Here is a 144,179-nt window from a genome sequence, read left to right on the forward strand (position 1 = left end):
ATATGGTAACACTAATCCCCACTGAAATCTCTCCCGTACAGCACGTTCATACTCACCTGACCCCCTCGGCAATCCCTGCCTCTGTCCAAACTGTCTCATCACCCTCCCTGGCACCTGTCTCTCTACAAGGTAGGATGTGTGACCAATCAAAAACTGTGTCATAAATACATATGGAAGGGCCTCTGCATCATCATCCTAGGGCTCACACTCAATATATGACCTCCATATCACTGTATCTAAATCATTTAAAGCCCGTCGCTAGAACTCTAACTTCCCCAGGTGGGGTTGGCTCATCATCCCTCCATACATGCATACATAGGCCTGATCTATCGCCTTGAATCTCAAGCAGACTGGCCGAGTGACTGGCAGGTGCTCCCACGCCTAGACATGTAGCAATGTGATCCCTACTCCTAGTGATCCCGCCTCCCGATACGCCACCTCATGTAGCTCCCTATAAATATGTGCTAGCACACATGGTCTCCAAGCATAGCAGGTTCCCTCAATCATCATTTGCTCAATCACCTGGCCCCAACCAACGGCCAGTCATGTGAACGTCAATCAGGGCACAGTAACCCTCTGACAATCCCTGATAACACTGTTGGTAAAGGCTCATATAGTGTTGCTATGTCCTCCCAGACTATCAAACCATCCTCAATATATACATCATCCATAAAAATCCTTTGCACTATTGTCATCTGTAGTCCTCGATCATAGGTCACCAGCTCCCCTTAGATCGGGATATGCAATATCCGCCACACATCCTCTAGGGTAACCGTCATCTCTCCCATCACCAGGTGGAAGGTACATGTCTCGTTGTGCCACCGCTCGGCTAGTGTTGTCAGCAGTCTATGATTCATCTGAATCATGAGTAGATGCATCATATCGAACAACCCAGTCTGCAACATAATCTATCTCGACCTCCGTCAACTGCTCTCGCAGCTGCTGTGTGGCAAGATGCCGCTCTCGCATCTATAAAATGGGCAGGTCCTCCTACACACATCAACGTCACCATTAGTTGTTTTGTTTCAAACTTTCTTAAGTTTCAATCTAGACTATCAATAGATACTTTGATCAAGTATCTTCGGGTCTCAATAGGTAATCAATCATGGCAAACCTAGACTACAACAGGCATTTATCATAATGACCTAGTCTCGACGGGGTTGCTATGATTCAAGAGATATTTTTTTCCTAACACTAGGGCATCTTTTTCTAACAATCGCGTTATTCTGCTGACAAAAGCGCTTATACAACTATACAATCGCGCTAAAACCCAAATGCCCTAAAACCACTAAACAACGCTATTCCAAAACAAACGGGCTAGAACACACACATAATCACGCTAAAACTACAATAGCACTATTACTACTACACAAATGCGCTAAACCTGGCCATGGTGCTAAAACTACTAGACAATAGCGTCATTGCGGCACAATAGTATTATTTTAGGTGACAAAAGCACTAAAACAACTATTGTCTTGATTGGACTTTGACGCTTGAAAAAACATGCTAAAAATGCACAACACACAAAATTCAAAATTTGTGTATCGTTGGTTCGTAGTCATCTGGTTGTTGGAATCGACGGATCTGCTCTAGTCGGTGATCTGCTATAGGCACAGGCACGATGATTGTTGCTCACTCCTTCACCAAAAGTCACTCTCACAACTCCAAACTGTGAGGGAGATAGATGCAAATGAGCTTGTTTTTATCCCTTCCCCCCATATATACCCTCCAGCCCTAACCCTAATTCACCCCGCTCACTGTCGTGTTCCCTTTGAGATTCCAACGCCTCTCATTTCTCCGTTTTATCCCCGTTTTCTCCCATTCTTTCACCATTATTGCTAATTTCTTCTATTCTACCACTTCTCCACTTCTCGTTCTTTTTCGAGAGATCGCCTAATTTTTTGAAAAAATTTCAGCCCATCTCTCGAGGGGGCATATCACCCATTAATTTAACATTTATGGAGCATATTGCTTCATGCCTATTTTTTTCTTTGAAACGATGTGATAAACCGCACTGTCTCAAAGAGGGGCAAATGTAGTCACATAAATCTGTCCACTTAATTAAATGAACATTTATTATTTATTTGATTATTTAACCATCAATAAACAGTTAATTAAATTAATATTTAATTAATTCATCCTCAACCCCTTCTATTAATTAAATAAATTATTCAATTTATTTAAAATTAATTCATTAAGTCAAACTCAAAATCAATTAAATAAATAAAGCACATATTTATTTAATTTAACCCCTTTTCCTCTTTTAAATAAATAATAAAATATGTATTTCAATCCCTAAGCTACAACCCCCCCTGCCCCCCCCCCACCCCCGCAACTTGCATTCTCCTACAAATGCAAGTTGCAACCACAATTGAAATAAATTAATTTTATTTTAATTAAAATCCTATTTTCCCTCACCCACCAAACCCACTTGCATTCCTAAATCCCCTTCTAGACTCTTCTAACCACTTTCTAAATTCTTCTAACCATTCCTAATTAGCCTAATCACCCTCCCTAATTATTGTCACATCCCTAAGCAATTTGAAGTCACTTCTCAAAGCCTCCAAAATCTTTGAAAATCATTTAATGCTTTATGTCTCCAACAAGTTAACCCCTAAAGTCTTCCAAATCGTAAAAGGTTCTTACATAGCCATTAATGGCTCTTACATAACCATTTATGGTTAATTCCACTTGCCCACATTATTAGAGGATTTACCTCTAACTCAACCTCCATTTAACTCATGTGTCTCCTCAATCATTCATTGCTTTGACCATGGTTATCCCCACTAACACTTGCACAAGAGTTTATCCCTTGGATAAAGGCATTATTCATTGGATAATGGCTTTATTCATTCAACTCAAGCCTAACCTTACCTCTCAAGCTAACCTTCATGTCTTCTCAAGCATTTAATTCTTCTTCCCTCTCCTCTCAATCCATCTCATGTTGACATTTGTCATCCTGGGATTGGGTTGAAAGCCTTCACATGGATCATAAATCTTTCAATCTTGACCCTTGTTGAGATTAGTCAATCTCAACCATCCATTTCTCTATTTTTCTGATAAAAAGAGCTCATTCCTTCATAAACCAGATCCAGAAATCTTGTATGCATCTAAGTTATAGTGAATTTAAGAGAGAACATTTAGGAACATAGTTACTTTGTTCTTCTTTTGGTTAAAATTAACATAGCTCAAATTAACTCATTTCTTTCATATTAAGCTTGTATTTGCATAATCTCATAATCATTTTCAATCTTGAATCTCTATAAGACTTCCATAGTAGTGCAAAGCTGAGAGCTACACTCATGTGGAACTTGGAGAGGAGAGGAACAAGGGAGGAGTAGCTATGAACATATTGGCTAGCATTTGGAAGAATGTAGTCTATCTCTTTGTTCTTTGTATGCTTTTCATTACATGTTTAATATATCTCTTGATATGCTTTCTTAGGATAGTCTTTCGTTTCTGACACTAACATTAACATTTGAATTGCTTCTTATGGTGTGTTTCCTAACATCTATCCTATTTTGCAGTGCATCACAATCAATTACAAATCAATGACATTCGTTGAATGATCACCGCACCTCGATCTGATACTCTATCAAACCCTTAGCTTATTTCGTTAAGCACTTTACACATTCCCAATAAATTCGCTCTTGATCGCACCAAAACATCATTCAAACACTACACGCGGTTCCATCCACGTCATCACCAATATTTGAACTTGATGTAGATCACCGCCAAACCAAAAATCATTACCGGTTAAGAGAATTATTTACCAGTCCTTAAACCCTAGCAAAAATACAACATAAATCATAAACATGACTTTTGGTAACCAAAACATGATGTGATTTCGATCAGATACATATTTCAATGATACAAACTGACATTCCAAACCGCAATACTTCAATCATCACCAATCGCCAGATCTAATCAAAACATTTCCTCATTTACCAGTTAAGGTCCTAATTCCTAGTTCCTATTTCTTTACCGATAAGCTCTTTCTGGTAGACCAAAAAAGACTAAGATGACAAAATACAACATAGTAAACATCAGTTGCCATCAATGACAACACAAATAACTAATCAAAGTCATCCAATCATGCAATCTCAATCTCTTCATCACAATGTCATCACAAACAGTCCTTTATCGATTCAATCATCATTCTTCATCTGCATCAGTTATGCCAACCATGCCAACATTCTCCCCCTTTGGCATTGATGGCAACACCAATAAACACCAACATATTCAACTAAAATCATGTTGCTCAGTTCTAGAACTTCTCTGTTGCACTTCACTCTTCTGTCAATTCTTCTCTTCTCCACCTGATATTAAATCTTCATTTCTTCTCCCTAATCATATTTCTTATTCTCCCCCTTTGACAACAATGCCAAAGGTGCATATGCATCGCCGGTCATTAAATCCATTGTTGTTGTCTTCAACATCTCTGCAATTCTCATCTAAGTTGCTCCCCCTGCGGAGAAGCCATCATTTCATCAATCCATAGTGAAAAGTGTTCAATAAGCATATTGGATTGATGCATTTCCTGCATCCTAATTTTTCTTGTATAGGGGTCTGACCCCTAATTTACCTCTGAGGTACTCAAAGGTAGTCTTCGGCAATGGTTTTGTGAAAATGTCTGCTAGCTGCTCTTTGCTTGTCACATACTCCATTCTGACTTCTTTTTCCTGTACTCTCTCCCTCAGAAAGTGATATTTCAATTCTGTGTTTAGTTCTTGCATGTAATACATGATTTTTTGAAATATTAATTGCACTTGTATTGTCACAATAAATAATCATTGTTTAAAACATATCTTTCTTAAAACCTTCCAACACATGTCTCATCCATGTTGCAACATATTTCGCTTCGGTTGTTGACTGTGATACACATGTTTGCTTCTTACTTGTCCAAGCAACCAATCTACCTCCAAGAAGAAAATCTCCACCAGTAGTGCTTTTTCGATCATCAACATTGCTTGCCCAATCTGCATCAGTAAACACTTCCAAAGAAAAATCATTTTTATAAGGATACCATAAACCATAATCTATTGTACCTTTAAAATATATGAATATCCTTTTCACCGCTACCAAGTGAGTCTCCTTGGGATCCTTTTGAAATCTAGCAACCAAACCAACGACATGTGCAATGTTAGGCCTACTGTGAACAACATAATGCAACTTACCAATCATGGACTTGTATTCTTTTTCATCAACATAGGGTGAATCATCATGTTTAGACAATTTACAACCTATCACCATCGGAGTACCAACCGGTTAACAATCCTCCATGCCAAATGTTTTCAACACTTCATTTGCATACTTACTCTGACAGATAAATATTCCACCATCCAATTCTTGGACTTGCAACCTAATGAAAAACTTATCTCACCAATAAGAGACATCTCAAATTCTTTCTTCATCTCCTCAGCAAAATCCATACATAAATCATCATCACCTCCAAAAATTATATCATCTACAAATACTTCACCTATCAACACTCTGTCTCCATAAGTCTTAAGATATATGTTATTGTCCTCACTGATATGCTGGAATCCTATCTTGATCAGGTGTGCATGCAATCTTTCATACCATGCTCTCAATGCCTACTTCAATCCATACAGTGCCTTATGTAACTTGCAAACCATATCTTTCTCCTCAGACAAAGCAAATCCATCTGGTTGTTCTATGTACACTTCTTCCTCAAGAATGCCATTAAGAAAAGCAGATTTAACATCCCTCTAGTAGACCTTAAAGCCATTAAATGCAGCATAAGCAAGTAACATTCTTACTCCTTCCAATCTTTCCACCGATGCAAAGGCTTCTCCATAATCTTCTCCTTCTTCTTGTGCATAGCCTTTGCATACCAACCTTGCTTTATTCCTCACAACCTTGCCTTCTTCATTCAGCTTGTTTCTAAAGACCCATTTAGTGTCAATCACATTCTTGTCTTCCGGTCTGGGAACAAGTGTCCATGTCTTGTTCTTCTCTATCTGATTCAATTCCTCATTCATAGCATTAATCCAATCATCATCCTTCAATGCCTCTCTTACTATTTTAGGCTCAATAGTAGAAATCAGACAGGAGTTTTCTCTAATTTTTCTTCTTGTTTGTACACTAGAATTTTTATCTCCTATAATTTGTTCTTCTGGATGATTTAATCTAACATACCTCGGTATTACCGGTTCCAGTGCCATTCCTTCTGCTTCATGTTCTTCATCTCTTTCTTCATTTACCGGTTGAGCACCTATTTTTGCATCTTCCTGCTCATCATTCTTTTGTACTTGCGGTTCAATAAACACAAATTTTTCTTCATCTTTCTCAGGTTTAGATCTACTAGTCTCATCAAATTTCTCAGAGAGTTCATCTACCTTCACATTTGAACTCTCAATGATCCATTTTGTTCTCTTGTTATAACATTTGAAAGCCTTACTCTTTGTAGAGTAACCAAGAAAAATACCTTCATCACACTTTGCATCAAACTTTCTAGTGAAATCATCATGTTTAATGAAACATTTAATCCTAAAAATTTTAAAGTAACTTACATTAGGAGTCTGCCATGCCATAATTCATAAGTTGTTTTGTTGTTGCCTCTCTTGACAAGTACCCGGTTCAAAGTGTAAACAACAGTGCTAACTGCTTCTCTCCAAAACATTTTCGATACTTCACCTTGAATCAACATGGTTCTAGCAGCTTCAACAATTGTTCTATTCATTCTCTCTGCTATCACATTCTGTTGTGGAGTTCTAGGAGCTGACATTGTGGAAACCCAATGAACTTCTTGTTTTTCACGTGGAAACCCAAATAGGGAAAAACCATTGTCAAAGTTGTTTATGGAAATACTATTATCAAAGTGGTTTAATAAAAAAAAATCACCATATGAACACAATGTTTTTCACGTGGAAACCCAAATAGGGAAAAACCATGGTGGGAATTGGTACCCACAAAAATTGTGCACTCTTTTGGAATGCGCCTTGTTAGGAGCCTAGCTCGGTTAGGAGGTTACAAAGATGCCCTGTTAGGAGCAGACCCTATGAGGAGTCACTCGGTTAAGGGATTTAGATGATGAGCCCTATTAGGAGCTTTCACCTGTTAGGATCAACCTCGCAAGAGGATTTAGAACTCAGAAGTTGAGCCACCCTATTAGGGGATTTACAATGTAAGGTTTGTTAGGACCTACCCGGTTAAGGGATTTTAACTATTGCAACTGTTAGGGAGCAACAATGAATGATCTGGGTATAGCACTTAACTGCTTGCTTGATCAGATCCAATTCTGCTCCAAATCTGCTACACTTTGGCAGATCTCTCACACTCTGGTTCGGCTTCACACTCTTCTCAAAACCACCGACACAACAAACATCAACTAAACCGACATAAATAACCTTTACAACTTAGCCGATTACAAACTCTAAGACTTACAACATAGATCATCACAGATCTTTACAACTCATTATAGATCATCATATGGATCGTTACAATCAATTACAAATCAATTACATTTATTGAATGATCACTGCACCTCGATCTGATACTCTTTCAAACCCTTAGCTCATTTTGTTAAGCACTTTGCACATTCCCAAGAAATTCGCTCTTGATCGCGCCAAAACATCATTCAAACACTTCATGCAGTTCTAGCTACGTCATCACCAACATTTGAACTTGATGTAGATCACCACCAAACCAAAAATCATTACCGGTTAAGAGAATTCTTTACCGGTCCTTAAACCTTAGCAAAAATACAACAAAAACCATAAACATGACTTCCGATAACCAAAACATGATGCGATTTCGGTCAGATACATATTACAATGATACAAACTCACATTCCAAGCCGCAACACTTCAATCATCACCAATTGCTAGATGTAATCAAAACATTTCCTTGTTTACCGGTTAAGGTCCTAATTCTCAGTTTCCTATTTCTTTACTGGTAAGCTCTTTCCGGTAGACCAAAAAAGACTAAGATGACAAAATACAACATAGTAAACATCAATTTCCATCAATGACAACACAAATAACTAGTCAAAGTCATCCAATCATGCAATCCCAATCTCTTCATCACAAACAGTCCTTTACCAGTTCAGTCATCATTCTTCATGTGCATCTGTTATGCCACTCATGCCAACACATCCTTAGGTTCTCAAGCCTTCTAGATGTAATGGAAAAGTTAGAATTGGCTCAAAGTATCCCAAATTTTCAGCCAGACCCCTTGGATTCAGCAACTAAAACCCTACTTGAAACCCCTTAAAGCTGAAAGAAAACATAGCAAAATTTAATGAAACAAAAGACAAACTCAAATTCTTTTGACATCATGGATTCAACCGTGAGGTCAATGAAACACCAATATGCGCCTAGCAAATTCTTCAAGCCATATAATAACTCTCATTCGAAAAGATGTTTGCAACAATGGAGTTCTAATACCATGTAGGAGTAGATATGTGACTCCTTAACATCCCCAAAATCCTTGGAAAACAAAAATAACTTCCACAAAAGAGAATGACAAGAATAACTTGCATAATAAGGATGATTGATTAGTATAATTTGAATATAAAATATACAAATGAGATGTCTTGGTTATAAATGCAATGTGTCATGTAATATCAGTAACTAATATGACACTAGCATTAAATGCCTAACACAAATATTAAATGCCTAAGAAACTAAAAGTAAATGAAATAAACATAACCCCATTATAACTAACTTCTAAAATGCCACCTAGGAACTAGATTAACATGTGAATAGTTACCCACTAATGACTAGTTATGTACATAACCTTTTTCCCACTAACAATGACACTTTTTTATTTTAAATTCATATATGGGTTCCTAAAACACTACTTCAAAATTAAATGATCACTTTTAGTAAAAACAATTAAATAACCAAAATTATCTGTAAAATAAAAATTTAGTAAAATTTAAATTTATTAATTAAATTATTCCCTCTCAACCCCAAATTGGCCTACAAAAATGGAATAGACTAAAGGGTTCTATCCAAACACTTAAGTCAAAGGAATAGACATTACATAAGAGCCAAAGATCTTCATGGGAGTTGCATTTTATTTCAAGAAGAATTATTAGTCTTGAAGTGGGTTGGATCAAGATGGACCATCTTGAACTAATTGGACGAAAGCTTAGCTCATGGTTTTGGAAATTCATTGGTGGTTTCTTGGATCTTGGAATGAAGATTAGATTGATTTTATTATAGGTACACATTATCGAATTCTCTCAAAAAGACTAAGTTGGATCTCAATTGATACCACAAATATTATACTCTTTTATAGTAACATTTTATAATAGATCAATACATTTGAATATGTTATTGTCATCGGTATATCTTGCAATGGTTTTCCCAAGGTAAATATTGTGTTGTATATGCCATTATATTGCTAAATTTTCTTCAGTTCTATAACTTATTGAATTGTATTTTTTCTTTTTCTTTTTTTTTGGGGGGGCGAGGGAGGGGGTCAATATAGTGTGCAATTGCATCACATGCCCTTTTATATTATATAAATAATATGATTTAAAATTAACATTTCACTATAGGACGGTTGACCAATATGCCATTTTCCAACTAGAAAACTCTACAACCCAAGAGACAAACTAGCTGCCAAATCAAGGAGTTTAAACAAAGATTTTGAACTAGAGCTGGGAAACCCAGCTAGACAAAATATCACTCACTACATCAATCAAGTCAGTGTTTGTAATGTCCCCTACTTATAGTTTGCCAATTATCAAAGCAAAATCTATGTTGCCACCTTAATTAAGCATAGCTAACTAAACCTTGTAGTATAACTTCTTAAAATTATCCCTAATCTCCAACTATTTCGTCCCTTTTCCTAGAAGAGGGCTTGGCTGGCTAGGGCGCTTGACACCAACTCTCAAGTTAGCCCAGATTACTGAACTTAGTCCATTCACCCTTGAGGCATGCAACCCAGATTTTAAGAGGAGTCTTTCACCCTTGGGGCATCCTATCGAGTGGATTTAATCCACCCCTACCTAGCAGTACCCATCTCCCTTGAGGAATAGGAGAAGTGTTGAGCTTATCAGAGATTAGGTTAGTTCTAAGGAATATTGTTGTTGTTGTTGTTGTTGTTGTTGTTGTTGTTCTTATTGTTATGTCGAAAGTGTGTCTTTCTATGAAATGGACAAGCTCTAAAAGTACATCGACGGTTGACGAGACATCTCTACCACTGCAAGACGATTGACAAAACTAGAATTGTCAATCACTTTCACTGTTTCTAGTGTTGTTTTTACTACTGCCAGTTTGTTTCTCATTGTCGATTCGTTTCCATTGCAAGTTTTTCCTCTTGCCCCTATGATTCGTGATTCATAATAATTGCATTTAATGGAAATAGTACAATGGCATCTTTGGAAGTTAAATTTAAATCAATGACAGGTATTTTCAAGGTTGCTTCGTTCTTTCCAAGTTTCACATCATGTTTGACTCATTCTTTTTCTAACCGCGGATGACCTACTTTTCCATTACAAGTTTGTAAAAATCATTATTTAGTCCAGAATATATACATGACTTTAGCCAACTATTTATTACTTTAGTTTGCCCTTCTATTAACAAGTAAACTTGGTCTCCATTTATTAGAATCATATCAGAATTCAGGTTTAAATTTTAAATCCTAATTTATATTAATTTTTTATATAATTAGAAATATAATTAATTAAATATTTATAAAAAATATTAAAATAAAATAAATAATAATTATGTATATTATTATAATTTTTCTATTTTAAACAATAAATTTAATTGTAAGTTTAAAATAATATTATATTTAAGAATTAGATTTAAAATTAAATTTAATATTACATTTACAATAAATTAATTGGTGACTTATACTTAATATCATATAAATTTAAATAAAATAATCTAATTTAAAAATAATAATAAATAATTAGATTTAAAATTATTTTTTATTACATTTTATTACTAAAATTTTAATTATGTGGATTAAGTTATAATTATATAAAATTTTAGTTAGATTAGAATTAAAATTAGAACTAACTAGAATATATATAATTACTTAAAGCAAGATTTAGTTTTAAAAATTAGAGTTAAAATTAATATTATATGAATTATTTATATTATTTAATTATTTAATTTTAAACTTTTAATATATATAAATATATTTTTTCTCTGTTATAATAATAAAGAATTAGATTTTCTTATGTTCATTTTACACTATAAAAATATAATAAATATAAAGAAATATGAAAACCGCGAATACATCTGTGAAAGGCAAAAACCCTTCTGCAAAACCCCAGCGATTTTTACCCAGGTCTAAGAGGCATCTCGGGCAATGGAAGAACAATTTTTCTCCTCTGGAGGATCAAAATGGTGCTACCCGCCTGGAGAATTGTCTGAATGCCCTCACCCCTAGAGTTACAGGGGCTAATTTAACAACTTTAAAGCTCAATAAAATTAGCAGAAGAGCCCTGGGGGCTTTGTCCGGTCGTCTTCCTCTTTCAGAAGTTCCCTCTGCTTCTCTGGCAGTGAATACCCAGCAACAAACTATAAGAATGGTAGAGTCTCCCTGTAAAATTCAGAAAACCACTTTATTTCAGAAGGAGGAGGCGCCCCTCAATTACTCAAGAGATATATTATCATCTGGATGCCCTAACAAAACAAGATCTCCTATCTTGCAGACAGAGACTCTCTCAAGGATCCATGTAAATGTGGCTTCTGGAGCAAACAAAACCAAACTTGGGGTTAGAAAACCCTCATCATATAACCCAAATTTTTTCACCAGAAGAAGGGAGGATGTCTACCCTAAGCAAGGTCCTTTAAACTTTCAGAAGTTGTCCGGCTTCAATACAGATAATATTATGATTATAAGTAATAATCATACCGATGAATTGTGGGAATGTTACAATGCTCGTGGGCTCTTTGGCAAATGGTTCGGTTTTGGCGCTTCGTCCTCGGAGATTCAGCAATGACTGAAATCCTTCACAGGAAACCAGATAAGTATCATGAGCTTAGAGAACGATTTTTTATTTATCAATTGCAATACTGCGGATCTTAAAGATAATTTACTTAAAAATAATCATAGGTTTTTTAAGGGCTACTGCTTCAAATTTTTCAATTGGAAACCTAATTTTTCCCCTAAAGATGTTGAGAAAATTAGGGTTCCAAGGTGGATTCAATTTCCTAATATGCCGGTCGAATTAATCTATTATGATGTCCTTAAAAAATTAGGAGATTTTATAGGAGGTTTTGAGGGTTTGGAGGATAACTATCTGGAATCCTCTGATATCAAAATTTTAGCCAACATTGAGATAGGTAAATCAACATTTGATCCCATCAAAATTATCACAAACCACTCAATTTATGAAATCAAACCAGAGATCCTCGAGAAAGACTTCACTCCAAGGATTGGAATCTCCCCTTATCAGAGGTCAAAAAAAACATGCATTAAGGCTTCTATGGGGGTGGATCTGAACATTAAATTCAACCCTATGGGAGGTTTTATGTGTTTTATGTTTAATAAACAATATCTTGGGTCTTTGGAATCAAATAACACACACAGGATATCAGAACGCAAGGAAAATGAAATTTCACTTGCAGCTCCAGTAGAGGAACAGAGGAGGATAGCTCCTGCGAACAAACAGAATTTATCGCCGATTTCCACACCAGCAGCCAACATAGCTCTTATTGATTTAAACATTGTAGATGAAACTAATGGCTCCCTTATCTTTGAAACCACCCCCATTCACCAAGAAGCTTTATCAGTTCAAAATAAGATCACATTGGAGGAAAACAACACACTAAGCAATCTGGCTCTAAGTATGGAAGATAGGGATAAAAATAAAAATAAAAAAGAAAAGAAAAAGAATAAGAACAAAAAAAGCAAAGGGATAAACAAAAAATGAAAGAACAAAAAGGGAAAAAATCACTCAACAGATAAGAGTTCCATGATGATGAGTGTAGATGAAAGGAGAGCCCTTGAAGATAAATGCATACTTGAGTATGTGGGTAACTTTGTTACAGATGACCTTATTGAGTTATTTATTAATGAGATAGCTGATGAGGAAGAACTTGCACTGCAGAAATCACTGTTAGCCAGGGAGTTGTGCAAACCCATCTCTGAGGATATGGCCACTCCCCCTTTTGTGATGTGGCAAGCGAAAATGTGGAATGCCTGGGGATCGCTAACACTATGGAGCACTGCTCCCCCCCAGACTTTGCCGTTGACCAAAAAAAGCGTGGTAGGAAATCCATTTCTGAATTACTCACCAGGGCTGGCAGTGCGGTGGGTCAGACTAAAATCACTAATCTTTTTGAGGTAGGGAAGGGGAAGATCCTTCCCAATGAACTATGAAACTCCTTACATGGAATGTTAGGGGCATGAATGCTCCTAACAAACAGTGTATCGTAAAATGATGCATTGCCAAATACAACCCGGAATTATTCTTAATACAAGAGACCAAACTAAATAACAATGAATTAACAAACTTAAAGAAAAAAATACGTATCAAAGAACTTGAAGGGCAAACTGCCTCTGGAGCATCTGGTGGACTGGCCATCATATGGGACACGAGGCAAGTTTCCTTCAAACTTATAAGGAAGACCCCAAATTGGATGTGTGGAAGGGTTGTAAGCATCAAAAGCAACTTAAATTTCACATTAATTAATGTTTATGGCCCCACACAAACACATGCAAAAAAACAAGTCTGGGATGAAATTGAGAATTTCCTTCTAAACGAAACTGAACAAACCTGTCTAATTGGTGGAGACTTCAATGCAATTCTAGATCCGAAGGAAAAGTTGGGTGGTAATAACAAAATGACTCAATCATGCTTAGATTTCAGGAATTGGATGCATAAATGTAACTTGCTGGAATTAACAGCCAGGAGCGAAGCCTTTACCTGGAATAACAGAAGACTAGGCTTTTGCAACATTGCAAAAAAATTGGACAAATTTTTCCTATTTGGTAATCTATCTCAGTCCTCTGAAACCTCTGTCCTCCCCCTCTCCAGATCAGATCATTTCCCGTTCCAATTAATAATAACAGAAGCTCTAAAACCGACAAAAACCCCCTTTCGCTTTGAAAAAATGTGGTTCAGAGATGAAAATCTATTACAACTTATTGAAAATTGGTGGAATGACACTAAAGTCTTAGGTTCCAAGACTTTTAGAGTAGTAACCAAACTTAAAAAGATTAAGCAACAATTAACAATGTGGAATAAAGAACACTTTGGAAATATCTTTTCACAAAAAACAGAGTTTGAAAAGGAGATGGAGATTATCAATGAAGAGGTGATCAAGTATGGGATGAACAACTTCTTATATCAAAGGGAAAAAAGCAATTTGGCTCATTATGAAGAAATTTTAGCTCGTGAAGAAATGTATTGGAAACAGAAATCGAGGGACAACTGGCTTGAAGCCGGTGACAGAAATACGAGTTTCTTTCACAATAGCACTAAACATCGCAGAACTATAAACAGAATCAACAAGATCAAATTGGCATCGAGGGATTTTACTGATAACCCTGAACTTATTGCTAAAGCTGTTGTGGGGTATTTTGAGACTATCCTTAATAATAGGGAGGGCTCTAAATGGACTAAGGAGAGTGACTTCTTAAAAAATATCCCAAAATTAATATCAAAAGAACACAACTTAATGCTTAACAAAAAATTAACAACAGAAGAAGTAGAATCAGCCTTATTCCAAATGGGTCCAGATAAGGCTCCTGGTCCTGATGGGTTCCCGGCTCACTTCTATCAAAAATGTTGGGGCTTCATGGGTGTGGAAATTACTGAGGCCTTAGAGGGGATGAGAAACTCTGGGAAAATTCTCAGAGAACTGAACAATACATTTATCACCCTAATCCCAAAGAAGGAGGTCGTAGAAAGTTTTGAGGACTATCGCCCAATAGCTTTATGTAACACCCTATATAAATTACTCACTAAAACAATGGCAAAGAGATTACTGACCCTCCCCCCAATAATTATCAGTGAGGAACAGACAGGTTTTGTGCCTAATAGATCCATTTATGATGGTATAATCATTGCTCAAGAAGCTATTCACACAGTACAAAACAACAAAGTACCAAGTATGTTGATTAAATTGGACATCAAGAAAGCATATGATAAAGTGGATTGGCACTTTCTTTGCAAATGTCTGGATGTTTTTTGGTTTAATAAGCAATGGATTAATTTGGTATTTGAATGTATCGCTACTCCGAAGATCTCAATCCTTGTCAATGGGGCCTCAGAGGGCTTCTTTGAAATTTCTAGAGGCCTCGGACAAGGGGATCCCCTCTACCCCTTCCTCTTCATTATAATGGTTGAATCTCTAGGGAGAATGATTAATTGGGCTAGAGAAAAGGCTCAGCTTTTTGGTATCAAAATCACCTCTAACATGGAGCCTATTACCCATCAACAATTTGTGGATGATACCATGTTGTTTGGATCAAGCAGCCATATGGAGGCTAAAACAATTAAAAAAATCTTGAATAACTACACTAGCATCTCTAGTCAAGAAATTAACACTATGAAGTCTAATATAACCTTCTTTAACACAAATAACGAACTTCGAACAAAAATTCTAAAAATCCTTAAATATAAAGCAGGAGAATTGCCATGTAAATACTTGGGTCTCCCCATAGACAAAGGCACTAGATCATCCAATCTCTGGAATCAGGTTGTGACCAAGATTACAAACAAAATATCCTCTTGGAAAGGTAAATGGCTTTCCTCTGCAAGGAAGGCCACTATGATCAAGGCAGTCCTCTCAGCCATGCCTATTTACCAACTCTCATGTATGGATCTTCCTGCTTCCAAGAGGAAGGAGATTACTAAACATATAAGGACTTTTTTCTAGCAAGGTTCTGAAGACAAGGTTAGACATCTGCTGATTGCTTGGGACAAGATTTGCTTACCCAAGGAAATGGGAGGTTTGGGTATCAAAGATCTTCTCATCCAGAGCAAAGCGTTGGGGGCCAAGTTAGTATGGCGGATGTATTCTAACCCCAACGCTAAATCGGCCAACACCCTTTTTAACAAATATCTGCACAACCTAGATCCTATAAGCATCTTTAGGACTGCTCACCCTCCTAAGGGCTCTAGAATCTGGAACTTCATGCTAGAATGTAGAAGCATCATATCTGACAAGTTAACTTGGTGCATTGGCAATGGGCAAGATGCCATGTTTTGGAGAGACTCCTGGGGAGCCTTCCCCCCCCCTCAACACTCTTCCTAATTTCAACTCAATCATTCCCACCCTTGAAGGACTCTAGGGTACTCATGTAAAAGATTACATTGAAGAATTTAGCATAGGGCGTCTGAAAAAATGGAGATGGAAATCAATGAAGCATCTTGATATTCCGGCCCAGGAGAGATCCTTCCTATCTCAGATCCTGGCCTCAAGAAATATTGCCCTAACTCCTGATTCTGACAAATTGATATGGGTTGGCTCTAAAAAGGGAAGATATGAAACAAAGGAGGGCTACAAACACATGCTAAATAAAAATCATATCCCTCGCTCCAATCTACCCTTATCTTTGTGTTGGGATAAAAGGTGCCTTCCGAAAGCAGGTCTATTTGCATAGTTGGCTATTCAAAACCGAATCCTCACTTCTGATACTTTTCGGAAACTTGGATATGAAGGACCGAGTAGGTGCCCTTTATGTGAAAAGGATGAAGAGACTTCTAATCACCTTTTGGTGACATGCGATTACGCTCATAATTGATGGGGCTGGTTAAGAAAGCAATTGATCTGGTATTCCCCCATTCCTAATAATATTTTGGATCTTTTCCACGCATGGCCAATCCGGAACATTGGCTGCATGTTTGAACATTTATGGATCATTGCCCCATCTATTATGATTTGGAAAATTTGGAAGGAGGAGAGAAATAGGAGGATTTTCAAAGACAGCAAAATGCAATGGTATCAACTAATCAATAAAATTGAAGCCACCATAGTTGAAATAATAAATAACCAAAACCTAAATCATCAGAGAGACATCAATATGTCATACTGGGATGAAAAAATGAGACTAAGATGGAAAGGTCTAAAGATTCCCCCCTTCATTGGTAAAGGTCCCCTAGCAAATGAGCTATCTCACAAAGAATGTAAATGGATCCCTCCTATCAGTGGTTGGTTTAAATTAAACTTTGATGGTGCCTCGCGGGGTAACCCTGGAAAGGCAGGTCTGGGCTGCTGCCTCCACAATTCAAATGGGGATGAGGTGGCCTTTATGGCTCTTCCCTGCGGATCAAGTACAAATAATGTTGCAGAAATGCAAGCACTTGATGCAGGAATAAACTTAGGCATTATGCTTAATATTAAGAGGATTGTCATTGAAGGAGATTCGGCTATTATCATCAATGCCCTTAGAAAAGGGTTTATGCCTGATTGGAGACTAAATGCTTCCCTGGCAAAAATTTTGACAAACATAAAAACATTTGATAGGGTCATCCTTAACCACATTTACAGGGAAGGCAATAGGAGAGCTGACTCCCTCGCCAATATGGGAGCTGATGGCAAGACAATAATTCATGTAGCTCCCAACATCAACCCTTAACTAGTGGCTATTATATTAGCAGAAGCTGATTATAAGCCTCTATGACTAAGACGAGTCATCAAACACAGCTATCAATCCCTGTATATATATACAGTTCCATTTATATATATAATTATTAATATATATAGACATATAATTAAAATCATATATTCTCATATCCACATACTAACATCATCTTATTCATGCTTATATATATATATATATATATATATATATATATATATATATATATATATATATATATATATATATATTATAACAAACAATTTTTAAAAAAATCACTCATTTGAACTATATAGATACCTGTATGTATATATATGGGGAGGGATATATATATATATATATATATATATATATATATATATATATATATATATATATATATATATATATATATATATATATATATATATATATATATAAGTATTTATATAATCCATTTATAAATAAGTATATTTACCATATATATTAACTTGGATATCCATATTACCCGAAACTCACAATTATAGCAAAATAAATAACAAAACTTACCCTTGTTAACTGTAAACATTCTTTTAAATATCTTTAGATACTTATATAATAATAAATAGATTTTACACACTTTTTAAAAAAAAGAGAAGAAAAAATAGAAAAAATAAAACTCTTATTTAGATAATAGTGTATCTAATTTATAAACCCGAAGTAAATAGCACTAATTAATAAACACTTTCCTGCTAGAAATGTACTCTATCTCAACCAAAAAACAAATATAGAAATTTTCAGTTAATACAAATGATTAAGCTCTGCATTTAAAATCTCGAGTATCTCTATCAGTGGCCTATACGTCCTTTTACTCATAAAACAGAGGCCGATCATTAATTGTGCAATCCGTGACACCCAAATTATGGATTAGATAACCCATAGTTATGGATTAGATAACCCATAGTTATGGATTAATTAACATTATAAAATGGCAAGATCCCCATGTAGTCTTAATAATTATGATATGTCAGAGCTCCAGTATGAAGCGTACGCGCTTGCTCTTCTGTCAAAATTATTTCGAGCTCCTCCACTCGATTTCACCTCAGTCGGCGCATCATTCAAGGATATGTGTTATTTGGTAACCAATGAAATCCTTCCAAAGTGGAGTTTTGGCGTCAATGTTTTCAGAATGAGCTAACTCAGCTCTTTTAAATCATTCGGCTACCAACCTTAGCTTCAGTTCTTACAAGTTGATACTCTGCAGTTTTCCTAAGACCCCGTGTTGTGAATTTTAGGCGATGGATGCCCTGATTAAACTCTGTAGTTCAAAGAGACAAATGGCCTTTGAAGGGGCCATCACTCGTGACCGCCTCAAGCGCATTATGCGTCTCCCTCACACCTTGGTGATTGATGCAGTTGAGAACATCCTGGGCCCGGATTTCCTCACAAATTCGGACAGAACCAGGGCCAACACGGACGTGGCCACCATGTTTCTCGTTGTGACTATGAGTTCCACCAAAAATCATGAAGATACTAGTGCTCTGTGCAGGGAGGTCTTCACTGCCTCTATTTTGGGCGATCTTGAGCGGGTTTTAGTCAATATTGACAATGAAGGGACTATTTCGCGGCCGAGGAATTATGACATTCTCATTCGGAATAATAGGTCGGTGCCTCGATTCCCTATCATCTCCATGGATGGTGAGCCTGTATCCGCGGAAAGGATCGAGGTAATCAACAGAAATGTTAACTTTCTGCTTTTCTTATTCCATGTGAGACCCCCTCCTAAACCTACATGGTTTGAGGACTTCCTCAACGCCGAGGGTCTGGTTCTGGAGGAGGAAATGGCTTCTTCTTCGTCCTTTGGGGCGGAATGATGTGGCTCTATTTTCTGGGGGAGCCCGGTTCCATTTTTTATATTAATACAGAGTTATAGGACTTGGCTTAAATTGTAACCTAAGTATCTGATCACAAGGGTGATCTTAGCAGACTTCTAAGTAAAACAGGGTACAATTTACAGTTAACAGAAACCAGGGCTAAGATAGCAAATAGTATCGAAGCTTTAAAAACAAACTTAAGTAACATATAAGACACTAAATTAGTATGATATTAATCCTTCAAATTACTGTGACTTAATGGGCATGAAGGAATATCTACTATATAGATATACATCAGCATTTTGCTATTAAAACAGTTATACTCTAGATAGTTACAAGCATCTGGATGTATAATACTAGTGGTATTTACTTTGATTTATTTCAAAGGACACCTGCTGAAGTTTTAATGCCATCTGCCGATGTTTTCTATATTTTGATATCTCCATGTCATTTTTTAAGTCGGTGAACTTTATGTGGCTAACATGCAAATTGTGAATAGCCATCCATTCAGTCATCTCCTTTTGCTATAAAACTACCAGGTAAGGTAGGCTGGATTGACTGAATCTCCTTTTTCCTACTCTTGTTGTTGTAGCCTGGATTTTACCCTTATTAAGGACAACATCCAAGAGCATAAACAAGAGTTGGAAAACTGAGGATTTTTTGGTTGGTAGGATCTCTGGGCAATCTTGTTCTATCCTAGTCGTAATCAGTACTTCAATTCTATCTCTTAAATTTTATTATTTTATAATCTTAGTGGATATGTTTGCTTTGGAAATAACTTGAGGGTTTGTATCTAGCAATAAATTGTCAAATAATATAAATGTCCGGATGACACTAACAAAATTGCCAAGTGTTGAGTAACTGACAATGCAGGCCTAACAGGTTATCATGGGCAATTAAGGAGCGACTCTAAATAACTAAAGAACAACTCCAAAATCAAAGAGGAATATGATTATATGGCTACTGAAAACATTACTTTTGGGCTTGTAAGGGAAGGAAAAAAAAAAACCTTCCCACCTGATCACCCTGGCCCGAGGTTTTCATGTATCAATACTATAACTTTTTTAAGAGATTTGTTGGACTATGGTCTCAGGCAAGGCCGGAGGTTTTCTCGACTCCACTCTTTCCTACCAGCACCTGCATGAGTGGAGTTATGTATAATTTCAAAAATGAATAATAAAATTTTTTGGCCTCGGCCTCTTACCGATTAAAAAAATAAAAATAAAAATTAGATTTAAAATTACACTTTTTATTATTAATATTACTAAAAAATTTAATTATGTAGATTAGGTTATAATTATATAAATTTGTAATTAGATTAGAATTAATTAGAATATGTTTACTTACTTAAAGAGTGGAATCCAAAAAACCTCCGGCCTTGGCCGAGACTAGAGTCCAACAACAACATCACACCAAGATGCAGTACACAAATGTATGCAAAAAATAGACCCAAAAAATTTCTTATTCATCTTTCATGCCTCATCGATGTACCCATTGCACACCAAGATGCAATTGCTAATTGTTATTCTTCTTATTATTGTTATTCTTTTTATTGTTATTATTATTATCATTATTATTATTGTTGTTGTTGTTGTTATTCTTATTGGTGTTCTTATTGTTATTATTATCATTGTTGTTATTATTGTTGTTATTATTATTAAGTCTGCAAAAATGAATTGTACTGTACAGAGTGATAGAACAGAAATAAAATTACTAGTTGCATACACATCAGTGAGGAAGGGAATCATAGTTACCAAGGAATCGCCCAGTTATGCCAATGCACCGTGACCTATACAGCGATCCTCTTCCTTCGATATATTTCCACCATGTCTGTGGTAGAAGCTTGCCCGTCTACATATACCTTCGGTATGTCTGCTCAGAGAGACACGTCTACTTGGCCAAGGGACATCTCTGTCCTTGTTGACCGGTAGACTTGGGAACTTTGGTCCTTAAGCACTGATTCCCATTTTAATTCGATTATGTTATTAATATACAATGTTATTAATATGTATGTTTTTAATATATATGTTATTAACGTAAATATTTTAATATTATTTCAGAATACAATGTTATTAATGTTAAATGGTAAATATTTTTAATATTATTTCGTAGTACAATATATACCTAATTTTAATATTAATAATTGATCTACAAATTATTGTTCCATCATTAATACATATGTTAAGTGCAAAGAAAAGAATGGTAATAATGATGTTTATGAAACATTAATGTAGGGACATTACAGAGTTGATGGATTGATTAGCCAAGAAATTTCACTCCGTTAGCTCTTCTCAAGCAGGGATTTGAAGAAAAAATCCAAAGACTAATAGAGCAAGCTAAACATTGTATATTTTCAGTTTTCCAACTAGTAGTATTCTCTCTACAAAAAATTTAGGATAACATTGAATCATCTTCTATTAGCAAATTCTTGTCACCAAAATGATGATGATGATGAGCCTACCAAAGTGCATTAGCTTGTACTTCAGTATTTGCTACCGTGTGTAGCTTCCAGGATACACCACAAATAAAACTTCCATTCAGATATTATATGATGCAGTCTACTCCAAAAAGAACTTAATTTTCACAAGAAACGCCATCTAAATTTAGTTTCAAAAGACCTGTGAGAGTTCATTTGGTTTACTCCATAGAGATAGATGATTAAACCCATTGAGCATCAATGGGGTAAGTAGTGCGAGTTTTCTTTCAAACTAATCGAAACGAAAACAAGACGTGTGGAGCCTTCTCTAAGAAGCCCATGATTAAACTTCATCTGACTGGGCATCATTCCCATGTTACTTAAATATAAAGATGGTACAAATATGGCAGCTAATACTACTCTTGTAACTCTGAAGGATCCACCTAAAGTGGTGAAGTTTTTCAATCCTTTCCTTGGTACCAGTCTCTTTGAGAACCTCCCACCATTACAATAATAATAGTAGTTAAAATGGAATAGCATTCATATGATTCCGTCCTCTCATATTGAACATCAGCCAGACACCAACTGCTGAAATAAGATACAATGAAATGAGACACTAGATTTCAAAACCATAACAAAATTCAGTGTCTTGCAAGTAGACTGGACTTTACAAGATTCCACCACTTGCTAATAATTAATAGAAATTGTTTTCTGAAAGCTTGTTCATAGCAGAGTTATTAACGACCCTAACAATATAAGATCCTATGCAGGCTTATGTTTTAACTTCACCCTAATGACGAGCTTTAAATTTAAGCTTATAAATTACCAACTTCAAGCGCCATGCACCTCAAGGGGCACTCAACCAATAGGAGAGGAGGATGAGGTTCTCAACCATTGTGGCACTTATGCTCTCAATTGGTAGGCTGGAGAGGACCTACCCCTATCTTTAGAGGCAGAGAAGCAAAACAGATGCCCCCTTCCTCTATATATAGGCCAGCCCTATCTATGGCATGATAGCTTTCGAATTCCTAACCATCAAAAATGTAGGTCTAAGTAATTGTGAAGCAGAATATACCACTTCCATAAATTGAATATTTCCTCCGAAACTAGAGTAAATATGTAACCCAAAAGTTTAATAATATTTATCTTGGCAACCTTCTAAAGATGCCCCAACCAATTAGATAGAGCAAAAATGTTGTTAGAAGTATCACGACAATCAAGGGTAACTAGGCCCAAAATTTATTAATAGCATGAAATAGAATATGCCAACAGCCGTACAGCCCAAAACATCTGCAGATACAGACCAACATCATTTATCGTCCAAACTTTAACATATTAAGAGCATGCCTGTCTGCATAAAATCCATGTAACTGCATGATACGAGACATGGGATGGCAATGGTTTTCCCTTAGCTGAATTCATGAAATCAGAAAGTACTAGCAAACACTGAACAAACCGAAGATATTTTTTAAAATTACTGGTTTTGACAATTCAATGGAATGAATCAGTGCATGTGCGTCTCTTTACAAGATTAGAAAATAAACAAACATTTCCTTAAAATATATAATTTGGCTCTCATTCTACTCCAACTCCTTGAATTCATTACTATGTTAACACATTATTGTACAAAATTTGCTTTATCAAATGTTATATTTTACAGAGTACAATTGGTACAGGAGGCTGGCACTTTAGTGGCCAAGATGGAAAGAATCCGATAGCTTTTCAAAGTTTGAAGCTGCAGATGAATGCATCCAAGGTTGACAAAGGCTGACAAAGGAACTGGAAGCATCCACCCCTTTGCCTCCATAAATGGCAGACTTGAGGACATTGTAATGCATGACAACTGTATCATATATAGCTTTTGAGAAATCTTCCTTTACCTGAAACAAGAAATCAAAAAATCTTCAGTATCACTAAGGTTTTCTAATAGCTAACAAATACAGTTTCAAACATACATCAAACATTAAATATCAGAACAAAATTTAAAGCTTGAAAGCAGTTGATTTGTACAATTCTCTCTTTACATTATAAAGAGGTAGACAATTTGCTTCCAACGGAGTGTATGAACTATGGAGTGCATGGATAATTCATTCTAACCTCAAAACAAATGGAAAACCTCTGACTATGTTTGACAGGATGTCTTCAATTTTTTTTTATATGACTATTCTATGGCATCAACATCTGTGAAATCACAGAGAACAGAGATTCAGGAGAGATAATAGAACTAACAGAAAGAGGTGACTTGGTGAACAGTATTGGCAAATAAAAAAAGGGTGAAGCAGTGCAAGTATGGATAAGCAGTGCTACATTTTCTTGGTGCACTACATTCCCAGAGTTGTAAGCACTAAAATGTTTCTCAATTTATCATTTCTCATTTACTTGGCTCTCATCTTTGATGATGGAACAAGCAAATAAGCCTTGCAAAATAGGGATTATAAGCCTTTCTATAAATCTGATAACTCTGCTTACGGGAATGACTAGTCTGAGAACATGCTACAAGTTAATCTATGAAAACAACTTGATAGTATAAGTTCCGGCTTCACCCATCCAATAAATCTGATGGATGCTATTTCAAACAAGATAACTCCGTTATTTCACTCTCTTTGGGAAAAGTTGTACAAAAGGTTTCTCAAAGAAAGGGACCTCAATTAGAAGTTCATGGGGGATTTGCGTTCACCCTTGGTCAAATTATCAGAAACTGGTAGTTTATGAGGCATTATTGAATCCAAAGTTTTGCCAACTTGGAAGCAAGCTTGGGATGCAAGTGCCAAGGCTGATCTTTGCATCACCTATCTCTCAACTATAAACATTACTAGTGCTTTCTGTGGAGACTTGGGTGATAATCACCTACAATAAGTCCTTGAAGAGTTTATATACAGAATACTTTGCAGTGGACTGTGGTGAGTTTTCAAATATTGCAGTACAGCAGAATTTGCTATTTACATGCAATATGATGTTGCAGGTTTTACGGTACATTATATATGTTGATTCACATGCAGCAGCGTTGTGGCAGCAACCACAAGGTGTTTGGAAGAACTAACAACTACATGTGTTAAATGTTTCTAGAGCATGACTAGTGATGCAAAACAAATGCATGGGATTCATGCAGTATGATTTGAGGGCAGGATAATGTACTTCAAGATATACAGAATACTTTGCAGTGGGCTGTGGTGAGTTTTCAGATATTGCAGTACAGCAGAATTTGCTATTTACATGCAATGATGATGTTGCAGGTTTTACGGTACAATATATATGTTGATTCACATGCAGCAGCGTTGTGGCAGCAACCACAAGGTGTTTGGAAGAACTAACAACTACATGTGTTTAATGTTTCTAGAGCATGACTAGTGATGCAAAAACAAATGCATGGGATTCATGCAGTATGATTTGAGGGCAGGATAATGTACTTCAAGATGGCATTAGATATTGCAAGTAGTTCAAAGAAGTTAGGGTGAGCTACCACAAGCGAGGAGCTAGTAGTGTTGGCTTGTAATGTCCACTTGCTATGGCTTTTCCAGTATCTTCAAGAACTCCAACTTTCTTGGAGAGCACCAATCTTTTCGAGAAAGGAATTCTGACAGTGACAGTGAGTTCAGGAGATCAAGATGAAACCAAAGGTACTTTCTGGATGCAGTTTTGACCAGAGCAGCCGGATACACCTCTGCCCCTCCCTGGACACACATGTATCCCCATATCCATATCCAATACGGCCCGGATACATGTCAGATACCATACCAACATGTGCCCCAAAAACCTTGATATTCCAACCGTGTGTGGTAGTGTGATTTGATTTTTTTAAAATTTGACATAAATCATCCTTAACTTATTTAAAAAAACTTCAATCATGCAATTTTTTAATTTCTTAACCTGCACCAAATAAGGAAGACAAATGAAATGTTTTTTTTTATTTCAGTGACCCATTATTTTGGGTTCCTTCCAATGCAACTCAGCTATTTTTTGCATATTGTAAATTTTTTAATCAACTTATAATTATGTATGTAGCAATTATGTGTCTACATTGCGATTAAACTAATGAAAAACCCCTCTAATAACTTAGAAAGTTGTGTTAAATATATGTGTATGGGTTTTTTATGAATGAAATATCCAACCGTATCCATATTGGGGGTCTTAAAAAATGGCCGTATCTGTATCCGATAACGTATCCATGTCCATGCAACTTTGGTTTTGACATTCTGAGATCTCTCCACATTTCTTAGATAAGTTTGCTATTTTTGGAAAGCACCAATTTTCATAAGATTTGATTTCCTAAGAGTTCAATAATATTTTGGCATGGTTGAAATTCATATTTGGTCCATTTTAATATTTTCCGAAACTTTGGCTAGATGTGTGGATAAGAAGTAAATAATTAAATAGTTAAATATTGAGTTGTCAAAACAGTAAAATTAAAAGTCAACCTATATAATTATATTGAATTATTTAAAAAAGGACTTTTTCGAGAGAAAATAAGAGAGCAAAAATAATAATATTTTATTATTCCAAAAAATGCTTATAAAAGGGGATTTACAAGAAAGAAAGCTCATTCTGAACATTTTATGAAACCTTGTTTATTTGGGAGATTGAACCAGGTTCATTCTTCAACTAAAGCACACAAATCATCTTGTTCATCAATTTTGTGGATGGAAACCCACCTAGCTGATCGACGAGATTTATACAGAGTTCACTGTTATACTAAGCGTTTGTGCCATTTGTTTCTGTAGGGTTTGGTAATGAGTTTGTGTTGGTTGTGCTCAAGTAGAGAAATATATTTCCAGTTGAGATTGTGCTGAGGTAAATTTATTAATAATTTGTAAATAAATAATAAATTTGTGAAGCTTGAATATCATTGCATATTTTACAAGTTAATGAAATTGTTATTACTATGGGAAATATTTTATTTTAATCCCAAACATTGTCATACCAATTTGGGGTTAATTGAAATTATCATACCATATTACTCAAGGCAGCAATTATTTTCCCTAAAGGGGGACTGTGCTAAAACCTTCTGGATTGTACATAACCCTTTGCTCGTCATAATATCATACATTTTACATATCCAGTCAACTACAGAAGGTTATTATCCTGCATAATTAATTCATATTCAAGCATGTCAATTGTTTTGACTATGGAGTGCTGTAGCAGTTTGTGACATCTTCATATGCATGAGAAGTTGTTAAAGGGACTCAGCTGCCAATATACTCATTAGTCATTTACACTTTGTAAGTCAAATAAATAGAGTGGTATCCATTTGTTTGACAAATTGCCTGTGAAGGAGGTTGCATGCAATTATTTGACAAAAATGTCCATGAATAATTGAATGTCTACAAATGTTTGTGACAATGTCCTTTAGCATTCAATATAGTTGAAGCTGATTCTAGTCCATTAACACAATCATTATTAATTGGCACCATGTTCCCTAACTGTTTGATGAAATGTCCTTGAACTTACATTGAGAAATATGCAAGTTTATAGCAGAATTTTGATAGACACGTTATATCAATATTAGTCTGCGCATGATTGTTTATGATAATTGCAAACATTCAAGAACATTTCAGTGCAGTAATTAAATGGCTATACTGGAAACAAGTATTCATCCCCACAATGTTAAGGTTGTAACTAATAATTCATAGAGTGGAGCAGAGGTAGAATGTTTAAGGTGATTATCCATGTGGAGATGTCATACTTAGTGTTATTTTACAAATGATGATGTTATGTATGGCCAAAATATGCTTGCATGAGTTTTGGTATTCAACAAGTTGGTTAAACAGTAAGGTAGGTAGTATTCCCATGAATATAATTGTGTATTAGACATTGAGGACATTTGCACATTGTTGGTGTGTGATAATTAGAGCGATTGTAGAAGGAGGGTATGCTACAGATTAAGACTCTATAAAAGTTTCCAAAGATGTTGTATTGAATTGGTATTGATTCTGAATAATATAAATTGTAAAAAACTCTTAGTAGTGGGTGTTGGTAATATGTGTTGTCATTGATGTCAACCTAACATCTGACAATATATGTTGTCCTGGATTATTGTGGTCATTGATGAGATGATTGGTTGAGTAAAGTATTGTTGCTGTTGTTGAGGAAGTGTTTGTTGGCATTAGTGTTGTGACTGACATGAGTATCTCATAGCAGCAAAAATCATTTGGGGAAAAAATCGGCAAACCAAAAGTATAAGTTCTTTTTGAAAAAATCGGAAAAAAAACCAGCAAAAAATCGGATTTCTTAAAAAACGTAAAAAATTGTAGAGAAATAGTCAAAAACTACCTTTTTTTTTCAAATTAAGGACATTTCCATAGCACAGAGATATTGAGAGCAAATATTATAGATAGTTTATCGGAGTTTATCCCATGAATTGTCGAAAATACATTTTTATTCATATCATTGATTACATTGCAAAAAACATACCACAATAGCATAAATAATAACTAGATGGTGACAATTGACCAAATGTCAATTACAATGTAGTCTGTAACTCTGTACAAATTCAGCCTATAATCTAAGTACAAAGTTCCAAAAAATCAACTGTAGCCAATGACATATTAGAGAGTAGGAGGTCTTGATGTTGAAGCTCCTGAGTAAAAGCCTCTCCTTATTTGTTCAATATCACAAGGATTCAAGTTGGCATCCGTTCGAATCTCAAAATCCTCAGGCTCAAGAGATTCATCATCATTAGCTATCCACTTAGACTCTAGATCGATCTCATCAAGGTCAATTGGCTTGTCGTCCTCAATAGTACCTGTTTTTGTCCATTTATGAATTAGACTTTTTCTTATAAGTGAAATACATAATGAATACAATTTCAACTACTTCCTAGTATATTGAAAGTCTAACCTTGAGCTCTCTTTAGCTCAAGCAAAGATTGTGGTGAGCAAACACCAAGTTATTCATCTGTTGTGTTAGGTGGTTGCATTTCTTGGAATGTATGTGTTCAAAACACTCCAAGCATGCTCACAAGCGAATGAGCTACATGGCTGGCTCAAAATGTGTTTTTGCCATCCATCTAAGATTTTTGGTTTCATGACCAAAAAACTCCCACTATTGCGCTGAAAAACACATTAATTGGAGATGATATCATGTAAGAATATCTTAAAATCTTAACACATTTAATGGTCATGTTTACAAAAATAGAGAAACTGTTAAAGGTTTATAACTTTATAGAAGCTAACTAGTTGGAAGATCTTCTTGCCTTCCACATCAACCTTAGAGGAAAGAAACCCCCTTGCTTGCTTGTACATTGGCAACTTTGCCATAGCTGCATGCAATTGTTCTAGGTTTGAAAACGTTTTCTCCATGCATATGAACAAGTCCTATGTGACCTCAACATCATCATGTCTGAATGAGGAGTTATAGAATATAGGACAATGTTGGATTGAGATGGTATCCCGCAACATGGAGAGGAGTGCATCTGTCGATCCCATCTTCTATCAATTATGTCCCATAATAGCATGTATCTACCTTTGTTGTTTTCCATCCTACTCCCCATCACCTCCTTGGCCTCCTTGGCCCTATCCATGGCCTCATACAAATAACCTAAGTTACCGGTTCGGGTTCGAAGAACCCAGTACGCCGTTACGGCAAAATTTTGAAAAGGGGTTTGGGTTCGTTTGGGTTTGTTAGTACAAAAACATGTAAATTATATATATATATATATATTTGTGATATAAGCATGAATTAAAATTTGCATGTCACATAGCATCATATAAACAACAAAACAAACATAAGCTTGTAATCATAGCAACATATACATCAAGTTTAATATCAAAATGACAAAATATTCAAGTATCATTGTTTCAACTTTCAATAATCTAAAGTTTAATCATCAAATGAATCATCTAATTCAGCCTCCTCCTCCTCCTCCTCCTCCTCATTGACATTGACATTAGATGAGCCAATGCCACTTGCACTTGCACTATAAGTTGGCTCGATTTCCAAGTCATCAAGTGTCAATGCAAGAAGCTGAGAAGCGGGAGCATCCAAATCAGTATGCTCTGGCTCTATATCCCACATCTTCGTTTCCCCTTGTGTATAGTCACGTTGTTTGTGTGAAAGAAGACGTAGGTTGGAATGCACATATACTAAATTCTCCGCTCTTTTTGATAACAGCCTATTGCGCTTTACTGAGTGGATGAAAGAGTATGTGCTCCAATTTAATTCTGAAGCAGATGAACTAGCAACCTATGAAGACAAAGTAAACAATTAAAGTTATACATTAATAAAAATAAAATTACTAGCAACCTATGATGACAAAGTAAACTATAAATAAACTAAAACTTGTAAATTTAAAATTTTAATTAATTAAACTTACTTGTGATAAAACTTTTATAGCGAGGGGTTGTAGGTGTTGGAAGCATGTGCCATTGAAGTACCACCAGCTATGAGCATCCTTCTTGGATCTATGACGAAGTGCATCAACACTCAAACCATTCCCATTTGTGAATTCTATGAACACATTTGTAACAACAATCTCACAAATCATCATCAAGATATAGTCTAAGAAGTGTTGCCTTGTACCCATCAGATACTTCTAGATCTCTCCATGGTGGAATCCTTCCTGGTTTATCAAGAAACTGATTGCTATAGTACTTAGGTGTCAAGCCATAGGCAAGAAGATGGAAAGGAGTGGTCATCTTATTCCACCTTTCTACAATAATTACTTCCAGTTCTTTGAAGAATTTCTCCCGGGGGTCATTCTCTTTTTCATTTATAATGACCTTTATTTTTTCAATCATTGAGTCAATGCCATCATAAATCTCACCTATGCAAGGCCTATCCATGTCTGTATAGCGAATCATGTTCATGATGGGCTCAGTGATAGTTAGGAGATATGTAACAAGATCCCACCATTTCTCATTCAATATTCTCTCCCTAATTTTTTTTGCCCTCTCAATGCTACTTTGCTTCCATACAGTCCAATTGGTGCTGATCACCATATTGCATAGTGCCACTCTAACTTTCACAACTCATCTTAAGACGATTGTGTTTGATGCAAAACAGGTCTCAGCAACCTATAACACAAATTAATGCCAAATGATTTTAAAAAAGCCAAACTTTAAAGAAGAATACACAATATAGCTTACACAATGATATTATGAACATTGAAAATTAAAAAAATCAGAAAATGTAAAATTAAATTACTATTTCACTTACCTTCAATAGCTCCAAATTCGAATAGGTTCTAAAAACCCCTTGAGACATGTGGTGGTTTGTGATAAACATCTGGATGTCCTCAGCCTCTGCATACACATCTCTGATCCATTTTATTTTTTGCCCAATCCTTTGTAGCATAAGATTGAGTGAATGTACCGCACAAGGTGTCCAAAAGATGTGATCATAGCGTTGTTCAACCAACAAACCAGCAGCTCTACAATTTTTTGCATTGTCCATTATGACTTGGACAACATTGCGGGGTCCCACTGACTCAATGGCAGAGATGAGAATTTCTGCAATAAATTGGCCATCTTTTATTTGGCCCTCACAATCCATAGCTTTCAAAAACATTGCCCCTTTAGGGAACAGCACTATGACATTGATCAAGGGACGGTTTTTAGCATCTTTCCACCCATCTGAAACAATTGTTACACCTGACTCAACCCATGAATCCCTTATGGGTTTCAATGCATCTTCAACCCTCTTCACCTCTTTCTCCAATAATGTTCCACGTACCTTCTCATAACTGGAGCCCTTATACCCTCTTGGAGCCTCATTAACACTTTTTATCATTTGCTTCCAATATGGGGAGCGAACAACATTGAAAGACAACCCATTTGCATAAATGCACCTTACTATATCTTCGTCAACATTGTCTCTACTCTCATTTTGGAATGCGGTTTCTAAAGGCCCCTTTGTTCTTTTACGTGTCAAGGGTGGTTCACTTTGAGGTTCATTTGTGGCAAAGAAGGGATGGTCTTCTACTACAATATTGGGATTAGAAGGGGCTTGCATTCCCCTTGTTTTCTTTGATGCGGTTTGGTTCAATCTACGGGCTTCTCTCTCTTCTGCCGCCTCATGCTCCCTAATATATTTCATCACTGTCTCATCTGGTATAGGTTTACCATCTTTTCCAGGGCATTTTTTGATGCCTCTTCCTTTTATTCCACACAAATGGCCTACCACCCGATAATATGAACTATTACGTTCAATACCACATCCTTGGCATCTCCAACAGAATCCCCGACCTCCTGGAAGTAGTTTTACAATTTCAACATACTTCCATAAGCAAGAATTTGGATCATTTCTTTGTTTTGCAATTATTTGTTCATTGCCAATGGAGGAAGATGTAGATGCCATTCTAGTTCATATGGCAAGAAATAATATAAACATATTCAAAAACAAAAACTAAATAATGAAAAAAAAATCAAGTTTCATGTTTGACAATTTGTGAAACAAAAATTGTTGGAAAAAAATGTTAAAAAACCTACCTCTTGCAGCCAATGGAAGCTTGAAAATGTATGGAAATGATGCTGCAACACTTGTTGAAGCTTCAAAACTCAGTCTTCAACTCCTCCTCTTTGATCTTGGAAGCCAATTTTGTTCACCCTTTCTTCAACCTGCTCTCATAAAACTTTTGTTTGCAACACAAATGAGGTGAAATGAGTGAATATAATGTTTTAGAAGTCACTTTTAGGGTATAAGTTTCACTTTTTAGAAGGCGGAATTCAAAAAAAAATTAAACTTTGCATATATTTTGCTTTTTTGGGTCGCCCGGGTTCGACCTAGGTCCACCCGAGTTCGACTGGGTTCAACCCGGTTTCGACCAGGTTCGAACCACCTCTAGGTTTTTCGAACCCTCGTCTAGCCTAGTTCGAACCGGACCCGAACCAGGGACCCATTCGAACCAAGACCAGTACCAGGGGGGTCCAAGGGCGAACCCGGTAACTTAGCAAATAACCCATGGAGGATTTATCTCCATCCACTAGTCTCAAGACTTTTACTAGAGGCTCTAAAAAGTCTACAACTTGCTCGACTACCTCCCAAAAACTAGTAGAGTACATGTACTCTGCCACTGCTATGCCATCTGCTTGGTTTGTGAACCCAGACTTCATCCACTCATTTGAAACAAAGATTCGTTTTGAGTTCATTTTTTGATGGCAAAGAATCTGTAGTGCAAAGAAATGTGTTGCAAATCTTGTCACACCTGGTCGAACTAGCTCCTTGCCCTCTGTGAAAGAGCACATCATACACAAAACCCTCATGTGATTATAGATGAATTTTGTGACTATGCGATCCTTTTGCAATACCTCCTTAACCCATTCAAATTTTCCAATATCCTCTAGGGTTAGATCAAGGCAGTGTGTTGCACATGGGGTAAAAAACATAGAGGGGTATTTATTTGTCAAGAGTCTCCCAGAAGCAACAGAAGTAGCAGCATTGTCTGTAATAAACTAAACCACATTTTGTGGCCCTACACCTTTGACCACTAGGTCATACATCTCAAATAATGCAACTGTTGATTTCATTGTATCAGTTGCATCCATCGATTTCAAAAATATCGTGCCAATATCACAAGACACAAGAAAGTTGACAAGGATTTGGTTCCTTCTATCTATCCACCCATCTGACATAATGGTGCAACCATTATTTGCCCACTCTAATTGATGCTCATGAATAACATCGTTAACATCTTGTGTTGCGTCAATGAGCATGGTAAACCTTAATGTCTTGTAAGATGGGGCTTGAAACCCAAGACTTGCACCCGAAATAGCATCCACCATACCTTGCCAATATGGAATGGCAAGCTAGAGTAATACAAAAAGTCTGCAATCGCCTTTCTTACTTGTTCATGGAGATTCTTTCTCCATCCTATACTCTCCAAAGAAGTTTGTGGTCTTGGTGTAGTATGAGGTGCAAAGAAAGAATTAATGTTTCCTCCACCCATGTTTGGGCCACGTGCTTTAGTAGGAGGTGTTGACCCAAATTCCCTAAAATACTGTTGTGCACCACCTTCCTCACCCAAACAATTGCTCCTTACATCATTAGAATTAGAAACTACTTCTACCCCAACTCTTGCCCTTTTTGCCTTACCCTTAGAAATCCCAAGAAGAGCTTGTTTTCCCTGAAAGGTGACATCTACAGGGCATTTAGTGCACTTAGTGGTATCAAGTCCTACTTCCTTCGCCAAATGCCATTTGAAGCGAAAAATGCCACCAATTATTTCTTTCAAACACCAATTGCATTTAACCTTCGTTGTACCTGAAACTAGTGTGCATTGTGTCCATGCAAAGTCTTTTTGACATGGCATTATGATCAAATCAACAGATTTGTCAAAGCATTTCAATTTAGTTTTTCATGGTTTGAGCTATCAGCTAGCAACAAGGATGTGCTTTTGTCCACTTCAATGAGTATGAATCTATAACCCTATATTATTTCATAGCTTCCACTATTGCATGTTAAAAAAAAATTGATTATGAATTGCTAAAAAATTGATCATGGATTACTAAAATCGATTAAGAAGAGAAGGATTCTCAAAAGCACTACTAGTTCTATCATCTATTTTTGTGAAAAAATTGATTACCAACTTTAAGCTCAACCGTTATTGCATTAATTGTAAGAAAAATTAATACAATAATAAATATCCAACCCTAGATTAAAATATCTCATTCAAGACAATTAATTAATAAGTATAATTTGTAACCATTCTAAGTATAATTATTATAGATTTGTTTTAAAAAATACTTAAAAATTTCAAACTATTTTATTTATTAAAGATTTTATTTTTATTTTTTTTATTTAAAAACAAAAGAACTTTTATATAAATGAAAAAAAAAATACATCAATTATTTTATTTATGTAAAAGTTATTTACTTTTACATAAATAAAATTATTAATAAATAAAATGTTTAAATTATTTATTTATATAAAAGTTATTTTGTTTTTAAATAATAAATAATTATAAAATAAAATAGCTTTTACATAAATAAAATAATTAGTATAGAAATTTAATACTAATTATTTTATTTTTAAATTAATAAAAAATTATAAATAAAATAAATTTGAAACAAAACTTTTAACACCAATAAAATAAATATGGGTTGGAATTTTTACCGCATGTAGGCAAAAACTCACTATAATTTTTCATTAATTTAAAAAATAAAATAATTAGAGTAAAATTTCTATAGTAACTATTTTATTCATGTAAAAGTTATTTTATTTTATAATTTTTTATTATTTAAAAACAAAATAGATTTTACATAAATAAATAATTTACATACTAATTAATTACTAAAAATTTATAGATAAACTAAATTTAAAAATTAAATTTTAACATTAAAAAAATAATACTAGGTTGGAATTTTTATCGTACGCAAGTAGAAAACTCTCACAAGATGCATATAAAAAAATTAATAGAAAATTATAAATAAAATAAATTATAAATATAAGTTTAACATTAGTAGAATAAATACTAGGTCGAGATTTTTATCGCACAAAATAGAAAACTCTCATGGAGATGCATATAAACTTTTAATAGTTAGAATTTTTTACTGTATAATATATAATTTCATTTTACGGCAAACATTTGAAAGACAGATACAATGAAAAAAATTACAAATAAAATGTGTACCGCACACACACAGAAAACACTCACGGCATGCAGGTAGAAAACTCACGACACAGATGTAGAGAGCTCGCTCACTTGCTCCTTCAGATGATTTCCCAACTCCCACGTTCACAGATGGAAGTATTATTGTCAAGGCACATCTATAAATAATTTTTTCCCTAAGTTTCTAGGGATGGTTCGTGGGAATACTTGTGTGCCATTAAATTTGTTTAATTGCACGCCATTTCGCTTGTGAAATCGCAATTTCTAGCGCAATTTAAATGCATTTTCTGCAGTTTTAATCAGAAAAAAACATTGACTGCATGTCAACAATTTTAGCTTCCTTTTTTGGAGAATAAATCGACATTCTCTGCGATTTTCATGAGTTTTTGCCATTTATTGCTTCTATGGAGTATTTGTATGTATGGTTGAGTAGATCATTAAGGATGAGATGATGAGAGTGCATTGGCTATTGTTTGTATGTTGTCATTATGATTCGCTTAACTAGTATGAAGAGGCTCATGAGAGCAACCAATGGATATTGGCTGCAAATGGTCTATGGATGTCCACCTCCTTGGTGTTTGAAGTCTACACTGAGTTCTTCACTCTATTGAGATTGTTGGCAATATTGATGGCAATAATGGTTTGTTGATTAAAATATTAAGATGAGGATTAGATGCATCACAATATAATGAAAATGATGTATTATATGAGAAGGTGTTGTTTCCAGAACAGTTTGGTCCCTGGAAACCTGATGGAGCAAGTTGGTATAATAAGTATGTATTGATGTGTGCCCAGAAGAATGCTCTACATTCCTATGCATTTGTAGATATGGTCTTGCGGATTTGGACATAATGTGTATGCTCTATGGACATTGCACTCCTATCTTTTCAAGTTCTTGGTGTTGCAGCTAGTCAGGTCAGTAATTGTTGTTGGCTAACAGTCTGGTTCTCTGTGAGAAGTGATCCGAGAAATGCTCCCCATTTCTCTGCATTGATGTTTCTGGTGTTGCAGCTTGGAGGACATGTTTACGTTTGTTGATGTGTCTTAGTTCAATTATCAGATGGTGTTATGGTCTGTGAGTAATGATATTGTATTTTGTGTTTATTTGGCTCTTTGAAATGAAGTATTTAGTATCAGTTATGTTGTGCCAATATGATCTTGATATGAAGAAGTGAAGGAAGGATTTGAGAGTGTTGTTGGATGTTCATCTTGGCATTCTTATATTTCTAGATCTATTTGATGACGCATGGTGATTGGAATTTGTATTTCAAGGTAATTGCTTTGGTTTGGTCAACTAGTGTGGTTCCTTGGCATGCGATGACTCCTTGGATGTCTCTGTTTGCTTAGAAGTTTATGTTGCATTGATTTTGGGTCCTACCTTGGCGTGTTCGGATCCTCATTGATCTCATTCATCTGGAAGATATGTTTTGGGCCAGCATGTGGTATGTTGTTTGGTATTTCTACATATTACCTTGTTGCCCAACATTGGAGGATGAATGATAGCGTCTAAATTGTTCCTACCTACTTAGAAGTGTTAAGATGTTTTAGGTCCTCTCTATCTCCTAGATTGAAACACTTTCATCACAATAAAGTTTTGGTAGTCGATTTGATAGGACCTATGCTTGTCCTTTGTTCTAGCCAACCTAGTTAATGTTTGCAATGAAGAAGACGATATATATAGAAGATCAAGTTGATGTTGAATGTGTGAATGAGTGTGGATGTGTTAGTGTGTGTAAGGAAAAAGTAGTATGTTGCAACTACATGATTATGCCATTTGTAAAAGTCAGTTGTCACAAATTCAGTGCGTGGTGATTGTTGTGGAGTAGTCATTTAAGACAAATTCAAGGACAGCTTCATGTTTGAAGATTGTCGAAGGCAGTATTGTTGAAGGCCTACTTCTTGTTAATTCATATAGCCTACTTCTTGTTGATTCATATATTCATTGTATCTTGCTCTGGAGAAGTGATCTTTAGATTGCAAGCTTTGAATCTTTGCCTAGGGTTGTGCATTCTAGCTTGCAGGCCCTTCAAGAACAGTGCACTTTCTTGGCAATGAGCTCAAAACTACTATATTGTAATCATTTCATATATTGTGAGTTGACTCTCACTGTGGTTTTTTTTCTTGTTTGGGTTTTTCACGTAAATTTTCATTGCTGATGATAAAATCAAGGTTAAAGAGTTTGTGGATTAAGTAATTAAGTTGAAATATTAGGTCTGGACGATTCACCCCTCCCCCCCTCCCTCCCAGTTCTTGAGGTGTATTCAACAATTGGTATCAGAGCCAAGTTCCTCTAGAAGAAGCTTAACTTGAGGCAAATCCAGATCAAGGATGGCACAAGATGGATCCTACAAGACTCCCAAGTTTGATGGCACAAACTACTACTTTTGAACTCACTGCCATTTGGGGTTTGTAACTCTGTGGTAGATGGTTATACTCCTCCCTCTACACCACCTACTACTCTGGATGAAATCCATATGCGTGAGAACAATGGAAAGGCAAGGAATGCAATCATATGTGGATTGTCTAATATAGAACTCTTGAAGGTAATGGACTACAAATGTGCCAAATATGTCTAGGAGAAGCTCAGCAGCATATATGAAGGAGACAAGGAGACAAAGCAAGTAAAGTTGCAAAAATCTCAAAAGAAAATTTGAGAGCCTAAAGATGACTAAAGATGAGAATATTGATAGCTACATACATTGGGTAACTAAAGTGGTAAGTGGGATTAGAGGAGTTGGTGGCAAACTCGAAGAAGATGAGGTAGTAAAACTGCTTCACAAACTATTGCACATGCTGCATGATATTCTACTTTTGTTGAAGAATGAGCAACTATGTCTTGCTTCTTACTTACCCAATAAATGGGGGACCTAAACCCAAAAAGAAAACAAATCCAGATGAGGATTTCCTATCAGCAACAAAACTTGCATAATTTGCATTTGTATATCATGTCAAGAAGAATTGGTCATTCCTTTTAGATTCCAAACCATGATTATATACCATGTAAATACCTTAGGACCCTTTTTGCTGCTTTCCAATAATACATCTTTTGTTCTTTCATGAATCATGAAAGATAATTAACAGCAAAACGGATATCTTCTTTAGTATAAGTCAAATAATTCAAACCTCCAATCATTTGTTGATAAAGAGTTGCATTCACCTAAGGAGATGGATCAAAATAAGATAATTGCAATCCTGATTCCATAGGTGTAGACATGGGTTTGAAATCCATCATTCTAAACTTCTCAAATAATTTCTTGGCATTTTTTTTTTAGATACAAAAATATGGTGATTAGTTTGTCATACCTCTAAGCCTAGACAATAGTGCAAAAGCTCAAGATCTTCATATCAAATACCTTATTGAGATTATTCTTGGTGTAATCAATGAGATTTACACTCTGCTAAACTTAGAATTCAGCAATCTATTGAAACATAGAAACACTACAAGACCTACAGGCTGCCCAAAACTTGGAGTGAATCTCCAGAGAAAGCTGGTTCTTCTTGGAACTATCACCTAGACTACTTGTTTGCTGGGAAAAGGGAAGAGAAATTGCATAAAATGAAACCTACAACTAGTGGTGATGCACCAAATTAGTTTTCATACCTATACATTCTATTTTAACACAATTTGTCTCAAAAACAAATTTTTTCTCACACAACTCAAGCTCCACATGATTATACATCATTGTTTCATAGTAAGGTTAATATTTTAGACTTCATAGAAGGAAAAGATTGAATTTTCAAAACTAAGAAATGATGAAAGCCATAACACAAACTATAACCTGTATAAAACATGTTATTTTTGCATGAAGGTACTATAAGGACATATTGAAGGATTGGCATACGAATCACTAGAAAAACATCATTCATCCATGTGGCACACAAAACAAGATTAGAGAAAGTAAACGCTTGCTTTATTAATCAAAAAGGTGCTTACAACAGTTGTACATATCTGAATATGAGTTACAATACACAATAAGCAAGAAAGAACCTGTTTCAAGTTACAATACCAGCCTAAAGCAGCAAGAACTAACTTAAAAATGAAGCAAAGGTTGAGCTTTATAGCTGCAACAACTTGCTCCAACAAAGGAACATATGCTGAGAAATAAATGACAAGAAAGACGTGTTACATTGATTTTGCTTGGTCAATCCTCCTTGGGCGTCCAAGTTGTTTGTTGCTATGTTTTAGCCTTCAAATCAGCTCCAAAAAGTAGTTTGTATGAAGAAAAGTCTTCCCAACTGTTACCCTATTGATTAGGCTCTTTAATCAACTCCTAGATTCTTGGAAATGCCTTGGAAAAAGTCTCAAACCACCCCCTAAATTTTCTCAAATATTTGAAGAAGTCTTCAACCTCCTCCTAGATGCTCTCAACCACTTGAAAAAGTCTTCAGACTGCCCTACTAAATTTTCTCAATTGTTTGAAGAAACCTTCAACCTTCTCCTAGATCTACTCAACCAACTAGTCAAGTCATCGAATTGTCCTATATTCTCTCCTCATGTTACCAAGCTGCTCTTTACCTCTTCCAGCCATAGCAACTTCCTTCCATGTTTATAGGACATATGAGAAAACAATCCTTAAATTTTAGGACTCAAAACGTGACATACTTAGGACCCTTAGGAAAGCTAGAAAGAAAAATCTGAACCTTGCGCATTTTTCCAGCCTTATGCTTGATCTTTTGAATCTTGTCGTAGGTGACCAACTATCTCAATAGTTCTAACAATACCATTTTGTCCATGGGATACTGTGGAAGCTTGTATAGTGGAGATGAGCATCCCTCAACCCTTATGTAGGTGAACTTGGGGTATTGAATGAACCAAGCTCCATATTTCTCTACTAATTCCTTTGCTTGTAGGGAGAGCCTCTGATGGATGCCACCTTGCACTGTTCTTATTATGTGCATGGAGAAAGCATCATTCACCCTCCTAAAGTGTGCCTTGTTGTGGAAGTACAATTGTGTGTAGCTTTCACACACCCTTGTCTCTCCTCCTAGGCCTCTATATGTCAATCGTTTATATTCATAAACCCTTGCAAGTGAGTAGATGATGTAGGAGCTCATGTAGAATTGTTTAGTGGGTTCTAGTCTCCTCAATTACAGATCAATGTTATTGCTTATAATCCTCGTCCAATTGATCTTTCTCCACCTACTGTTTGATGATGATAAATTCACATGGACTGAAGAAGAAAGTCGCCTTTCGCTGGTGAAAATCACTGCTAATGAGGAAGGAAATCGCTTGTGCCGATGATCAAATGAAATGATCATCAGCATCTCCTTATAGGAGACTCATGACTCTAGTATTTCAACTCCTTAGGAGGCCGACCTTTCATTTTGTGTCTTTTCATTTAATTATTTGCAACGCAATTTCTATCCTTAGCCGATTTGCTTTTTCAAATTCAAAATTAAAACGGCTATCTTTACAAGTTGATTTACCTTGTCTTGGCGCCATCTCCTTGTCACCTACCTCATCGCCACCTCACCCTTTCGTCGTGGATTTAGGCAATTCATGGATCTTTCATAGGTGTGGATTTAGGTAGATCATGGATTTTGGCACTCCATGGATAAATCTTTTTTCAAGTTCATGGACCTTCACTGATTAATCTCCTTCATTGTCATGTTGTTGATTCAGCTAAGGTAAAACAAGGTTGACTTTTGCTTCCCAAAGTAAAGGATTAATCCTTGTCTTCCACCTTCATGTCATGGATTCTTCATTCAACTCCCTTCAAGTCAAGCTTAAAATTGTTCATCAAAGCTTAAAGATAGCGCAACTCGCATTCTTTATCTCCTCCAAAGACCCTTAAGTCATGGATTTTCTTAGTTCATGGATTTTGGAGAGTGAGGGATAATCTTGTTCAATGTCCAAACTCGCCAACTTCAAGCACTTAGTTGATCCATTCACTTCACCTTCAATGTGTTGTTGATTTCCTTAACTCAAATCAAGGTACTCTCTTTATCGCCCATCAAGAAACTTGGATAGTATCACTTACTTTCACCATTGCCAACCATGACCCCAAAGTCGTGGATTTAGGTGAGTAGTGGATTTCCACAGGTTGTGGATCTTTATGACCCAAGGATAAACTTATTGACCTTCACTCCAAGTTGGCTGCTTCATCACTCAACTAAGTTGATCATTTCATTGTCTTTGTTTTCAACTTGATGGATTCAAAGGGGGGTAAATTCATTCGTTATTGCTTCCATTTAACATCTTCACTAAGTCCCTCAAGATCATGGACTCTGGTGAGTCAAAGATAAATCACCTTGACCACCCTTGCTTGTTGATTTCGCCTAGTGTTGGATAACTTATTTGTGAGGTTGACTTGGTGCATTCGCTCTCTTCATCATCACTTAACCTTGAACCAGCTTGATTAATCTCCTCTTCTTAGAATGATCATCACCTCTGCGTTCCAAACTAAGGGTGTCAAACTGCTTGCTTGACTAAGGCTCATATCTAAGACCTAACTTGAAGGTTGCACTCTGAAGCATCACTTGGTGACCATCTTGTCCTCCTCTTACCACTTAAGCATTCAGAATCACAATGACCTCAATCTATCCAAAAGAGAGACCTGATTGCTGCTAACCTGCCTAAGGCCTAAACTACAAACAAAAAGGGGGGGTCCCCATTTGCAATGGGGTGATGTGTGAAAAGCTCACAATAGGCTCCATTTAGCTTTGCATAACATATGGTACTAGTATACCACTTACGCATAAGTCTTGTGAGATTTATGTTGTATTAGATTGACTATCACCATTCTCATCCATTTAGACTTATCTGAGATGAGACATGCATTTTTATCAAATTCAATCTTTAACTCATGATCAAGAAATTGATTAACGGATAGGAGATTTCTGGTAAGTCCTTTCACATACAAAATGTCAATGAGACATCAACGATAAATGCCAAACTATAAGGAGATTTCACCAATACCTTGAATGTCGTAGGTTGTGTAATCTCCGAGAGAGACTTACAATGGTGAGCTTTCAATGTGAGAAATCACTCCCTTTATCCAATCATGTGCTTTGTAGCACCTCAATCCAAATACAAAATTGAGGTTGATTACAAACTATCTTTTGAAGTGTGGACTAAAAGCACATATTCCTCTTTTGGAGACTCTTCCTCTTCAGCAACATTGCCATGCCGTTTCTCTTTGTTCTTTTGCTCCCATTGTGTATTCCCACTTTGAATGGCTTCTTTGGATGTGATTTATTACATGATACTTTGGCCAAAGAGATGTAACAACAATTTTTCACATCTTGTCCAATTCTATTACATATTGGACTGGTTTGGTGTGGTCCATTAAACTGCTTCATAGGCTTCTTGCCTCTATAACATGGGGTCATTGCATGATCATTCTCACCATGATCCTAGCTTATAGATTCTTCTTTCAAAAGTAGATTCACCAGCTTCCCAAAAGTGGGTGCTTGTTTTATAGCATCGAAAGTTGTCACAAACACTTTGTATTTGGAAGGAAGTGCACATTCAACAATAGGCACTAGGACCACATCTTCAACTGTTTCTCCCAACACTTGTAGATAAGCTCTCAATTCAGCAATCCTTTTGAGAAACAATTCTAATTGTTCTCCATTCTTTAACTCAAGTTGTAAAGCTGACTATTCAAATTCAAGACCAAATTTTGGTCCTTTGTCTCATATACTATCCGTAGCTTGTCCCATGCATCTTTGGCTATGGACAAGTCTCAAATAAAGAGTTGATCTTCATCAGACATGCTGAGCATGATGATCAATTGTGCCTTTATGTCGGCTTGATCAAATTTCTTTTTCTCATCAACATCAATCTCATGTCGTGAGTAGTACCATCAAACACATGCCAAACTTCCTTAAACTCCAGTTGAGTTTTAAGTTTGGTCTTCCATGTTGAATAGTTATTTCTGCACAACATCTAAGAATCTAGAGGCAAAAATTTTGGAGAACGCTGTGCTATTGTGTTAATGAGTTATTTTATCCTATTTCTCGTCACTCAGATTCAGCAATATGTTGCAAAGGAGAGGATACTTCAGAAATAAAATTATCATTGAGATTTATGCACATCATCTCAAAGCACAATCTTACAATAATGTATTGACATGAAAAAGAAAGTGTTGCCGAGAATAATCATTATGTTATGTTGTCATATTATGTTTATGTTGTTGTCGGTAATAATGAGTTACGGCAGTCAGTTAGTTAGTTGTCCCGAAGGGCAGTCGGACGCGACGGTTGGTTGCACCCCTTCGGGTATTATATATTGCATACCTTTCCTTCGAAGTAGCATCATGATAGTCGTATCTGGGTGTAATGTTATAAGCACTCGATGTACATGGACTGTTGAATTAATACAAAGACTGGTTATTTAATATATTTCCATTATGTTCTGTGCAATTATTTTCTGTATTTAATCGTTTACCCGTATGTGGCAAACATTTGGCGTCGTTGCCTAGACATACTCGGGAAAGGAAGGAGCGGATGGCGTATGAACACGATGGGCCTACCCGTCAGTGAGATTAACCCAGAGGCCGACGACGCGCAAATGGAACAATCTTCGTGGGACGCAGAGCGTGATGGCAAGAGGCGAAGGGGAAATTGAACCCTGTAATAATCCCGGCACACTATTGATATAAATCGTGGCCGAAAGGCGAAATTAAAAAAAAAAGTTTTTTTTTGTGTACATGGTGTGTGCTTGCTATGTACGGAAGTGATTTATGCCAAATATACTAAATAAGAACAAAAATAAAAAGATACAAAGTGACGAATGGGAAGTGGCACAAAGAGCGTTGAATCTCAGACAACAAATAGAACGAAGGCGTAGGCTAAGGCAGCTTGCCGAGGGACGACCAGCCGAGGGGTTGCTCGAAGGAAACCCAGGAGGTGTCACGGAGCTTGCGGAGGCAAAGATAGACGGAGAGAATTACACTCTCTACGCTGTCGTAGGGTTGCCCGAAGGGAACCTAGGAGTCACGAAGGGTGCCGAAGGAGAACTCTACAGTTCGCCAGAATACCACCGTAGGGTAAGAAGTCGCGAAGAATGGTGGAACAAACAAGGCGAAATCTAAACTTGATTGACGCTACCAGAGACCTACTAAAGAACTTGTCCATTTCGGAGGACAACCGGAGGAAGATGACCGAAGGTAACGGTACGACCGACGATGCCGAGGGAGCACAAGGGTACCGTACGGGAGGCAATTTGTTCGGTTCGGGGTCAACAACCTTCTCCGGAGGACCCACGAGTGGAGGGTCAGATACACCAGGTACAAGCACACAAGGCACCAGAGGAGCGAGACCCAGCGGTGGGATGGCCAGTAAACAGAAGCTACTGAAGTTCAACGGCGAGGGGAAGGAAGATCGCGTCTGCCATTGCCGCACTTGCGAAACCATATGGTCAGCGAACGGTGTTACCAACCACGACGAATGGGTAACACAATTTCCAACAACCTTAAGGGGAGTGGCCATCAACTGGTACTCCGATACGGATAAGACCAAAGTCAGCACATGGCCCGACCTGAAGGAGTTCGGGATAGAGTTTCGCCTCCTCAGAGACGACAATGAAATAGTCGCCGAAATCTATGGCACAAAGCAGAACAAGAATGAGACAGTTCGAGCCTATAGTCGACGGCTCAAGGAATTGTTGGGGAAAATGGAGAGTCAACCAACGAATGGGTTGAAAAAGAGATGGTTCGTGGAGGGACTGAAACACTCCATCCAGAAGAAGATGAAAATTGTTCCACCAACCTCGTACGAAGATGCATATAATAGAGCGATGGATCTTGAGAGTGAGACCAAGACATCCAAGAAGAAAAAGAAGAAGGATAGCTCGTCCGAGGATGACGACTCTTTCGAGGGAAGCAGCAGCGATGGCGAGTCCGACAAAAAGGTGCAAGCCCTGCAGAAGGACATGTTGAGGATGATGAAAGAGTTGAAGGTTATGAAGGGAGGTCCGAGCAAGACCGACGAAGGGGAGCTTTGGTGCACGGAATGTAAGACGGACGGCCACACGAAAGGCTCCTGCCAAAAGAAGGCCTATTGTGATATATGCCAGTTGATGGGGCATCCCACCAGGGAATGCCCCTACAAAATGAAAACACGAAACCAACAAGTATTGCTTACGCAGGAACAACCAACTACATCGGGCAGTACCAGCAGCTCCCAAGCGAACAACAATGCAACATCAGGAGGCTACCGAGATAACCAGTGGGGAGGACGAAACAACAATAACAATACAAGGAGCCGGATCCAATACATCTCCAAAGGTCGATCGATGGTACAATGCAAAGCGTGCAACCAGTGGGGGCACTTCGCCCGAGACTGCCTGAAGGGAGAGGCCAAACAATATTTGTGCAAATGGTGCGGACCGGGAGACCACGAAGACGCCACCTGCCCGAAGTCCGACGTCAACTTGCTCAATATCAAGGAAACCAAAGAAGAGGAAGTGCTGGCCGTAACCCACGACCAAGCCAGACACGCAATGTGCCCAGACCCGGAGACAGAGAAGCGAAGGGTACGAGAAACACGGGAAGAAATTGAGAAAGAGATACAAGAAAGGGCGAAGGCGAATGGTACGGCGGGTACTTCCAGCCTACCGGAGGCGGAGGAGGCTATACTAAATCAAATTTTAAAACTAGAGGTGCCTGTGAAGGTACACGACCTCCTCCAGACGATGCCTCAATTACGGATGGTGTTGTTGAATAATCTCTCCCAACCACGCACCAATACCAACCACCGCACAGATGTTCCTGGGGGGTCTACAATAGACCCCATGCTGCTGGCAGTTAACACTAGAAGGAACCCGGCCATTGTGGAGATGGGTATCCTTGGCACCATTCTAACCAATACCATCGTCGATGGTGGATCAAGAGTGAATGTTCTTCCAAAAGAAACCCGGCGGAAGCTAGGGAAGCCAACGCTGTGGCCATCTACATTCAATCTGCTGGGAGCAGATCAGCATGGAATCAAACCCATCGGGACACTAATGGGCCAACAAGTTACCATCGGGGCGCAGCCCTTCACACTAGGCTTCGTGGTAATCCCACTAAAGAAAAAAGGGTACGATGCGATCTTAGGCAAAGGGTGGCTGGTGGCAGCCAAGGCCACCCACAACTGGAAGAAGAACACTCTGTCTATGGAGAATGGAGGAAGGAAGTTTATCATAGACCTCGGGACACAGTTGGTTAGTGAGGAACTGGCATCCTCTTCGGAATCAGAGGGTGAAGGATAAGGCGACCTGAGGAACGAAGGACGGGGCTGCAGGGAGCCCAATGACGAAGGGATCCTCAAACTGGGAGAGTGCTCCGAGGATGAGACGGGGTCATTGAACGGGCTCTTCCACTGGCAAATGGAGGATTATGAAATGTTCCAGAGCTACAGGCTCAAAGTAGAGGAACCAGAGCAAGCAACAGAGGAGGTGTACCTGCCGGAATACAGAGAATATTGGAAGGGAGACACCCCAAACCTCGGTGACGTAGATAATCCCAAGATCATTTGTGTCGGCAACAATTGGAACCCTGTGTGGAAGGCCATAGCCTTCAAAATCTTTGTTATTCTTCTTCTTCTTATGAACGGGAAGGAGACGGTGGTTCTTGTAGAATTTATGGTTCCAGGTCTTCGGATGGCCATTGAAAATAGACTTGCCATCAATGGGTCCAAATTGAAACCCTACCACGAGAAGTGCGCAGGGGACCCGAGAGGCCGGAAGGACACCGAAGAGTCCGAAGGGGGACCCGAGAGGATGGAAGGGGACTTGAGAGGCCGGCCAGGTGACTCGAGAGGCACGGGACCAAAGCGGGAGACTCTCGAGCGAGGAAAACCGAGAAGGATGAAGGGCGATCCCAAAGACACGGGACCCGAGCCGAAGACTCTCTGGACAATTAAATTAGGAAACTAAAAAAAAAGGCGCACGTACGGCGACAACATCGTACGGGGGCACGTGCCGTACGGTGGGACCACACAGGTGCCACCAAGCACCCACCAAACGGTGGCACCACGAGGGTCACCAAACAGTGGCACCGCGGGGTCACCGTGCAGTGGCACCACAGGGTCACCATGCGGTGGCGCCACGAGGTCACCGTGTGGTGGCACCACGGGGTCACCGAACGGTGGCGCCGCATGTCACCGTGCGGTAGCACCATGGGGATCACCGAACGGTGGCATCGCGTGGCACCGCGGGGTTACCATGCGGTGACCTTATAACTCGGGCAGCATTCTTCATTTATAACCGCACAGGAAGAGTAGTAAACCGTACGGTGCACCACCGTCGACGAAGGTCGCCGGCATAGGGCGGAACTCGGCAGGTATTCATCACCGTACAACACCAAGCTTCGGGTGACCCCAGTCGCCGTACGGGTTCACTCCATCGTCCAGTAGATAACCTGTGTACGGGCTCAGGACGTTGCAGTCTGTAGGCCTGAAGGAGCACGACGACGACAGTTTAAAAGAGGGTGAAAGGGAATAAACGGTGGTGATGGTTTTTTCTTTTAAAAAAAAAAACGACGACCAGATTTAAAATCATTCGATGGAGTCTGGAGCCAGGACACTGAAAATTTAGAGTGGAGAAGAAGGGTTTTTCCATCTTAAAATATCACAGAAATGATGTGCGTTGCCCCCGGACCCCGCGAGGGGCGCTGCCCCTCGACCCCCAGTTTATTTTTGAGCTACAATACACTTTTTGAGTTGGGTGAAGGGCATCAGAGAAGGCACGGTAAGTGTTGGGTTGTCCTGTACTATGAGAAAGAAGCCTGAAGCTAAGCATTGGTTGCCATAAGCCGTAGAGGGAGACGGATTTCGAGGTACAAACAGAGTCTGAGGGAAAGCATTACAAAGTCATACAGCACCAGAGAGTTATTCAGTTCAGTTATCAGCCTTTGGGGAGTGTGATGGAGGATTCGAGGCGTCTCCTAGCCTTTGTGCCAGAAGGTTGTGGCCACTTCTAGGCATGAATGGTACGCTTTGAGGAACTCGGAGTATGTCTCGGCTGGACGTGAGGTTGCCTTGGTGGATGCACAGAGGGCTCGGGAGGAGCTGACCACCAGGCTGGAGGCAGTAGTAGCGTGAGACTTAGCTCAACGTACCCAGGAGTTGGATGCCGAGAGGGCAGCGCGGGTGGCTATCAAGGACAAATTGGCTAGGGAGACAGTATCATTTGAGTAGCAGTTGGTGGAGGCTGAGACTGAAAAGCGTGTTTTGCAGACAAGTTTGGTTTAGGCACAGGAGGACTATGATGTCAAAGGAAGCGCTAATGGTGAAATCCGCACTTGAGCATCGGATGGTAGCAGAAAAGGGTTTTCAGGCGAGGACGTAGCAGGTGTATGAGTTCCACGCTCAACTAGTGTTCGCAATTCCTGCAGTTCTCTACCTTGGTTTTGTTTAATGTCATCTCTATTTTGTATTAAGTCGTCTGGAGATGACTTCTTTTCTTGGGGGGGATGATGTTGCCGGGAATAATCATTATGTTATGTTGTCATATTATGTTTATGTTGTCGTCGGTAATAATGAGTTACGGCAGTCAGTTAGTTAGTTGTCCCGAAGGGCAGTTGGACGCGACGGTTGGTCGCACCCCTTCGGGTATTATATATTGCATACCTTTCCTTTGAAGTAGCATCATGATAGTCGTATCTGGGTGTAATGTTATAAGCACTCGATGTACATGGACTGTTGAATTAATACAGAGACTGGTTATTTAATATATAACCATTATGTTCTGTGCATTTACTTTCTGCATTTAATCGTTTACCCGTATGTGGCAAACAGAAAGAGCAGCTGATTTACAATTTTAATCATCTAGGTGGTTTTTTGCATGGTTGGCCAGTGAGAGCATCAAAAGAAACAAAAATTAAAATCAATAATTCAATAACGATTGTGTGGCAGACGTTCTATAGGACTAAAAGGTTAAAAACAATAATTAGAAGAAAGCAGTGTATGTAACAAGGCTTCTACTTTTAACCTGCATTGCATTCTTCTTTTGTAAGGCCCCTGGGAGAATCAAAACACGACCTTTACAACAATCTTCCCACTTTCTAGGCTTCACAAAAGAGTCATACCACAATTTTACGATCTGTCAAGCATACCAACTCATCCTTCTATCAGCCTCGTCCATTGGTTACAGGCCACAAATTGAGCTCCAGCAAGAGCACAGTGGAACAGTGTATGAAGAAAATTGAGTGATTGAATCTGCACTGACAGAAATGAACTCGGCTGCTTATCTGTGCCCTCCAGCCACATTCTCAGACCCAAACTTAGGTGTGGAGTCAAGGAATAAAAAGGGTGATTGATGGAAAAGCGTGATTTTTGCTGGATCTGTGAATAATACCCAAGGCAGCAAAGATTGGATCAATAATATCTGGCTTCACACGTTATTAGCCATGACTGGCAAGCAATTTAATGAGATTAATAATAAGATCGGCTCTAGCAGATCCATATCAACTCCAAACCTTCATGCACAAAGATGAATATTTAGCAAGGATAGAGGCTCCCTAGACATGTATACTCTAAAGCTTGGATCGCTCATTCAGATAAATCCATCAACAATCAAGTATTAACAAAAAAATGAACCAATTGTCGAATGCCAATATTGCTCTGTACCTGTATATTGAAGGAGAAAAATGGACCGATTCTAGTCAATGCAAAGGGTTCTCTCAAATGAATTCACACCCTGCAGATATGACTGAACAAACAATGACCAGATTCTATCTATATTCCCTTGTAGACTCGACTTTCCTTACAGATAAGAAAACCAGTCACTGCCATGCGAAGCACATAAATTGTTCCTTTAATAGCAGCCTTGTGGCAAAAAGCTTAAGGCAGCTCCGCTTGGCCATAGACTAGATATAAAAATGCTCCAGATGCATTAACAAATCTGCCAATCGATGAGAGATAGAGAACTAAACGTTCACTGCCACCTTCTGTTCTTAGTACAGTGCTTTGCCCCTGAGACTCACCAAAAATGGGATGGCAGTTCCAAAGTCAGCGCACCTTACATGCTGCCTAGCTTGAGTGATAGAAATAAATAAATCTTTAAAGATCCTACAATCCTTTTGTCGTGCCAAGCTCTAATACCATAATAGCAAATTGAACCCCAAAGGAATACCTCAATATTGCATTATGAGGGAAATTTATACATGAGAATGATTGCAACCGTGTGCTTTATCTGGCACTTACGGGTTTAACAATACTAACATACTAATCAAATATACTAAGTTTACAAACAAATAATAACAAATGTAAAACAAACACTAAACAAGACAAACCATACGGGTAATGATGAAATATCCAATACTGGATTCTATCATACGTAAGGCATTGTGGCTAAACTAAATTTTGGACAAAATTTCTCAAAGGAGATTGTACAGCTTTTGACATGACTGGCCTTCGATTCTTACATATTTCCTAGGAAGGGATCTACCAAAAAAGAGAAGTATAATTTCATGTCCAAAGAAACTATTCATTAGAATCACTGAAGAAATTGAAGATGAAAAATAGTCAATTGTCAATGAAACCTATGGAAAATAGACTCAAATTAGTAGTGGATGAAAATTCAAAAAGACAAAACATTATACAGGCAATCAGTTGGTACCCTCGTTTATTTAATTACAACTTGACCAGCTCTCAGTTTTTCTTTTTGAGATACATGATTCCACAAAGAGTTGAGAGTTAAGTAGCAGCAAAAGGGATACTTCAATAAGTGCAGGTAACCTTAGATTTTTATTTGCAATTTGAACAGATCAATGACTTCAGGTTGTTTGATTAAGGTAGACAGGGATCGTAGTCTTGAGGGCATGGGACAAATTTAAAAAAATGATTAATATCATTTATTGTTGAAGTTTGTGGAACAGCGGAAATAAGCATTTCATATATTCAGAAAAAGTACATAAAAATAATGATATACTTATCAAATACAGTTAAAAATAGAACATAGAAGTTACAAAAAATATGGTGCATTTATAACCTTTTCTTGGTTTTCAAGGCCAGCAGAAAAGCCAGTGAACCTTATCTCAGGAGCTGCAGATATCCCAACTCCATGAAACCCAATCTTTCTCTTTTCACCTATTTCCTTTTCAACCTGCCAAACAGAAAATATTAACAGCATTTGTCAGAAAAATAATTCTAAGAACAAAAACAAGGTTCTTTCACAACTATAGTTCAATTTATTCTGTTACAAACCTCGAGTGGGGGTGGCATGATGTCATGGGAAAGCAATGCTAAAGGATATATGTGTCCAGGAACACCAGAATTCTCTAAAAGCCTTCTCATATTATCTGCAGATGAATCATCAAAAGGAGCCTGCAAACATTCGAATCAAAATGAGGGGCAGACTGAGAAAAGAGGACCAATAAGTAATATGTTCTAAAGAGAATTGATTCTATAAATTAATAATCAATAAAAGAAATGAAAATACAAAAAGAGACATTTTGAAGCATTTTTGGGTCTCAGGTCTTTGTAATTATATCATAACAGCCAAGCCAAGCTAGACAGCATGCCATATATTATAATTTGTAATACATAATGGTGAATTCGACCAGCAAATGTATTACAAGGTTGCAGTCTTTGAAATGTAAAAGAAAGCTGAGAACAATCTACTAAATAATATCATCAGCAAGGATGTACAAGGAAAAGTTGGATTCATATGATGAAAAAACATTTAATGCTTCCCTCTTATAACTCAACAATATTTTTTAAAGCCATTAAGGCCTATATCTAGAAATGCAAATAAGACCAAATATTGAGATGTAGAAAACTGTTTCTGCAAAGGTGATTACATTTAGAAGCTAGAAACACCTAAAACTATATCAGGGAAATTCCATATGTAGAAAATGCTCATATTGAATTAAATTTTCAATAAAACTAATCTAGCTGATCTAATCTAATAGGAGCATACATCATGATGACTTGGAATTAACACTACCAAACTCACCCACCTTGTTTATATGGCCTAGAAATCAAGGGTTCAAAGATACAAGAAAACTCAACCCTTTATAACATTGAAATTATCTATTCTAAAAGTTAAAATATTAAACCCCAGCAAGTGCCTTTAAATTTAAAGCCTAATGAAGCTTTACCTAAATAAAAGAAGGCTGGGTCTAAATTAGGGGTCTAAATTAGTGGTCTAAATTTACACGTCCAATGGGTGCCGTGTGCTTGATTACTTGGTGACTTCCTAGTCTACTGTCCCTTTGAGCGGTGTGATCAACGTTATTGACTCTAGGTAATCTTCTTCTGCAACGGATTCACTTTGGGTTGGAAGTGACATTACTGCTAAAATCTCTTCCTCGGCACTTGCAGAAATATCAAAATCCTCTATTACACAAATGTAAAAATCACATATAAAATAGCATATAGGAAGCAAACAAATTAAAATTTAAAGAATACTGCAAGACATATTCTTATTCCAACTTCTGTTGCAATCTAGGATTTAACTGAAAATGCACACAGACATAGAGTGATCATTAAATCTTTCCTATCCTAGCAATCCCTGATTACAATTTGAAAAAAAAACAATACATGGGAAATAATAAAATCATATAAGAAAGATTTCACACATCAGGGCATCCATCCTAATAAAAAATGTCCGTCATACTGACAAACAAGAAGAACTAGGCATCATATTGTTAAAGTTACCGGAAACCAATCCTTTGAAACTGGATGCGGACGGTCTCTACCACCACTCGGAGCAATCCAGATCAGTTGGCTACCCTTCCTGCATGCTTTCAATTTGGATCTCGTTAAAAAAATCCAATCAAAGGCATTCTACTATGAAAACCATGCATTAAACACATAATTTAAATTATTACCTGTTTCAGTGATACTCAAAATCATGCCGTTGCAATATGATCAATTAGTTAAAGCAAGTTAAGCAGCATATGTAATTGAATGTTTCAGAGTATTCAAATAGTCCCTAGAGGTAACCCAATGTCTCATAGAGTTTTACGATGGTGTAAAATCAATGAAAGTTGAAGAAAATAGACAGTTGAGTGCATCTTACTATGAAAACTGAAGAAGATGTTGTATGAGAAAATTAAAGTCATCCCCACCTCTATTGATCTTGTCATTATGTATTCACTTTTAACAGCTTCAGTTGAGAAGTAGTTCATAATTAGCTTCATTTAGTTAATCTATGTGAAAAGCAGTTAAAAAGCATGTCATATGCAGGTGTGAAAAATGAGAAATTAAAAAATTGGCAAATCTTATGTCCTTTTCCCAGAAAAGAATATCTTCATAATTTGGCACTCAACACCATGGGGATGTATACAGTCTGGGTAAGTATCTCTACATGGGAACTATGTCAGGACCTAGAGAATATTATCTAAGAGTTTTGAAAGATTTCTGAAAATATCTTTCAAGATGAGCAAGAGTAGAACATTAATATGATCGTGATTGTGTTATAGGTGTTATGTAAAGTCATATAGTCTTACATTCCACGAGTTCTGTAATAAAAATCAATTGGGGACTTCATTAGGTATGAGTTAGCTTTAAGGAGTGAGCTCGCATTATATCTTGTACCTTGGAGAAGAATAGTTATTAATTTTTCTCTCATTCTATTGTTTCAAGCAATTTACAATATAACCATTGGTAAGGGGTGAGTCCTTGGACTTGAAGGTTCATGGAGCACTAAAATCGAAAAGAAATGCAAAAATTTATTTTAACAAATAAATTCCACGGAGTAATGATCTTGGGAAAATGTTGTGATAAAAGGGTTATATTAAAAATCACTCTAGGAGGGGCAAAAGATAATGACGGTTACTTTGGACATGCAAATTCTAGGATTTTAGGCTGCAATTGATCAACACTATTATGCGTTCATGGCCTTGATGTGCTCTAAGCTAAGCTAACCCGAGTTTCCAGGACAAGGGGATGCATTTCAGGGACTGCAATTTTTTTTTTGCCAATTTTGGGGACAAGAAGGGGACAGCAAAGGGGACGGCTATATTAAAAAATATATATATAGGGAAATTTAAAATATACATATGAAAATATGGATAAACCATGCACATATACATTATAGAACCTTAACATATAAGAACTAGCAGAATTCTTATGCCAAGTTTGTGTTAAAATGAGAGTCAAAGTCAAATTTCGTATAGAATTCATTGTCAATATTCACTGTCAATATGCAGAATTTATAGGGATGTCACCTAGGCATCCCCTGTCTCCGAGATATTCCCAGGATAGGGACGCCTGAAAAAAAACTCAAGGATGCGTGCCCACATAACATATGCTCTAAAGGAGGACACTCCTTGGCCCCGTTCCTTTGTCCTTCAAAGTTGTGGCCTGTGTTAGGAATTATAATACATGACATAGAATAATGTAAAAAATTAATAAATTAAAATGCTTTTTTTATTTAAATTGGCACTAAGGTGGCTATACCCAAAACAAAGATTCAAACATCAACAACCAAACTAAGCCAAAATACAAAAAACTAAAGGACTACTAGTCTTCTCAACTATTTCTAAACCACATCTTCTTCCTCACACTCCTGCTCAATGTCCATCAAGGGAGGCCTAGAGTGCCAAAATCAAAGGTCTTCCCACCACCTAGACCTAAGTCACCGCGTTCGTGTTCTTGTTCGAATTTGCCAACAATGAAATTCGGGAGGAGGAAAAAATTCGAAAAAAAAATTCGCCATTAAATTCGCTTTATATAAATTTGATTTTTAAAAAAATATAATAATATATCCAAAAAATATCATAATAAACAATATTAAATTTGTTTAATTATATTTATATATTTTAATTTTAATTTGTCAAATTTTAAATATAAATAATTAAAAATTTGAATTAAATAATTAAAAATATTTAATTTATAATATATTAATGTTAAATCGGAAAACTTTATAAGAAATGTTAATATATTAGTTAACATTTATGTTATATCGGGCAACAACATTATACTAAAATGTTTTCGTTATGGGTCAATCTTATCGGGCATTTTAGTTCGCATTGTATCGGGCAAGATTACAAAATTATATCCTGTCTTCAGCCGCTACAAACCCTACCGACGGCCGGGCATACTGTCGACCTGTGGCCCTTTCGCGGCCCCAATACTTGCCGACTGCATTAGTGAAGTGGTCATCCGCCGACGGTAAAAACCTCTGCCTTATCCAGCGAATTTTTAACGAATTTTAGCGAATTTCATACAGTTTTTACAAGTTCATCGGATATCGAATTCGAAGCCGAAAATTCGGCGAATACGGTGACTTTGACCTAGACCATGCCCATGAGCTCTTACAGAAATTTGATGTCCCTGCAGACCTAGAGATGTTGAGCCTCCTCATTATCCTCTGTCAACCAAATCAGAAAGGTAATCCACGGGCCACACTCGTAGAGGGTGAGTTGTGGTCATGTCCCCACAACGAATCAAAGTCCAAAACCATAGACCGCCATGTGCAAATATTACTGCATATCGACCCTCCACAGCCCCTTAACTAGATTTTGCATAAGGAATTTCACCATGCTTTTTTATTCCAGGTTGAGAACGAAAACTCTCACCCTTATTCTGTGTGTGAACGAAAACCCATTCACCTTTGCATTGAAGGAATCCTCTTTCAGGTCATTTGGGGCCAATATCTGGAAGAAAATTCATACTTTCAGCAAGAATAAATCAACTACAGCACATTTGAGCAGATTGGAACAGATTGGGGAACATTTTCCAGCAGTTATTGTGCTTTTAATTCTGGCCATACCATTCCCAAGCTGGTTGTACCCTCTTTGCTTCTCCTGTGAAGCCAATAAAATAAATTAGAGGGTTTTGATTCAGAAATTTGTGTGTAAATTCATTATTGGCAGCAAATAAAGACAGATCAGTGGTTCTTTCAGGGAAATTTTAACACATTTGGGCTACATCAACATTTTAGCGGGGAAAAGGGGTCAATTCAGGAGGTTTCTCTTGGCGAGAATTTGGAATAAGCACCTGACCTGCTATTTCTTCCTTAAATTGTTTTTGATAATTATTTATAAGGAGAATAAAACACATTGGAACAATTTGCAGTACTTCGAGGCTCCTGTATTGCTTTTTGCACCACCTCTAGCATCAAAATAAACTCATCTAGGCAGGGCGTTGGACACCTGGTAGGCCATTTTGGTTCTAGTTGTCTTAAATAATCATTTCCTTGAATTTTATAATTTGCTGCAATAAAATCAGAGATCTGATTTTCTATTTTCAGAATTAGTTTAGTATCCTATTTGTATTGTCTCTACTGTGCAACTTTCAAAAAGTCAATAACCCACAAGTTATCCTAAAATCTCTTCAAAAACCAAAATAATTATATGTTGGCCAAAGAATTGAATCAAACAAACAAATCAGCTGTCAAAATCAGCAGTTGGCATCTTTCGTCTAGGAAGACTTCTCCAAGGATACCTTTAATGGCATCCATCCCTACTAGTTCTAGCATGTAGAAGGTTTTCTTTAGCCACAACTCAATTACCTTCTTGTGGAAGGCCATTTGTCTCTCTGAGGCGCTAAGGCAGATTGTCGTATCCATCCTAAATGATGGATACCTATAGAGCTTCATGGCTAATAACGCCATTTGCCGCCCTTTTTCTCCTAGCTATTTGATTCTCCTCTGCCTTTGGCATAAATTTGATGTCGTCAAGTGTCCCTTCTGCTAGAGTGAGCTTTCTGTTTTCAAGTTCCAGTCTGTCAAATCTATGCTAGTACCATTGGCATTCAAATCCACTACCACCTTTAACAACCTATCTACCTCAACATTGCCCTCTCAATAGGTGTGGGAGATTTTAAAGTCTTCCAATCAAGCCAAATGCAAGGAAGAAGCTTTGTAGCTTCCAATTCGGTGTATCATGGCACCAAATTACATTTATAATTTTATCACAATCAACGAGTCCCCTTCCAAGTAGACTTTCTGGAACCCCAATCTATTACATTATAGAACCCCAACCCAAGTCGCCATAAAAGGATGATGGATTTGTTTTAATATTTTGAATATTTGTGGGAAAACTATTTATTAAAATCAATTAAATAATAAAAATTATTTAATCAATTTAATTTTAATAAAGTGGATAAACTAGTGTAAGATGGGTTATTTTAATGAATGGATTTTGTTAGGTGTCAAGATGGGGGCAATGGTATGGAAATGACCATATGCAAGATTTCAATGTCTAGAGCACCAAACCAAGAGGGTGCTTCCCATGGTCAGCCGTTTATTCTCTGCTAGTAGATCCAGAATTAGCAAAGGTATTGTAAGCTCTGTCAAAATTAACCTAGATACACGTCAAATCAGCTCTCCCATTTTTATCCATAATACCACCAAATGCATCACTAAACCTGTGAAGGGGGGTGTCTCCAGCCTGAATATCCATGTCATGAAGAAAGACCTCAGAAGAATAAAGTTCAACAAGATATACGTTCCTTCCAAATACTCATTCTTGTTGTACAACATTGATGAGAGACAAATAAGTTGCATTACTTGTTTTGTTTTAAATACTAATGAGTTGTAGCATAAATTTTTCATCTAGATGGACACAACTGTCCACCTCACAATGGCAGCGAACTGAATCCTTACAAGATTTCAGAACCCATGTTAAATAAATCAACTAAATCCCAATTAGCTTATGAAACCAACCTTTCTAGTTTAAGCATTTTGGACATGATTTGCTAATAGAATTTATAAGTTCTCGTACATTTTTTATAACTATTTAATTCTAAATTAATTTCAATTAGCCATGTCAAACCTAGGAAAATAAATGGATAAACTATCAAACCCATTGAACCAGCAACTAAGTTGCAAGGTTCGCAAGTTTGAGGGCCTAGTACCGGTCCGGTTTGGTTCGGGTCCAGATCCTAACCCGGTATGCCTGTGGGTCCAGCCAGGGTTTGTGCCTGGGAAGCTGCTTCGTCTAGGACGAACCCAAGGCGAAGCCAGGGTGAACCAGGATGCCTAGGCACCCAAATTTACCTTTTTTTTGCAAAATTTTGTGACTTGAAAAATAGGAGTAAAACCTAAAAGTCACTTTAAAAAACAAACTCCATTTTTCTTATCCATTGAAATTTTCAGCCAACTATGGAGACATTCAGATCATAGAGAGGATTTCTATTTGCAAGCAATGTCTTCAGATGTTTGCAAGCAGTGTCTTCAGATTTTAGTATTTGCAGACAAAGAAGACACAAAAAACTAGACTTAGACAAGGAGTTTGACACCAGAAAACATAAAAGATCAGAGGACACCTATGGTCAATTTTAGCAGAAAAAATCCAATGTTACTCTATAAAAGGAACTCATATTTATACTCAATGATTTTGCTTAGATCATTCAAGCAGTTGACATTTGTCCCAATCCTTCTGCACAAGGTTTTCAACATGTCACCATATTTCAAGTATGCAGTCATTCTTAAATTTGTTGCAACAACTATTCTCCAAAACTTGGTTCCATTTTGTACAGCTGCAACTAGACCTTCAAATCACAATAGGTCAAATAGTGCATTCTATCAAGCTTGAATAAGAAATTCAATGCCAAGAGCCCAACTAACATGATGCCCAAACTCAAGCAAACTCATACTACATGATCAATTGCATCGGCCTGCTAGTTGATGCCTAAGATGCATACCATATAAATAACTGATATACTACTATCAATCAGAACATGCCATGCATCTTTTTCAAGAAGATGAGAACATCATTTGCATCTACCTGCCTGATTATTATATGAGAACTCGATATTATTATTTTGATATTGAACTTGATGTGTATGATGGTATGATGGTATGATCATGATGCTATGATTACAAGTTTATGATGGTTTTGTTGTTTTTATGATGCTATGTGACATTCTAATATATATATATATATTTTACATTGTTTTTGTACTAACAAACCCAAACCCCTTTTCAAAATTTTGCCAAACTGGTGAACCGGGTTCTCAAACCCGAACCGGCAACTTAGACCAGCAACATAGATATTGAGTTTATGGTTATCATTATCAGTCTTCCAGATGGATTATAAATTTATAATTGTTATTATACTTGCTCATTAAAATTCAACTTCTTTTGACTTGTTTATGTTATTTATAGGCCATTTAATTTATTCATATTTTTAAATTTGAAATATTAATTATTATATACTATTTTAAATTTCAATATAGCTGTCATCCCAATGGTCCCAAAATCCTGTAAATTTTGTGGTCCCCAAACCCATCTCTCATCCCACAAACTCAAAAAAATTGGCATCATATACCACTATTATTTGCTAAGGTTGTAGGTCCACTCGATAAATTTTCTTAAGATTTTCATCACAGCTACCTATTGTTCAGAGTTCAGACTATTCTCTAAATTATGTTAATCGTTGAGATTCTCTCCATATTCATTTAGGTGTTCTACACAGCTAGTAGTTTTTAATATTATTCCCCGTAGCATGTTGGCTATTAATGTCCTCCATATTTCCAGTTTCTAGGGTAATGCCCATGGAAATGTCGTGAATCATAGTCAATTACAATGAAGTTGGCTGACGTCCCAAATCACTTAAACTGAGTCCTATTAGAACAAATGGCAAGGGGGGAGAGGGGGCAGGCAGGGGGGAGCTGGTTTGTTTTGATACATAATCTACAAGATTGCTTGCAAATCTTGTAGACATCAACAATTCATGAATCAGACCCATGTCTAGATAGAATTGTGCTGATGATTCTCCATTTTCTCCTAAGCCATTCCCCATGTATTTGTATGTCAATATTTAGTACTGATACATGGTGGAGGGAGAATCCATAAAATCACTCGGGTTGTGAGGACACCATGAGCATCATTGTGGAATTTCTCTTCAATGATGATGCTGAAGTTCTCTTTACTTGTACTTAGGTGCTACTGTTGAGCTGGCAGTATTTGTAAACAATTCATTATTTATGTTCGGAACTAAATGATCTGCATATCTTACGCCCAGTACCAGAAGGCATGTTTCTGTTATCAGTCTTATCTATTAATTGAACAAAGCACAAACAATGCTTTTTAATATTTCTGTACACATTACTGAAATAATATTTCTGGAAAAAAACAATCTATTAAGGCATGCAGAGTATACTTGTGTTTGTCTGTTTTGCATAAAGCATTATATCTTTTAGTACACCAAACATGAATAGATATTAATGATGATTCATAACCATGCATAAATATTCAAATTTGTGAATCAATTCTTATCAGAATATGAAATCACGAGACCTTAGAAGCAAAGCCATCTCCTTCAATGTCCGTGTATTTGCTTTTCTTTTCATTTCAGCAAGCTCCGGTATATCATTTATGTGTTTTTTTGAGTAGACACAGAGAAGATTCCTGAAAGTGCATTTGAAAACCTCTGATCAAATTTTTCCTGGAAAATAACCTCAACGCTACTCAGCAGTTAACTTTTTTCTGTTAAAGTTTTTTATTTAACAAATTATTTTGAACCACATTGGAAGATGGAAATATACCTTCCCATACTGAAAGGCTTACAAACTGGATCCAGTACCACCCTATCTCCTGCTACATATGTCTATGCAAAGAGAGCACCCAAGAGGATGACTATTATTAGATAATGGGAGGTTATGCTCCCATAAACCATACATTGAAAAAAAAAATCATTTGCAATCAAATTCCAAGTATAATGTAGTTAGTCCTGCATCTAAAAAGAATTATTTTAACTTACTATCCTCTCTGCAATTAATGGGTTTGTGGTTTCCAGCATTAGTGCAATAACGGCAGGATCTGCTTCAGATTGATGATTTGAAATCAATACAATATTATGACCCTGCACAATAAGATGAAAATTCTGTATAGTATTCCACAGTCTATCTTTAAAAATTATCATGGTAGACATTTTAATTGTAGATAGGAGTATAAATAGAATTAAGCAGTTCAAAAAATCGGCCTCTAGACATTTTCTTGTATTGCACCTTTCTGTGAAATCATATTTTTAGACCTAGTAAGAAATAACATACTGCAGAATCTGCCAAATGGTGTTGCCCAAAGGCTCAATTTGGGTAGCATATAGAAATCATTGCCAATATCTATATACTTTTGAAATAGAAGAAAACCTCGTAACTGATTACCTGCATTAGGAGTTTTTCCATCTCATGAAAAACTGATAAATTTCCAACATATGAGTTCCTAAAACAAATAAAAACCAAATAATGGATCAAATATTAATAATCATAATATATCCATACAATAATATTACATCTGTAATATTTTGTCAATGAAAGTGTAAGAGCACATTGCAATTGTACAATCTAAAAAAAAATCAATGTACCTGAAATCTGCTACTCAAGCATTAACAATATAATCCAAAAAAAATACCAGTGATTAGAAAGCAGATATTCGCATGGGCAGATTCATGCAGTTCCATCTTTTACTTAAGTTTATATAGAGAACATTGTAATTCTACCATTGCCCGCAGAGTTCATAACAGATTTACAGGGCATTCTTGAATGTTGGCATATAGTGTACCATAAAAAAAGGTTTCTAGATACCATGCAATTGTATATGACTTGTCCTGTTTTGCCAAGGCCCATGGTTTTTAACATCTCACCCACACTACAGGAGACCCGGCATCGTTAATAAGCACAAATTTTTCTTTTGGATTTTTTAACATTCAGAGAAAAACGTATTTATTGAAGAAATAGATCTTATACTACAACAAGAAACATGATAATTACACCAGCAGGACAATAGGAGTGCAAGGAAGATTTTGTTATATAAATGGAAGAAACGCTGACACTTGAACAGTCACCCAAGGGGCAAATACTCAACATCTCTACAAAAGCAAACAAGCACGCATGGTTTTGACAAAAATAGCTACCCTGCTTTAAATGGCCCAATTCCCCTAAGCTAAGCAAGGATATGTCCTTGTGAAAAGTTGCCTTACACTTTGTCTTCCAGAAGAAACCAATGACAGTCAGCCATATAGCAAGCCACAAAGTTTTGAAAATATCCCTGATCATCCAAGCTGACTGTTGTGACGTTTTCACACATCGCCCCATTGCAAATGGAGACCCCACTTTTTGCTCATAGGTTAGTTGTCTTTGCTGGTCGTCTAGCTTGGCAGTAGTTTCTTTTGTTATTAACCTTTTGCTAGTGGGAGATGTAGTGCCTTTGATTATAGGTCAGGTAGTCTAGCAGCAGTCAGGTCTTCCTCCAGACTAGTTTGGAGTCCTCTCAGCTCTAGATGCTCGGGTAATAGGTGAAATTCAGGATGAGTCTTTCGTGTGAAGCGGCAATTAGGTCCCTCCTTCGAGGTTAAAATGAAGTCATGGTAGCTCTCCAAAGCTTGAGTGATGAATGAAGTCATGATGATTATCAAGTAAAGCCTCATAGTGGATAACCTTAGACTAGAACATAGAAGTCAAGAACAATCAAGGAGGGAGCAATCAACTAAAGATGAAGCATTGAACCCACTCAACCCTTGACTTGGAGTGAAGTCAACGAGGAACAATGTCATATTGAGGGCAAATTTGGGATCAAGTGCTTGAAGAGTTTTGAAAGCACTGGTGAGATTACCTTGGTGAATGAGGATAAAAGCGTTTTGAAAGTAAATGGAGTGAAGGAATATTGGAGCTGAAGGTGAATAATGTGACACAGCCTTCCATCCAGACACACCAAAATCCCCAACCATCCTTAACCTTTCGTCCGGACACACCAAAACCCCTGACCATCCTTAGCCTTCTGTCAGGACACACCAAAATCCCCAACCATCCTTAGCCTTCTATCCGGACACACCCAAAATCCCTGACCATCCTTTCCCATCCGTCCAGACACCTCCAAAAGCCCAGCCATTCACCCTTCAATGTCCGCATGCATCCAAAGGCCCGGCCAGTTCTAAGCCTCTTTCCTTGGCCATCAAAAGTACAGCCACAATGTGTCTTTGCCCATTCAAAAGTCTGGCCATCTTTGACAAATGTCCTTACCCCCACCCACAAAAGCCCGGCCATAATCTATCCTGCATGCCAAAAAGTCCAGCCATCCTCACAAAATGTCCTAACATGCTCAAAAGTCCGGCCATAATCATATTTTTTCCAGACATACTAAAATCCACGGCCAAGGGCAAATAGATGAAAATTAGACCTGCAGTTGATTTGTCTACAACTTGGTGGAAACATCAATCAGATCTCTCAGGGGCGAAGTCTCAAACTGAGAGCCTCAATCAGACCTTTAGGCAGTACAAAATCAGACATTCAGAAATCAGAGCATTATTTCACCCCATTGGGAGTGCATTTCAATTTAGGAAGTTTGAAAAATGTGTGAGTTTGTCCATATCCTATGTGCTTGATGTCTTCCTTGTTTATTTTGTAGGAATGATGCAAGGAAGGAGACATTGCAATAAAGGAGGAATCAGCATTATCAAGTGAAAGGCTTCAGCAATGCAACTTAGAAGGAGAACTTCACAAGGACTAAAAGGAAAGGACAACATCAGGACAAGGAACACACTACAAAGGAGGAGAAAGAGCAAACATAAGTGAAGGAGTCATGTTTCAAGGATGAATAATCAACACCTTCAAGGACGTCGTTGAATGAAGGATGAAAAGACAGCAATGAGCATGCAAGATCAAGAGATAAGATATTTGAAGACATCATATCGATGACGAAGGCAATGTTATGACTATCTTGAATTTCCTCCAGAAATCCAAGAATTATTGCCAGTACAACAAGAGAGCAATCCAAGAGCAAGACACCATAGGGAAGGAGTTTCCACACAACAGAAAGAGAATGCAAATGTGATCAAGGCAGAAGATAGTTCCAGAATAATTAATCAAAGTTAAAAGATGATGCAATTTGGGAATATCTCCCACCATTATCACATCAGGCACTTGGAAATGTTGAGTATCAAGAAATATGCTTCAATCACCTACAATTGTGATGAGTTACAAGAAGAGTAAGCTAACGTGGTGCCCAATCATCACCAACCCAATCGCATCATTCCAAGTCAAGGCATCCAGATTCAATGCACTTGACTCATCCAACAAGGATAACTACCACATGTGCAAGCACAAAGTCCGAATCACCTAACCTTATCATTCGTTGATCAAAATTCAAGGAAGGACATGTGTCCAATTCATTGTAATTTTATCATAGGTCAAACATTAAATATTATGTAATGGGTGTAAGAAACCCTAATTAAGGTTTCTATCTTTTGATCTTGGCCATTGATGTGTATTTGATCTTGGCCATCCAATTGTATTGAGAGCACTATATAAGGCTCCACTTCCTCATTTGTAGAGGTTAATAGTTCGATAGCAAGTTAATAGTTGATCAATAGTTGTTAGTAGATAGCTAGAGTAGAATAGGAGAAAAGGAGATTGTTGCCAAGCCTTTTTTGCAAGAAGCATATTATTTTCATTGAAGATATGGTGAACTTCTTGTGTTGATTCAACATTTGCATGGTCTCTACTTCTCATGTATCTTCATGTTGATTAGATGGATGGAAGCTCTCATGGATTATTAATGGTGAAGTTCGCATGTTAATACTACTAGTATTTTGCTAATTATGAAGTACCTTGTGTAGTCAACTGAACTCCTTTGTCCAAGCTTAACTTCGATTGCTAATTGCCCATTGATATGCATCTCATTGATGGTGATTTAAATATCATAAGATTACGTTAGAAGATCACACTAGCTTTGTGGAGTTGTTCTTAGCATGGCAAAGAAAAGTCTAATAGAGTTTCACTAAATCATTCATAGTCTCTTACATTCTAGGAATTAGATTAGACTCCCTAAACCCTACCTCTTTTGCCTTTTGTTTCCAAGTCAAGTAAATTTCCACTTTCCAGCAGTATTCAAACATTCAAGTATCAACGTAGGTCCCCCTTGTGATTCCAACAAGTCACGTCACAATCATTGAGTCTATCCATGTATAAAGTCAAGACTTGACTATTGGAACCTTGGAGTCGTCTCGTTTGATCACATAGTTTAGCATTCGAGAGGTCTTTGTTCAAGAGAGGATAAGATACTTAGTATTTTATTTTGTGTTTGAAGGTGTCATAAAAAACACATCAACAATGACACTAAGAGAGGAGTAATGAATTAAGTTGTAATCATGTCCAAAAACTCCTTCAAAAAGTACATCGATGACATGGCTGTTAATGCATTAGTAGCTTCTGCAAGATTAGACTTCTCTAACCCGTTAATCTCCTTTATTCTGTTATGGTTTATTCATCTATGCTATTAGATTATCTGATTTATGCTTTTCGAACTGAATATGTTTATCAGATTGTAACATTGATCATGATTATGATATTGGCATTGGATAAAGATGGATTAGATCGACGACTTGCTTAACATAGTTAAGCGTCGATCTAAATGCTATCGGGCTAATAACCCGATAGCATATTAATGTCGATTCATTATGAATCAGCATTAATGTCGATTCATTATGAATCGGCATTAATATGCTATCGAGGTATTAACCCGATAGCATATGTAATGCTATTTGTTATCGGGTTTAGTTCATACCGATAAACATTTATAATCGGGCCATTAACAAAGCATCATAACTAATACCGTTTCAACCGAGTGTTTAAGTATTAAATGTTAGTTACCAAACATAACCGAAATCGAGATGTGCAATATGGAAAGACACCGATCAATAGGTGCCTTGATCGGTCATGTCTAAAAGACATGACCGGTCAAGACATCTATTGACCGGTCTTCTAAAACATATAAAGCCCGACATGAATCATTTGGAGAAGACATATAAAAATATTAATGATCTCTCTCCTTCAGCCTGCAACAAAACAATCAGATTATCAGACAATATAATCATATAAAATTCTCACATATATAATTTGTTCTTTTATTGCAATTGAATAAAACTTTACATGGTATCAGAGCGAGGCTAATCGAATCTGAGGCTATTCAATTTCTGAATAATTCAAGAACAAAATTATATATTACATCACATTTCCAAAATGGCCAGCGCTATTAGATTCGAAGATAGACTCGGAGGTAGCGATGATTTCTCAGCTTGGAAGTTTAGAATCAAAATGATTTTGAGAGAAAACAAAGTTGATTCATATGTTCAAACTGAAAGTGCAGCACCCGAGAATGAACCCGACAAAACAGCATGGATTGAGGGAAATGAAAAGGCTATTAAAATAATAGTTGATGGGGTAAGAAACAACATAATGCCCATCATAAAGAAACAAGAGACGGCTTACAAAATGTTCAAAGCACTTGAAAGGACATTTGAGATATCAAATGCAAGTCGTACTCTGGCATTGAAACGAGAGATAAATCATATCACGATGAACAAAGGGGAGACAATCAACTCCTACTTCATGCGAATATCAACCCTAAGAGATGAACTTGCAACCCTTGATTATGAGATCCAGAGTAAAGAATTAACACTCATTGCTCTAGATGGGTTGCCCAGTGGATGAAATACATTTGTCCAAAGCATTAGTGCAAGGTCCAAATATCCTAAGTTTGAGAGGTTAAGAGATGATTGTCTCCAAGAAGAGTCGAGATTGAACAAAATTGGAATAAAACAAAAGAACATAGACGAAGACCTTCAAGTCCTAAATACTAACGCAAACAAGAAAAGTAAGAAGAAGCAATTTAGGAAAAGAAAATGTCATCAAGGCAAGAACACTCCAAAAAAAGACCTATCACATATTCAATGTTATAGGTGTGACAAATTCGGACACTATGTTGCGAAATGTTCGGAGAGAGCCAAACAAGCCACATTTGTCAAAGTAGGAAAATCCAAAAGGGAAGATAACTTCGAGAACTATGTCCTCTACTCAGCACTCACAAGCCATACAACAAACAAGTCTAACTCATGGGTGATCGACAGTGGTTCATCCAAACACATTACCGGTTTTAGAGAAGTGCTAGACTCCATGATAGAGGAGAATGATGAGGAAGTGACCATCGGAGATGATTCCTCACATCCAGTCAGAGGAATTGGAACCTGCATCATCAAATTAAAGACAGGCATGTCATTGCAACTTGAAGGAGTACTATATGTCCCCGGCATCAAAAGAAATCTAGTCTCCATATCAGCACTAGAGGATAATGGATACAGAGTGACCTTCATGGAAAACAAGGTGTTGGCTTGGTCGAGAAATTCTACCATCAAGAAAGCTAAAGTCATTGGACAAAGACAAGGCTATTTGTATGAGCTATGCACAGAGCCCAACTTAGCCTTAATTCATGAAGCCACAAATGCAAATGAGGTGTGGCATAGAAGACTAGGCCACCTGAATTATAGGGCTTTATCATCTATGGGAAATCTTGTCATAGCTCTACCTAAGTTGAAGCAATATCATTCAGAGGCGTGCAAGGGATGTGCCCTAGGTAAAAATACCAAGGGTGCCTTCCAAAATAGTACTAGGAAGACAAGCAAAATATTAGAATTAGTTCATTCTGATGTATGTGGACCTATGTCCGAACCCTTTCTGGGGGGATTTTTGTATTATGTAATATTTGTTGATGACTACTCTAGGAAAACTTGGATCTACTTTCTGAAATGTAAAGAATCAGAAGAGATCCTCAATAGGTTTAAAGAATTCAAATCACTAACGGAGAACTACTCAGGAAATAAAATTAAAACGCTAAGAACTGACAATGGGGGGGAATATACTTCAGAATTATTTAAAGATTTTTGTAAAAATTTAGGGATTAAGAGGGAGTTAACAATACCTTATAATCCTCAACAAAATGGGGTAGCTGAGAGGAAAAATAGGACTATTGTAGAAGCTACCAAAGCCATGATCCTTGATCAAAATCTAAATATCAAACTTTGCGCAGAAGCAACTAGCACTGCGGTATATATACAAAACAGATGTCCTCACTCCCACCTTGAAGATAAAACACCTGAGGAAGTCTTCACCAAAATAAAGCCAGATATCAGCCACCTTAGGATATTTGGGTGTCCTGACTATATACATGTACCTAAAGAGAAAAGACTAAAACTAGAACCTTCTGGAAAAAGGGGAATACTTGTAGGATATAGTGAAACATCCAAGGCCTATAGAATTTATATACAAGGTCAAAGAAATATTGAACTTAGTAGGGATGTAATCTTTGAAGAAGACTTAGCCTTCAAAAGAGCCCAAAGTACAATAGAACCTGAAATCTATATCCCTACTCCTAACATAGAAGAAGATCCTACTCCTGAGCTTCAGAGGGAGAATCCTGAGGAGACTATAGGTGAAACTCAAAACCCACCTAGAGAAAAAAAAACTCAAAAAAAGACCACTATGGGCCACCAAGACTGTAACAGAAGCTCAGAACTTTGCTACTCCTTCAGGAACCTTCAAGGAAAGTAAAAGGCCTAATAAATTCACTAGCTATGTTGCCCTTATGAATGATCTCTCTAAAGTTGAACCAAACAATGTATCAGATGCACTTGAACATCAAGTATGGAAGGATGCCATGTTTGAAGAGTATCAATCCATTATGAAGAATGATGTTTGGGAGATTGTTCTTAGGCCAACTAAGAAATTTGTTGTTTCATCTAAATGGCTTTTCAAGATCAAACATGTTGCAGATGGCAGTATTGAAAAACACAAGGCCAGATTTGTAGCTAGAGGGTTCTCACAAAAGGAAGGAATAGATTATGAAGAAACATTTGCACCTGTTGCCAGATATACATCGATAAGAGTTGTACTAGCCATTGCAGCAGCAAAGGGATGGAAGGTACACCAGATGGATGTTAAGACAGCATTTTTAAATGGTGAGATCTCAGAAGAAGTCTACCTAGGGCAACATGAAGGGTTTGAAATTCATAATGCAGAGTCTCATGTATGTAGACTTAAGAAAGCTCTCTATGGGCTCAAACAGGCTCCCAGGGCCTGGTATGAAAGAATTGACACCTATCTCTCAAAACTAAGTTTCACTAAAAATGATGCAGATCCTAATCTCTACTACAAAAGAAATAAAGGTGATATGCTAATATTGATTTTATATGTTGATGACCTATTAATCACAGGAGATGATCACCTTATAGATCAATGCAAGAAAGATCTATCAACAGAATTTGATATGAAGGACTTGGGACTACTTCATTACTTCCTAGGGTTAGAAGTATGGCAGAATTCCAATAATATTGTTCTAAACCAAGGAAAGTACACCTTGGACATTTTGACGAGATTCGGAACGCTAAATTGTAGGCCCATGACCTCTCATATGGAAACCAACTTACATAAACTTAAAGAAGCGGTAGCAGAATCACAATCCACTGATCCTACTCAGTACAAGCAGATGATTGGGTCCCTAATGTATCTATTAAATACAAGGCCAGATATCTGTTATGTTGTTGATGCTCTAAGTCAGTTTATGTGTGAACCTAAGGAGATAAACCTGGGGGCAATAAAACATATTATGAGATACTTACAAGGTACCCTAAACCTTGGTCTTAAATATGAGAAAGTTGATATAGATCTACACGGATTTACAGATTCAGATTGGGCTGGCAGCGTGACTAACAGAAAAAGCACTTCAGGGTGTTGTTTCAGTTTAGGTTCAGCCATGATATCTTGGATCAGCAGAAAGCAGTCTTTTGTAGCTCAAAGTTCCACCGAGGCCGAATATATTGCAGCTTCTATGGCTGCCCGAGAGGCAGTATGGCTTAGGAAGTTGTTTGTGGGATTGTTTGGAGAACCTATGAAACCTACTATTATTCATTGTGACAATCAAAGTTGCATAAAACTTTTAGTAAATCCAGTATTCCATGACAGGTCCAAACATATTGAGATCCCATACCACTATGTACGAGATATGGTTGACAGGAATGTAATTCAATTAGAATATGTTTGTACAGGAGATCAAACTGCAGACATTCTGACCAAACCTCTTTCCAGAGTGAAGATTGATCACTTCAGAAAAGGTTCAGGTATGATAGAAAGGTAATCTGCTTTGTAAATAAGATGTTTAATGTGTAAACTTCTTTTGTCATGTTGGGACATTTTGGGTTTCACCCCCTGTGTTCATATCTAAGAGGTGACGATCTCTCAGATTATGAGCACTTGTATGCAAACATCATAAGGTGACGATCTTATAATTCTCTAAACCAGTTATCATGTTGGATCTCTGGTATGTCATGGATGTGCCATGATGGTGTTGTGGTTAAACATTTGTATAAAATGTTTGTGCACATATCACAACCTGGATAAGATGAGAATTTAACCATCCTCACATGTGTATCTGTAGTATTGCGTGTTTAGGCAATACTGATATCACGTGTTCAGGTGATATCTTGTCATAATGAAATGATGAATCTTCTATATCACATGGTTAGGTGATACTCTATGTCACATACTTAGAGTGATGTTTTATATTTGTATCTTGTGTCCTGATGGTACTTCATATCATATATATAGATGATATATATTCTTGGAGACTGACATTATTCTGGTTATGAAAGAGAAATGTGATGCAAGTTACTTTATCTATCTTCCAAAGCTAATAGGGAGTGTTAGTGCATTAGTAGCTTTTGCAAGATAAGACTTCTCTAACCCGTTAATCTCCTTTATTCTGTTATGGTTTATTCATCTATGCTATTAGATTATCTGATTTATGCTTTCCGAACTAAATATGTTTATCAGATTGTAACATTGATCATGATTATGATATTGGCATTGGATAAAGATGGATTAGATCGACGACTTGCTTAACATAGTTAAGCGTCGATCTAAATGCTATCGGGCTAATAACCCGATTGCATATTAATGTTGATTCATTTATGAATCGGCATTAATATGCTATCGGGGTATTAACCCGATAGCATATGTAATGCTATTTGTTATCGGGTTTAGTTCATACCGATAAACATTTATAATCGGGCCATTAACAAAGCATCATAACTAACACCGTTTCAACCGAGTGTTTAAGTATTAAATGTTAGTTACCAAACATAACCGAAATCGGGATGTGCAATATGGAAAGACACCGATCAATAGGTGCCTTGATCGGTCATGTCTAAAAGACATGACCGGTCAGACATGACCGGTCAAGACATCTATTGACCGGTCTTCTAAAACATATAAAGCCCAACATGAATCATTTGGAGAAGACATATAAAAATATTAATGATCTCTCTCCTTCAGCCTGCAACAAAACAATCAGATTATCAGACAATATAATCATATAAAATTCTCACATACATAATTTGTTCTTTTATTGCAATTGAATACTTCACAATGGCAAACTCACTCCTCACTCCCACATAAATGTAAGAAAAATCTGAACCTTGTGCATTTTTCTCGAAACAATGAATTATTTTTCATATTTTTGTTTATCAACTTTTTATCTTCTTCTTGATGTTCATCAACAATAAGACATCACGAATGTGGTAATGCAACCAACTCTATACCAGTATATACCCAACACAATTATATATCAGAAGAAATAATCATAGTTATAGCAGTTGCCATTTGTATTCCTCTAGAGCCATATATTCTCTTCTACAGAAAACTTCCAAACATCCAAGAGAGAGACATATAACGGGCATCTTTGAAAGGACAACCCTGGAATGAGTCTAAATTCAAATGATGTACAAATGCCCAATAACAATCCTTGTAGGACAATTTGCAGGTATTCAATTAAGAAAGTCCTGAAGAGTTATTAATATCAGAACCATTCCATTTACAAACCTCAAATACCAAGAAATTTAAGAATGCCACCTTAAAGACTAATAGCTCTTATTGGAACAACTTATTCACATCCAATAGTAGGACAATTTAAAGTAATATTTTTTTTACAGTTTCCTTGTGTCTTTTTCCTCTAGCATATCTCGAATTTCTCTCTCCATCCAGCTTTCATCACCCCCATAGAGGTAAAATTGTGTATGTCCATCAAACTATCTTCTACCATAGAGATAGAGATAAATTTAATTAGACAGCTTTTCTTGCTGAGGAATCCAATTCCCTAGCGAGCCTAACATAGAGACAACCTCCCTTACATTCACAAATTTGCTGAAGGATGTCATATTTTAGTCTCAAAAATTAAAATTACCATATTGTTCATTTGTGAAACCTACATGGTTAAGAGAAAAATCTTTCAATGGAAAAGCATGAGGAAAACTAATCTACCTCTATATTATTTAGGGATGATCAAATACTGTGTAATTCAACAATCAGAAACCTCCTGTGAAATACAGCCAATCCTGTCATATAAAAAACAAGAACTAAAACCTTCTGTAGACTACAATACCTGAAATCAATCAATGGCCGAATGTAATTTTGTCCAAACATGTAGTAATCAAAAGGCTCCCGTATTGCTCTGTGATAATTAGAAAATGTAAAAGGATCCTGAAATAAAGGAAAAAATAGAAGAGATTATGCATATCTTCAAATAAGTATTATCTTGCAACATGTAACTGACTTTTATTTGCATCATTTCAAGAACTGAAGCATAAAATTACATGGAGAGTTACATAGAGAGGATTTGAAGTAGCAAACCTCAAACTGTAACAGAATCCGGTCAAAAGCTATTGCCATGTTTGAAAGGACTATTTCGTTTGCATTGGGATTCCCACTCTCAAAAACCTGACAAAGACAATCCAATTCAAAGAACATAAGAAGATAAAAAAATGTCACTTTAAAGAGAGCAAACAACACTCACTGTTAAAATTCCATGCACATCTCAAAATCTATTGCTTCACAAAAAAGAAAGGCATTTCAGGCAATTTCAAAGCAATTACTTCATCTTCTACTATTAAACATCAATATAGAAGCCTTTGTTTTGTTGCTCTTAGGAATTTTTCAACTGGGAATGAAACTATTTCAACATTTAAAAAAAAAACACGTTTGACAAGCATACGTGGTATTGGAAATGCAAACTTACAAAATATATGCAAAAAAGCCTTTACATTTTAATAAAGAGAAATTTCATAATGTGGACTTGTCTTAGTGGCGAAGACAAAGCAATTTCACAAGAAGCTAAAGGTTCAATCCCCACCGAGGCCAACTGTAAAGTCTGCTCTCCATCCACAGCACCATGAGCCAAATGGATATCTGGATTCTGAACCCAAGGGTCCCAAGGATTGTCTTTAATGCTTGGGTAAATTCCAGCAAGAGAGGTTACTAGCATTATTATTATCTTAAAGGAACAACAAGATAACAGATATTTTGAAAAATAGTGTGTCAGAATTCAATTATCAAAAAATAAGGAGATAAGATTTGAAATAGGCTATAAAATAATAAAGGGTTGTAATAATATGCAAAAAATGAAATGCTAAGCTTGATATTTGCTTATGATTAGAGAAATATTGATGAAGATTAAACATAAAAACCAACCAAAAGATGACAAAAAAACGGATATGTTTGTCAAAAAAGAAAAGTCAGTTCACCTTTCGCCTCATCATATGTGCAAGGTTTAAAAAATTGGAGATATTCACCCATCTTGCAAATGACTGATAGACTAGGATAAGGGAAACTTATGATTATGTATTCAGAAAACAGCCAATAGCACTTGCAAAATCTATCTAACATACAGAAGTAAATGGAACCATATGCATTCACAAGATTACACAAGACTCAAAGATTTACATAAGAAACCCTTTTGGGAGAAAACCCACCACCAAAAAACGTTTACAGTTATATTATTCAGAATCAACAAAGATTCAATGTGAAAAGATCTCAACAGAGTCTCAATCTATAGCATACTTCTTCTGTGATCATTCTTAAAGTTTTTCACCAACAATGTATAATCCAATGCTATCCTTTCTACCTGTAAAAACATATAGCCTTGGTACATTCACACAAAGTAATACTTGACATTCACTTAGGTATATTAAGCATCTATCTATCCAACCAATCTGAGGAATATCAAGAGTCATGCAACTGCAATCCACCCATTTCGCCAAGTATGATGTCTCTGTGTAGATAGTCACCTTGTATACTTACCACTACTGCAAGTTATGAATCAATAATAACAACCTTAACACTATCAGTATACATACATGTTTCTAATATTGCCACCACTACCAACTACTCACTTGCAGTTGCAACACCTTGTGCCATCTTCTAGAACATTGTCCTACTCTTAGATTATTCCACATTAACTCCAATTCTGTCATAAGTTGTAATTCGCTGTTCATGCTTTCAATAAACACTACTTTCGTATGCAATTGTGAGTTCTTCCAAGTGCCTTGCAATTATTGTCACAGCACCACCACAAGTAAAAAAACCATGTATGTTCTACCACAGCTTACTGCCATAGCATCACCACATGTTAGTCAATAAATGCTACACAACAATGTACTCTGCACACTAAATCTTCCTAAGATCAACCTTCCATTATTTTTGGCATCCCATCTTCTCAAGCATCCTTTAGTGTAGTCTACTACCACTTCAATCTTTGTTGCTCATTTTCTTGGGCTTGCTTTGAAGGTTGGGCATCACCCTATTCACCATCTAGTAATTCTTCATCCTACTAAACATCATACAAACTATTGTAATGCCATTCTAGTTTCTTGTGTTGGCTTTCCTTTGGGTTCTTAGTGTAATCATCAAAACAAAAACATTGACTGCACCTTTGTACTAAATTTGGTGTACATTCATATTTCTTGATGATGCATCCGATAAATATTAACTTATAGCTCTCATATTAATAATCCAATACAATCCAATCTAGAATCATTGTGTATTTGCATCCTTTGATGAAATAGAATTAGTCCCCAATTTTAAGACTTTTTATCCACTTTCAATGAAATTCTTTGATCTTCGGTGGTTATATTCATAGCCAAATCTTACATGGTATCAAAGCTTGTGGGTTTGTGTCTTATTAACCTTTTTAGTGATCTAGGTTGCAAATCTTATATTTTCTTGAAAAGTTGAGTATGTTCTTCTCTTGCATCACATGATGATCTAAAGAATCAAAAAAACATGATAGAAATATTAAATTCTAGAGGGGTTACTTTTTGTGGATTTGTATTGGAAATACAATTTGGAGCTAATGTCCCCTTCCTAACCAAATGGTTTGGTGGAAAGTTAGCCTATTCGGGTTTGGTTCCCGTAGGCCAATGAGTTAGGGCTAGGGAACTTTGGATGCAATTTGTCCGGCAATTAGGCAGTATTTGATGTTTAGTTGAGCTCCCACCAGTATTATGCACATATTGCCCTTTTTTGAAGTGATTTTTCTTCAATACTTACTATTTTTAGTTAGTCAATTTTGAAAAATGTTTGAGCCAACTAACAAGGTTACTATTTTTAGCATTGCCAGTGGATTTAGTTTTGATGATTATCTCAGCATTTTATATAGTCCAATGGTTTTAAATAAAATAACGATAAGTTATTAATTAATAAAGTTAAATTAAAGATGTAACTTTATCATTATATTTAAATAAAGAGACTATAAGGGCCAATTATAAAGTAAAAGATGATTTATTTTAAATGAATGGGGCCTTTTTATATTTGGACAACACATTGGGACATTAAAAAGGGACTTTAGTTAAATTAAAAGCAAAAAGTGAAGAGGGTCGATTTTCTAAGGAGGGCTACAAAGGCACTTCTATGGAGCTCATTTCTCATGCTGAGTTTGTTATTTGATATTGTCATTTCTCCTAGAGGAGATTGGTCTTCTTTGGTTTGTGAGGACGAAACCCCTTGCAGGCAACATTCTCCACGTTATTGAGAGACATAATCAGGACAATTTCTTGGTGTTCTCGTTCAGGAAACATAGTTGAGCTGATTGAGGATTCTATTGTTCAGTTTTACAAGAATTTCATTGCAAAATCTGATTGAAAGAGATCAATGTTGAGGAGTTTTCTGTTGTTATTGCTTCTTTTGGGCTGGCCATACCTCTTTGTGGTTGGCCAGCCGCCATACTCTTTAATTATTTGGGCAGTTAGGGTTTGAGGAGTTTAGAGCTGCTATTTGGAGAAAATTTGGATCTATTTTATCTTTCTTATCCTCTGCATGGCTTTTGGCAGAGATTTTCGCGAGTGGCATCCACTTTTGGCACATCTAAATTGCTTATTTTGTGAACATCTCAAGCTATATCATTGCTGCATTTTCTTGGTATGTTTGAAATAAATAGGTAATGTTATTCAATGATCTGGGATGCTCATAGTTTTGAGAAATATTGTCTATTCAAATCTGAAATTTTCAGCCTTATGCATTTCTAAGTTTCGTTAAATTTCTGAGTTATTAGTTTGCTGCAATTACTTCTATCATCTGCACTTTATTTGTCAATTCAAAACCATTGCAAAACACTTTACAAAAAGAAAAAAAAATAGAAGGCAAAACAGGGCACCATACTACATCCCATAAGATACCATCCAAAATATTAGTAGCAAAGGAGTGTTTTGCATATTCAATAAAAATTTGATCCTTCCAATCAGCAGTCATCTCTATCATAGAACTCAGATGTGGCCTTCTTGACAACACATCAACCACAACATTCTTCTTCCCTTTGACATATCCAATGTCAAAATCATAAGCTTGTAGCTAACTCACCCATTTTTGTCACCCCTCATTAAGATCCTTTTGACTTGAAATATATTTCAAACTATTATGATCAGTTCTGACAATGAGCTTACTTCCAACCAAGTACTATCTGAACTTATCCAAAGCATGCATTATGGCTAGCATTTTTTAATCATAAATGGTGAAGATTCTCTCCAATCCTCTCAGCTTCCTACTTTCAAAGGCAATTGGGTCCTTATTCTGCATCAATGCAGCACCAATAACTTCTCTAAAGCATCATATTGAAGCTCAAAAGGCTTTGTGAAGTCTAGTAAGGCCAAAATATGACAAGAACTCATCACTTTCTTGAGCTGATTAAAGGTTTTCTGCATTGAATCAAACCATGAAAATGCCTCCATTTTAGTCAAATTAGTGAGAGGAGCAGCCAACTGTGAGAACCCCTTCGCAAACCTTCTATAAAAATCGCATAAACCAAAAAAACTTCCCAAATGAGTGAGTCTTTGGAGGTGGCCAATCCAAAATTGTCTAAATCTTTTGTTGATAAACGTTTATACCCTTGGGGCTGATCACTTTCCCTAAATACAGAATTTCTATCATAGCAAACTCACACTTCAAAATTCCCAATAACTCATCTAACTTCTAAGTATTTCAGGTGCTCTTCCCAAGTCTTACTGTAGATTCAAATGTCATCAAAGAAGACCATAACAAACTTTCTAAGTTGCTGACTGAAAAATTTATTCATACAAGACTGAAAAGTTGCACGTGCATTAGTCTAACTGAAAGCCATGACTAAGAACTTGTAATTCCTAAAGCGACACTGCAATGCAATTTTCTTGATGTTTTCTTCTCTAACTCTGATTTGGTGATATCCAAATCTTAAGTATATTTTGGAGAAATAACACCATGTAGTTCATCAATCCTCAGAATTGGATATAGATTCTTGATGGACTTCTTGTTTAGAGCACGGTAATCCATGTGCATGTGCATAGTTCCATCCTTCTTCACCAAGACCACTAGAGATGCGATAGGACTTTTGCTAGGACAAATGTGTCCCAACTCACTCTTTAATGGCTTTTTCTATTTCTTCCTATTGCCTTCTAGGATGGCAATAAGGAATGTTAATGATGGGTTTTCCTCTTTCTTCCAACTCCATCACATGCCCAATTCCTTTATGCAATGATCTTCTTGGAGGTATTCTACTAAAAAATTGTTGTGCTTATCCAACAAAGTTTGAACATCTACATGATACTATCTCTTATTCCTTGGTTAATGTGTAGGCATGATCAAGCATTGGTCTGCTCACTCTACTTGGTCATGGTAAAATAAACTCTCCATCCTTTTGGCTAAAAAAACATGAGTAGTTCCATTGGACATACCCCTCAACACCACTTTCTTGCCATTAACATGAAATTTAAGTTCCATGGTCTGAAATTTTTGACTGATTTCACCCAAAGAGTGAAGCCATTTGACACCCAAAACAACATCAATGACTCCTATATTAACAACATTGAAATCATCTGTCACTTCATAATTCCCAAGAGACAACATTGAAATCATCTGTCACTTCATAATTCCCAAGAGACTTAAGTTAAGAATCCTTTTGGTAAATTGAACAGTGAAACCATAAAACAACTTTGACATCAAAACCTTCAAACTCTTTTGTTTTTAGACCTCTTCTATCAACAACTCTTTCATCAATCAAATTATAAGTGGGTCCAGAATCGATCAAAACAATGATTCTTTGGCCACATACAACTCCACGGATCCTAAAAGGATCATACTTTCTTGTACCTGAAAGTTGGGAAAAGGTTCTCTCTATAGTCTTCTCTTCATTTGGCTTATTCTAGTTCATTTTCATCATCATTCTCATGATCACCTTGTTGTTCTGAATTTTCTAATTCTGATTCATCATCAGAAACCACTTATATGCAGTGATTGACCTTTTCCAAGGCACCTATGACTCAGAACCCAAGGCTTCTTGCATGTAAAACACAAATTCTTCCTCCTTCATTCATTTTTGGCTTCTCCATCCAATTTTGGTGGTGAACTCTAGGGCTGATGATAACTTTTCTGAAACGGATTTACAAATGGAAAACTCTTCCTCTAAAAATTGATTTGGGAAAAGTGGATTCAAGAGCTAGAGCTCTCTTGATTGCCTCGAGCAAAGATGAAGGCTCAAAGGCTTTGACCAAGCCCCTCAAATTCTCCATCAATCATTCAATGAACAGCATAACCAATCTTCTTTCTGTGACATCGGCAACCATAACAGCAAGCTTGTGGAAATAAGCAACATAACCCTCAACAATGCTATATTGATTTAGCTGGGCTCTCACAAAAATGCACTTTTGGATCTTTTTAGTCAAATCTCTCCATTAACTTCTTGTAAAACTCATCATATGAATTTATGAGAGCATGGCCTTGAGTTTGTATTCCATTGTACTGCCACGCATGGGCAACACCTTCAAGATGAAGGGCTCCAAATTTTATGGCCTCACTTTCTGCCATAGGCCTTAGGGACAAGTATGTGTCCAGCTTCTAGATCCATACAAGAGCTGTGCTCTTCCCACTTCCATCAAATGGATAAAGTGTCAACTTTCCCAAGGCAATTTCTTAGCCCTTTTGTTGGGCTTGAGGCCTTTGATCTTGTTTAGTTCCACCTCTTGATCTCTTCCGATTCATAAATTGGTTAAGTGACAGCTCATTCCAAATATCTTGAGGAAGAGCTAGAAACTCAACATAACGAGCAGTAATCTCATCAACTATGGACACTCTATCTTCAGCTCTATGGATTTCTTCTTCTCTTCTGATAAAAGTTAGCTGAAAAGGCCTAACCATAGAATCCATATTGGTTCTGGTGCACTGATTCTTATCGTTTGCAGGCTGATTTGTAGTTCTGGAAGTACTTTCACGATCATTCTGTGGACGAGGTATACTCATATGTTGATCCATTTTGGTGATCAACTATGACATCATGTCCATTATTATATAAAACTTCATTTTTGCCCTCAAATCATGAATATCACACATGTCAATCTCTTTACCTTTTTCTACTGGGTTTTGATCAGCTACCATTTTTAAGTCACTTTCAAGGATTGGAGCTACTCGCCGAAATTTCGGCGAGTAGTTAAAAACTCGCGAGTTTTTCTTCAGGGTGAATTTTTACAACTTTTACTCGCCATAAAAACTCACCGAGTTCTTGGGAAAAACTCACCGAGTTTTTGTGGTTTCTATAAAAAACTCGGCTGCATAAAAAAAAGAGGCCCAAACATGTCAAAAAATTATCTATTTTTTTTTTCAAGTCAGTCTCATTCTCTTCATCAAAATATATACATGAAATATAACATTTAAGTACAAGACTTGTACTTAAAGTTAGATTTCATGTATATATTGGCAGGATGTTTGAGAGTGGTTTCAGATCTCTAGGAGTTATAATGCAAATTCTAGGTTTTAGAAGATCTTTTAAATTTTCAAACTTAGTAAAATTTCAGTAATCAGTATGCTCCTATCAACATTCTCTCACTCTCTTGATCTCACTCACTTTATCTGCCCCGAATTTTAGACCTATCTATCTCCCTATCACTCTTCCTCTATCCCCCTGCCACTCTCTATCTCACTCTCTTCTCTCTCCCCCAAGATCTAGACCTATCTCTCTACCCCTCTCTTTCTCACCCTCAGACCCCTGCGAGGGGTGCTACCCTCAACCTAATTTTATTTTGCAAATGCTTGGTGGCAAAGTTGGGGTGGAAATACCCCAAATCTCAAAAAATTTGCTCTCAGAATCTTATGTTAACCTTGTAGTTCACCCAATTGTGAGCACAGTTGGAGCTTGTTTGACACCATCCACACAAAGAAGAGGAGCAAGTTAGCTCAAAAACGCCTCAATGACCTTTTCTTTGTGCAATATAATCTTCGGTTGCGCATAAGGAAGGTAACAGGAAGCACCAGTTGGTCCAATTGATTTGAATGATATAGATCCTTACAGTGATTGGACATCACAGGAGTAGCCTCCATTGTTTACAGAGGATGACATCAATGATTTGGAGAGGCAGGCTATCGAGGAGGAAGGGGGTGGATTTGGTTTCACATTGGATGACATTGAGGAGGATGAGGAGGATGAGGAGGATGAGGAGTCATTGCCAGTGCTAGGAGCAGCTAGCGGCAGAGCTACATCTAAGATGGAGGGCGAGCCACAGCCTGAGCCAGACATACCAAGTGAGGAGGTACAGTCACGCCCACAGCAGACCACTAGGACTAGACCCTCTAGTTCTATCTCTCCCCTAGTTTTTAATAGAGCTGGGAAGAGGAAGATGTGATTGTAATGATGTATTTACTTTTAGTTTTACAAAAACTATTTACTATTTTGCTTCCAGCCATCAGCATTCCTCATATGGATGCGATTTTGTACTCACTTCGCGTTTAAATATATCTAGACTCAGCTTGTTTCTTTTGTGTTCTCATTTGGACTTTTATGCTACTTGAACGCTGGTCGCTGCCTTACATAAAGACCCCCGGAGCTTTGTTCCAAATATTATTATAAAATGTAAAGCAGTGACAGCTGCCATAGCTGGAAATATTGCTAGTCGCCCCTTAGCGATACGTGTTCGTTTGAAAGATATTTATTGGAGGTTGAAAGTATACCAGCCGCCCATGGTGAAGGATTTGAGAGATTCACCCTACTTTGAAGAGTGCTTGGAGAGTGCAAAACCCAGCAACCAACATCAATCTGCTACATCAAAATAGGTTGAGCTATTTCATATGCTAGAAAGGTCATACCATCAAGAACAAGTCCATTATAAACTCAAGTATGAATTGTTGTTATCTATGGGAGTGTATTCCGTGTATAGAGGGTTTCATTCACCTACAGCAGTCTAATATGAAGGGGACAGTCTGCATGGTGATTAAAAAAAGAGCTTTCTACTAAATTTGATGATCCCTATGCATACATCAAGTCTGAAATTCATAGTTCCAGTCAACCAGATCAAGTTGGGGTCATTAAAACCTTCATAATTTGGAATTATAGCTATTGATTAAAATCAAAAAATTATTTATTCCTAATTTCTGTTATTTCATGCTAAAGATGTATGTCTATCAATAATCAAATATACCATTAAATTTATGAATGAGAGAATATATTATATTATCATAACTCATAAGTTAATTATGTCACGCTAAATTTTCTATGCTCATAAAAACTTGCAAAGCCCATAAAGCAGCAGTATGACAATGAAGTAATTTTGTCAAACAATTAAAGAAATTCCAAATAAAATGTGTAAAGAAATTTAAACCAAAGGTTTGAGGAATTCTTGCTTTAAAGAAGTCTTGAAGAGAGCAAGTGACGTGATGGTTGCAAATAAACATCTGAATATCTGTACCATCACTTGCTGCATCCAATCTATCTTCCCTAAGTCTCTCGATGCATGAAGACATGGGATCCAAAATATGTGCTTGTAAGCACCCTTCACCATCATGCCAGCTAATTTGCAGACATGTGTTGAATTAGTGACCTGTACAACATTTGAGGCCCCAACCTCTTCTATGGCCTGTCTCAAAATGTCAAATTGGAAGTGGAGATCTTTGTGCTTCCCTAGACGATCAATAGCTCTAAGAAAATGAGAGTCAACTATGAATAACTATGATATTGATGAGTGGCCGATGTCTAATATCAATCCACCCATTCATGACAATAGAGCAGCCCATTCTAATCCAAGTCTGCCTCATGTCCTCCAACACCAAACTCACCTTAGAATATTCTTTGTCAAGGAGAGTAATGCATAATTTATGTTCTCCCGGGGTTTAATGAGTGCAATAAATACTCTACATCTTTGAGCATTTGTTTGATGTAAAGAGAAAATGTCACATGAAAAGGGATGACATGGCATAGGAAACTTTGGCAATGGAAGATTCTGCCACATCATGTACTTGCATATTAAACATATTTGCAACTATCCCGACCTCTCACTAGCACTTGTTCTCTTTCTCTTCTGGAAATATCACCATTACCACTAGCAACCTTGGATAGCATAGGCATAGCTAATTGTGCAAATTGTACTAACATTGACACACCCTTAAACCTTGCTTCCACCTCCACATGCAATCTATTAACCTCTCTACCTTCTTATCCTCCTTTAAATCTAAAGATGCCTTACCACCTAAGTCACAAGGTTCGAATTCGAATTCAAATTCGACAGCCATGAAATTCAGATGAAATTCGACAAGGGAAAAATTGGAAAAAAAAATTGGATAAAATTCGCCTTATATAATTTTGTTTATTTTTAAATATATGTATACTTCTTATAAACTATCAAAATTGCTTAACATTGCTAAATAGATTTGAAGTCATTATAAAAAGATGGCACATTTATAAAATATATACCATAAGAAACATGTGAAATCATTAAACAAAACATTATATTGTCATTATATAATTGCTTAACATTATAAATGCATTAAACAAAACATTATATTGTCATTATGTAATTGCTTAACATTGCTTAACATTATATAATTGCTTAACATTATAGATTTGAAGTCATTATATTGTCGGGCAATACTGAATACGGATTATATGAATACTGAATACAGATTATATGAATACCAAAACATTAAACAAAACATTAAACATTAAAAATTGGGGCAAACCAAAACATTAGATGAATATTGAATACAGATTATATGAATACCGTCGGGCAAACCAAAACATTAATAATTGAAGAAGCCTTCCTGAACATGGCTGTTGGCAACGATTGAGGAGGTATGCATGACAGCGACAGCAAACACAGAGATAACCCGCCACAGACACAGAGAACCCGCCGTAGACCCAGAAATCGCTGCCGCAGACCAGCCGTAGACTCAGAAACCCTAAAAAAATGCTTTTCAGATTTTTCCTTCAGTAAAAAAAAATGATGTCCTCGTCCGTACGAATTAATGGTCGAATTTGAATGATTTTTTTATAAATGTTTGAAATTCGATTAAATTCGAACCTCATCCATGAAAATCGCCGTATTCTGTGACTTAGCTTACCACCATGTCCTAAAAGCATAAGGGATAAAAATATACCCTTGTGAGCTTACTGTAAAATGTCTTACAAATATGACAACCACACTCTACCACCCCCCAAATTTTCATCTGTCTTTGTCCAGGCCTGACACAAGCTGAAGACGAGGATTTTTGGAATCAAAAGGGCCCTTTGCATAAGATCTTAAGATGGTAGAAGGGCACCCAAATGGGTTTTATGGCCATTGTCCTTCACTCACAGCACTCTCACACCCTAATGAACCCCTAGCTGAGACTGAAACTCTAACATTTGTTTCTCCATTTTATGTTCATTACTCTCACTGTTATTGCCTATGTTGCTTTGTGATAAAATCATGCAAATACAAACTGAAAATAGAAAAGAAAAGAAAAATAATTTTAAACTTTGAAAACAATTAAAGAATCAGTTACCTCTTCTGCTTCTTTTTCTATCTGACTGCTCACTAATGCTTCTCTAGTTTTGATTTCTCCAACTGCAACTTCAAACCATACTCAAAATGAAATTTTTTTATTTAACTTTGCTGCAAATTCGTTTAGTTTGCAAAAACGAATTAGAACAAGAGGGAGGCTTCATTTTGTTCATTTAGGGCTAAGTGTGGTGTGGAGCCTACAAAAAAAACATCAAATAATTTATTATTATTTTGGGTGTTTTATTAAACTTAGCATTTCCAGGATGGCTAGGGCAAAAAATAAAACAGCATTTTTGTTCTCTCCCTAGCGGTGTGCCAAACTAGGAACTCTAAAATATGACATCTCTCAACTTCCTACCATGTGCCATCCTTAGAGCTTTGAAATAGTCTAGGAGATGCGCCAAATTAATCAATAGCAGGATTGCTATTTGGAATGATTAGGATTGGCCTGTTGCAAAGTACAAATGAAAAGACAAGGCATGTACTGTTTGGCAAATACCTCAGCAAGTTGCAGTTTAATGGACACCAATCATTGCTGAATTTGAACTAGCCTTGGTAGTCAACTGCCTGAATACAGTGTTACTTGTGTACTGCTAACATTGCTTAGTTTTGTATAACAGAGATTGTTGATAAAGCCCTGGAGTTTTTCAAACAAATCCCAACTAACAGATACAGAGTTGGAATCATCAGTTTCAGCTGTGGCTTATTCTCAGTTTGTTCTTCACATGGAGGTTTGGTACAGACCATGGAGATCCGTAAAAATAACAGAGCATGGACACAAACCAAAACAGTAAAAGTAAGATTTTATTCTGATGACCTAAAATATACTGTAAATTATCAAGGAAATTAATTCCTTTTCTATAGCTTTACTTGCCTTGACAACTTGAAACTGCTCTCGTGGACTGTTCATGTTTTAGCTTTTTTATTTTGTATGAGCGAATCCGGTGCACCCCTTATTTTTCAATCAAAAAAAAAAAGATTTAAATGTCAAACAAAATAGATTGAAACTGACAGAGGCATTCTGCAATGTAGCTAAAATATTCAATTATTTTTTAAAAAGAGAAATAAAATTGGTTTTGAAATAGAAAAAAGCACTCTGAGCTTTGCAATATGAAGCACTAAGTCTTTCCTCTTTTTTTTGTTCAGAATAGCACTGTAGATCCCTTTGAATTGTTCAGCATTTGAAACTAGTACTTCATTAACTGCATTCATCCATTATGGACGATCTCTATAAGCATCCAAAATCTCTAGTGAAAATATAGGGTAGATCTAATTATAGACAGGAAATTATTTCCAATATGTGTATACCATTTATATCAAAGTAATTTGCTGGTAAGCACCTTCAAAATCTCAGCAACACAAAATCAACAAAAAGTGAGAAGGTTGACCAGGAAATTCCAATAGTGATTTATGCAAAAATGTATACTTGTTAAATTCACAGTACGTAGGTAAAGTATAACATTCATACTTGGTACAATCAGATGATGTAGAAACAGAGAAAAAAAGAGAATCGAAGAAGTTTGGAAATGTCATGCAAATGTGAGTAAGTGAAATAAGCAGGAAAAGAAAGGGTAAAACAAAGATTTGAAGCCTACCAAAGATTCTCCAACTTACTGCATTCTGATAATTTCGATATACGTCCTCCATTGCAGCTGCAGCACTAGCAGGTAATCGTTTGGCTTCAATTTTCTTCTTCATGCTCAAGAAGAGCTCTGCAACAACCTTTTGATCACTATTGAAGCTGACAAAAATACTAATACATATGAATGATCCTAATTTTATTCTTGTAATTCTATATAAAATATATTACTAGTTTGTAGTTAAGGAAAAAAACGTGCCAACAGTTAAATGAAAAGAAGAAAATGCAAGAAAACAGCCATAGAAAAGATATCGATACAATAATGCAAAAAGAAAATGTCAATACGCAGTATGACATTTTGTGACTCTTAGTTTTGCAGGCCCAGGCATAACATATTCAAAGAAACATTCTCCATTTCTTAATGCACATACTAATAGTATGCACAAGTTTGCCTTGCAAAGGTAACTTGTTTTCTAATATTATCTCTCTTGATTAATGTTTATCATCCTTTCATGAATCAAATATAAACATAAAATGCTTTGATGTTACTATGTATCATTAAATAATCTAGTGTACCTTCAACAAAAGTGTCACATCCCAAGGAATGGCATGCTTGAGAAAGTATTGGACAATATTTGGAAACAGACTAAAGGACCTCCTCCTCACTATCCTCCATTGAGAAAGGGAAACTCTCTCCCACAATGTTACGATCCAACAAATAAATGACCCTTTCCTCACAAAGGAGGCCAAAGACTTTTGAATTAGGGACTTGATCAACATAAGAGTTTTTTGCTACACTATTCCAACCATCTCCATGAGTCTTGTCATGTCCCTATGCTAATTGTACATAATATGTTGTATGTATGTATTTAATTTCTGATATTCATTTAATACTTATGTCGCTGCTCAGAAAACAGTTCAAACCTTGTTATGTTAGATTAATTAATATGAAATCATAAGTATTGCATTGATCATTAACAATTATTGTTGAATTTAAATTAATATACTTGACATACCTATAATTATTAATGTAAATATTGCATGGAATGTGTAATAATTATAATATTAAATAAATGCACTGGGTATGCGTCTGAAGAGAGACACGACCCAAACAAATAAAAAAAAGGGCAGCAAACTATAAAGTGATCACGTCTCTTCTAAAAAGAGAAGTGACCCTCAGTTTGACCCACCACATACTATAAGACAAACACATCAAAGGGGGCCAAGGGATTACGGGGGGGGGAATATATGGAAAGGGAATCAACTACAGCCAGGAGACCGACTGCCAGGTATGCCATCATACTCAGATTCTAAAGGATATAAAATTATTGGTATGTATTGTGACCTTTTTCACACATCGCCCCATTGCAAATGGGGACCCTCTCTTTTCTTGCTTTCTAGGGTTTTGTTAGTGTCCTATGACCTTCCGCTACAGTTTCACCAAGCCTTGTCCAGTTTTGAGCATTTCAGGCCTTGACAATTGAAAGTTAGTTTTTGCAAATTGTGTGATTCCGAAATACGAACACCACCAGAGTGCTTAGAAAGGCCAAAAGACGAAGATCGCAATTGATTTGGACAAATTTGGACAACTTTCTATTTTTAAAAAGTTTTCTTTTTTGCTTTTTCCTATTTTTTTTTGGAAGTTTGGTTTTTGGCATTTTCAGAGCGATCCCCGGTGTGGCTATTTTTAGAAAGTTTTTCCTAGATTTTAGGGATCCCTGTTTTTTTCTTTTTCGGGATGTGAACCTAGGGTTTACACTTACACCACTGACCAGCTTCGACCAGGACTCAAAAATTCCAAGTTTTGACCTAAAAAGCTAAATCCCTAGATTTTAGGCTTTTTGCTTTTTCGGGATGCGAACCTAGGGTTTACACTTACACCACTGACCAGCTTTGACCAGGACTCAAAAATTCCAAGTTTTGACCTAAAAAGCTAAATCCCTAGATTTTAGGCTTGTTGCTTTTTTCAGGATGCGAACCTAGGGTTTACACTTACACCACTGACCAGCTTCAACCAGGACTCAAAAATTCCAAGTTTTGACCTAAAAAGCTAAATCCCTAGATTTTAGGGATCATACTGCTTCAGATGATCCACCTAGGCATGGATTTCAAATTTCAAGTTAATCCGGTTAAATTTGATTAAGCTGTGAAATTTTGAAATTTTTCTAAAAATTCTTCTAAGTCTGGCTAACAAAGGTTTTAAGGTATCGTTGCAGGTTCAAACTCTGCCATGATGCGGGAAGCCATGAAGAGAAGACCCTCCAGAAGTCCGCCATTGTCTTGGAGAAGCCTTGGGAGTGGTCTTCAAAGTCCGCCTAGGCCATGTAGGAGCCTTGTCTAAAGTCCGCCCCAAGCTAGAGGACTCACCAAAGTTCACCCAAGGGGTGCAATCAAAAGTCCGCCATGTGTGTGGGGCGCCTAAGGGTAAAGTTTAAAGTCCGCCCAATGGAAGAATGCGTTCTAAACTCCGCCTTGGGTGTGTGTGAAGTCATGTGGGAATACCTCGCTAAAGTCCGCCATGGGGAGATGCCATCAAACTCCGCCTAGGACATGTGGGAACACTTTCCAAAGTCCGCCATACATGTTGGGAAGTCTTGAGGAGCCTTGCTAGAAGTCCGCCCATGAAGGAGGCCCTCTAAAGTCCGCCCTAGGCCTCCAAGTCTTGATGAGAGGTCATCTAGAAGTCTGCCATAGGTTAGGAAGACTAAGGGGAGAGGCAGATGAGTTTGACCGGAACACTATAGAGCAATCAACCATTCCGGATTGGCTGAGAGAAAGAATAATGGCCAAGGTTCCCAAGGAGGCCCGCTCCGAAGAGGTCACTGCAGCATTTCTGGAGAAGGTGAATGAGCCCACTATAACTAAACCACCCAAGCCCGCCAGAAAGTTTTCCCTAATTCAGAGAGACAATGCAGGATTCAGGACAGTCCAGATAGCAGTGCCCAAAGAAGGGAAGACTAGAGTCAATGTCACCACGGATGATTACAAGATTACCACCATAGAGCTAGGTAAGCCCACCCAGGACCAAGAGGTCCAATATTTTGACGACTCTTACAACACTCTAAAGATGAGTCTAGCTTATGAAAAAGAAAAGAGGAAGAGGTTGAAGAAGAGAACCAGCAGTGGAGAAAGTACGTTCTCCATCTTACCAGCCCACTCAACCGTGAGGTCCCGGTTACTCCGCCACAGCCTCTTCAGCAAGGATCAATGAAGGACTATGATGATATGAAGGGCTCGTGCACTCAAGCAAAGGAGTGAATTTCAGACGCTTCGGTGCGTGCTGACACACTAGTAGAGAATTTAGTATGAGCACATGAGTTAGCTTCTTTACTGATCAATCGTATCCACGATCTAGCCACCAATTGGGAAGAGGTGGATGAAATTCAGAATGAAATACTCCCACATCTGAAGGTTATCCGAGGCATGTCAAAGAGAAGCTTAGTGGATGCAGGTATCATACAGACAGGAGACAAGTACGACTTCAGCACATGGTATTATGCCTTGGTCACTCGGATTGAAGTTCTGAAGAAATCCGAGACCAAGTGCTTTGAGACAGAGGAAAGTGTTAGAGAGATCCTGGGCAAGGTATTCCGTGTGGCGTCAAAGATCTAGAAGAAAGAAAGCATAAGGGAAAAACATTTACAAGTGGAGAACCTGAGAGCCAGGATTCAAGCAAGCTTCTTCAAGGATTCAAGGATGATTGACAAAGGCGATCTTTCAAAGATTGCAAACTTCCTCTTCATCGATGAGAACTTCCTTACCCAAGCAGTTGAGTGGGAAGGCATCCTCGCCACCTGTACCGATGATGTGGAGATCATCGACTTCCAGATTAGCAGTTTGCCAAGTGTCACCATGGAGGAGGTCAAGCTCATTGTGTCCAGATACATTGAATCTCTATAAGAAGAAAGTGGACACTCACCTCAATGAAATTAGCAGCTGCGCCACGTGTCACTCTCTTATTCATTTAAGTTGACAGTATTTTGGGAAACCCTAATTAGGGTTTAGGACTTTCAATCTTGGCCCATGATCGTTGTTTGATCTCGGCCATTCATTTATTTTGAAAAACTATATAAGGTTGCCTCCTCTCATTTGGAGAGTGTGAGGTTTTTGATGTATTGTTGCTTAAGGTCATTTCTAGATAATATATTGCATGTGCGCTGCTTTGTAATCCCTATTGTTTGAATGATTTGCATGGTTTCAATTTCCTCAACACTTAGTTAGAGTTAATTTAGATTTGCTTTCATTGTTGTTAATTTGAATGAAGGATTTGATAAGTGTCAATTGATGGTGCATCTCCGCTCATACTTTTGGTAAATGGATGATTTCCATCTTACCGTGCAAAGTTAGTCTGAGCCCGTCCTCTGTGCATCCCAACATCTCGATCATAAGCACAACCCATCGAAGATCGCACCGACTTTGTGTGGTTGTCCCTAGTGTGGCGAAGCAAGGTTTGGTTTCTCGAGAGCACCCAGTTGATACCGTCTCCAGAATTCGTAGGATTAGATTAGCCTTCTCAAACCCTATCCCTTTTTCCTTTTCTTTTGAAAGTCTAAATCCCAGAAAATCCAAAAAAAGAAGAGCCTAAAATTGCTATATCCATCTAAGTCCAGTAGTTCAAAACAGTTGTTAAACGTAAGTCTCCCTTGAGATTTTCAACATACACTACCCAAGAAGCTATTCCACTAAAGTCGCTTGTTCGCACATATAGACCTTGGAATCAGTAGTGATTTTTCGGGAGAGGATAGAATACCTTCGGGTATCCCATTCTAATGTTTGGTAGATGATAAAACAGACACCAACAGTACGTTAAAATCGTCGCTCTACAAATACGCCTTTAGAATTATATTTCTGTCGATGTTTAAACCAATTTCCAAACTGTATAAAATATACTCCATCACGATGAACTTTAAGCGATTCTAACAGATCTTATAATTCTGATTAAAAGACTGAAAATAAGCATCTTTTATAACTTACACAAGTATAATAAATAAGGTAATGATAAAGTCTGAACCAAGAACACAATAACATCATATGTAATAACTTATCATCATATGACTACTCTCTGAGAGAAGGGGGGTCTGTAGTGGGGTCGATTGCCCACCTAAATAGCCCACCTACTGTGTGAAGATGAACCAGTAGGCCAGGAGGGCAAGTGAGCGCTCCTGGGTTTGGGTCTGGCATGATGAACCACCATTACCATCCATTGTCCTTTGGAAAGATGCAGGTCATTTATAAGATAAAGTATAAATCTGTTTGGGAGAATAATTAGGAGAACTGAATCTATGTGATTACCCCACTCAATTCTCAATGCGTTAAAGTGAATTGAGTATGAATAATGAACTGATGTTTAACTAATTCTGGAATGGCAATTGTTCGATATTATTTCTGTTTCTTGTATTTGTAATCGATGTATTTTGAGGATACTTTCGTATGACTTCCGCTGTGTTAATTAATACAAATATAGTATTTTATGATGAATAATAAAATTCAGTTGTTCCGTAAACCTAATTCCCAATTGTATGTCCTAGCTTCTGACCTGTCTCCTTATAATTTCTGCCAGGCAAACCTATCAGTAATAGTAATCTAAGAAGGGGACATCACAAGTCTATTCTGTTCACATTTCCACAAGAAATTTGTCCACTTGATATTAATCCTTTCTTTCTTTGCTGCCATGTTTTATTTTAAAATTGGTACATTTGATTTACAAGTTGACACATATAAGTAAATATCAAGTGATGTAAGATGTATGAGAGTGATTATATTTATAGCAACATTGACATAATATCTCTCTAAAGTTTATGACTCAAGAAAGTAATTTAATTATTTCCTACATCGACATAATTTATTTTGTGGCGCACAGATGTCTTCGCAATGCGCACACGTCCATGCACAATCCGGATTGAATGGTCAAGAAGAGGTGTGTGAAAGATGGCAAGGAAGCTGATGGAATGGAAGATCGATCATTGTCTTCAATTTGACTAAAGCGGAGGCCTCTGTGAGGTGAAATTTAGGATGTTACACCTACAAATCGTTTTGGTAATTCTTTGTAACTATCTATTTTAGCACATTTATGGAATTTCTTTAAGATCCTCAAGGTGAATTTGGAATGCAAGATGTTCAACTTTCATTGTCTTTTCATCAATTTCTTGCATTTCACTAACTATGGGTTTCATTTACAATCAAGATTCAAAGTGTGCTCTATCTTTTCAGGATTAAAGTATGGTGAATGATGAAGGCAAATTTCAACAACGACGTGAAGAAGATCAAGAATCAAAGGAATGATTGCAAGGATTGATGCAAGGGAGCGTATGGAATCCAAGACGAGCACAAAGAAGAACATTACTTTCTGATGAAGGATTCTACAACCACCTTGGATTTCCCTTGGAAATCCAAAATCACAGTGAAGTACTCAACAAGATCAATGCAAGACGACATCAAGATGCACAAACACAAGACATTACATCATGAAGAGCATTACAATATGGGGAATTGCTCAACTATGACAAAGACGAGATGACATCCAACGAGAAGAATTCCAAAAATGAAGAAGGATTACTATGAAGATGGAAAAGAACGTTCAAGGAGATGATGCAATTTGGGAATGTAAACCATTACAATCAATCAAAAGACCGAATAATGTTGAGTATCAAGAGATATTGCTAGAGATGCAAGGACTTCTTTGTGATGAAGGACGAAAGTTACAAGGCGTGTAAAGTTGTTGTGGCACCCACTCATTACCAACAAATCAAATAATGACAAGTCAGCATGTCCAAATTCATTGAACCCAACGCATCCTACAAAGAAGACAAGTGGACATGTGGATGCATTGAATGAAGTGTTATCATCTATTCCTTGTAATTTGTGCCACTAAGGCTATATTAATTTCTCATTGGTCCTTTCTCAAAAGGATATGTATTCAAGAGCTTCTAATTTTTTTTTTGGATAGCATTAAATGTATGAGGTGGTAGTTGTAGCTACCTCACTTTAGGGTTTCATAGAATTATCTTGGCTGTTGATTTGGAATCAATTTGGGCCCTTCATTTGTAATGGGGTCTATATGAGGCTTGGCCTTTTCATTTGTAAAGGTATTTAGTTGAGAGGAATAGTTCTTTAGCAAGTAGGAGGAGGAGGAGGAGATCAGAAATTGTTGCCAAGACTATGTCGAAATAAATACATAATTTTCATTGAAGATAATGGTAGATCTTTGTGTGTTGTTTCAACATTTTGCATGGTTTCTACTTCTCAAGTTTTAATTGAAGTTCACTAATTTTAATGGAGAAATGTGATGATATTCAATGGAATTCCGATTCATATCATTTGTAGTTTGTGATTGCAAATTGCAGTGTATGGTTAGTCTGAACCTAATTTAGAACTAGTTCGATTGTGCATTTTCATTTGAATTGCGCCAGTATTGGGTAGAATGTTTACAATATGAAAGTCCTTTGTTACATCTGGAGATTGCATCAGTTTTGTGTAGTTGTTTCCTCGTGGCAAAGCAAAGCTTGATTTATGGAACCCATCTATCTAAGCACTATCCATTATCTTAATTGACCTTATGTTATTAGATTAGATTTCCTAACCCTTATCCCTTTTTATATTTTATTTGAAGTTCAAGTCAATTTAGTATTCAAACTCTAGTTCCAATTAAGCATAAATCCCTTTGTGAAAACAGAAAAATCACATCATTCATTGAATCTATCTATTATAAAGTTGCATTGTTCACATTGTAAACCTTGGGGTTGCCTTATTTGATCACATTGTTTAGCATTTGAGGTTTCCTTGTTGTTCAAGAGATGATAGAATACTTACTTGGTATTTTATTCTGTGTTGGTGAGTGTCACAAAACACGCATCAACAAAACTATTTTGAGCTCTACTTGTAGCGCAATCGTTCTTTCTCCTTGGGCATTAGGACAATCATTTTGAACATGGCCTTGAACACCATGTCTCCTTAGACTTCTTTGCTTATCCCCTGGCTATAATATTATCATGCAATGTTAATTGTTCTACGGTCAATTGCAACTTCTCAAGGGCTTCCTTTTGCCCATCCTTATCGTTCTATGCCAAGATTGAGCCTCTATGTGATAGACCATTATAACAGCGTATTATAACAGCATCCATATAGGTTTCAAAAATTCTGCCATCAAACAATGCTCTTATGTCTTTCTACAATCCAAAGATGAACCATTCAATCTTTTGGCGTTCAATTAAGGGTTCCTCGAGCTTCCAACAAACCTCCTTTAAACCTTTTATTATAAGCTTTAACGGACTCATCTTCTCTTTGAACTAGGTCCCTCATTTTGCTTACACTCTCCATACAGGGATGTCAAGAGTATCAAAATTTGCTAGGAAGTTATCCTTAACTACTTCTCAACTTTTGTCATGCTCCAGGTATGTCTTCTTATACCAATCTAGAGTTTCCTTCCACAAGGAAGATACAAAGTCTAGTAATTTCACCTTGTCCTCCTCAATGTCTTCTATTGCCCGAAGTGATTCTAGTAGGAATATATGCTTCACAGCTTATGTTGTATCTTTGCCAAATACTGGTAACTTGATAGGACTCCATTTTTGTTTGTTTCTTCTTTGTTTTCAGTTTGTGGATTGGTAGACTGTTTGTTTTCTCTTTCTTTACACTTTCCACTACATGGGGCTCATGCTCTCTACCCTTATCTCTTGCTACCTTAATCTCAAAGTATCCCTCTCCAAGGGTCTCTTCCCAATCTACTACTTTGTCTTCTCCATCTCTTGTACCTTCTCTTCATGGCATCTCTTCAACTGAAATTCTCCTACTCTTACTTGGCATGGGGGATGGGTCTTATTCCACAGGTTGTGACTCTTCGTAACATCTCTTCATCTTTTTGTTTGTTGTTGACATTTCATTACTTAGTTAACATAGTTCCCCTCCCAAATTATATCTAATCTTCTCTTCCTTTTCTATTTCTGTTTTCCTCAATTTCTTTATGCTTCTATTTGTTGAGACATGGACCAGCTAGGACTCGAACCTAGGACCTTCCATACGCTGCTGGAGTGCTCTACCACTGAGCTACTGGCCCCTCTTGGACCAGTCCATCGTCGGTCCGGGTGTGGCTTATTTCCAACACCAACACCCCCCCTTAAGCCACACCTCTCGTGTGCTTGGGGCTCCTAGCCTGGACCTGGCTCTAATACCATGTTATCAGACATGGACCAGCTAGGACTCGAACCTAGGACCTTCCATACGCTGCTGGAGTGTTAATTCTTGTAACGTCGGTCATACAATTTCATAATTCCGATGCATGGATTAATTACATGTTAACATATAAACTATTAGTATATACGCTAACAATAAATAATAAATAAAATCTAAATAGAATTATGGTGTTTGCCACCGGTCACACCCTTTCATGTTAACGGGCTATGATTAAGCAATTCATAATCACGTTCCTCACGATCAGCGATGATTTTAATGGTGTTAACGTGCTGGGTCATCATGAGTGGTACGTAGGGGAGAGATGTGTCTTCCCACGTGGGAAGACATATCTCTTCACTACATACCCCCTCATTCACATATATATAACACGCATACAACGAGGAGGAACGAAAATACTGAAATCGATAAGTGTTGTGCATCCTTCCAGTTACACTATCTTCTTGCGCACAGAATTTGAATAAACTTAACACTATTGACTAATTCCTCCAAGTATTCCTCTTGAATGGACAAAACCTTTTCCAGAGTCTTGAGGAATTTAAGAAATCTACAATCCAACTTAACTATTAAAATTGATAGGTCCGGTCTAAGTTTTGGACTTTTGGAAAGTTGCAATATGAGTGGAGCTCCTATGCTACTACAATCTCCTAACAACTTTTTAGATCTTCCATAATCGTTTATTCTATTCTTTAAACTAGTTAACAATTGTCCCGCTCTTTTCCTCCCTTGAACATCATTTTTTTGGGATCTTCCATTCTTCCTTTGTTTCCTTTTCCTTTTTCTTCTTCAACAACATCCACCTTGGCACACTCAACAACACCTTCATTGGCATGCTCAACCCTTCTCTTCTCCACATTTTCCATTCTTCTACAATGTTTTTTCTCTCACTTACCATTCTACCTTTGTCTCTAATGTTCTCCATCTGGGCTTGCCATGTTCACTTTCTTCATGTTCTCTAATCTCTCTTGAATTTTTCTTATCTCCTTTGGCCATGGGTATGTTTGATTTGGGAATAACCTTACTCCTTTATCTTTTCCCACGGTAGTTATTTGGTTATCTCCTCTATTGATCACATTTTTTCAATGATTCCTTTCGGAATTTCTCCCTCCTCCTATTCTCCATCCCCTTGGTGCCTAACCCCCTATCCAAGGCAGACGCCAAGAGGACAGTGCTGCAAACTATCATAGCATCCTCATTCTCCTTTCTCTTATTATATCCGGTTTAAAATTTAAAATTTTGAGTATGTCCCTGTGGTCCATTAAACAACCTAACCAGGGCCTTGGCAATGATACCAATGCTAGCAAGAAAAATGGGGAACACAGACCGAAGTTCTCAGCCCCAAGTACTTTCTCTATTGTATTTATACCCTGGACTCAATTATACAAAAGGATCAAGGAGTTAATCCGGACAAAAAACTAACTAGTTAACTAAACATAAAAGAATATAAAATAACATATCATATATAGAATTCCGGTATATTTGTATTATCAAAATCAATTAATTACATTCATTTGTCCTTATATCTCCTTTTACATCATGTGCATTTATCCTTTCTATACTCATTCATACATCTTCATCTATAAGGAATATACTCTCATACTATACTCACAGTATTATATATATCTTTTGCTATACATATATCTAGCAGATGGGACGTGACCCATCTCTTTTATCCTAATCCTAGATGGTGTCTTTTGAGTCTTAGGCTCCGCAAGCTCTTTGCAGTAGAATGCAGAAGGTTCTCCTTGGCTGTATTTGCACTGCTCTGTTTTCTTGCCAACAATTCTCTTGTCTTTTGGAAGTGTTATTTAATAGTTAATTGCAAAATTGAGTGACGTGTTGTTGAGCTATCATATATACTATGTGATCTAAGGAAGTTGAAATTATCAATCAATATGCTGTTGTGCTATATTTCTGTAGTGCAGTGTAGATCTAGACTATATTTGTTTCTTTGAGACCGGTTATGACAGTAATCTTAGACCCTAGGGTCACCAAAGATAATATGCAGTAAATAGTATGACTCCCAAACAAGGAAAGGAATTAGTCCTGCAAATGTGGTGCTTTTGGATATCACTCTAACGAATATTGAGGAGACTTTTCAAATCCCTCGTCATGCTGCATATGTTGCCTTAAGAAATGCTTTTAGTTCAAATCTTTCCAACATAGGACCTAACCTTTGTTCAAGGGTTATCAATAAGAATTAGATGGCAAAGGCTAAGTTATCTACTTCAAGGCTACCCAAAGCATTTTTTAAAATGGTTTTCAAACAAAAAGCAATGACTTAATAGTGTTGAGTATCAAATCGGTTGCCATCATTCCAAAACAATAAGAAGCACAAGCAACTATCTGAGATGCAAGAGAGAAAGAAATTTAATTTAGTCAACCTTATGGCTAGAAGAGCAATCTTTTTATGTTGAGCAAAGTTGGGGTAATCACACCAAGGCAGCAAAAAAAAGTATATGAGTTCTATCAATTAAAACTCAAGGAAAGTCAGAAGCATTTCAAGAGGATTTAAAATACCTTTGTTATCTACTTAATTTGATGGATGGGAGACAATTTTAACAAGCATATATCTTTGGAAGCCATGGCTGCTATTGCAAAATGGAGAAATTGATATATCCAATTCCCAATTTCACATATACTAGAGGTAGAGGATTTATAGGTGCACCTTACAAGTTGCTTAAGTATGCAAGTGATATGGTCATGATATTAGAAGTCACAAGACACCTACGAAAAAACCGCAATGTCTTGTCCAACAAACATAGGCCAGGTGTTCAATTCCCAATAAGCATCAATACATCTTCAAACTCCTCAATTCTACATGCAAGAAATTTGAAGGCTAAGTTGTCTAAATTGAGTTTATACGTACATGTTACAAGGTTTGTATTTGACCCCAATGAGCGCATGACAAAGAACATAGGTTCATCATTCGAACACCAATACAATTTGGAATTTTTTTGATTTAAAGTGATGATGAACACAAGGTAAGAATGAGAAGATTTTCAAGACTTGCTCCATAGCAAATCAAGGCATTTGGGGTCGTGTTGTAACCTTTTCACACATTGCCCCATTACAAACGGGGACCCCGTCTTTCCTACCTTCTGCTTTTGTTAGGTTAGGGTTTTCTGGCAATTTTGTGCTTTCAATGCCCGAGTCTCATTTTTTATGTGATCATGTCCAGAGATCTTCAATGTGCAAGCAATGTTAAATTTTTTAGTTTTGAAGTCAATAGGATCAAGGTGTTTAAAAATGTTAGAATGTCAAAGTGATCTAAATGTTAAGGTTGCAACTAGCTTTAAAAAGTGAGCGTAATGTGTTTAAAATGTTGCAAATTGGTGTGAATTTTGTGCTAGAGTGTCAACAGTTCTTGTAGGAGTCGTTTTTCCAATCCTAGGACTCTTGTTTTCCACCCCTCAAATCAAGCCGAAATGTTAAAGTTTCAATGGAAATAGAATTTCCACTGCACAAAATGATAAAATTTGATAATTCTAGGCTTTTTAAAGTGTGAAAATCATCACAGTCTTGATGGAAAACGTTTTTCACCCATGAAATTAAGGCTAAGTCCCGATGGGAGGCGTTTTTCCACTCAATTTTAAAGTTAAAAAATGATGAAAGTCTCGATGGAGCATGAATTTCCACTCCATCTTGAGCAAGAGAAGGTTGTTTTAATGGTGATAATGGACAGATTCCCGATGGGGTGCGTTTTTCCACTCCTGGACTTGGTTTACAAGTGATTTTGGGGAAAGTCCCAATGAATCAAGAATTTCCAATCAAGGCAAATGAAGTGTCCCGATGGAGGTCGTTTTTCCACCAGGCTTATAAGAACAAAATGCATGAAGAGTGTGTGTCCTAATTGGACCACATTTTTCCACTCAAGGGTAAATGACCAAGTTTTAATGCAAATTGAGTGTCCTGATGAGGTTCGATTTTCCACTAGGGGAAAATGATGGAAACAAAGTGAAATGAAGATGAGTTTATGTGTCCTGATGGAGGTCAATTCTCCATTGGGGGGAAAATGTAAAGAAATGACAAGGTTTATGTGTCCTGATGGGGTTTGATTTTCCCCTAGAGAGCATTATGATGGAATATGTTAATATTTTGATGGGAAGTTGAGTCCCGATGAAGGGCAAATCTCCACCTGGGAATATTTTACATGAATTGATCAAATTTTAATGTCCAAATGGAAGTCGATTTTCCCTAGGAGTGAATTTGAGGAAAGTAAGTTAAATGATCAAATTTTAATGTCCAGATGAGGGTCGATTTTCCCCTCAAGCTACAATTATCAAAGTGGGATGAATTTAAATGAAAATTATGTGTCCCAATGACCCACAATTTTCCCCAGTTGGTTGAAATCAAATTTAAGAGAAAACTTTTAAGGATAAGTGTGTCCCAATGGAAGTCGATTTTCCACCATGTGCATTTGGTGGCTAAACAAGGTGAAATTAATGCTAAGTATTCACAAACTTTTATCCCACATTAGCTGTGTGGTGACATTTTAAGGTAAAAACATGAATAAAAGACACAGTCCAGCGCCTTATATATTATTATTTTGTGACTGATTTGACAGTTGGTGAGCTGGAAGAAGGAAGATAGAGGATCGCTACAGCTAGAGGAGGGCACAAGCCACCTTCATGACACATGCATTGTTTCAAACCATCAACACAGCCAAAGACATCATTCCCAGCTGTTGGTACAGGCCAAAACGTGTTGATTTTCAGCTGATAGGGCAAATCGCACTATGTGCGGATGTGGCGCCATGTTTGTGAGGGTTTCCAGCCATTGAAGGTTAAGTTGCAGAGGCGTGTATATATATATACCGCCCATTTACAGCATTTGTATTACATATTGTTCAAATTTCTGATTTTGATGGACTCACAAATCTGAAAATTGTCAAAATCAAAACTTAGGTAATTCTGGAAAAAAATTATTAGAGTTATTTTATCATGTTATTGACTTCCAGCTTCATACAGGTGCTATGTCTAAAGCGGGGATAGCTGCGAGGAAGACTCAGCTGAAGATTGTACAAGAAGGTTACTACCCGGAGTCGCAGATATCTTCCCATTGGAAGAAAATTGGAGATACAAACATAGAGTACCTGGATATGAAGAGGATGAGACCGAGAATGTTTGGAATGAAGCATCATCTACCATCTCCTTTGGCGGTCAACATCATGAAGAGTGGAATTTACCATGCAGCTAGTTTTCCACCATCTATTCAATGAAACGAACCCATGGTTGAGTGTGCAAAGCATTACGATCCACAAACAAGAACGATCAAGACACCTAAAGGGTTGGTGCTTGCATACCTAGCTGAAGAGTCAATTGGGAAGGCATTTGGAATCACTAGATATCAAGACATGCATGAGAGAGCCAAGGAAGAAGCCCAAGCTAAATTTGAGACGTGATTGGTGTCATATTTGACAGCTATCAATAACGAGTGGGTCCTTGAGACAAGGCATCACCACTCAAAGTTACCCAAGAGACTCCTATGTTCAGACTTCAAGGAGGAGTACAGTGATTTGATCTTTCTACTCAACTGAGTCATGGGAGCACCTCAAGGGACGCTATTTGAGACATGGATGTATTACTTTATTGAAGAGAGTGGAAGGAACAATGATGATCAACTGGGCAAAGATTATAAGCGATAACTTAGACATCCAGTTGAGGAGTTTGGAAAGAACGAGGACATTCTAAATGACTTCCTATCTAGTCTACATGCTAGCAAGGCAAATAGTTTACAAAGGATTGATATGCAAGAGCGAAGTTGGAAACAGACCCAGACAATATAGGGTGTATGAGTGCTATCCACAACTCCACCTACACGAGATTGATCAATATAGAAGGGTGATTGGTGCTTTCACCATGTACATCACAAGGTTGCTACAAGGCGAAATACATAAATGATTGTCTAAGGAGGCAACAGCATTCATTTAGAAGTACGGATCATGGTCTATTCAATTTCCTACTTTCACATACCTAAGGATTCAGGGATTCATTTCAGAACCATACAAGCTTCCTAGGTATCCGACAGATAAGATGGTGTTACTTGAGGTAGTGAGGTAGCTCTCAGAGTTTGATTGCATCCAGAAGGCAAAGCATAGGCAAAGTATTACTTTTCTTATCGAGCTTGGGAACATGATGGAGACATGCCCCACCGCAGCAGCAACAGAGACAGTTAATGAAGAATTGGAGTTCTTTCATCTTGGAATTTATAGAGCTAGGCATCGATTTGATCCATTTCAGGGAATTGTAATGACTAAGGGAGGGAAGTTTACACACAAGATTGACATCGAGGATTATTGGGCTAATCTTATGGATGAGCTCGCAGTTAGAAGGAAGATGTCGTCTCGGATGTTAGTGGACTTCATTATGAAGTGTAACTTCTTCTCTATTCCAGACCAAGTGAAAGACGATGGGGATCACATCCATCCGCAATATGCAAAGGAGAAAGACAAACCTATCATATTGCCTAGTTGGTCACAACCTAAGTTAGTAGATTTGAATATTTTGATGAGAGATGTGAATGATTGCTCCAGGAAATGGGTGGATAAGCAGATTAATGAATTGAGAAAACAAAAGGTCACCCTAACCTATGAAAAGATGAGAAATGAGGAGTCCTCTCTCAATGATGATGTAAGGACAATAAGCAATGTTAGAACGCATAATGATGAGGAGAGTCGGGCCCCCAAAAGAAGGAAAGGAATGCCTGGAGGATCAAAAACAAAATGCAAGGAGATTGTTAGCCAGGAATCAAGGCACAAGAAACATAAGTCTAACACTCCTCGATCTACCATGAGTTCCTCTTCCGTGAAGGAGAATGATATGACAGAGAAAGACAATGAGTCTAAGCCAGGTTCCGACGCGGAAATCCTATCGGAGAGTGATCGAGATGTACATGCATTAGCACAATCAGCACCACATGAGGATGATGAGGAACAGCCAAGATCTCCCACAATTCATCTTGAGGTCCATTTGGGCAATGATGTGGTGGATTTGACTAAGGAGAAAGGAACGGAGGATGGGATCATTTCAGCCTTGAGAGGACTTGATGAAGATCAACAACGTGAGGATGGGATGGAATTTTCCACTATTCCCAATTGGTTGTTGAGTAGCATGGAGAAGAAGAAAATGATAGAGGCACAGCCCACTAAAAATATTGATGACTTCCTAGCCAAAATTGGTAAGGAAAAAGAGAAGAAGAAGGCAAAGATGTTCTCTAGGATTACTAGAGATGATATAGGAGCACGCTAACTCAATGATACCGCTAAGGCAATTGAGGCACGGTTGAATAAGGTTGAAGAAAAGAAAGTTGTTGGAGATTGAAAATAGGAGACTTAAGGAATATATTAAAGGGATGAATTCCCTAAGGCATGAGGATCCTACCTTTGTCTCACCCATTGTTATTGCTCATGGATCCCCCTTTGATCATGAGGCAATGAGGAATACATATCAAGAGGTTGGAAAATGGATAGAAGAAATTTCAAGGCAAGTGGATGATTTCCTAGCTCAATTCATCCAAGCATATGATAAGACAATGATGCTCATATTCGGGATGCAATACTTGGAGGGAGTTTGGGAAGATTTCCAACCAGTGCAAAAAAAGACTATTCCTTGCCTCAAGTTGTTGAAGCGGATTCCTACTTATACATTGATCCATAAGGGAGTTGTTCAAAAAGGTAATGTGTATGATTTCCATGGTTGGTATTGTTCTTTGGCCATGAGGAAGTCAATGTTTGATCATACAAAGCAAGAGTGCATGGAGATGGAGGGATCAATCCAAGAGATACAATCCAAGATCCTCACATCTATTGAAGAGTTATTGGGACAAGATGTTCATGCTTCCAATAGTTTGAATTTGGAAGAGTTGGAGGAGAAAATGAAGTTTATTTACTTCAAACAGTTGGAATCCATAAGAAAGAATCAGCTAGATGATTTGGTTTCTCTCACGATTCACATCAACAACTTGCAAAATCTTACGCTAGATTGGGAAAGCATTTTCGATGCTTTATCAAATGCCTTGGAAGTGATCGATTTGCAGCAAGGTCTCCCAAATGTTATGATGGAGGAACTCAACTCAGTCTTAGCTAGATTCATTGAGTATGTAGCTAGAGAGAGGGATGTGTTGTGACCTAATCACACATCACCCCATCCCAGATAGGGACCCCCTAACTTTTAGGCCCTTTTGGTCGTTTGGTCTTGGTTTTTTGTGGATTTTGGTGGCAGTCTTGTCAATCTCTCCGCTTTGCAGATGTTCGAGGGTCATTTGGAGTTAATCTGCTTTTTGTTTGAGCGAGTTTGGTGAAGTCTAGGGCCTATTTTGTCTTTTTTTAGGGTTTCTGCCTTTTGTCCTAGATTTTAGGGGTTTTTGTTAGGGTTTTGGAAAAACTGAACATACGACTGGAATCAGGACCCTTCCCTTCAAGGAACCTCCCAGTAAAATTTGAGCCAAAACAGAGCAACTTTCTATTTTTAGAAAGTTCCTATTTTTTAGGGATTTTATTAAGCCTGGAATGTCGTCATTTTGCCAAAAATCAAACTTACTATTTTTAGTAAGTTTCTATTTATAGTAAGTCATTCATGTATCCTATCTAGGGGTCTAACGTTGACACTTTGAAGGTTTCTATTTTTGGAAAGTTTGTTCTGACAAAACCATTCGAACAAGGTGACAAAGATCAGGCATTTGCAACTATTTCTAATTCCGGAAAGTCGGAAAGCAGACAAAGAAAGCCAGAAGATGGTTGAGTGTTGGAAGCCCACTCCTGAAATGGAAAGCTCGGGAAAATTCTCTCTGTCTGGAAAAATCATCCCAAATTCTTACCAGGTGCCATAATGAAGGAGGCATGGAGGATTCACAAAATTCATTGAATCCTCCACCAAGTCAAAATTCCGCCCTATTCTCCAGCCAAGCCCCAAAATGAAGGAGGCGTGGAGGATTCACAAAATTCATTGAATCGTCCACCAAGTCAAAATTCCGCCCAAGATGAAGGACAGGCGCCAAAATGAAGGAGGCATGGAGGATTCACAAAATTCACTGAATCCTCCACCAAGTCAAAATTCTGCCCAAGATGAAGGATAGGCACCAAAACCAAGGAGGCATGGAGGATTCACAAAATTCACTGAATCCTCCACCAAGTCAAAATTCCGCCCTACTCTCTAGCTAGGTGCCAAAATGAAGGAGGCATGGAGGATTCACAAAATTCACTGAATCCTCCACCAAGTCAAAATTTTGCCCTACTCTCCAGCCAAGCGCCAAAATGAAGGAGGCATGGAGGATTCACAAAATTCACTTAATCCTCCAAGTCAAAATTCAGCCCTACTCTCCAGTTGGGCGCCAAAATCAAGAAGTCATGGAGAATTCACAAAATTGATGAAATTCCATCTCCAGTGAAAATCCACGCCTAGGATTGAAAATTCAGAAAATCTTCTAAGGTATGGAAAGTCAAAGGGTCAAGGAGGAATGAAAAGCAAAAAATCCCATTGAGAAATTTTTTGAAATTTCCAATTTTTAGACACCAAATCTTATCAAAATCCGGAAAGTTTTGCAGATTTGGGCTCGTGAGATGATTCTCTATCTCCTAGACCTGGGTCCTAAATTTTAGGAAAATTCCTAAAAAATAGGAAATGTGGCAAATTGGTAAAAAAGCTCCCCTACGAATGTGAAGAATTCAAAGAGCACAAAAAAATTTCCTTCCTTGAGAAAGAATTGCACCCAAGAAGAAGAAATTCTGAAGAAAAAAAAATTCACTAAGTGATAGAAATTCCTTCCTTCACGACATAGTTCTTGGAAATCATGAAAATTGTCCAAGGCATGAAGAATTTCCTTCCTCAGGGGTAAGGAATAAATTTCTTTTCAAAGGAGAATTCCTTCACAACATGAATTCTATGTCGGGATGAATTGAGGGTGGAAAAACAATTTCTTGGCAAGGAAGGAATTAGGGATGAACTAAACAAGAAATTTCCCCCCCAAGGAAAAATTTGAAAAATCCATTCTCGTGCATCAAGAATCATCCGAATTTGAAAATGATGGTAGACTTGGAGTCGTGAGGGAATTTTCTCTCTCCTGGACCGTGGATCCCTAATTTGTGGAAAATTCCTAAAAAAATGGGAGATGGTGGAAAATTATTAAAAATCTTCTCCAGAGCAAGGAAAGTTTGACAAACTTCAAGAAAATTCTTCATGGATCAAATTCTTCTCTCCTGAAGTTTTCTCTATCCAAGATTTTCTCGCCCAAGTGGCAGCAAGTCAACGCACGTTGAATTAATGAAGCATCTCTTTGCATGCAACCGTCACATTTATGGCATTATGGCAGATTCCTTCTGCATGCAGCCGTCACGTTCAAGAGATGATGGTGCATTTATGGCATCATGGGCGATTTTTGCATGTGGGGTGCATTTTGATTTAATGCACTAGTAGGCACTATTTTAGGCTCATGGAATAATTGTATATGGGCTTCATGGGGTATTTATTGCCGATTCCCACCTTGTTGCATCTTGAGTGGAGAATCTTCTGGGTGAAACCCTAATTAGGGTTTGCAGGGCCTGAGGCCTATATAAAGGGGTGACCCCCCTCATTTGTAAAGGAAGGAGAGATTATTATCTGAGATTGTTGCATCAGGATTGTTGAAGTGGCCAACTTAATACATTGTTCGATTTTGATGGCATATTCTTGTTCTATTTTAGCAATCTACATGGTCTTGCTCTCTTCAGTTAGATTAGATTTGCTTACATGTTGTTAGGGGAACCGGATTTGATAGGAGTACTTGTTGCAAAATCCAAGCTCATACTTTTGGTGTGCAACTGATTGTTGTATACCGTGCAAAGTTAGCCTAAGCCTTTTGTTATGTGTGTACGCTTAACTTCCATCACCAGTGAAGATTGTTCGATCCAATAGTCCATATTGGTGATCTAAAAAACCTTTACACACCCTTTGAAGATTGCACTGCCTTCGCATAGTTATGCTCTGCTGGTGAAGAGAAGCGTGGTTTGATTTTGCATGAGTGATCCCATCTCCTGTTCTTAGGATTAGATTAGCTTTAGCATAGTTCTCTCTACCCTACTCTCATTTACTTTCTGCATAATTCGAAAATAAATAAAAAATCTAAAACTAAGGCTTTCATAGCAAATCATCCATATAGAAATCCTTGAGCTTGCATGAGTTTATCATCTTCTTCAATTGAACAAACGTAAGGCCCCTTGGGTTAACAACAAACCATCAAACAACTGAGTCACATCCACGCACTGAAGGAACCTTGGAATTAACCGTTTGAACTTTAAGCAATCTTAGCATACGGACTGATCTTGATCAAGACAGGATAAGGTGACCATTGGTGACTTTATTCTGTGTTCGACGCTGTCAAAAAAAACACGTCAACATGATGCAAGCCGAAATCTTCTAGAAGATTCCCTACTTGATGACTAGGTGTCATCCCATTGGACCTCCTTTTTTATTCCACTTTTTGATGTAAACCCTAATTAGGGCAATGTTGGCATGATCTCGACCCTTGATTCTAAATGAATCTCGACCATTCATTTCATTTGAGACTCCATATAAACCCCATTCCTCTCATTTGTAAGAGAGATTTTTGAGAATTGTCCCCTATATGCTGCTAGATTGAATTTAATCATTAAAGTTTGGTGATTTTATTGAGATTTTGAAGCATTGTGTACCTCCAAAATTTAGATTAGAAATGGTTTCAAGTACTTTTTAGTTGAATGAAAGAAATTGTTGAGTGCATTCATATGAAATTCCTTATCCATCCAACTAGCTCCTTGTTGATTGTAAGTTTGCCTTGTGTGGTCAACTGGAATCAAAATTTGAACTTAACTTCAATTTGTGCTTGCTCATTGATATGCATCCAATTGATGGTGTTAGTGTTGTTAGTATGAATTTGAACATCTATCAATTATCTTAGATGATTGCACTAAGCTTGTGTTGAGTTGTTCATTGATGACAAAGCCTTCCCTAGTTGAATTTCATTGAATCATTCGCTATGTCTTGCATTCTAGGTTTAAGATAGGATTAGAATAGAACTTCTAAACCCTTCCTCTTTTGCATTTTATTTGAAAATCTTTGTTAGAAATTGATCAAGTGCTTATCTTGCAAAATCTTAAGTCATTCAAAACCATCGGCAAGGCTACTCCATTCATGATAAGATTGAAATCTTTAGAACAATTGTGTAAGTCCCTTTGTGTAAACAGCAAAATCACATTTGCCATCGTGTTACCCACATGTCAAGAATTGATATTAGAAACCTTGGAATCATCTTAGTTGATCAGATATTTAGCATCTAAGGTGATTTTGTTCAAGAGGGAAATTACTTTGGTACTTTATTTTGTGTTTGAGGTGCCTAAATAACACATCAACAGGTCGCCAAAGTGCCCAAAAGTAGATATAATGATAAAGGTCCTGGATGTAATCTACAACCAAAGAAGTGTCTTCAAACTGTCTATACCTAAGCCAATTGGTCACTAGAGGCAATAAGTAGATAAGTGATTGATAGGATCCTAGTTTGGCTCAAAAAAAAGATGAAAGATCCTAATCTTAATAAGGATACATCTGTGGGTGGTAAAATGTCCAAACCTCCTACCAAATTTGAGTGTGATTAGTCAAGAAGAAAAGCGAGAAGTAGAAGAAGAGCCACTTCAAAGGATGCCCAAATTCATCTTTGAGTTCAAAGACCAATTGGAGAACATAAACGATACATCTCCAAAGATCCTTATCCCTTCACAAGTACATGCTTTGATCCAATTTGTTTCCCCACTTCCTTCACATTCCTCTCCTATTAGCCTTGCTCAAGAACAAACTTTCCCACTTCCTCTAAAGATCCCTCTCTTGAAAAAAAAGGCAACCCCTCAAAAGTCACCCTTGAGGGATTTCTTCTCAACTTTTGCTTCACCTATCTCTTACCCTCCTTTGCAAACTTGAGTACAAAATATTCTAGATACCCAAGAGTCAAAACAAATTTCAAACCAAGATGATTCATGTCTTATAGAGATTCCTACCAGATTGAATATTACAATCAAAAAGAGTACAAGGGTTTGATGATTTATCCATAATCTCATCAATGTTAGAAATTTTTCCTTGGGCTAAGAAGGCCAAGGTCATCTCCTCCATTTCCCTTAATGCACAAGGTTCATAGATTGCAAAGGTTGCCACTCCAATTGCAAATAATGATTTTAAAAAAATTGTTGTTGTGTAATTATCTTTCAAAAGTTAACATGGAAAACAAACAAGACAATCAAAGATTGAAAATATGAAGATAGCTATGTTACCCCAAGTTTCCGGGACGGGGACGGCAGGGGACGGGGGTACGCGTTTCCGGGACGGTGGTTTTTTTCTGCCAATTTTGGGGACAGCTAGGGGACGGCAAAGGGGACAGCTATATAAAAATAGGAAAAATTAAAATTTACAGGGAAATTTAAATATTCATATGAAAACATGGATAAAGCATGCACATATACATTATAGAACCTTAACATATAATAACTAGCAGAGTTCTTATGCCAAATTTGTGTTAATTGAGAGTCAAGGTCAAATTGCTTATATAATTCATTGTCAAAATTCACTGTCAATATGCAGAATTTATGGGGACGCCCCCTAGGAGTCCCCTGTCCCCGGGACGTCTCCGGGACGGGGACGCCTGAAAAAAATACTGGGGACGCGTCCCCGGGTAACATAGGAAGATAGTTATCATTTTCCATTGTCTCAAACAATGGACAAAGATTATAGGACCAAATAACAACTAAAGGACCAAATTGACCTACTAACTTCTTATATTAAGCACTTAGCTTCAGCCCTCCAATCCTCCCAAGTGTCACTTGTCCTACCCATTTTGGTTCCTTAGGAAGAAGCGTCAGTTCTTGATGAAATGAGGTGTATCTCTGATACTATGAAGCAATGGATTGACGATTTGATTTTTAAAGGATTAAAAATTATCAAAGATGCAATGGTTGTACATAAAAGAGCTAGCAAACATTCGTATTTGAATAAGGTGTTATTAGACAAATTTGAGGAAGAGTTGGAGATCTACAAAAGACAACCTTCCCCAAGTCAAGGAGATGACAAAAGTTGATTTTGAAGTACTTGTCTCTATAGGCATATTTGATAGAAATGATAAGTCTCTATTATTAGAATGGTTAGAGGCTAATATATGGGGAGTTGATTTGCTTGAAGACGAGATGAAGAAATTGGAAGATGCCCTTGTTTCTTTTGTTATTTTAATGATGGATGTCCATGACTTCATTGATGAGATAGCAAGGCATTTTTACAAGAATGATTAGACAATTAACACTGCTGACATCCTCATGAATCATCTTGCTCAAGTGGTCCAGAACAGACTAATCCAACCATTCAATTTTGATGCCTCCTCTTCAGACAAATTAATGAAGATGAAATTTATATTCAAGAATTTTGCAAAACAATTCAATAAAAAGCATTTGAGAGCTCATCAAATCACCAATGCTTAGATTGCTTGTAAGTTTCATTTAAATTAAGTTGATGGTCTAGATTTAGGAGAAATCATAGAAGTCTTAAACACATTCAATGATTACTAATAACAAGCTAATAAGAAAGCAAAGGAAGGTGCCATCAACATTGAAGAAGATAACCCAAACAAAGGATCGACGGTAACATGAACTCGCAGACTTTTGGATGGCAACCTTAGACTGAAGAGTACTGTTTAAATATATGTCTTGCTTGTAATTACATAGATTATATTACTTCAAAGTATTTTCCCATTGTAAGGATATTTTGAAATATTATTTTTATTTCTTCAAACTACTCAACAGTTACAAAGTGAAAGTTATATATAAGAGAGGGGTCTCATCATAAAAGGTATTAAATTTCAGGCAAAATTTTGTAAGTTTGGAAAGGAAAGGAAAGGTACTTTGAAACTTTTTATTCTAGAAATAATAAATACAGATAAGAGCTTTGGATCTCATCTCACATTTGTGATTGTCTCTTTCTTATGTTTGATGCAATCTTATTTTCTAATTCTTCCCTTACATTCTGCAATTGAATTTATAAGTTCTTACATACTTTGTTTTCAAATATTATCTAATCATTGCAAATTCAATTAAATTCATTGGATCTGCAACTTTTATTTGTATAATCCTGCCAGCTTTCCTTACATAATCTAAATTTGTAAAATGTCCACAAAACCCCAACATTACAAACTTTTATAGTGTACAGTCTTAACTCTTCAGTTTTGACCAGTTTTTAACAAAAGGCGACCTCACCTATCTTGTTTTTGCCTCAATAATTGTTGGGAATTGGCAACTCCCAATTCGCTCACCAGCATAACCTGACTGCAAGTCACTATGAGCAAGACGACTAATGCTTTCAATTTTGTAAGAAAATTTGGTAACAAAATTGGCCACTATTTTGGCCTAGCCACAATCATGGGCATGATGGTTTGGGTCAATCAATTGATCTCTTTCTATACCCAATCACAGGTCCTTGAGCACATATTAAATGTTGAAGATCAGTTACTCTCAAGACATTCTTATTCACATAATTTCTCACAACAAGCAAAACCTACTTATTACTCTAGATTAATGCCTATCAGTTTAAATGTTGCTCATAATTCAAGTCAGTTCTGGTTCTTTGAACACTTATACAGCAACCATACAACAATGCATACATTGACAATATCAACCTAACGCACTATTGGCTAGTGCTCTTTACATTTGTTCTCTAGTTCAACCATGTTGTTTTGCAGGTTTCTGAACTATCTTTAGACAATTTGTTCATTAAACTTTACATGATAAAGCTTTTTATCATAAGTCTTTCCAGTTTAACTGTAAGTTAAAGGTTTTAGGAAGCATTAAATATCATCTGAAATTAGTAGTTGCTTCATGAGAGATTAGATGATTAAGCTTTGTAAACCATCTTAAGACACTTCAATCATTCATCCAAGCTCAATCTTTCAAGTTGATGTACTTAAATAATAAAGGGTAAAAAAACATAATATACATAGATTGTGCAGGATAGGTTTCAGAATAAAATGAATACAATGCTGGCCTGGGTTGGTCTGGACCCTCAGGGACCCTTCAAGCAGTTGAATTGCAGGAACAAATGACAGATTCAGCCAAACGTGTGCATTCAGCATTGTGCATCCAAAAGAAACAAAGTGAAACATGTGGCTCCAGCCAAATCTGTTCTGCAAGTACTTTTGATACCCGATTAAGACAACTGGAGAACACAAAAGCCAAAAACAGGAGCTGTAGTGTTCTACGTTCCAGCTATTAAAGAAAAGAGGTGTTTTAGAGTCTTCTATGTCATTTAAGCAATCATGCAGAGCAGAAGAAGCATTAATATGCTTATTCGGATCATGTAAGATCATCTTATGTTATAAATGCCTGTACAAGAGATATGAGTGAAGTGAATGGACATGAGTGAGCTTCAGAGAAAAGCAAGCTTGTAAGATGACTAAAATGGTGTTGTAAAGTCCCATAACATCCTTGGAAGCTCCAATGTGCAATTGAGTTGTACAAGGTAAAAGGTAAAGGTAGTTTATTAAGTCACCAGAGAGAGAGACACCAATTTGGTGTATGAGACTCCCTTTATGCAAGCACTCGGAAAGGGAATCGTTTTTCCATTTACCTTATATTGTTCAAATGAGGTAAGCACTCGGCAAGGGAATCATTTTTCCATTTACCTTATATATTGTTCAAATGAGATAAGCACTTGGCGAGGGAATCATTTTTCCATTTCCCTCATATATAGTGTCTTATCAGTTTTGTAGATATATGCCCTTGACTAGATAAGCTAGAGCAAGAGGAGGATGAGATTTTATTCCTTTGCAGAAAGAGATATCCATGGGTAGGTGGAATCAAGAAGTGAGGAAACACATGACTAATGAAAGAGAGATACCTCAAATTTATGAATACTTGGATACTCCAATGAGGAGAGATTCTTTAAATTGGAGATGGATTGTTAACATACATATATGCATGGCGTATTGTACTCTTACAGCTTTGTTAGGAAAGCATTGAGGTTGTAAAGCCAAGAAACAAAACTAAAAGAAATTGGGGTTATATAAGTCATTTCTAGTCGCCCCAAGATAATGGGATAGCATTTCTATAAATTTCGTAGGAGCTTTACCCATGTTAAATAAGAGGCATCTTCAGGTATGCACTTTCAGTACTTCCGACTCTATTTTTTAATTGATTCATATTTTATTTTGTCACTGTTTCTGGATTGTTTAATCATCCCTACTGGTGACTTAGAAACATTGTCATTCCATCACACATACGTGGCAACCTTGTGTGTCAATGTATTACAATTTGACTCCCCTTTTTTCACATTTCCAATCATTTTGGCTCCTCTTTTCAGACAGTAGTTCGCCTGGTCTTACTCTTTTTGGACACTTTCTTTTCACACACCAACAAGCACTTCAGAGTTTCATGTCCCTTAGTTACTATGACACAGTTTGCATTTATCAAGGCCTTATAAATAATCTTTGTTTTTATACTCTGCCCTGTAGATGTAGAACAAACATTCATTAACAGATTATCACATAATATATAGATTCATATTTTACCATATCCGCATTCAGCTCTCACAGTAAATTGTCTTCTTTTGTATAAAGAGATTATAGTTGGCACTTGGCACGACAGAAAATTGTCTTCTTTTACATAATGAGATTATTTAGCACAACTTGTATGGTAACAAAGAGAGCTTTGTCTGCTGATGAAGCAGTATCAATTGTTGAAAATAATAGTTAGCTCGGATACCTGATCATTGAATTTTAATGTTGTCAATGACAATTAAAATTTATGTGTATTATCTCTCAATTAAATGTGTTATTGAGCTGGACCCAAATGTAACGTGGAAGGCAATTAAATGTGTTATTGGGCTGAACCCAAATGTAACGTGGAAGGCAATTAAATATGTTATTGGGCTGGACCTAAATGTAACGTGGAAGGCAATTACAATAACAATATAATATAATTTAATAAACATGCAAGCCGACTTGAGGATAATTGGCGCCAAAAGGTTGATATAAAACCAACACCAAAATGAAGTCATTTCATCATCAATTAATTGCAAATACAATCTGCTCTCCTACATTAGCGAACTCTTCTTCACTTGTGCGAATTCTGTTAAGGATATTGTTATGCGAAGTTGTCAAGATCTTCAACGAATTTGAAGGCTCTCCTTGTGCGATTCTGCTCCAGCCTATCTCAGACATCTACTGCTGATCTCCTCTTTTAGTCATCTGCTGATTTGAACTGCATTCTTCATTGCTCTGCCAACTTGCTGTTTGGACAGCGATCTGAGATAAGTTCGCTATATTGTAATTGCCTACACTTGAGATAATACATATCATATTTAAGGCTGGGTTTTTCACCTCCAAGAGGGATGCTTTCCCAGGGTATTGGTGTCTTGTGTCTTGAGTTTTATTGCTGTTACTGTTTATTCTCAGTCTGATTATAATCTAATTGCTTAAATTAACATCTGATTGCTTAAAATTAACATCAATCACAAGTTCAATATACATTCCCTTACTTACAGAAAGATGCGGAGTATTGTAAGTAAAATGTGTAGGAATATATATAATTATAATGGTATGCTATTAATTAGAAAATCATTTATCTAGATCCATTAAATGTGAATCATATCTCAGAGTTGTGGATAATGTTAGCTGTATCCCACCATAACAGTTTCCATTAAATGGTTCTCTAGTAGATTTGATTGGTTCCCTTTCTTCTAATAGATGTCCCCTTATGCTTTTTCGCTCTAACATCATTTGACAAGATAAGTTTCGTCTGATGACTCCATGTCATCACAACACAATCCCCAAATTAATGGCCCTCCTAAAAATGCAACATCATGTATTAAAAGATCCCCATTTCTCACAGACAAAGTAGAAAATGCAAAAGAGCTAAATGTGCACGTTACAAGAATGCCTCAAATATAGAAACAAATTGAGAATGCTTAATAATGCAATAAATTGAAATAAACTCAGTGCATGTGCTTTTTATGTCACTCCACATGTGCTTTTTATGTCACTCCGCATGGGCATTAATCTTCAGATGCATAGATTTATTTTTTACTGAAACTTACTTCGTTATAAAATTTAAGCCCAGCTCACAATTTGATGGCAAAACATTAATCATTGCACCTTTCGATCCAGAAATGGCTCCTAATTAGGACACAACTTTAATTAAATACATGTTTATAAATTGCAGGCAGGTTTGGATTTCTAAAAGCAAAATTTATGCATTGTAGACATAAAATAGAACCTAAATTATTCAAAACATAGCAGTTCTGCCTCTTTAAGAAAAGAAAAGACAGTCAAGAATTTTTGAGTGACAGTGTAATGTCCAAATTTATGACAAACACTTTTATCTTTTGTCCAAATTTATGACTCATCCGATTCTCTCATCCTGATGACGGATCATGGAGTGTGATCCAAAAAGTTGATGATAAAAAATCCATATACAATTAAATCCAGAAACATTAAGCAACATTTTCATAGATTGTGAAAATCTGCTATCATTAACTTTATCTTTTGTTAAAATTATATTAATCATATATCTTATGTAACATGTATATTGTTTTTACGCAGCTCGCAAGAACGATTTATTTGAGCTACACATGCAGAACACCACACCTTGAAGTTAATAATAGAAGCCTTACACATGCAGAACACCACACCTTGAAGTTAATAATAGAAGCCTCCTTGGGATCAGACAGCCCCTACAGTTAAATCGAATCACAGATATCTATCCTAGGGCACCATGTAAATTGCAAGGGTCTCCAGAACCTAATGTCAAGTCCGTAATTTAATCATTTAATAACTAATAACAAAAACATTTCAAATCAATTTATGTGTTAGTGTTATCAGATTTCCACAATCCTTGTTAATATTCAGTGATTTGTTTCTGAATTCGATTGTGTATGCCACAAATTCCAACTCGAGTCGAGGACAAATGACACCGAGATGGAATCTTAATTAATAAGTGAGTAATGCCCTAAAAAATGCACCAGAAATTTATAGACTGAAGATGAAGAAATGTTTGATAATAATGGAGGGAAACTGAAACAACCTTCTTCAGAAAGAAATGTTCTCGAAGATAACAAAAACATTTCAAATAAATTTATGTGTGTTAAAATTCTTAGCATGTTTTCCTGAGACTTTTGCCACAAATTCGGACTCAAGTCGAGGGCAATTCACACCGAGATGGACTCTTAATTAATAAGTGATCAATGCCTTAAAAAATCCACCAGAAATTTATAGACTGAAGATGAAAAAATGTTTGATAATAATGGAGGGAAACCAAACCAACCTTCTTCAGAAAGACATGTTCGCGAGGGTGTGCCATCATTATTATCACTACCGTGGGCCTCTGCAACCGCAGCTTTTCTAGGCCGCGCTAAAACCTGCTCAGCACCTCCTTTGTGCTCCGCCATTGCCTTTATTTTCAGTTTAATATTATTATTATTACAACTAAAATTCAAATGAGGGCAGCTTTTATACGCCACCACAACCTGTCGTTGGCGGCGCAGAGGCCGTAGGTTTGGCACCTCCGCTACAGATTTCACGGTGCCCCCAGATTTCAGGCAGGAGACTGCTGCAGAGCCACCAGCAGCGCTCCAAAACGCCGCCATAGTAAACCCCAACGAAATCTTCCGCTACCCAATTTGCCCAAGTTCCTTCACCTAATCCTTATCAAAGACCTAGGTGGACCAATAGAAACAAATTTCACAGAGCTCAACTGTGTCTAATTCATAACCGCCCATTACTTCAGATAACGTGAAATTCGGCGACCGCGAGGGTGTGCAATCTGACGGTCATCCAACTCAAAGCCGCTCATTACTTGAGATGACGTGAAATTCAGTGAAGGCGGACTTCTGCAATCTGACGGTAAATCAGGCTCGCTTCTCGAGGCCTAGAAAACCACAAACCAGATTTATTCCTCGGAAACGATAAGAATTCTTGATTGCTGGCACTTTTCTTTAATTAAGGTTATTCTGTATTGAAAAGAGCGTCAAGGTTTCTGAAGATGTTAATGGAGGAGATAATATTTGCAGGGCGCTAAAACGCTCGTTTCTTTTGTGGTCGTTTTTTTCAGGAAGTTTGTGGGCTTCTTTAAAATTTTAATAATACGTTTTGAAAAAATAAATAAGATTTTTCCTACTATTCTGGTACTCTTGACCAGTGCTTTTGTGACACGTGGACGGAAGTTTTAAGTTGCGTGACTCGCTGCAACCGAGGTACTTAGATTGCCCGAGCCACAACGTTTGCATGATTCAGCCAAATTATTTGTATTGATTACGTTTGCTCTATCGTCATGTTCATCTAAAATGGGAGGGAACAAGAAAAAGATGATCCAAGTACTTTGAAAATGACATTGTCTTAAGCAATTTTGTATGGACTATCAATATATATACATAAGTTAAGAGGAGGAGACAAAAATAAATAGGTGAGGGTGTCTCTTTCGTTACTTTTTGAATAATAGTCATTTTTTATATGTAGATGATCTTATCTTGAGGATAAGAATGTTGTTGAATTTGAGAGTTTTAGAATTGTGAGAGTGATATAAGTGAACAATAAAGTTTATGTTTATCTTGGTTTTGTTGGTCTTTATGTTTATCTTGAGAGTTTTAGAATGTGTTTTTTGGTTTTGTTGGTTGGGGGTTTTTTTGTGGTTATTGTTTTGTCATTAATTTTGGGTTCAATAGACTATTTGGTCTCGTGGACGTCATTAAAAATTTTCATTCATTCATTGGGAAGGAAAAGGGAGCCAAATAAATCTTGTATTTGGAAGAAATATTTTTTATGTGGTGTATGCATATAAGTATGCTAGTCTCAATTTTCATAGCAAGTTTAGGTAGGAGACTTGTAGGACAAAAAGAATATGAGTTCAGTATGGAAGGCTTTATGTCTACTCAAATTGGAAAACCAACAAGAGCTTCTCTTATTTGCTTGTCACACCAATGGTGTTTTATGGATGTGAAATTTGGGGCAACAACACATCAGAATAAAGTGGAGATAAATCACTTGAGGATTCAAAAGTATTTAATCACGTGTAGACTCAAAACTAAAACATTAGTTTCATGTGAGATCTTAATAGCTTAGGCAAGAATTTTATTTAAATTTTGTTGATATCATGAGATAACCCAGTGACTTAGTCCAACGACCCAACCACACCTTGCCTCAGTCTTACTTTTTATCAAGTTTTGGAGTTCAAGAATACCTCAATGGACAACTGAGTGAGCTCAAACAATCTAGCCACCAATAATACCCAGCCAAGGAAAGTTGAACCTTGGACCTACATGGGAAGAACCCAAAGCCTTGGTACAACCATACCAATTGTTTGAGCTATGGGTCGAAGCCCTTAGATAAGAGTTTTCTTATTGGAGTTATTATCTTTGATTTCAATGTTAAGTTACCTAAAGAAAAGAGAGATTGGTTTGGATTTGGATGCTAAGTTACCTAAAGAGATTAGAGAGCATGGATTCTCATCACTACCCAAAATGGCAATGAAGGAAAATTTAAGCAAAAGAACATGTGGGTGTAATAGAATACTAAGTAGATGAGTAAATGAGACATTACCATACAAGGGTGTCCAACCACCAATGAAGAAATTAAAAGATACGTGAAAGAAAAAGTCAAGGCAATCATGTGGGCAAAGTAAGTTGAGTGAAAGAGAGAACATTGTGTTAGAAAATTTGATCCTACTTGCGACCATGAGCAAAAATCATATATAAGAGCAAAGATAAAATAGAAAGAAAAAATGTCGACAACTCAGCTATGAACTAGTCATATCATCTTAAGTGTGAGACTAGAAGGTGCGCAATCCCTGAACAAGATTAAGTAGATGTGATAAGTAATTTTTATACTTTTAGATTAGTTAAAATGAAATGGCACTACATCATGATGTGTTTGGATTACAAGGATATACTAATTTCAAATACACTAATATCATGAAAGTTGACACCTTACCTACCCTACTTGAAGAGAGGAAATTTGAAAAAATAGCAAGCTTTTTTAATCAATAATAATAATAATAATAATAGATAAAGGAAATGGATATCACTCAAGCATAATTTAGGTAACATCCTTCAAAGGGTGTTTGTATGAAAAACATCTTTCTTACTATCCTTTGGTCTCATAGGCTACTTAGTTTTGTGGATGCTATTAAAAGCATTCATCCATTCATCTTCGGGGTGAATGTTTCCTTACAATGGTTTTAGTTTTAGCCTTCTTTTTTAATCTTAAAATTGTATAATAGTGAAGAGAATGAGAGGGTTAAGAAGGTTGTGAAAAGTCTTAAAATTAGGCCCACACTAGGTTACTACTAAAGTAGGGTGTGTTAATCTTGAGCCTAATATTGCATGTCAAAAGATGTAAAAGTTCAACCTTGAAACCATACAAATGAAAGATTTAATTAAAGGTATTTAGATTAAGAGTGATGTGAATCTAGACTTAAAACATGCAGAGATGAAGAAGAAAGTATAAGAGGCTGGATTGATGTTGAGCATTCAACCTCCCATAACCCATATTCAGTGTGCATTATACTCTCCATAAATGAATTTTAAGTTCAATATATTTGCATTTCCAAACTCAAAGTCACACAATGGCTTGAACCTTAAACCTCAAGGCTTATGATTGTGAATCTTATGGACCATTTATTTTTTGTCCTCTTCTATAAGACTTCCATAATGATATAGAGGGCAAAGACAAATTTTGAATATGAGGCAAATACCTTGAACCAATCAAAAACCTCATTTAGTTAAAAACCTTTAATAGTGAGACATGTCATATAATATATACCTTCCATCCCTAAAGGACCTACTCCTAACTCTTATCCATGGGAAACAATTCTTACATGTTAGTTTAGTTGCCTTGAGACCCATATCTCTATCAATAAGCCAACTCGGTTACATCAAATCACACTTTTATAATTTTGAATATAAATATATAATGATTGCCACATCTAAAATGTGATTGAGTGGCTTAGACGTTGTTCCATTTCTTCTATTGCTCATTATGAGATGTTCTTAGTGTAATATTCATCCATCACCTTAGATATATTTCATTATGCATCTATTTAATATTTTTATTGAAACATTTAGAACATTGTAATATCCCTTTTTGGTCCATTTCAACATTCCTGAAAAGTTCTAAAATTCTTAGAGAATGCCAACTTTATCGAAAAAGAAATTTGATAGTGGCAATGACTTTATGAAATCAAGATGAGTCCAATGGTACTTTCTTGGTGCAATTTTGATATTTAGGGAGCTTTCCACACTTCTTGGATGGGTTTTCTATTTTTAGAAAGCACCAAATTTTATAGTATTTGATATCCTAAGAGCTTTTAAGAATATTTTGGTGTGATCAAAATTCATATTTGGTCCATTTTAATATTTTTCATCACTTTGGCGAGTATGTAGGAAATAATTAAATTAAGTTGTCTAAATTTGGGTGGCTTTATTTAATTAACTATTTTATAAAGTGACTTCTTGAGGTTTAAAACATAGAGTTCAATAAATATTAATAAATTCACTTGGGGAAAATAAAAGAAAATTGGAGATGAATTAAAAAGGTGTAAAGTTGTTGGGTGAATATTTTGCAACTAACTTGATTCAACCAATTGCAAGATATTAGTTTCAACCACAACGTGTGAGACACAATCTCTCTTCTTTGTAAGGGGAGGTTCCCCCTATTTATTGCTACTAAAAACCACTAACACTTAACTAGGAGCTAAAATTATGTACACTAATCTAATCAATAAGACACCATTTTTACCGTATTCTCTTTTTTTAAAATAGGTGTTCTTCCTTCATCACATCCTCTTCTTTCAGAATAGATGATCCTTTCTTACAATAAAATTTCAAGTACAACCAAGCAGAATTAGTAACCAAGAAGCTCACGAAAGCTCAAAGACTTTCCATGACTTCCTATAAAGCTTTCAAGAACAAAGATGAAATATACGTACAACTCAAAGACTTTATGTCGCCTCACCTCAAATGCACAAATGTAGAAGGTAAAAGCAACACAAAGACTACAAGTTATCACTTTGCTTGAGCATGAAACATTAGCTTCAAAAGTGATAAGTAGCTCAAAGACTACAAGATCAAGTTTGACAACATAAAGTTATTTTAAACACAATAAGCAGCTCAAATACTACAAGATTAGGTTTAAATCTCTTTCAGATAACACTACAATACTCACAATCAACTCTTAATAATATCGTCAAATTACATCTAAAAACAAAGTTGTAGAGTGCTTCCCAAACCGATACAATTTTGTTGCATTGCCAAAAGATATTTATTTACAATGAGCACCCTCATATTTATAGAGGAGAGCTTATGAGAAAAAGGGGAAATTTCCAACTAATTTTCGCTTATTCAATAGCAGAGTCCTATTTGACTTTAGACTTGTGTTGTTGTTACATGTCATTTCATATGTACAAAAAGACATGTAAAATTTTGAAAACAGATTACAAATTATATAAACTAGAAAGCATGCATAAAATGACTAAGCGTCTGAAGACACGTCTTCATTACCATCCTTCGTAAAAAAAATATTCATATTGTTGCAAGGTACCTTGAATTTTAGAATCATCTGGTCCCGATGTGCGAAAACTAGCATTTGGAGTGGAGTGCAATATCGATTTGAAGAATTCCCAGAGTTAGACTAAATAGACCAAAAAATTGCAAATTGGGGTTACTTTAGCGTAGTTCGGGGTTATAACTCTGAATTTCACTGAAAGAGTGACTTTGGTGTAGTTCAAGGTTATAACTCTGATTTACACCAAAACTTGAGACTTATGCAAAATCAAGGTTTAACTCTGATAATACACAAAGAAATAAAAAACTAACTCCTAAAAATATAGTTTATCAATCTTTTAGATTGACAAATCGAGGCTCAAATCAAGATGATTTCTCGAGAGCCTTACTACACATGAGGGGGTTTGACAAGTGCCTCAACATGCGTGCTTAGAGGGTGTGGGCTATGAAACAGATAACTTTTGTAAGGGTTATATCATGTTTTCACTAAATCTAAAATCAGCAATAACAATTGACTCTAACTGAGGAACTTCCTTTAATCATTCTTTGAAATGATTGAAGGGAGAAGAATCCAAAATTCTAAGTGCATCCATCCATCCATTGTGTTACAAAGTCTAACATCAAAAGATATTGAAGATAAAAAGTACGACACAATTGACTAAAACAAACATGACTCAACTTTGTGCAATTGCACTTATTGGAAAAGGGAAACTAACCTATCTTAGACTAACCAACAATGGAAGCTTCTTCAAGTTAAATCAATAACTAGCACTCCAAAGTAGTTGCCCTTCTTCAGCAAGGTATAATATGTTACATGATCATAAGAAGACACGTGAAGATGAAGAATGAATAGTTGTAATATAAGTTAAATTACCATTCCCTGAAAGAGATGAACAAATGCACTTGCCTCCTCAAGTTGGTCATATGTACTGTTGTTCCAAAGTGAATCAATGAACCAGGACTACCCTCACTCAACTATAAATGCATCTTTGGCTACATTCTCAACTTTATCTTCATGTCCAAGAACAAGTGCAACCTTTCACATCTTGTTGACTTCCAACCAAGCTAGATGTCTTATAGGACATCTCCTTGATAGGACAAAGATCGAATTATTCCTGCTAGTTCTATAAAGAAGTTAAGTAGTAGAACAACTTCCTACACTAACCTTGAGAGGAGGGTTATGCAAAATTGTATAAATTGTTACGATAGTTAAATAAACTTAACATAAATAAACACAATAGCATGCATACCACAACATAGAAACACAATGATTTATGTGGGGAAAACCCTTTCAGGAGAAAAAACCCCACACTCCAAAAGCAACTCAATATATTATTCAACAATTAATAACACATTACAATATACTTGCAGAGAAAGCTCTTCATAGGAGTACCACTAATGAGAGACTTGACCATAAGACTCTTACACACAACCTCTATCTCACGCACCTCATATATAGAAGATACAATACAAGAAACTGTCAAATGGTATTACAAAACCATGGGCTAAAACCACCCAAGAAAGTAGAGTCGACCTGATCTTTGTTCTAGATGCCCTATGAGATGTCCAAACAAATATCAACACATGTTTCTCCCATTTACAACTCATTTATGTGTCTGATGCAATTTATATTTCCTATTTCAGGAGTCCAAACTTTCAGAGGCCATAACTTGTGAACCTTGTGTTCGATTGAAAAATCGTTTGAAGTGTCTGAAAGATTGCAAAGTGCTTTATCACCTCGTAATTTTCTACACTAATTATCCCCACTTTTTAGGGAATTTCAAAGGGTCTAAAGTCCTCAAAATTAAATTTAAACCTTTCATTGCACCCTCAAAAAATAAATACTTTAATATTTTCAAAACTAACTATGATATTGTGACGAAAATTTATTGGCATGCTTATCTAGCCAATCCAAAGCTTTGGGGAGAATTTCGCACTATTTCGTGCTCGAACAAAAACTTACTATAAATATTAACCTCATGTAAATGCAAGGTTGAGACACCATTTTCCTAACAAGTTTCACTTCTATGAACTAATTTCTCAACCACATTCTCGTGTTGAGTGAAATGAGTTTCCTCATGTGATTCAAGTGAAAACATGGCTACATAGTTTGCTTTGTCATGTTGTTCACAAACTTTAGATTTGGGAGATATTGAGTTGTCATGAAGATTTGAGCAAAACTCCTCTATTATGTTTGTGAAAAGGTCTTCATCAAATTCTTTGGTAGTTCTCTCATACATAATATATTCAAGTTCATGATCTTGAAATATAGATTCATCTTGTTCAACTTGACTGGTTCCTTCATGCATATTCATCTTTTCACATCTCATTATATGATGGTCCTCATTTACCTACACCTTTGAAAAGTGGCCTTCAACCTCTTGTTGTCTATTCTCCATGGTATCATGCATAATCTCTTCATCTTATTCAACAACTTCTTCATAATGCATTAACCAGATATGAGAGTCACCAGCTATATTTGCTTCCTTCTCTTGGAAGAGATTAGCAAGATCACTTTGCTCAAATTCAAAGTTCCCCAATGCCGCATTTGTAGGTGGTGCCTCAAGTGCAAGTCTTTTTGGTGGTGAAGGAATCTTGTTCTAATTGTTAGCTGCATAATTGGAAGCATTATTTGGATAAGTCCTTGGGCTATATTTGTAAGAGATAAAAGAAGAATGTTGTGATATTTGCTTCTTAAGGACTAACACTTCATTAGCCAGCCTCTGCACCATGAGATTTGTTATGTCAGTAGAAGATGATTCCATATAAGAGTTGTCTTTGGACCCATTTGGCTCTATCTTTATCTTACCTGCAAGGATAAGATAATCTTCAATCTCAAATGCCAAGGTTCGTGCTACTACGATATTAAGTGGATTTTCTCTTCTTAACAGAAAACTTACCTCATGCACTTGAGCATTGATAAAGAAACGCTTCAAATTCTTGGCTATAGTTTGAGCAATAGTTGGAATTTTATGTGTCAACTTGTTGAAGTGGGCAACGAATTCACGCATAAGTACATGAGATTATTTTTTCAACTGGGTAAGCTGAGCCAATAGAGCATGAGCATCTTCAATAGGCTTAAACCTTGCCTCAAACTTACCTCTGACAGTAGCCTAGTTTGTGATGGTCTGTGGCGCAAGTTGGTAGTACCAATCTTTAGCCACACCTTGTAGAGTTTCAATGAAAATTCTCACTACAACATCCTCATGTTCCACACCAAGCACACCACATGCAATATAGAAGTCAATGATGTGCTCATCTGGTAGTTGTTTGCCATCCTCGTAGAACTTGGGGAAGTTCTTTTGTGAGCCATCAAGACGAGCATGTAGAGGTGGAGTCAGATTCAATGGACCAAAAGCATTCCCCTAGGACCTTGGGCAACCATTTCACATGTCCTTGGTGAAAGCTTGACAAATTACAAGAGAAAAATTGCAATGAGTAAGATATTGGTATACTTCAACCAAAAGTGTGAGGCATTTGGATGCATATCATATTCCCATCAGAGTCATAAAAAACTATTGGGTGAATATCTTGCAACTGACTTGATTCAACCAATTGCAAAATAGTAGTTTCAACCACATTGTGTGAGAAATGGTCTCTCAACTTTGTAAGGGGAGGCTACCCTATTTATTGCTACTAAAAACCACTAACACTTAACTAGGATCTAAAATTATGTACACTAATCTAATTAATAAGACCTATTACTTTCACCTTATTCTCTTTTTTCAGAATAGGTGTTCTTCCTTCATCATATCCACTTCTTTCAAAATAGACGATCCTTTCTTAGAATAAACTTTCAAGTACAACCAAGAAGAGCTAGTAATCAAAAAGCTCATGAAAGCTCAAAGACTTTCCATGACTTTCTATAAAGATTTCAGGAACAAAGATGAAATATACGTATAGATCAAAGACTTCAACATACACTTCACCTAAAATGCACAAACTTAGAAGTTAAAAGCAACACAAAGGTTGTAACTTATCTCTTTGCTTGAGCATGGAACATTAGCTTCAAATGTGATAAGTAGCTCAAAGACTACAAGATCAAGTTTGACAGTATAACATTAATTCTAAACACAATAAGCAACTCAAATACTAAAAGATTGGGTTTAAATCTCTTTCAGATAATGCCATAATACTCACAATCAACTTTGAATGATGTTGTCACATTACATCTAAAAAAAATTGTAGAGTGCTTCCCAAACCGATAGTTTTGTTGTGTTACCTAAATATGTTTATTTACAATAAGCACCCTCATATTTATAGAGGAGAGCTTATGAGAAAAAAAAAGAAAAAGGGAACATTCCAACTAATTTTGACTTATTCAATAGGAAAGTCCTATTTGACTTTGGACTTCTGTTGTTGTTCATGTCATTTCATATGTACAAAAACACATGTAAAATGTTGAAAACAAATTACAAATTACATAAACTAGAAAGCATGGAGAAAATGACTAAGCACCCAAATATACCTCTTCGTTGTCATCCTTCTTAAAAAAAAATCTCCATATTGTTGCAAGAATTCATATGATCCCAATGTGCAAAATCTGGCATCTGGAGTGGAGTGCAGTACCGATTTGAAGAATTCCCAAAGTTAGACTAAATAGACCAAAAATTGCAAATCGAGGTAACTTTGGTGTAGTGTGGGGTTATGACTTGGAATTACACCAAAAGGGTGACTTTGGTGTAGTTTGGGGTTATAACTTTGATTTACACCAAAACTTGAGACTCATGCAAAATTGAGGTTTAACTCTAATAATACACAAAGAAGTAAAAACTAACTCCTAAAAAGACAATATATGAATCTTTTAGACTGACAAATTGAGACTCAAATCAAGACGATTTCTTGAGAGCCTAACTACACATGATGGGGTTTGACAAGTGCTTTGACATGTGTGCTTAGAGGGTGTGGGCTATGAAACAGCCAAATTTCGTAGGGGTTATCTCATCTTTTGACCAAATCTAAAATCAATGATAACAAAAGCATTTTGTTTAAAGTGCTCTTTTGAAAAAGCAAAAGAAAAATAGAGACACTTTTTTTAAAAAGCAACAAATAAACAAAAAAATATTTCTTTGAAGAAACGAAAAGGGTATATAAAAAGGTGAATGAATAGGAAAAAGATATTATTGGCATTTGCTTTGACAAACCCTAATTTTGGAAATATTGGATTTGGTTTATTCTTCAATCGAAGGACAAAACTCCTTTTGTCAATTAGTTTCCTGGACAAAAACCCACCTAGTTGATCAAGTAGATTCACACAAGATCCATGAATGTGCTAAAATGGATGATTACAAAGAGTTACCAAAAGGATTTGTAGGGCAAATAGATATTTAGTATTGATGATTTTGTAGGTATTTTATTTTTTATAATTTCTATATATGGATTTATAATATAAATATATCTAGGAATTGTTTATAAATTACTCGAGGTAATTATGGAGAAATTTATATTATTGTTGGCTTCCCAATTTAAGACCACCCACACCCTCTATTATTGGCAACACCAAATATCAATATGAAAAAAGATGGTTTAAATATTAAAAATGGGGCAAATGTTTTTGAAAGGAGGTGCATTAATAATAAAGAAAAAAAAATATTTAAATGAAGTCTTTGGGGATTATGATATTAGTTGTCACCTTTAAGAGGCTTTAAACAAGGAAGAAGAGGTGGATGAGAGGACTTAGGAGGAATCATGGGTTTTGGAATTTATATGATCTAAGGATGGCTACGTCCTATTTATATATGTTGTATATTTTAACTATTGTAATTCATTCCAATAGTGTTTGCAACAATGTAGCAAATGTTCTAGTTGCATTTTATTATTTCTATATGAGTAGCTACATCAAATTTTCTAGTTGCATTTTTTGTTATATAAGAAGCTACGATAAATGTTTCAATTGTAATTATTATTTGTATGAGCATCTACAAAATTTATAAACAATAGATTCAAAAGTAAATCAACACAATACATATCGACTATTGTGATATCATCAATCGTTCTCTTGCACCATTTCATCCCTGGATTATAGTAGGAGATTTCAATGCTATATTATGTCTAAAGGAAAAAAGGGGCGGAATTTCTAGGCTTGATCCTTCAGCAGAGTTACTAAGGGATAACATTGAGTTTTTGAGGTTGGTGGATGTAAAGCCCTATAATGGTCTGTATACTTGGAATAACAAAAGATGTGGAAAAGAAGCCATTGCAGAGCGTTTGGATAGATTTTTGGTGTCATGTTACTGGATGGGAGATAACTGGACAACTAGTTCTGCAATTTTAGATTGGAGAGGATCTGGTCATTGTCCGACCAAGTTTAATGCTTCTCAATTTCAGGCTAAAAAAAAACCCTCCTTTTAAGTTTTAGATTATATGGCTTCATGATCCGTCTCTTCAAGACCTTATGTTAGAATGGTGGAAGGAAGGGAAAGTAGCTTATGGTATTGCAATGTTCTGTTTTGTTAAACAACTTCAATATGTCAAGTATAAGCTCAAAAGATAGAATAGGTTTTGCTTTGGCAATATCTTTTCGGAAAAATTGCAGGCTCTATCTTGGCTTGACACTATAACTCGTATAATTAGAGATCAAGGACTTTCTGAAGAATTATATAGAGTCGAAGCATTGGCTATAAGAGATTTGGAAGAATGGGAAATTCGTGAAGAGATTTACTAGAAACATAAGGCTAGAGTGGATTAGCTTGAAGGAGACGGAAACACAAAGTTCTTTCACAACTTTGTTAAGGATAGGAAACATGGTAATGCTATCACATCCCTTATTTCTTAGGAGGGTTTCCATCTCTCTTCTAATAGGGAGATTGCACGGGAGGCTATTAGATTCTTTGGGGAATTGTTCACTGATGACTCTACTCCTACTAGTCCAGAAGAAAGATTAGTTCTTGATTGTATTCCCTCTATTGCCTCGGCTGAAATGAATGAGAATCTATGTAGACCTATTTCCTTGGAGGAGGTTGAAGGGGTGGTGTTTGGAATGAAGAAGGGTAAAGCCCCAGACCCAAATGATTTTCCTATTGATCTCTACCAAGAGTTCTGGGAGACTATTAAATGAGATCTTTTGGATGTGGTGCACGAATCCTACAGGAATAAGTAAATGCAAAGGGCTATAAATGCGACTTTCCTTGCCCTTATTCCCAAGAAGGAGGGTGCCAACTCTTTCATCTCTTTCCACCCTATTGCTCTATGTAACGTGGTCTATAAAATTATTACTAAATTGATTACAAATAGGCTTAAAGGGTGGCTACCCAATTTGAAATCGGAGGAACAGGGAGGGTTTGTTGTCTGTAGATAGATTCTTGATGGGATTTTTATAGCTTGTGAAGCGATACATTCTATGGCATCATCAAATAAGAAAGCTATGTTCATTAAGTTGGATATGGCCAAGGCTTATGACAAAGTTAGATGGAGTTTTCTTTGAAAATTCCTTGAAGCTTTTGGTTTTTCTAGAGAATGGATTAACTGGGTTATGAGTTGTGTTTTGACTTTGTCCTTTTCTATTCTCATCAATAGTGTGCCCACTAAACTTTTGGGTGCTTCAAGAGGCTTAATTCAGGGTACTGATCCTCTTTCTCCATACTTGTTCATACTTATGGCGAAAGGTCTCGGAAGACTGATTGGTTCCAGAGTTAGGCATGGATTGATTAAAGGTTGGGATTGGGGAAATGGTCTTTTCCCCTCTTCTCATCTTCAATTTGTTGATGACACAACTCTAATGGGCATTGCTAATCTTTTGGAGGCTACTAATTTTAGGAAGGCTCTAGATATCTACTCGACAGCCTTTGGACAACATATTAATGAAGGTAAGTCTTTTATTTACTTCTTCAACATGCATCAATCTATTCAAGCTAGGATTACCAGGGTTCTTAGATTTCAGGTTGGTACTCTTCCTGTTGTTTATCTTGGGATACCTATTTTTGATCGTCTCCTAAATAAGGCTTGTTGGCAAGCTGTTCTTGATAAGCTTCGCAAGAAGGTAAGTCACTAGACTTATAGATGGTTGTCTTCAGTTGGGAGAATGATTCTCTTAAAGACTATGGTTCAAGCTCTCCCTATCTTGATTTTTTGTGCAGACTACCCCTATCAGCTTCATTAAGGATTTTAATTGGTTATCTAGACAGTTTCTCTAGACTAGTAATCTGCTTTCTTCAAACTGGAGTTTAGTAAGATGGGACTCTGTTTGTAGACCAATACATTATGGTGGTCTTGGTCTTTGACAATCAAGTATGAATAACTATGTTTTGGCTGCCAAGCTTTTATGGAGATGGTGCACCTGTTAAGAGTATAAATGGGCTAAAATCCTCAACTTAAAATATTTAGTGGGGGTGGATAGCACATATATTCCTCGATGCAATATGATAGGTAAGGGCTCTATGATATGGAATACCCTTAAAAGAGGAGCTCGGGTTGTCAAGCAGGGTCTTTTTTGGATTTGTAACAAAGGAGTTGAAGCCCTCTTTCGGCATGATTCTTGGGATGGCTTTCCTCCCATCCTTTCCCAGTTCCCACAACTTCAGTCTCTAGGTGATAGATTTATTGAAGCGAGGTGGACTAGAGTTGAGGATTTTAAAAGGTACCAGAATTTTGGATCAGGGAAAGTGGCTACTTGGAAAGAATCTCATGAATAGCCTTTGGGAGGGTTTGTTGAGTCTTGGGACGAGTTAGCAAGGATTTTGGCAAGGAGAATTTGTAATTCCCTAAGGGGACGAGATGTTCTTTCCTAGGGGCCTAACCCAAAAGGTAAATTTTTTGTTTCTTCAGGGTACTTAGAGTTGGACTGCCTGACTCATGGCAGGGTGATCACTCCCTAGTGGAAACAGGTTTGGAATAGATTCTCACGATCCAAATGTAACTTATTTTTATGGTTGGTGGTTCAAAATAGATGTTTAACTTGGGAAAACCTTTGGAAAAGGGGATTTCATGGTCCTTCCAAATGCATTTTGTGTAACAAATGTGAGGAACATACTTCTCACCTTTTCTTTCAGTGTGACTTCTCTAAGCAAATCTAGCATTTCTAGTGGGTGCTTGGAAACATGCTTCCATTCATGCTAATACCCTTGTGGAGTTTTGGAACTTCCTTGGGAAACCCCCATCTAAAACCTCTTTCCCCCAGGTAGCTTGGGATATTGGTCCCTCTTTTATTATCTGGCAACTGTGGTTAGAAAGGAACCACATGATTTTTCAAGATAAGAATATGTTGGTTCAATAGGTTTGGCAAAGAATAATTATTATGCTATAAGAACTTTACTGGCAAAGTGTGACCTCTCGGTTGATATGGATCCAGCTGACGCTCTTGTTATTCAAAACTTGAATATTTTGGGGGATATTAATTGTGTTCCGCTTATGAGGAGTAGGCAGGTTAGCCACTGCTATGCCAAGAAGAAGGCTCAAAGAACTGGTAAGTGGTCCCCTCCCCTCCCTGGATTTCTCAAGATTAATACAAATGACTCTTCTCGAGGAAATCCAGGTCATGTGGGAATAGGGGGTATTGGCAGTGATAGCATTGGGAATGTAATCTTTGTTTTTTCTGTTTACAAGGGATATCACACTAACAATTTTATGGAAGCTTTGGTTATTCTCTATGCGCTTGAGCGAGCTTGTACTCTTGGATGGCGCAGGGTTGTCTGTGAGTCAAATTCTCATATTGTTATGGACATGTTGAATAGACGAAAACTAGAAGGTGTGGATTGGCATTTGGCTGTTGGTTGTACACAAATTTTGAATTTGATATATTCTTTAGATTCAGTCTCCTTCTGCTATATTCCTAGAGAGTGGAATAAAGCAGCGGATTGTCTTGCTCGGTGGGCTTCTGAAAAGATGATTGGTTGGAATGTTGGCAGCAGTGTTGATTTGCCTTGGGATTATATTCAGAATCTTAATGAGATTGTGGAAGAGGATAGGTTAGGGTAGTTCTGGTGGCTTGTTGGGGCACCTATTGTTTTTATTGTAAACTACCTTTGTGCTTTTTGATTCAATAAATTTTTACCCTCTTTTCATAAAAAATAAAATTGTGATATCATCAATCATTATGAGTATTCACTACATTATAATTTTAATTTGCATATTAAATGTTTGACTAAATATACACTTGCAACTAATTGGCATATGAAGTTATAATTTATAGATTTGAAATCAATTATTAAGCTCTATGTCAACTATGCTATTGAAATGCTTGTGTCTTAATTTGCATAGCAAGTCTTTTTGAATAATCTCATGTTTTGAAAGAAGAGTTGCACATATTCTTAATCATAAATCTCAATAATATTACAAGTTTTTTAATGTTTGACCTGTGAGGTATGAATTAGGCAAATGCATCATAACATCAAATTAGTCAACCACGAAACTAAAATGTTATGAATTCCGCCCAACACATTCAATGAAAGCATAGAAACAAAGCACTAAAATGAAATGCAAACCAAACAAGAGTGCTCCTTCCATGTTATTCCATTGTTCTTCTTTCTCCTTTAAATTATGTGTGGGTCTCACCTATGAAGCAAGCAAGATGATAGCAAAAGTAAATTGAAAATGACAGCGTAAGGATACTTGAAATGTGGTTGTTAAAAATGAGAAATGAGAGCTCAATTTAAAAAATAAAATGGGATTGATTGGATGGGTAAGATTGAAAATATTTTTGGTTAGATGGACGGACTTGATTGAGTGCACGATAGAGTTGCCATTCGAGGAGGGATGACGATAGAAGAAAGCAAATGGGAAGATATTATGAGAATAAATAGTAAAATCTTTATTTATCTTCTCATAAATACCAATTTAGCAAGTTGAAATTATCACGAAGATTTTAATAATTAAAAACTATTAAATATCTTGATTTGAAAAGATAAATAGAAGAATTAAAAATAAATAAAATATCCTCTCATGAGAGGATAAATAGAAATAATTAATAAATAAGATTTATTAATTATCTCCTCACAAAAAAAGCAAATTTTTGAAGATGCATACCTCATTTTTTAATTTAAAATTGAGATCAATGAGATATTTCCAAAAGGATGGATTTTTTAAAATCAAAGAGGACATTAGTTTCCCATTTTTGAAAATTAGGAGGATAAATAGGACAAATAATTTAATAAATAAAGATATTTATTTAATTATGACACACTTAACTAATTGAATAATTTAAATAAATTGTTCAATAATGGGAGATAGAAATTGAGCATTTTAAATTAATTAATTAAGATTATTTCATTAAAGTGTGAAATTTGAGATTAATTAAATAATGTAATTATTTAATTAATATTAAAAGGGAATGATTAATTGATGAAAGTTTAAAAGAAGAATAATTTTTTTTTTATATGTTTATTTTTTATTTTATTTCATAATAAAAGGGTAAAAACTTTATTGAAAATCAGACACAAGAATTACAAAGAGAACCAGAGCCCCGAGGCCCCAGAGAAAAAATCACCAACCCAACCTCAAATCATTCAGCTTCAAAAACCCTCCATGTCCTCAGTGAAAATCCTCTGCAAATCTTGACAGTAATCCCTGGAGAGATGCTTCCAACCTTCAACTTTCCAATCGCTACCATGTTCCGAGGCCCACTTGGCCAAACAATCAGCTGCTCTATTCCATTCTCGAGGGATGTGAATGAAAGACACCTACTCCATTAAAGAGCTAATTTGGAGAATCTACTGGACAATCCCTGCCAACTGCCACTAAATCCCACTCACCTTTTGCTCAGTCAACAAGTTAACAACAATTTGTGAATCTGATTCACAAATCACCTTCCTTCGACCCAACACCCAAGCTCGCTCTAGTGCATGGAGAATCACAAATCCCTCCATAAAATTATTAGATTGCCATCCTTTATGCACTGAAAAGAGGAAAACAACCTCCCCCCTACTATTCCTACCAACACCACCTATTCCAGCATGGCCTGGGTTACCCCTAGATGAGCCATCAGTGTTAATCTTGATAAACTCATCCTGAGGGGGTATCCACCTTCCTACCCTATGCACCTTCTTCATAGCCTGTCTACCTCTCCTAACACAAGCAGAAGCCGGAGACACCTCCTATAGGCCAAGCCTACTCACAATATCTACCTCATCTCTACCCAGCGGAAAATTCACCTCACAATTAGCTTCCACTGTCTCCCGGATCATAGCAATGATCCTATTCCAAACTTGCTGAACAAACAATATGACCTCACGAAATATCCTCCTGTTCCTTTCGAGCTAGATCTGCCACAGAATGAAGATGGGCCCAATATACTAGACAGTCTGGAGGAAGGAGGAAAGGATAGGAGGTCTGGCCAAACTGCTCCAGAACTCCACCAGAGAATCTACATGGACACAAGGATGCTTCCACACCCCCACCAATAGTGCCAAGCAAGCATAGAGAAGGGGCATTTGAAGAATAGGTGTGAGGAGTCTTCCTCCCCGTTACCACACAAAACACAGATAGAGGGCCCCAAGAATCCCTGCTTGCAGATATTATCCCAAGTTAGACATCTATTTAAAGCCAAAGTCCAAGCAAAGCAGTTACACTTCGACCAAGAGGCATTATTCCACACCTGTTTCCATCAGTTCACCTCTCCTCCCTTGAGTCTTCGGTTTAACAATTCCCGATATCCACTAGCCACAGAAAACACCCCCTTAGGATTTGGAGACCAAGCAAGCCCATCCCTACCCTTGAGGGAGCTACAATGTCTACTCGCCAAAATGCCATGTAACTCTGCACACTCTTCCTCCATCCCAACAACCGACCACTCATTAGGAGCCTTCCATCGCTCCAAGTCCAACCGACCACACCTATAAACAACCTTGAAGTCACTCACCCTTGACCAACCCGCCTCCAAAAACCTCTGACACAAATTCCCAAGGTTAGGAAACTGATCAAGGATGGGAGGGTATCCATCTCAAGAGTCATTCCAGAAAAGGACCTCTTCCCCCCCTCTGCAAATCCAAAAAAGTCTTGCCTTAATGAGAGAAGCCCCTTTCTTAAGAGTATACCAAATCAATGAGCCCTTTCCCTCAAACAGATATCTAAGGATTTCCTCCATCGGGATCCTCTACATATATTTGTTGGCCAAAATCCTAGCCCAGCCTCAATCCTACTCAACACACCACCTCTAGTACAATTTAGCTGCAAGAGCTTCCCCAAAAAGAGTAGACTGCCTTAAACCAAGCACCCCCGACTACTTCGAGCTACACACCAAATTCCAATTAACAAGACTCCATTTGGAAGAGGAGAGATTACCTGCCCATAAGAATTGCCTGGCCAGAGAATCCAAACCCTTCAAGAACCACTTAGGAGCCACTTGAAGCATACACCGATAGATTGGAAGAGCCTGAACCACCAATTGAATCAGTTGAACCCTCCCAGCAAAGGATAGCCATCTATGAGTCCAGTGATCAACCTTCGAGCGAAATTTGTCCAAGATACCCTGCCATGACTCTCTAGGAGGGTTTCCAAGAGAAATAGGAATACCCAAATAAATCAAGGGCAAGGATCCAACTTGGAATCTCAAGATAAGAGCAATCCTCCTTTGAATAGTTTCAGGAGTGTTGAAAAAGAGGATAGAAGATTTATCCTCATTGATCAACTAGCCTGAGGCCGCAAGATAAACATCTAGAACCTTAGGCAGATTAAAAGCTTCTCTGATCCTAGCTAGCCCCATAAGGGTCATGTCATCCACAAACTGCAAATGAGACTGCAACTGCAAGTCATTACCCCATCTCCTACCCTGAATAATACCCAGCCCCACATTATGCTTAATCAGCCTCCCTAGACCCTCAGCTAAAAGAATGAATAAACAAGGGGAGAGGGGGTCCCCCTGGCGGATAACCCTAGAAGCACCGAACAATTCAGTATGGTCTCCATTGATAAGAACAGAGAAAGAAGTAGATGCAACACAACTCATAACCCACTGGATCCACTCATCAACAAAACCAAAAGCCCTGAGGATCTTTTGAAGGAAGGACCGCCAAACTCTATCGTATGCCTTAGCCATATCCAATTTGATAAACATAGCTTTTTCCTTGGAGGTAGATATAAAATGAATGGTCTCTGTAGCAATGACCACATCATCCAGAATTTGGTGCCCTTCCACAAACCCACTTTGCTCCTCAGAAATAACCTGCCCTAGACACTTCTTCAATCTATCCGCTATCAGCTTAGAGATGATCTTGTAAATCACACTGCAGAGAGAGATAAGGCAGAACTGGCCTAACTGATTGACTCCAACACACTTGGGGATTAGAGCAATGAAAGTCGCATTCAACGCTTGGAGCATCTACTTATTCCTTTGGGATTCCTAGACTACTTCCAGTAACTCCATCTTGACAATATCCCAGAACTCTTGGAAGAATTCAACTGGGAACCCATTCGGTCTAGGAGCTTTTCCTTTCCTCATGTTAAAGACAATCCTCTCAAGTTCTTCCAACAAAATAGGACATAGGAGCTGCTAATTCATCTCCCCCGTGATAAGAGCAGGAATGCAAGCCATAACCAGAGTCTCCTCCATTGTTTCCCCCTAAGAGTCCTCCCTGAAGAGGGACTGGAAAAACCGAAGCGACTCCCTAGATATCTCCTGCAAGGATAAGCACTGCTCGCCTCTATCACTAACCAGAACCAGGATGGAATTTCCATGTCTCTGTGCTTTCACTGAGTTGAAGAAGAAAGCAGTGTTCTTGTCCCCCTCCTTCAGCTAATCAATACGAGCTCTCTGCTTCTAGTATATTTCTTCCCTAAGCTCCCATTCCTCAACCACCTTGACAACCCTGACTTGCTCCTCGAGCAAGTCCTCAGACAAACCATGTGCTCTAATTACATAGGTGATCCCATTAAGCACATCTTGAGCAGCTTTCTTCTCATGAAAAATGTTCCCAAAACTCTGTCGGTTCCACTGCTTGAGCTGACACTTAACAAACTATAGTTGCTTGGAAAAAGAGTACATGGTAGTGCCAAAGGCCGACCTACCTTTCTTCCACCACTATGCAACCGGAACCTGAAAAGTAGGGTCCCGAAGCCACATAAGTTGGAACTTGAATGAAGGTGAGCGGGAAGCCCGAGCCGAAGAAGACACCAACTTGATGGGCCAGTGATTCGACCTCCTCCAGTCAAGAATCTCAGACCTCGTGGACCACCCCCCCCAATCCAAAAACTGGACACCAGAAAACGATCCAGCCTCTCTGCAATCCAATGCTCTCCCACCCTCCTATTATTCCAAGTGAACAAACCATTGCCAAGCTTAATGTCAACTAGCTGCAATAGGGATATACTATCCTGAAAAAGGAAAGAAGAAGGTTCCAACTGCATAACACCCCCCTTCTTTTCACTCAACTCCAGGATGGCATTGAAGTCTCCTGCCATAATCCAAGGATGAAATGGGGCCAACCTTCACATACTAACAACATGAGACCATAAGTTTTGCTTACCCTGAAGATCAATGGGAGCATAGATGTTTGAAAATAGGATGAATTCCCCAATCTCAAGACTAGATATCACTTCGAATAACAAGGATCTGGAGGTAGCCCACCAGACAGGGCGAAACCTTAAAGGGTTCCAAAGATAGGTCACCCCTCTCGAGGAACCCGCTGCACCAACACATTGACACTCGCCTCTCCCCCACAACTTTGGCACCAGACCCAACATGCTCTCCACTGAAAGTTTAGTTTATTGCAAGAATAAGACATTAGGTGAATGATTCCTAATCAAATCCATAACAACTTTTTGTCTAGGGCCACTGTTCAAGCCCCTTACATTCCATGAAAGCACAATCATTTTGGAGAGTTGGAAAAGTGTGAATCCAATGTCTTTACTGACCTTGACTCAACCAAATTCTCCCCCACCAATTTGATCTTATCCATATCCTTCTTTCTGCCAACCTTTGAGCTCTTCTCTGAAGCACTTTTCTTAATATCTTTCTAGTGAAGTCCCAGGTGAACGGAGGACTTATTACTTTTAGCCCCAACTAGTTCCAATTTTAAAGCTATTGGAGAGCCCTCCCCCTCAACCACATTCACCTCAGAACCAGGATCCAACCCCAACTGAACCCTTACTGGCTGGTCCATCTCCATTTGCTGGCTTCCAACCACTAGTAGGGCCTGGGTAGAATCCTCAACTACAATTTCCAGAGCCCCTCTTGATACACCTTGATCCATAGGAGTTAACCTCGGGTTTACTTCCTGATGAATAAGGTCATCCAAGACCTCAAATATGTTAAAGGCATCCTCTTCTTGTCTCTCCTGTAAGGGCCTCTTTTGTCCTTTGTTCCTGTTCTCTGCCTTAACTGAGACAAAACCATTTGCACCCTCAACCTTGACCGACATGGTAGCTTTCCCTTTCTCAGTCCTAACTAAGTTCGGGTCAAACTGCTGAGGTTGTCGCACTAGTGGTTTGTATCTAGGGCACTTGCGCTGTAAGTGACCATACTCATGATACAACCGACAATGAAATGGTAAAGTCTCATAATCTAACTGTTGAACCCAAGAATAAGAGCCTGCACACATATCTATAGCATCTGGCAAAGGTTTACTAAGATCAATTTCAACACAGATACGCGCAAAGGTCATTACCTTTCTCCCTAGGGTTTGCATTGAGGATCCCACTGGCCTCCCAAGAAGAGCAGCAAGCATCCTTAGCACATCCTCGTGACAGCATTCTACTGGAAAACGTGGTAGCCGAACCCACACTAGCACCCTATTTGGGAGCTCCTCTGAAGGATTAAACCCCGCATGCCAAGGCTTGATGAATAATCCCACCTGGTTGAAGAAATACGTGCCTCCTTCAAAGACCCTATTGCGATCCTCCATGTAGTTGAAAGAGACCATGAAATAGTTATTTGCCAACAACATAATCTCCATTTCCCCTTCTGGTGCCCAAGTCCTCTACGCCCAATTTTCCAAAAACTTCAAGGAAACCCTCATCCCCAAAAAATTGTAGTACAACGAGTGATTTGAGAAATATTCAATGTCTTTAGCTATCATCTCTGGAGGAATAACCAGCTTAGGCCTCTCATTGCATCTCTCCAGACAACCATTAATCTTCCCAATGCGAGAGCTGCCAACACTCCCAAACCTCGAGTCAGAGGAGAATAGATTATTGTTGAAAGTCTTCATACTTTGAAGTGGGGGTTTTGAGCCCACCACAGCACGGAAATCCATGGCTAGAGCACCCTGCAAGGCCTCACCACCATAATTTGCAATGTGGGCACAAAAATAAATAATAAAAAATAAAACCAGAGGGCCAATGACCCACACCCCTAAGGGCCCCTCACGGAGGCTCAACACCCTAGGCAACTCCCTTCCCACGCACCCCCAAAGAGATGGGCCCGCTGGAGATCTCTGTCACATGGGACTACCCGGGCCGCAACAGTTTAGAACCCCACCCCCACGCAGCCTCCACCCCTCACGGCAACCCCACTCACACCCACCGCCACCAAGCCCTGCTCAGCACCGCCCAACACCACTCCCCGACCCCCTGCACTTCCCTCCCCTCGCACGAGCCTGCACCTGCACCTCTCGCGAGATAGGACCATGAAACCCTAGCTCAACCGCCTGCGAGCCTTCGCACAAACGCAGACATGTTTTCCTCCGTCTACATATTATCTTGTGACCAACCTAAAAGTTTTCAAAAGAAGAATAATTAGTAAAAAGGGAAGGCTCAATTAATTAAAGAACTAATTAAACCTAAAAGGTTAAATTAGTCAAATTGATGTCTAAAGATCTTAAAGGGGTCAAATTGGGAAGAATTGGCAAGAATTGGGAATATTGGGAAAAATAGGTCAAGTTAGGGATAAATTGACATGTTAAAAATGGAAGATGCAGACAATACATATTTTAAGTGTCTATGCTACCAATTATTTTATGAATGTCTATGTGCAACAATTTACAATATTTGCATTTTTTTTCAAAAAAAATAGTAGGGGCATAAAAATGGTATAAAAGTTTATATTCTCATTAGCTTGTGTCATGATTATTTTTTCAATTTGATTATTTTGGGGCCTTGAATCAAATGAGACATTTCACTATTATCTTTGGTTACTATTTGCTTTTAGAGCTTCATGTAGTTAATATAATGTGGAAAAATATCTAGAATCAAAGATTGACTCCAACATCATCTTTTTCTAGTGAATTACAACTCACAATAAAATACATAATTAATACAATTTACAAATACGAAGATTTTAATTTCCTAATATATATGCTTCTAGTGTCATAACCAAGAAGAGACCATTGATAGTCTTTTCTTTCATTGTTATTTTTGTAGAAGCATTTGGGTAGCTACATTTTAGAAGCTATAGATTAATTGGATCATGCAAAGTTCAATGATGAGATTTTTTAATAGTTGGTTATCCTCTTTTTGTGATCTATCCTCAAGGAAATCATCTTAGTTGAGGAGATCATGCTAAAGTTGTTGCAATATTTTGGTGAGTAAAAATGGTTCTTTCCTTAAGAATTTATAAAATTGTGATTAAGGGTATTCTAAATTTATTACTCTCCATTAATAATTATTCAAGTCCTATCTAAAAAATTCAAGATTTCATTATCGATATTCAACCATTAGTTAGGGAGATCACTCATTTTACTATTGTCCATATTTATAGAGAAAGTGTCTAAGTTTCTAATGTTATGGCAAATGTTATCACTAACTTATGGAATAAAATTGTCCTGCCTATGAAGTGTGATACCTGCAACTGCAGCACAAACACTCAATAGATCATTACAAGCATGGTTAGCAAATTTAAAACAAAGAAAGATAAAACCATGGCAAAGCGATCTATCGCCTCCTAAGAGATGTGAGTGTGGATTTGCTCTCAGATATGGATAAGAAAATTCCAGTGACTTGACTACACCTAGATGGAGGATTTGAAATGATAATGATGCAATTAAACTAGAAAAGAGAATGATTAAGCTACATGATTCAACAATTATGCTAGAAAATGATCAAATTGAGCTAGATTTAAGATGCAATTGCCTATAATAACAATGCTCAAAATGCAAATGAGATGGAATGATTATTGCTCCAAAATGGGGGATATTTATAGGATTTTCAAGGCCAAGGGTGAGGTGGCAGGAATCAACGGTCAAGATTGAGTCTAAAGATATCAAGGATGAAATTGGAGGAGGTTGGAAAAGAGGTTGGAGGAAAGGGTTCATCTCTATGGTGACAAGTGTCAAGGGGCTTCCAAGAGAGGGGACATGTGGCCCAAGAATGCCACGTGTCTTAAGGGAAGAGTATCCACACCATAGGAGGTTAGGATAAGGAGGTTAGGATGTGCAAGCTAAGATAGGTTTAATTAAACCCAGGGCTAGATGGAATGGGTTAGGTTTAGAAGTGGCTAGGTTAGGTGGTTATAAGTTAGGAGGCATGTGGGTAATTTGAATTAAAAATTTAAATAATAGGAAAAGACTAATTAACTTTCAACAACTCATAAATTGATTTGTTTTAATTAATTAGAAGATTAGAAGAAATGAAATTAAATGGGGAGGGATTAATTAATTTGATTTAATTAATCAAAGGGGATTATTGAAATGAACCTATTAAATAAATCCTTAGATTTATTAATAAGTAGACGAGTGGAAGAATTTAATCAAATTGCTAATGAATTCATTTAAATTGGGGAGGGGGATTAATTAAATAATTGCTTATTTAATTAACTATCTTCAGACCATTTTTAGGTGTATACAAAAACTACTAATATTATATATTTGAATGACATGAAGTAATTTTCTTTTTATTAAAACATGGAGTGGAAAATGTATCAAGAAAGGATAATTAACTCTATTATTAAAGGGATTCACACCTTTTTCTTTAGATGTACTTGAGAAATATTTTTAAGGGCCTTCATTACCTAGGTTCTTTGGACAAGTTCATATTAGTTTTGAAGACTTTATTTAATTTGATTTACCACCTTCATGTTGATTCAAAGGGACATTATTATTGAAAATATCAAATTTTCCACTCTCCTAATAGTCATTTTATTGAGATAACAAGTAATTGTTTTCTTTTCCAAGTATGAATTTTCATGTAGCAAGCTTCAAAGATCATATCATTTGTACTCATTTTTAAGATGGTGACAACATGACAATTATTTTTGGTTTGATCCCCTATGATATTGATAATTGCATCAATCATACTTATAGTTTACATAGTATGTTGAGAACTTATCTAAGGTGTTTCACATAGGGTTACTGTTATTGTCAAGGTGTCTAAATATCATGGGGGCAACAAATCTAGAGTTCATTTGTCTACCTGTGAGAAGATACATAATAAAAATATTGTGGTGTATCTATACAAAAAGGTTTTATATCTTCATATATTATAGTTTGGTGTGGGTTTAATATAGTTTTATCCAAGCAATTTACAAGTCTTAAAGGACCAAAAATTTCATTATTGGATGTCACAATTTTAAAATTATTGAAGAATGAATTGGAGTTTCCATATGATTGAAGTTGGATGGTAGAAAGGTGAATTAGTAGGGTAAGTATAGAGTTAATGAGGTTTTCATTAATTTTATTGATGATGGCGAGAATCTCACTCAATTCCAAAATAGATACAAGAGGGAGGAGATGGCATCTTCTTAGGACGAGATAAGTTGGGTTTGTTGGTGATTTATGGCTGTTTAGATATTTGCAGGGTAATTTTGATTATTGTTTGGTTTGTCATGGTACTAATTATGTGGCTAAATAATTGTACATACAAGGATTTATTGATGCATACTAGACAATAGATTGGATAGTGGAAGGTCCACTAGTGCCTATGCATTTACTTTGTTTGGAGCAGCAATGAGTTGAATGAGTAAGAGGTAGCCCACAATTGATTTGTCCACCACTGAAGAAAATTATATGGATGCTACACATGCCTCTAAGAAGGTGGTATGGCTACAAAAACTTTCTATTGGCATTAGTTTTGATTGCAAGATTGTGAGGATTAGATGTGGCAAATAGAGTGGTATATGTTTGGCCAAAAATTTTGTGTATCATGGTCATACTAAGAATTTTGATGTTTGATATCACTTTGTACAATAAATGGTTGAGAATGGTAAGCTCTTGATAGAGAAAGTTGAGACTTTGGATAATTTTACAAATTCTCTTATGAAGTTAGTGACCACATAAAATTTATCTTAGTGCAGGAAGGCCATGGCCTTGTCACTATACTTGATTTTATTTTATTTATCTCTTGGATGTAATTGCAATGTATAATTTCAAGTGGGAGAGTGATAGGATAATGTGACATTAACCTTTCAAATATTATGTCATTCATATGTCTACATGTTCCCTAGGATGTGAGAGAAAAATAATATTTGTGCTTTATGGCTAATTGTAGTTGTAGTTTTCAAGAGGTGAACATGTAACAGTGATAAGGATAAGATAAAATGGATAAATTACCTTCCTTTGGGCATCGACATTAGGATATGAAGGTTCATAATTTGGGTGCCTAGGATTGGAAGGAAAAAGGTTATTCATTAGGAAATCCAAAGAGTCATTAAGGAGTTATGGAGCATCCATAAGGCTAAAGGTTTGAGTGGTTATAAATTAGGTACCTATGTTGGAGCCACTTGGAGGAAATTAATATTTTGTTATGTATCTTGGCTATTCACTTTCTTAGGAATTGGTTTTTGCAAGTGGTTTCTTGCCTCTTGTTTTAGGAAATAACAATGGTTTTTCATGTCTTACTTTTCTATAAATTGAACCCATATCAAAGTAATTTTATTATGGGTTATTTGAAATTTTCCAGGTGAATCTAGGTTTAATTGGAGAAGTTAAGTGTATTGTTTTAGCATTATCTCTTTTGAAGAGTAATATACTTACCCTCCTTCTTTGGTGAAGTTTTTTCTCAAAAGGGTTTCTCCATGTAAATCCGATGTTTCATTTGGTTTGTTGATTTTACTTTTTTGTTTAATATTGCAATCACCTTCATATTTTAGACTTGTTTATCTCATTTTAGATTTTTAATCACATAAAGAAGTTTGGATTGCAAGCTTTCTTCACCTTGACTCTCAACAGTGAGTATATAGCCTTTTATGGGTCACTTAGAATGGGAAATATGCAAAATTACACATGGGTCCTGAAAATCCATGATTTCTACAAATACTAGCCAATCCTTCATGTGATGGTTTTCCATCATTCATATTCTCTATGTTCAAACCCATTCACATATTAATATACTTATAGAGTATGGGCATCCATCTCCCACCTGCAAGCATCACCTCTAGTCATTAATGGAGCTCAAGAAAGTTGGGAGAGTAGGTGGGCAAGCATTTACAGGTAGTTGGGTGAGTAAACACAACACCATTTATTTTAGCACTCAAAAAATGCTATTACTTTTCAAAATGTGTGTAATAACAAAACATTTTCCTACTAATTATTTTTGGCACCTAGCATCAACACTTGAACCAGGTTTGAAGACTAGGAGTGGTTCATGAACCACATCAAATCTCTAACAAATATTTCAACCACTTGCAAACAAAAATGTCAGCACCAAAACCCCCTTTCAACAATCATAGGTTGTTAGAAAACCACCAAAATCTCTACCACATGAATAATTTATTCTTGATTTACATCCTTTTTTTGGAGGCTAGATGAGTTCTTGGAACCCCACCATCTCATGGTTGTGCCTAAGGAACCATGTAGAAACTATAATGCACAAGCCATTGAGCCCATCATTTTAATTTTACAAAAGTTATAAAAATCTCATCAACTCCTTGAAAGATTATAAAAACCATTTCTTAAATTGGTTTTGATTTCATGTAACTACACTAACACATAGCCAAATTTATATTTTCTCTTTACTCTCTTCAATCATGAACAAAGGAGGTGAACAAACCAACTTTGATAAATTTATGTGGTTCAAAAACTACCCCAAGCCTTCAACCACTATCCTTTGCTTTCTTCAATAGCTACTAAGAGCTCATTAGGTTCCAACAAGGTTAATAAAACCTTGTAGGCTCTAGATATAGGTTCTAAAACACTTCACATCACTAATTCTATTTAGGAAACATATTCTACTTCATAATAAATAAGATTTTAAATATTATTGTAAATAGGGTCATTTAATATCTAGTTAGCATATCGCCCTTTATACGTTGACTTGTTCATTCTAGTTAAGTGACCATTTAGGTACTTTTAGATTTTCTCCCACTTCATATGTTTTATCCTTCAATTTTAATTAACATTGAGTAAAATTGAGATTGCACCACAAATTTTTGGCCTATATGTGGCTTTTTAGCTCTATGCATGCTTTTCGAGACATTTTTGTCATCACCAGCATGGTTGTCGCTTGGTTTTCCCATTTTTCACTAAGTCTGAATTCTAGGTGTAAATTAGGTTCATAAACTAACTTACACCAAATGAGAATTATAGGTGCAAATTGGGTTTATAAACCCGGTTTACACCTCTTTAGACCTTTTGCCCCAAGATGCAAATCGGGTTTGTAAACTCAAAATGCACCATGACAGGCGCAAATTGGGTTTACAAACCTAATTTGCATATATTTATGGCACTTTGAGTTATTAATTGTGCCCTTGTACAATTTGATTTGAAGTCTTTCACTTGGTTAATTAAGAACTATGAAACAATTGAACATGTGTGCGAAAAGATCCCTAGAGTGCGATCGACTGATATGAGACTTCTGTGGGGCCCATTGACACAACACTATTGAGGATCGAAGATCAGGTGAGATGAGACTTGATGACAATGAGGAATAAATGAGTTACACTTCCATCAAATAGTGATAGACCGATAAAGCGAGGGAGTCATTAACACAATATTATCAGGGATCAGAGATCAAGTAGAAGGAGACTTGATGACAATGAGGACTAAATTAGTTACACTTCCATCAAATGGTGATAGACCAATAAAGCAAAGGGTAGG

The 144,179-nt window shown here is 36.9% G+C and overlaps 1 protein-coding gene across 1 annotated transcript; it reads right to left on the reverse strand.

The window, feature by feature from the left end:
• Positions 1–23,221: 23,221 nt before the first annotated feature.
• Positions 23,222–115,934, reverse strand: LOC131078659 (glycerol-3-phosphate acyltransferase ATS12, chloroplastic). Its single transcript, XM_058016404.2, has 12 exons — positions 115,119–115,934; positions 85,675–85,772; positions 72,650–72,736; positions 72,402–72,499; positions 61,304–61,361; positions 60,901–61,002; positions 60,686–60,747; positions 60,438–60,548; positions 52,904–52,982; positions 51,449–51,568; positions 51,234–51,347; positions 23,222–23,654 (listed from the first exon to the last, which is right to left on the reverse strand). The coding sequence occupies exons 1-12, from the start codon at positions 115,438–115,440 to the stop codon at positions 23,463–23,465; spliced, it is 1,443 nt and encodes a 480-aa protein (XP_057872387.2). The 5' UTR covers positions 115,441–115,934; the 3' UTR covers positions 23,222–23,462.
• Between the last annotated feature and the right edge of the window lie 28,245 nt (positions 115,935–144,179).

Source organism: Cryptomeria japonica, chromosome 2, assembly GCF_030272615.1.
Source record: "Cryptomeria japonica chromosome 2, Sugi_1.0, whole genome shotgun sequence".
Lineage (NCBI taxonomy): Eukaryota > Viridiplantae > Streptophyta > Pinopsida > Cupressales > Cupressaceae > Cryptomeria > Cryptomeria japonica.

Bases quoted from the DNA above. Each gene is read 5' to 3' on its own strand.
- LOC131078659 (XM_058016404.2), bottom strand. From the start codon at position 115,440: ATGGCGGCGTTTTGGAGCGCTGCTGGTGGCTCTGCAGCAGTCTCCTGC. The intron at 72,500-72,649 runs GTTTGCTACTTC...CCTTTATTTCAG, and splicing joins GGATTCTGTTACAGTTTGAG to GATCCTTTTACATTTTCTAA. The intron at 52,983-60,437 runs GTCTCGTGATTT...GAAAGCATGCAG, and splicing joins GAGATGGCTTTGCTTCTAAG to GAAGGGTAGCCAACTGATCT.